Source organism: Musca vetustissima, unplaced genomic scaffold, assembly GCF_032173495.1.
Source record: "Musca vetustissima isolate MV318-11 ecotype Yass unplaced genomic scaffold, APGP_CSIRO_Mvet_v1 utg76065, whole genome shotgun sequence".
In the NCBI taxonomy this organism is placed as follows: Eukaryota; Metazoa; Arthropoda; class Insecta; order Diptera; family Muscidae; genus Musca; species Musca vetustissima.
The window spans coordinates 1-115,706 of record NW_026877529.1 but is presented as its reverse complement, the minus strand read 5'-3'; the positions used below and the strand labels follow the sequence as shown (position 1 = coordinate 115,706).

Here is a 115,706-nt window from a genome sequence, read left to right as displayed (position 1 = left end):
TTTTTAACATTGGAAAAAAATTCTATTTTAAATGTACCGTTCTAGATTATTAATTCGGATTATTTTATACGGACTTAAGTACTCTCAAGACTCTACTTTAAAACTGCATTAATGTTTTAAAGTTTCCTTCAACTTCATTTTTTATTTTCTGCGCGCTAGATAGGTATTTTTCCCACTGTGCGCTGAGTTCTTTTGTTAATCTAAAACTAAATTTTTCAAATTAATTTTTTTATTTTAAGTTGAATTGCAAACATATTTATTGCGCAATTGAAATTTTTTGCTACTAATTACTTTAGATATTTTGCACTTTCACCTTTCATTTTAGAATATTTTATTTTTTTGTTATGCACGTTATGTGTTGAAGCGAAACGTGTAGCGAATTTGTTTCACTATTTGTGTGAATGAAAAACTATAAAAAATATATTTTGCACCTGGGATCTCTAACCACAATGAAGTTAATGTAGTTTCAATTTAAAACAGTTGCTATTATGTGGTTCTTATTTCATAACATCGAATTGCAGAAACGTGAAAAGGTTGGAATGGTTGGAAAAATTGGAAACCATAATATTTGGAAGCAATAGAAGTTAATACGTAATTATAAAATCTATATTAAATTAGTATAGATAACATAAATTTTAGTCGACGAAAGCATTTTTAAAAAGTCTTTGGTGCTAAGAGATGTTCTGGTAACACTTTCTTCAAGGGATATGACTGTCCTTGGTTAATTGGGCGCCATTAATGAGCTATGGTAAGCTTCCCAAATATTATTTTGCATAATTCCTTGTGTTTAAAGGTAAAACAAATTAAACCAGTAAGAAAAGTAGTAAAGTCGGTCGGGGCCGACTATATGATACCCTTCACCACTATGGGTATATTAAACAGATGCATCCTAACAGAACTTAATCTAAATGTGAACCAATTTAGATCAATTCATAAAGATGCCTTCGTTTGTTACAAAGGGACAACATTAAAATTATGAAAATCGATTTAAAGAAAATATCAATCGGGCACCCGTTGAATATTTGTAGCCCAAGTAACACGAACTCGTTCGGAAATATATATGGGCTATGTCTGAACTTCTACAAACGCAATTACGTCATTCTATGATAAATGTTATGCATTGTTCAAAATTTCATGTCAAAAATATATATGGGAGCCATATCTAAATCTGAACCGATTTTCAAGAAATTTTACACATATCATTCTAGACCCAATTTAGTGCACTGTACCAAATTTCATCCAAATCGAAAGATATATAGGGACTTTGGTATACCATTTACATTAAATCGGGCGAACATATATATGGGAGCTATATCTAAATCTGCACCGATTTGCAGGAAACTTAACACACATCGTTCTAGGGTTTATTCAGTACGCTATGCCAAATTTCGTGCAAATCGAAAGATATATAGGGACTTGGGTACACCCTATATCTTAAATCGGTCGAAAATATATATGGGAGCTATATCTAAATCTGAACCGCTTTTCAAGACATTTTACACACATCATTCTAGACTCAATTCAGTGCGCTATGCCAAATTCCGTGCAAATCAAAAAATATATAGGGACTTTGGTGAACCATTTACATTAAATCGGTCGAAAATATATATGCGAGCTATATCTTAATCTGAACCGATTTTCAAGAAATTTTACACTCATCATTTTAGACCCAGTTTAATATGCTGTATCAAATTTCGTACAAATCGAAAGAAGTATAGGGATTTGGTGCACTATCTACATTAAATCGGACGAAACTATATGGGAGCTATATAAATCTGGAACGATTTTCACGAAGACGCCACTCTAGGATCAATTCAGTACGCTATGCCAAGGTTAGGTTAGGGATGTGCGGTTGTTGTAACAACCGTCCACTCGGAAACTGTGTCCTTCGTCATTCTAGGCTCAATTTATTACGCTATGCCAAATTTCATGCAAATCGGAAGATATAAAGGGACTTTGGTACACCATTTACCTAAAATCGGACGAAACTATATATGGGAGCTATATCTAAATCTGAACCGATGTTTCCCAATTTCAATAGGTTTCGTTCTTGGGCCAACCAAGTGACTTGTGCCAAATTTCATCCAAATCGGATCATAAATGCGACCTGTACTTTGTTTACAATTTAACACCAACAGACGGACATGCATAAATCGACTCAGAAAGTGATTCTATGCATATTCTGAAAAGGAACTATGGGTCTATCACGTTTCCTTTTGCCTGTTACAAACATATGCACAAAGACATAATACCCTGTACCACAGTGTGGTAAAGGGTATAAAAATGTTGCTATTTGAAGTGATTGTGTCCATATTGAATTCGGCGATAGGTGAGACGGCTTAGCTGGACAGTTGAAGATAGTTTCTTGATCTAGTGGTTCACGTTTATATCTTTGGACCTCTCTCTCTCTCTAGATCATGAATTTCTCTTCTGACGTGCCTGGATAGGGGGAGTTCTGTTCATAAAAACACCCACGCAAGTACTACATCGACAACATATAATTGTGTCCGGTCAATGGCTTTATAAGAGGTCAACAAGGTTTATTTGTCAGCACCCCAACTGACACGTCCGACCTTGAAAAGGGTTACTTCCAGTATCTTAGGGTAGTTAGTGGTCGGAATCAGTTCTCCATCGACCACTGTTTTCAGTGGGAGCTTCATTTTAGCCTTCCATATGATGAACAATTTGGCCGTTGCTGTTGTGGAGGATATTTTCATATATCTGCAGAATATGAAGTATCCTCCACTAAGCCAGAAGTTTACGAGACTCTCACATATGTCATCAATAATGGGACCCGACGCCATGATAGTACAATCATCAGCAAACATTACGATCTCTATGCCGTCCGTTGGTTGTGGAATACTACAAAGGTAGAAGTCAAACAGTTCCGGAGATGTGACCCCTCCTTAAGGAACTCCCTGCTTCACTCTACGGGGTTTAGACTTTCTGTTTCTGATTTACACATATGACTGGCGCCCACACATGTAGTTGACTATCCAATGTTTCAAAAACGGCCGGAGATATGTCTTGCCAGGCTTCATTAGCGGTACCAACCAGCCCATTTTTCAGGCTTAAGGAACTATGTGGTTTGGTTTTGATTTTGTAAATGTTGTTGTTACCTTCACGACTCGGAGTGCCCTTATACAACGTAGTACACTCCTTTCGGACTTGTCACTCTTGGGCTGCTAAATAATCAGCCGGGTAAAACAGCACGAGCACACGGTTAGACAACCGTCCTAACATCTTTTTTTCTAGGATTCGAGAGTGACTTAACCGTTGCCCAAAATTTACTTGTTCCGATGACAATGTTACATAGTTTTAGGTGGTCTAGCCACTTTTCCCTTTTGTGTTCGTATACTAGCCAGTTGATATCAAGGGTATGTTCCTTGTTCATCGGTCTGAGCTAATCACGCCCATTTGACAATACCGTGGAATTTACTGGGAAAATTGGTCTTACTTCGGTATTAGGCAAGCAGGTATGAAGCGAGTGGCAGCTGTAGGAATGATTATACGGAAATTTCTCTCAGCTACCCGATGATCTACGGTAATTGGCAGCTCTCTGAAGCAGTAATTGGTAAGCTCAGGTCAATCATTTTTCCCATGATTCAGAGAAGTACGGCGTTCAGAGGTAATAAAGCAGGGTGGTCTGTTGTCGGAGACGATGATAGAGAGGTGGTCTAAGCCGAATGGAATGACGAGTTGTCAGGTTTCGTCATTTATCACACCCATAGTGGCACCTATGGTGAAATCTGACGACCTGTGGCAATCCTCCTATCCCCACTGACCATGCAAAATGTTGTGCTATCAATTTGTTCACCCTGCGTTATTACCCTCTTGTCATTACATAGGACACGGAACGTCACGAACCAGTAAGGTTCGGAGCAGGCAGTCCGGGCAATATTACTTTCGCGCTCTCTTTGGACAACTGGCGACATAGAGATCATATAAACAACTGTTCTATTTCATATTTTCAAAATATATTCTAATTTAATTCAGAGATCGAACTGAATCGTTTAACTGTTAACTCGTTATGTTTCTTACGAAACACATTTAAGTGATCTGCATGGAGGCAGTAATGGCTCAAGAATGTTCGCTACTGGCGACAAAAGTAAAAGGAGACTATATGATTAACCTTTGCCCATATTCTAGGCTTTGGAAATGTAGTGTTTAGCAGTTGATAAATTAAAAGGTTCAGTCAGGTACAATAAAGATTCCGTTCGGAACCAACGACACTTCGCTTGACACTTGCAAATTCACCCTTGTATACAGGTGGGAAATAATCCACGCTTCACCCTACCACTTTCGGAATGTTCATCAAACTATCTGCCGGGTCAGTCCGATTCCGGTTGGACCCAACACTTCGGAGGACACTTGCAAATTCACTAATTGTAAGCCTTGTCAAACTATTCCGGATAGGCCCAAACACACTTCGGATGACACTTGCAAATTCACTTATTGTAAGCCGTGATTCACCATCCTCGTTTCACCCTACCAGTTTAGGAATGCTCGTCAAACTATCGGTTAAAATAACTTTCATCCGGATCACTCACTGTTTCGTAGTTAAAAGTGGCTGATTCTTCTTTCGAAGGTTCGAGAGCCCTTAGAAATTACTAATACAGGTTTCAACGTTACATCACATCTGATGCTTTAACCATTTATTAGGCTCCCAGAATAATCTGCTGATGATATCCAGTTTTATTTCCTCTACTCTGATATCCCTGGGGAACTACTCTGAACGACGGAACTCATGAAGAGATTACGCCTCATTTATGGTATTTGATCAGCAGGTGTGGGTATAACGGCGGTAGCTGTAACGATGTCTCAGAATTTATTATCAATCACCTGAACTTTGGACGAGATAGAGGTTCTTTGAAGCAACAGTTGAACCTTCTGTATTCTTGTCACCTGACATTTCTATTCTATAAAAATTCAGAGGTAATAAAATTAGGCGGTTTGTTAATTGAATCGCAGTTTGATCCGGACTGCCAGTAAAGGTCATATACAAAACCTGAAGGCCCGATGGACATATGTGACGATATGGGTTTCTTTACCTTAGTTGTGGTCGACATATCGATCCTCTGTCTGTTAACTAGGTCAGAATACCATAATTCATGCTTGTTTTTTAGTTGTGTATTCATCGCAACATCTTAGGGAATCGGTCATTTGTTGTTGTAGATTTCGTTGAGTGCCTTTCCGACATATACTAAGCCTTGGTGAGTGTATAATATTTACGCTGAATACAATTAGAAACATTTATAAAACTTTTATCGTGGGCATTCCACTCCACCTCTCATAAGCTTTGCAAAAGTTTTTACGGAGTATTTGTGTTCGAAGATTTTTATTGAGTTCAAAAATTGATTTTTTTTAAACCAAAATAGAGTTAACGAAATAAAATTTCTATGAAAAATTATTTTTTTATATTAAGAACAAAAAAATATTATTACAATATTTATATGTATATAAATCAATATATACAATAAATTAAATACAGTCTTTTTTGCGGCAAATCGTTCGACAAAAAACAAAAATACTTGTTACAAAATATGTCTTTTTCATTTATAAGGATTTTTTGCAAAATCTTTTAACAAAAGGGAATTTTTTTATTCACTACATGCTACTCTATGAAGTAAACCACAATAATAATATTTTTGCTTTGTGTGTATGTGTTAATTTAGATATTTGGTATTTAAAATTTTAAAATAACGTAAAATATATTCACCCAAATGTTCGCTTATATAAAATGTCCAATCCAAGGTTTGTGTTCGTTTATAGTTAGATGTACTATTCATGATGATATCGTTCGGTTCATGCGTTGCATTATGTTGTAATAAATCGGAAAATAGAGAATCGGATGTTATCTTTATCGATGAGGTGTGAAGGAAATTCATAATACGTTCATTGGTAAAATCGGCATCCTGGTGAAAAAATAAAAATTTAATGAACGATAAGGAACTAATTTGGTATGTAGGAAAATCTTACCTCTTCAATATCTTCCCTTTCTCGTGTTAGGCGCACATAATATTTGGTTTTATCATTGGCATCTGCAGTAACCTGCACCTTGTCCAAAGGTAAAGCAAATAATAATCTACTTGTCTCCGCCTCAATAATGGCAAAAATCCTTGATGTTAGAAAAACATAACCCCTTTTCATATGCTCCTCCACGGCCAGTGTCACCTCATGATAGAATAAAATCTGATCACAAGACATTTCAATGGGTAGAATTTTCCATGTACGATAACCGGATGGTTCCAATGACAAATTCCGTGAAGTGGAGGGTGATCTCTGCTTGGGCATTGCATTAAAGCCCACAGTTTGCAGCATACCTTGACCAGCCAAGGCAAGAAGTTCTGCAGCACCACTAATGGGTTTTGTAAAAGCACCCACCAAACCTTTACTTAGGCCAGTAAATACTTCCACAGTTGAACGAGCCTCCAAGGTGTGATGTGCCAAACCTCCAACAGCTCCCAGCATGCTTATACCCAATCCGGTCATGCCCTGTGATAGACCTTCAGTAAAACCTTGAGGTCGAGAACGTCGCAAAGCCTCAGTGCGTTCTATGTGCTCCTCATCCAATGTCAAACGATCCAAATTACGTGCCACCGAGGCCGCCAATTTTGTAACAGAGTTAACGGTACCAGCCGTAACATTTCTCAGCAACGATGCCGAGCCCTGGGTTATACCTACAATAAAACCCCAAGGACCACGGAAGAGACCTCTTACCGGTAAGGACACAAAATCTTTTAATCCTGTGGTAACAGATCTTGCCAAGCCACTAGGACTGCCTAGAATTTCCAAAGAACCCACAACCCAGCCAGCACCAAAAATAGCACCCGACAAATAATGCATACCCAGAGATTGTCCAAATTTCATGGGCATTGTCAACAAATGGCTGCGTTCATATAATGAAAATGATAGGGGTGAGTGATCCAGCGCGATATACAAACGTACCGAGGTATGAACGGACAATAAAACACTCATAGGTTCAATACAGAATTGACGCAACTGCAGGGGCTCTGCGGTATATAATGCCGCCGATGCCACATCATTTGGTACACACATTTGATTTCCCACCAATTCAATACGTTCAATTTTCGGCTTGGGACGATAGGCACAATTCGAGGGCTCACATTCCACCAGGGCATCCAAGAAATCTGTAATATATGCATCCTCTATATAGGCTCGTATCGGATTGAAATGACACTTCAGCGAACATATTTTAAATTCATCTTCATAGAGTTTTAATTTCAATTTTATCATTGGAGATTTTTCCAGCAAATATTTATAATAACTTCCAAGATAATAGGGTTCGGGTAACATATCATTACGTTGATACAAATCTTGGGCACATAGAATAACCGGGAAATCATATTTACCCGTTGAAAATAATTGATTATCAATTTGCAGATTTGGTATGGCCATACTCAATAGACGTTCATCTTCGGAATCGTCATAGGCCATAACAAAATCATCTGCATATAGACTAACAACCTCTTGTTTCATATATTGACGTTGTGGACTATCGGTGTGTAGGCTGAGGACGATCTCCTTAATGAATAGTCGAACTTTGGTATTGGGACGTGATTCACATTCGTTGCGGAAATGATGACATACATCGGGTTTGGAAAATTGTGGTGTTTCTGTATAGAGTTTGGTTATCGTTGAGTCGCTTGGAGGTTTGGGGTCTAGATTTCCCTGTTCATCTGTTGTTTTAGGTTCTGTCGTTGAGAGTCTCAACCTTAAATCTTTCACGGAAAATTCCATTTGCTGAAAAAATAAAGGGCGGCTCTCGGAGATGGAGTTTTTTGATGAAGTTTTAACGTCCATTTAACTATCCAAACATATGAGATCCTAGTCTCCTGCCCTAAAGGATGACTACCTAAAGCGGAAGTGTAATTCGAGCTAAGCTTCATCAATACTTGGACGCCACGATAAGTATTTGATTTATTTATCAAGTTCTTGTCGTGGTTAGGAGGCTAGGCTAAGGCCAACCTCAATGCCTGCTTTGGCATCCTCAGTCTCTATTTCAGTGCTAGGTAGAACTCAAAATATGGACTCGGACTCTTCTTTAAAAATCTAAAAGCCTATGTTCAGGCATGTCGCAATGGGCGCCAAGTGCAGATGGGGATGACTTTGCGTCGGTCTTGGACGAAATACATGACAATTTGAACCGACAAAATGAATCCCACCTTTTTGGCTCATCGAGATATACGACAGCTTACGTCTGCGCCAGGAGAGCATACCAGCCTACACATCGGATAACAGCCCAATGACAGACGAAAAGGAGGATGCTGATGTTACCGTCATCCGTACTGTACCTTCTAGTCGGCAAAGGACGTCAAATATGTCCGTTGTTGATGTAGGTTCCTCCAAAACCGAAACTCTTGGAAATTCGTCGGCTTCAGTTGACAAGCCATTATTTTTGAGGTATACGGCCACAGAGGGGAATGAAGTCATAAGTGTGTATTCAAAAGTCATGTTGGAACTCTCGCTGTCGGTTCCAGCACCCAATAGCGTCAAAACCAAGAAACTAATGGATAAGAAGGAGTATCGGAGAGCAATTTACCACTGCCAACGATACGTAGATAAGGGCACCAACATGGTCAGCGAAATAGAATTCACCTGGATCAATAAGCAACTAAAGATCGTTAAGAAGTACGAAAGGGACTATGCCTGCAAGGCCTCTAGAAAATTCCGATCGACTGAATTTATATATCAAATACAGTGGCTACCTCATTTTCTCCAAATCAGCAACAGTCGGAAATACGTCAACAAGCTTAGACTTCTGAGACGGTCGTCAATAAAGACTCCCTTCAGCTCGTCTAGAAAGACTCCCTTCAGCTCGTCTAGAAAGACTCCCTTCAGCTCGTCTAGAAAGACTCCCTTCAGCTCGTATAGAAAGACTCCCTTCAGCTCGTCTTGAAAGACTCCCTTCAGCTCATCTATTGAGATTTCTTCTGCTCTTTTATAGACTTTGTCTTCAGCATTTCTATAGACTTCCTCTTCAGCTCGACTTCAAATGGTCGTCAATAAAGACTCCCTTCAGCTCGTCTATAAAGACCCCATTCAGCTCGTCTATAAAGACTCCATTCAGCTCGTCTATAAAGACTCCATTCAGCTCGTCTATAAAGACACCCTTCAGCTCGTCCATTATAAAAACTCCCTTCAGCTCGTCTATAAAGACTCCCTTCAACTCGTCTATAAAGACTCCCTTCAGCTCGTCTATAAAGACTCCCTTCAGGTCGTCTATTGAGACTGCTTCAGCTCTTTTATAGACTTTGTCTTCAGCATTTCTATAGACTTCCTCTTCAGCTGGACTTTTAATATTCCCTTCAGTTCTTTTATAAAGACCTCTCATCAGCTCGTCTATAAAGAAAATCTTCAGCTCATCCATAAAGACTACCTTCAGTTCGTCTGCCTTTAAATAGTCTATATAGATTCTTTTTAGTTCGCCTATAAAGACCCATATCAACACGTCAATAAAGACCACATTCGACTCTCCTGTAAAGTTTTCCATTATCTCGTCTATAAAGACTGCCTTCATAGCGGAACTCTCTATTTTCCTTTTGGCCATCCAGAAGCAATTTTCCCTAAATTTTATATTCTTTCATGTTGCAGTTTTCCTCACCTGGGATATGTAGTAGATATTTAATCGTATAACACGATGTTTATCACAGATTATAACTTTAACATCACCATGGCCGGGGATGTGTAGGAATTTTTTCCATGTCTTATCCAAACGTATGGGCTTGGACCATTTAATGGTCTTTTTGGTAGAGGTATCTGCAAAGAAAAGAAAATGATTAAAACTCATAATTCACCACACAACAAATGCTTAAAACTCACCATCATACAAAGCCAATGTGATATTGCACAATGTTGAATCGACTTCGGGGAATCGAGTATACCATTCGGGAGGGGTATAATAACATTTACTTTGTTTGGGTATCATATGATACCATTCCAAATGTTTGCCATCATATTCTGGGGTGGTTGAAGAAACTTTACTATTTTCCGAGGCATTAGTTTGGGCCACAATAAATGCACAATCCGTCTGATTGTTAACCAAAACGGCAGGTGAAAGATCTTCGGTGATGCATAAATAATATAGACCATCATGTTCTATTAACGATACCACCAAGGCGTAGGATTCATTTCCACGTTGTACACTAATGCATTTACGATTGAATGGTAAGGCGAGGGGTATTGGTATTGATACCTCCGAATCTTCCAGCATTTTAATTATTACAAAATATACGAAGGCGGTATCCACCGATCGTTGTGCACTCTCATAGTTAATGTCATAAAATGTGGTCAATGATAAGCCAATACTGCTGTTCCATTTCGAAGTGGAATTGATTTCTGTATTTGGTGTCTTTTCATTTAATCTTTGAATGTTGGATCGCGTGACATTTTCCTTATGATCCATGGCAAATGGTAATAGATAAAGTGGTAGTTTGGTATAATTTACAATACCAAATTTCGAAGTTAATTTTAAAATTCTGCAATTTTTTTCAGTGAGTAATTTTACGGCAAATTTAAACACTTCCTTGCCTCGTAGGATAACAATATCGGTAATATCTCCTTCGGTTAGAACATAATATCGTTTACATTGATTCGACAAGGCATTTTCGAAAAATATTGGCAATGAGTAATTCCAATTATCAACACTATTTTGTATGCCAATAACAAAACCTTGTGAAATATTAAATAACATTTCCAAGTTATTGGCGGCAATTGAAATGTGTTTTCCATCCCCATGTTGTTGCAGGTGTTGTTGAGGCGTTGCCGGTGGGGCAAATGCCTTCAGTTGTATATTCACACCCGTACCATTAATAAACATTCCCCATGGTGCAATTTCCAAATTTAAAGTACACGAAAATTCCCGGCTAACTTGAGTATTGTAAATGACATCACTTTCTCCATTGCCTAGGGAGTTACGTTTAACCTTTAACTCTTCTTCATCGGCTGCCAGAGGCCAATTCTTTGTGGCTGGTTTAGCCAAAACATTCAAGGCATTCTCTATGGTCCATTTTTGTTCATCATACCAAAAGAATTTTTGCCAATCTAATGATCTTAAACGCAAAGTGTAATTGTCCTGCGAGGATGTTGCCAATGGAAAATCATATTTGAAATTCAAAGGATGTTCTGTTAGGTGCGTGGCTGATGCATCCAATATATATTGCCCTCCCTGACCCATCACGCTAAATTCTTGTTCAGTATTTTGTTCTTTTGCCTGTATGGCACAATTTAGCCGCGATGTTATTTCAAATATTGGCCATATGGTAATGAGAATTTTTTGTGGTTGCATTGAATCGTTATTTGCTGTGGTTGTAGTTATATCTTCGCGCAGTATCCGAACCCAAAAGCTAATGAATTCATTGTTGTTGACAGGAACTGGAAAGGAAGAAATAGATTAATCAACATGTCGATCATGAAAATAATTCAAATAAAGTTATAATATGTGATATTGAAAAAGATAATATTAAAAATTATGAAATTATTTTCTCTAAGGACTCCATGCAGATCGTCTATAAAGACTCCCTGCAGATCGTCTATAAAGACTCCCTGCAGATCGTCTGTAAATACTCCCTGCAGATCGTCTATAAAGACTCCCTGCAGATCGTCTATAAAGACTCCCTGCAGATCGTCTATAAAGATTCCCTTCAGCTCGTCTATAAAGACTCCCTTCAGCTCGTCTATAAAGACTCCCTTCAACTCTTCTATAAAGACTCCCTTCATCGCGTCTATAAAGACTCCCTTCATCGCGTCTATAAAGACTCCCTTCATCGCGTCTATAAAGACCCCCTTCAGCTCGTCCTCAATTTAAATATGTAAATTGATTCTTGTTGTGTCTATCACGGCAAAAGACCATTGCGGTGAATGTTGGTACCGATTGAAGCAATGGATGATTCATCAGTGAAATGACCCACCAAATGTCTAAATGCCAAAGAATTATCAATCATAATTTTTTCTATATTTAAAAAATAATTCTCTATCTGTACCTCAATTCAACAGTTCTGGGAGAATGTGAAATAATGTTCTCCAAAATTGCCTACAGTTACTCACCTTTAACCAGCCATGGTAGTTTTTTGTTCATTTTCAAGGGTATATCACCCGTGCGAGCTCGTACTTTATTATCTGCCAATCTCAGCCTGTAATTAAAAAAAATATTTGTAAATTAATTTTTAAAATAACAAAAATAAATACAAATGCACACCAACTTACCTCATCGATATATTCGAATTGCGATTGACATTATAATAAAACGAATTACGACCATTTCGTTCAATAAAATATTCCAATGGTTTATTCGCCTCATCATACAATTTTCCCTCTTGGCGAAATTCTAAACGTAAATTATGTTCAACCATTGATATCAGCTCAATTTGCCCTTGTATTAAAACACATATTTGGGAACCAGATAACTTTTTCGATTTCACAATAATACATTTGCTGCCAATGCAAAATGTTTGTGACATTGTTTCGCTCTCAAATTTAAATGGAATATGTATCGATTCGGATGTATCCACTGTGTTCGTTTCTTCATCAGATATATAAAGAGTCAAATCTTGACTATTACAATCACTACGAAATGAATACATGCAGCATTCTTTGGGACTTAGCGGGATGCGTTCATGTGTACCCGATTGGCCAAAAGCCATGGCCGTCATGGTACGGTTTACCACAATACATTTTGGTATCAACACATGACGTATGCGTCTTTCATTCGCATCTAAACACTCTTCCCAATGCAATTTCGATGAGAGTAGGGTGTGCAGTACCGAGGGTCCCAAATTAAAACGCAAACGATCAAACACAAAATTGGCATTCACCACATTTTTCTTTTGATCCATTTCCAAATAGGTTTGCACTGTTGTCTCCTCCAACAGGGGTAACATATTCAGAAATCCATAATCCAAATATTTTATATGGGCTGTCAACATCAAATTGGCATTATATTTCATACGACTATAGACGACACCATGCATTTTAATATTTTGTAAAGTGAATATTAAAAATGCCTGTGGTATTTTGACATTATTCGCCAAATGATAATTCCTTAACATTGGCGGCAGCTCATCGTTATCGTTGGGTTTATTCAACAAATTCACACACACCGTATTGAAACTAAGCAGGGTTTGTATTTTTGGCACCGATTTCGATTGGAATGTTGTATCGACACGCATACAGGCAACTAATACTTTTGGATGTAACATAAAATCGGAATCCTTACGACCTTTACCCAGCACTTCTTCAATATTCATATGTGATATTGATTGTAGTTCTTCATCTTCTTCGCTTGTATCGAAACATTCCCCATCTACAGAGACGAGAGATTGTAAAATAACAACACGCCAAATGGTAGCACAAATTTCACGTTCTGGTAATTTAATATCTTTGGAGTTGGTTTCCGACAGCCAAAAATCACAAAAATGTAAAAATTGTTCATGCACCTCACTGAAGTATTCCATGCGACAGCGTATGTGTATGGGATTGGAAACCTGTAGAAAATAGAAAAGATAAGAAGTACAGTAGAGTGGAGCATATGATTATTTTTAAATGGGAAATATTAATTATACGCTCTCAAGCACTCTTGGTACATTGGGCGAAGTGTGTACTTTTTAAAGAAAGACGTCGTTTATAAACCCCAACTTTAGCTCGTTTATAAAGACTGCCTTTAGCTCTCCTATAAATACCGATTCCATCGTCTTTAAAGTGTGGTTTCAGCTCGTATATAAGGACAGACTTCACCTCGTTTATAAAGAATGGCCTCAGCTCGTTTATAAAGACCGATTTCATCGCCTATAAAGACTGGATTCAGCTCATCGCCTATAATTTTTTTCACAGTAAATTTATGTTTGCAATGGATTTTTTCTGTGTACGTTGCTGTCAGCTTGTGTATAAAGATTGGCTTCAACACGTCTATAAAGCCAAGGTTCATCTCTCTTATAAAGACAGGTTTCAGCTCCCCTATAAAAACTGACTTCAGCTAGTCTATAAAGACCGGCTTCAGCTCGTCTATCAAGACTGACTTCAGCTCCCCTATAAAAACTGACTTCAGCTTGTCTATAAAGACCGGCTTCAGCTGGCCTATAAAGACTGTTACAACTCGTTTATAAAGACAGGTTTCAGCAGGTCTAAAGATGTTCTAAAAAGACTGACTTCAGCTCGTCTGTAAATACTGGCTCCAGCGCGTTATACAGACTGGCTTCAGCAGGCCTATAAAGGCGGGATTCATATCGTCTATAATAACTGTCTTTAGCTCGTCTATAAAGACTGGCTTCAGCTCTCCTATAAAGACTGCCTTCAGCTCGTTTCTAAAGTCTGGTTTCAGCTCGTCTATAAAAACTGACTTCAGCTCTCCTATAAAGACTTCCTCAACAAGTTTTTTCAGATTTTGTTGTCAGGATAAAGTGGCCTATATACTCATTTCTTTGATAATGTTATGATTATCTATAACTTACCGCCATTGGCACCGGATATATGTGTATTTTACACATTTTTCTGGGCTGGGGATAACGCCAACAAATAATACCATAATCCTTTTTGATAATTTGCACCTGATATGGCAATGGCAAAACCGCATCAGACATCAGTTCCACAAATTGAAAAGCTCCAGCTCTGCAACAAAAAAATCCAAAATATTATTTTCAAAAGCAACAAAAATAAATAAAAATGTTTTACAAACCTCAAATCATCTTGATAGAACTCCTCACGTTTCAAACTCTTATTACTCTTCACAAATGAATTTACTTTGGGATATTTCAGTTGACGTAATATTTGACGATTTACATGATAACCAAAATCATCATGTAAATTCAAAGCTTGAAATTGTTGTAATTGTTTTTGAGCATACCCAGCAATAGATGATAAATCATTTAAGGCTTGTTGCATTTGTTGCAATATTGAAACACCCAACTCGATTTGTATAACATTAAATTTACAGATGACATTAACGAGTGGCAAACGATTCCAGGGTTCACTAACAAAATCAATGGAACCCTTTAGCGACATGGGGTGAAGAAATATTTTACGATTTGTGCGTAAATATACAGCGGCCAATGAATATTTTATTGAACACTTTTCGGGACGCGTTAAATATTTTAGATTTATTTTCAGCTCATTGAGATTTAAATTGGTTTCATAGTCAAGGTGATTGGTTAGCTTCAGGGCAATGTTGTTGCATTTTATATTTAAACGATCGGCATTTAAGGTATTGGCTTTCATGAGCATAATTTTCGATAGACGATGTATGGGTTGTTGCTGGCAAGTGGTTGTCTGTGGCGTTTGTTGTGAATGTATGCTGTTATAGATTATCATAAGATTTTTACACATTTCCTCTATATACGATTGGCTTAGGGTGAGAACCAATGGTTTCGATAAATCAATATCGATTTCAAGCATTTTTAATTTTGTCTGACTTGCTTTGTAGGTCAGCAATGCCGGTGGTATACCCGTTGAACTTAATTCTCCTGGTTTGGTGTCAATGATGGCTTCACAAAATTGTTCCACTGGTGATGTGGGACTCGTAAAACTTGTTTGTGGCCGCCAATTGCAATTTTGAATTTGTGGTAAAAATAATTTTACATTGAAAACTGAAAAATTCACCACCGAATCGTAAATATTTTGCGTAATCATAAAACTGGGTTGCGATATAGTCATAGACATAAGGGGTTTGCCTATACCCTCATTATTTTCCACTGCCAAATTATCTTCGTGGGAGGATGTAGTCGAATCATAGATTTTAAATGTAAACACCCCAGCCAATAATGATATCGATTTGGGTAGATTTCTTTTGTTGCTAATTATTGAATGTGATGCTATTATGTTTGGATAGATTTGTGAAAATTTATCCAATGGAATGTTGGTTGCTACTGAAGGTTTGGAAGTAATGGATTGTACACCCGAATCGGTTTTCAGTTGAGGCTCACCATCTTCATCAATCGATTCAAATTGTGATGCCGAACCCAAACGGGTAAAACGACGAATTTCTGCTGTATTGGTTGAATTTTTTTGTTTCTCCGTTTTCATGTGGCGTAGATTTGTTTGGAAAGGTCCAACGTGATCCAGGTTTTGCATTGTTTCCAATTGATATTTACTATACGGTGATAATCGTTTGCTGGTGGAATTCAATTTTCGTTTAGTCATATTGTTTATTGTGCTAGAAAAGAAAAAATATTATTTAATAAATCCACGCCCAAAGCTCTTCAAAGCCATGAGAAAATATTCTTTATAAAATGCAGGCATAAAGCTCTTCAAAGCCCTCAGAAAATATTCTTTATAAAACGCAGGCATAAAGCTCTTCAAAGCCCTCAGAAAATATTCTTTATAAAACGCAGGAAAAATTACAGATTTTTATTTGCATTCTTAGATACGATCAATGATTTTTTTGAATAATGCCTTGTTATTTCGATTTATCCATATGTTTTACTAATTGGGCGGTTGTTTTTTTTTAATTATATATATGGGCAATATTGCCAATTTTTTAACATAGCTGAAGCGGAGGTTCACCCCTTTATAACGTGGGAACTAATTAAGTATATGAAAAAAGTGAACAGTTTTGGGTTAATTGATCTGTCGTTGCAAACTGTTCATGATATTGACCTCCAAACTTTATTTTGGTGGAAGCTGTGTCTACTTTAATGTAAAAAAATGTGTAAAAACAGATTGAGGCGAACCAATTTTTTTATGTTCTCTATCGATTTGTGACTAAGCCACTCATTGCACGGTCTTCGTGTCAAAAGAAAACTAGAAGTCAACAAAATGGGGACTACGCCCCTTATGTATCATTTTTAAAAATGTTAACTGCATCTACCTTTAAATGATGCTGACATTTTGAAGCTCGATTTTGAGTGTTTTTTTAATTTTACTTCTAGCTTTAATACGCAAACAGGAATTTATAAAAATCGATTATAAGATTATTGTAGTCGCGAATCTGCGTAATTTGATATGTATTTTGTGTATGTAGTATGCACAGCTTCAGAGTAATACTCATCCGAAGGTGCGAATTTTGTGCGATCAAATTTCTAAAAAACCTATTTTTCGGGCCAAATTTTTAGATCTGTCAACTGAATGATATGGGTACCCGCGATCAATAAGGTTTTTTACGTTTCGGATGATATAAAATCTTCTTCGTGAAAATCCATCTACTAGAACGGCGGGAATTGGCCTTCCAAAAACACGAAATTTGACAAAAAATGTTTTTGAAAATATCGCGGATTTATTCGCGTTTTCTATGGATCATTTCCGCTTCAATAAATGACATCATACAGATTTTGATCTTGTTCGAAAAGAGAACTTTAAAAACTTCAGCCGAAAGAGCGATGTACCCAATTTATCTCAAAACTAGTGTGAGCCGGCACATCCATAATTCTTAATGGACCAGATTGAAATCGGTATAGATCGATGTATTTTTTTAGGGTGCACACCGAAATCGGATGCGCGTTAATGGCATATGGAGTTTTCGGAAATTATTCGCGTTTTACGATTTTTTGGGTACTTCAATGTAACGTGCGGCACATCTTAGCCGTCAAATGAAATTTCGCAAAATATATATGGATTGGAAGATAAACTTCAGTAATTCCTGGAAACCGCATGCGCATCAAATGATTTTGAGAATTACGCGAATAAAACGCAATTTATCTCAAAAATAGTGTGAGCTGGCACATCCATGGTTCTTAATGGACCACATTGAAATCGGTATAGATGGATGTATTTTTTTAGGGTGCATACCGAAATCGGTTGCGCGTTAATGGCATATGGAGTTTTCGGAAATTATTCGCGTTTTACGATTTTTTGGGTACTTCAATGTAACGTGCGGCACATCTTAGCCGTCAAATGAAACTTCGCAAAATATATATGGATTGGAAGATAAACCTCAGTACTTCCTGGAAACCGCATGCGCATCAAATGATTTTGAGAATTACGCGATTTACACGCAATTTAAAATGTATATTTCATAATATTATTTTATTTTAAGATTTATTCCTATTTATAGAATTCTAAGATTTACCGGAAGGGTCTTGGTATAATCCGCAAGGGGTATATTTATACACAAAGAGTGATTATTATTATATATGTCAATTTTTCGGCGAAATTCGGGTAAAATAGCAGAATAACCCCAACATTTTTTTCTGAAATTTCTTGTATACAATTAAAAAAATTAATATGATGACATTATTTTTTCGAACCAAAAACAAATATTTTTCCTCAATATCTTGTTTTGTTGTCGCTTTGATTTAGAAACCGCTACACGGACTCGTGTGATTTTGATATCATTTGATTCACCATCGTGTTTAGATTATGTAGATATTTTTAAATTAATTTTAGGTGTGTGTATGTCATTAATATAATGAAAATATTGATGTAATCTGCTATATTTTTTTATTTTTCTCATATTTCGCGAATATGTGCAACTTTATCGCGATTATTATAATATATTCATATTCTTATTTTACGGAGGAAGATATATATCAACGTTTTTGGTCAATATAATAAACGGCGTAATTTTAAGATTTTTTTCTTATGCCCAAAATTAAAACCTCGATAACTTTTGCGCGCATCAACCAAAAATTTGATCGCGAACGGTTTCGGAGTCAGAACATTTTTCTCTATATGTGTACCAAAAATCATAGATGTGCCACAAAAACAAAAAAGCTGATTTTGAAAATGGAATATTAAAAAATTGGCAATATTGCCCATATATATATACATATATATATTTCTTAAATTTTTTGTTGGTTGGGGAACCGGTTATAGTTATCTTAGTTTGATAATTATAAATTTTTGATTTTTTTATTATATATGAATTATGTTAAGTTTTAGGCAGTTTATTGTTTATGTAATACATTTGTATGGCCTCATGAGGCTCTGGTGTTACATTATGAATTAAATAAATAAATAAAGCTCTTCAAAGCCCTCAGAAAATATTCTTTATAAAACGCAGGCATAAAGCTCTTCAAAGCCCTCAGAAAATATTTTTTATAAAATCCAAGCCTAAAGCTCTTCAAAGCCCTCAGAAAATATTTTTTTTTTAATCCAAGCCTAAAGCTCTTCAAAGCCCTCAGAAAATGTTCTTTATAAAATTCACGCCTAAAGCTTTTCTGAACTCTGAGAAAATATTCTTTATAAAATCCAGGCCTAAAGCTCTTCAAAGCCCTCAGAAAATATTCTTTATAAAATTCACGCCTAAAGCTTTTCTGAACTCTGAGAAAATATTCTTTATAAAATTCACGCCTAAAGCTTTTCTGAACTCTGAGAAAATATTCTTTATAAAATCCACGTCTAAAGCTCTTCAAAGGCCTCAGAAAATATTCTTTATAAAAATCCACGCCTAAAGCTTTTCTAAGCTCTCAGAAAATATTGTTTATAAAAGCATTTTTTCGTCTTACGAACCCAACTTACTCTGATATTTGTTGCAATTTCCGCCAATGACCCGCGAACATTTTCAATTGATCTGTAGTAATATTCGTCAATAAATCCGATGAGCAATTAAACTCCAAAGCCTCTCCACAAATGAGAATATTATTATACACTATATTCGGAGCGTAGATGACAATCAAAGTGAAATTTTTGAAAATCTCTGCCAAACGTAATGATTGTTTTCGCTCTGGATTATTCCATTCGACAGCTGGATTTGTATGGAAATTATGATCTTTATTACGCATATGTGTTAAAATTTCATGCCAATTGCCGGAGGCGGCCGAAAACTTTCTCAGCGTCAACTCATATTGACGATCCTCCACCATTGAACCGGGTATACTTAAAATACCCATTGTCGCTGCTTTACCATAAACATCGGGACGTTGGGGTTTACGTTGAAGTGGATTTTGTAAGTTCGGTGTTATATTGATGCTATCAATTTTACATATTAACACTGAACATTGTTGTTGTTGTGCTATTCCATTGGCCAAGGGGAAATAACATGTTATGCCTTTACTTTCAAAATGTACCAATGGCAAATCGGCAGCTTTTACAATCGATTCTTCTTTTATCTTTTTAACCTCATGCAGATTTTCTCCTTCTTTGTCAGTGGCACTCTCCTCCTCCCACATTAGAGCACACAATGGCTGCAAAAATTCTAGTATTCCATCAAAATCCATAATAATTTCCATAGCCTGCATTATAACAACAATTTCACTTATAAAACGATCCATTTCACCTTTACGTTTAACACCAATACGCTTGTAAAAATCTCTCAAGCATACTTTTGTAAGGACAATATTTAAAAATGGCAAATCTGTGGTTTCGGCAATCATTCGGATACGTATACGCTCCTGGGCCAACCATTCGTTTGCGGATTTTTGCTGATAATAATTTAAATTGAAATTGCCAATTTTATTTGTATATTTTGTAAAATCCTGCCCCTGATCAAGGGTGCAGAGGAAATCTTCAAGTTCCAATATGATTTTACTTCGCTGTGGCTGTTCGGGTGCATTGACAACTTCTGCTATGACCTTTGTCACAGTCCATTGGCAGAAAAGGGAGAGTTTATTCAGCAGGGATTTATCTGAAATGAGATGAAAAAAAAAATAATATTAATAGATAGAAGGTTCTAAAAATATGTTTAAAATATCCTCGCCTAAGGCACTAAGAGTCCCTTTAAAAATATATTTAAAATATCCTCGCCTAAGGCACTAAGAGTCCCTTTAAAAATATATTTAAAATATCCTCGCCTAAGGCACTAAGAGTCCCTTTAAAAATATATTTAAAAAATCCACGCCTACGGCTCTAAGAGTCCCTTTGAAAATATATTTAAAATATCCTCGCCTAAGGCTCTAAGAGTCCCTTTGAAAATATATTTAAAAAATCCACGCCTAAGGATCGAAGAGTCCCTTTGAAAATATATTTAAAAAATCCACGCCTAAGGCTTTAAGAGTCCCTTTGAAAATATATTTAAAATATCCACGCCTAAGACTCTAAGAGTCCCTTTGAAAATTTATTAAAAAGATCCACGCCAAAGGCTCTAAAAGTCTGTAGGAAAATATATTTAAAAAATCCACGCCTAAGGATCTAAGAGTCCCTTTGAAAATATATTTAACAAATCCACGCCTAAGACTCTAAGAGTCCCTTTGAAACTTTATTTAAAAGATCCACGCCAAAGGCTCAAAAAGTCTCTGAGAAAATATATTTAACAAATCCACGCCTAAGACTCTAAGAGTCCCTTTGAAAATTTATTTAAAAGATCCACGCCAAAGGCTCAAAAAGTCTCTGAGAAAATATATTTAAAAAATCCACGCCTAAGACTCTAAAAGTCTCTGAGGAAATATATTTAAAAAATGCACGCCTAAGACTCTAAAAGTCTCTGAGGAAATATATTTCAAAAATCCACGCCTAAGGCTCTAAAAGTCTCTGAGAAAATATATTTTAAAAATTCACGCCTAAGGCTCTAAAAGTCTCTGAGAAAAAATATATTTAAAAATCCACGGCGAAGGCTCTAAAATTCTCTGAGAAAATATGTTTAAAAGTCCACGACTTCAAATACTCACATTCACTAGTTGGCTTCGCTGATATATCCGAATTCGAATCGAGATCCATGAACTCCTTAATATGATGATGATCTTCGGTAAGGGTTAGAATTTTCACTGGTTGTTTATTGCAGTTGCCAGCTGATATATCCCTCTTGCCAACCACTATCAGCGAGGACATTTCCATAATTTTCATAAAATGTTGAAAATGTCCTTGCAGCGTCTTGATGTTATTTACATACATATACACCGTCGATGAATCCAAATGTAAATTAAGGCATATTAATTCCTGGACCTTATCACCACCACAAACCCCCTCAGCATTCGCTGCGGCCTTTGGACACATTTTTGGCAATGATGGTGTGGCTGATGATGAATCTTTATAATGTTCACTGCCCGAAAAAATTTCCTTCAATGAACCCGAAGATACCGACGAGTTATCCTGTGACTTTGCAGCATGTTCCGATGTTGGATGTTTCGATTTTTGTTTACTACTTCGTGGTGATGTATGCTGTTGTTGGGTTTTAAAGGTCGGTGATGTATATTCGGAAAGATTGGTGGGTATTGGCAAATTTTGTTTACGTTTATTCATGGCCACCGTGACAGTGGTTTGCCAAGGCTGTAGCACAGCATATAGCTGATCATTTATACTGGTTGCAATAGACAAATCCAAAAATTGTATTGTCCAATTAAAGGTGGTCTTGGTATTTAATGGTGGATTAACTTTTAAACGCAAACTTGAACGTGTTATATATTCGGCAAAAGTTGATTTCAAAATGATGTGGGGCAATGTGAATCGTGTAAAATCCTGGGTATCATCTTTCGATAAATATTTGTGATTTGTTGTTATGTCCATTTGACTTTGTGCTATATCCATATAAATAATAATTGTATTGAATTTTTTAAAATAATTTTTAATTTTTTCTTCGTCTGAGGGTTTGGTTTCTGTTGTCGTTGTAGTTGCTTTGATTTCTTCCGTTAGTAGAGGTTCCGTTGTGGTATATTCTATTCGTTCATCTTTCTCGGAACTGTAATGTATTGTCTCCTCGGGATGGGAAATTTTTCGTAGAGAATTTGAATTCCTTGATGATTTTCTACCAAATACTTGTGGCATAGAGGGATTTGTTTGATAGGCCGTTGAGTGGGCTGAACTTGTGTGGTGACTGCTAGGAACTGCTGGATTTTGTACCGTTTGACTTTGAACATCGGACTCAACTGAAAAGTCTAAAGAAAGAAATAAGGGATAAATTAAAAATTAATAGGAAAATTCAGCAAGAAAATACTAAAGTCGAACCTGTAGGCCTATTCTGTAACTTTTAACAACATTCGACATTGTTTATTTTACAACAATTTCATTTGTTTGTTTTGTTGTTTTTACAAAAGCAAAAGAAAATTAAGCAATTTCGAATATTGTTAAAAGTTACAGAATAGGCCTACAGGTCGACTATATGATACTCTACTCCAATTAGGATATATACAAAAGGAGTTTCTAAGATTTTATTATTGTAGCCAGTAAGTAATACCGATTTAAATCAATAAAATGGGTTTAAAAGATGGGTAAAAAAATCTACCCCTAAGGCTCCAAATGTCCCACAGCCTAAGGCTCTAAAAGTACCTGAGAAAATATTTTTTAAAAAATCTACGCCTACGGCTCTAAAAATCCCTTAGAACATGTGTTTAACAAATCCACGTCTACGGCTCTTAAAGTCCCTCAGAAAGTGTGGTTAAAAAGGCTCTAAAAGTCCCTCAGAAAGTGTGGTTAAAAAGGCTCTAAACGTCCCTCAGAAAGGCTCTAAAATCCCTCAGAAAGTGTGGTTAAAAAAGGCTCTAAAAGTCCTTCAGAAATCCACGCCCAAGGCTCTAAAAGTCCCTCAGAAATCCACGCCTAAGGCACTAAAAGTCCCTCAGAAAAAAATGTTTAAAAATCCACACATAAGTATCTAAAAGTTCCTCAGAAAAAATGTTTCAAAAAATCCAGGCCTAAGGCACTAAAAGTCCCTCAGAAAAAAATGTTTCAAAAAATCCACGCCTAAGGCACTAAAAGTCCCTCAGAAAAAATGTTTCAAAAAATCCACGCCTAAGGCACTAAAAGTCCCTCAGAAAAATGTTTAAAAAATCCACGCCTAAGGCTCTAAAAGTCCCTTAGAAAATAGGGTTAAGAAATCCACGCCCAAGGCTCTAAAATTTCCTCAGACAATATGGATAAGAAATACACGCCCAAGGCTCTAAAAGTCCCTCAGACAATATGGTTAAGAAATCCACGCCTAAGGCTCTAAAAGTCCCTCAGACAATATGATTAAGAAATCCACGCCTCAGACAATATGGTTAAGAAATCCACGCCTAAGGCTCTAAAAGTCCCTCAGATAATATGATTAAGAAATCCAGGCTCTAAAAGTCCCTCAGACAATATGGTTAAGAAATCAAAGGCTAAGGCACTAAAAGATCCTCAGACAATCTGGTTAAGAAATCTACGCCTAAGGTACTAAAAGATCCTTAGACAATCTGGTTAAGAAATCTACGCCTAAGGATTTAAAAGAGAATATAATAAGAATTACAAAATTATGGAACTTACCCCTACAATATCGCTCATCCTCCTGACAAACCAACGAAAGAAAATCCAATAGCTGCTTGTTACAATTGAAATAAAACTTTTCCATCCATATACCAATAGCCATATTAATGGATTCTTTGGGTTCCTTCTTTGCCGATTTCTGATGACTTGTAGACACTTCTCCATTGACTCCCGGATATTGTATATGCACTTCCAACCATTTATTTTGATTATTATGCATCTTCGATGTGGTGTTAAATATATTATAACGTTGAACTTGAACCGATTTTCTTTCCATTAGGACATCTGCCGTAACCGCTGACAAATGAGCATTCCAAATATCAAATGTGTGATAGAGTCTCCGCTTCATTTGCAATTTATTAAATCCACAACTTAAGGCTATGGAATCTGCCAACTCATAAGGATGATTTAAAATTGTTGAAACCCTGATCAACAATTGAGGCTGATATGACCACAACGATTCATACAAATAGAGAGCAGCAAATAATTCCCGTTTCGAGAAATCCATACGTATCTGATCACAATGTAAATCGATTTTTTTAATAGAAACTTCATCCGTTTTCCAGTGATAGGGTTGGAGTAAACTACCATAGGACAAACATAATTTTGGTATTGTCACAAGACGTATTGCAGTGTCCTTAGATGGGGACATTAGACTCAATGTAAAATCACCAATATTCAATTCATAATTATCATAACAGGCATTGAGAAGTTCTTGAGGTTTATCCGGTAGTTGACATGTGGTGTGTACTAGTTTATCGGGATTTAAAGGTGTGGTTAAATAAAGTTCAATAAAATCAAAATTTACCAAAAGAAAAGGAAGGGAATTTTTTATTGATGATGGTAAACGACGATATATGGATCGGCTACTCTGTGCTGATGGTTCAGTTTTGGCAAATATTTCCACTTGCATATATTTCAAATCGATTTTATATTTACACAAGGGCACCCCCTGCATAAGGGCATCATAATCTTCTACCAAAGGTGGATGTAATTTGGGTGAACCATCCACAACACTATTTCTTCCACCAGCATAACTTTCCAAAGGTTCATCGTTGCCTCCCACGGCATCTTGGTGATACGTTGCTATTGTTTTTGTTTTACCTACGGCTGTTGTTGCACTTGAATCATGTATTTCGATTTTCTCTGCATTTGATGACGAATAGGCATTAATTGATGAATCGTATAAATCTATGAAATTTTTAATAATATTTTTAACCTGCATAAATGTTTCATTCAAACGAAATGTTATGCCCGACGACAGCAGACGACATTGCTTGTGTATATCATAGATTTTCTTGCCACTTATATTTGTGGTAATATTGCTGGCATCTTTGGATTCACAAGAACCGGACGCAGAACGATATGTTATAATGTCCAATGCAAATACTGGGCTACGAAAAATGAGATAATCATCAGTGATGCGTGTAACATAATCCTCATAGTTGGTAACACCCCAGCCGCGATCGGCAATCATACATTGTTCATCGAAGAGGGATTTGTCGATGAAGGAACGCATATTGGTGTACTGTAAAAGAAGAGAAATGAATTTGCTATTAATTGAATAAATGTTCCGCTGCACCGAATTTGTATACCCTATTAAGAAAGCATACAAAATTCGACTAAGACTCTAAAAGTCCCTCAGAAAAAATGTTTAAAATATCCACGCCTAAGGAATTAAAATTCTCTCAGAAAAGATGTTTTAAAAATCCACGCATAAGGATCTAAAAGTCCCTCAAAAAAATCCACGCCTATGGATCTAAAAGTCCCTCAGAAAAATGTTTAAAAGTCCATCGAAAATATGTTTAAAAATCAACATCATGGCTCTAAAAAATGTTTAAAAAAACCACGCATACGGCTCTAAAAGTTCCTCAGAAAAAATGTTTTAAAAATCTACGCCTAAGGCTCTAATAGTTCCTCAGAAAAAATGTTTAAAAAATCCACGCCTAAAACTCTAAAAGTACATCAGAAAAAATGATCTAAATGTCCCTCAAAAAATCGACGCCTAAGCATCTAAAAATCCCGGAGAAAAAATTATCTAAAAGTCCCTCAAAAAAAAAAAAAAATACACGCCTAAGGATCTAAAAAACCTTCAGAAAAAATGATCTAAAAGTCCCTCAAAAAATCCAAGCCTAAGGATCTAAAAATCCTTCAGAAAAAAATTATCTAAAAGTCCCTGAAAAAAATCTAAGCCTAAGGATCTAAAAGTCCCTCAGAAAAAATGTTTAAAAAATCCATGCCTAAGGCTCTAATATTCCCTCAGAAAATAGTCATTTACTTACCGGTGATGTCTCCAACAATGCCAACGCCTCATGATTATCTTCCGTACGATATTGACCCAACGGTTCAACATATATCGACGAAAGACCAGCCTTAGTGCTAATCCAATCAATTTCCTTTACCGCCACCCGCTCAAAATACAATCCGCCAAATGTAAAACGTACAATTGGTGTATATCGAATACGTTTTATGCCACCCATAATCGCATCATTAATAAATTCAGAATTTTTCAAAGTAAAATTCAACTCCTCTACATATATGCCGACATCTTTTGTATGGCCCGGGGCATCATCACCTCCACTATCCACTTCATCGGATTCTTCAAATGTAAAACTGGGTAATAAATTCCAGGCCCATGATAAATATGAAGAACCTGCCGCATCGGAGGAATTTTCCGCAACACCTCGTTCTTTATTAACCGAACATGGATCATCTTCGGAATCACTATCACCCGATAATGATGTTAAGAATTTAATGAGACGCATTAACATTGGTATTTGCAGAGATGAGAGGTTTAGATCAAGGGCTTGTGTGAATATACCAATGCGTGTTATACTGCTAGTGGCCAAGGTGTTGCTATTGTATTTCCTCAAAAATCGTATCTCCAAGGTACATCTGTATAATAAATTTTATTTACAAATCGATTGTTAATACCGTACTCTTTTCATCTACATACCTATATAATACCGGTTCCTGACACACATCAATTTGACCTGCAGAATTGCGCCTATCCAAACATATCGTTAAATCCGAAATATTAATTAGTTTACGCATCAACACCTTATGTGGATTCACATCAACCATGGCCGGCTGCCACAACTCATTGGCGGGACAATAACTCAAGTACTGAACATTCATCGACACCACGATGTCCTCCTCAACATATTTCAAAATGATATTCTGACACTGGATATTGATGTTATTGACAATTTTCATTGCCAGCCCCGAACTCATACTCGACGAGTCATCATCTTTCCGCTGCGCCTTTGCATTACCCTCCACCATGGCAGCGCTATGTTGTGGAGAATTGCCAGCCGATGACTTCGCACCATGTTCTACAACAGTTTTAGCCTTCAGCACAAATTCAATGGTATTGATCAATACCTTGATGGGTTCAGATGTTATTTTCGTCCATGGCACCTGTATGGCCAGCTCGTGTATATGTCCCGATAGAAATTCAAATGGTAAATTTAACTCTTGCTCCAAAACATCCAGCCGTAAATCGAGATTTTGAAATGTTACTTCGCCCTCCCACAAAGATACCTGAAAATCTTGTGGTCTAATGTTCTTAACATATTTCGCCAAATAATTGAGTATGATGGGTGTTATATAGGACTCGATTTTAAACATTTTGTTGTGAATTTGTTTGTTTTTTTCCAATAATTCGATTTTTACATGATTATTTAAAAAATTTATTTTTTTATTCTTGGCAATTTGTTGTTTTTGTAGACACGTCAAATAAAAACGACACTCAGACACAAACTGACACAAATATGATAAAAATCGGTAGAATGGAAGAATGACAATAAATTATGGGAATCAAAACAAAATAAATAAATGGGAAAAGCAAAACAAAAACGCAAATAAATGAACTGGGAAAGGAAACAGCTGAAAAACAATCTATGCTGCCATATAAAAATGTTGCCACATTTTTAAAAAGATATCCACATTTGTGGGGAAAAGAAACAGCGACTTGTCCTATCTTTATTCAGATTTTGAATTCAAATAAATATATGTATTTTATTTTTCTGCTGTTACGAGCACTTCCTCCATTATGTTAACAATATTGCACGGCTGTTTTGGGGTTATCCAAAAGTTGTACTATCCCAAGTTCAGGGTTTTGGCACAACAGCTAGTGGCTTTAAGAGTGAAATACAATCGATGATTCAGGCAAGGCATGGGAAAATAAGAAAGAACAAGAAAAACGTGAGCGTGAACAAATCGAGATGTGCAGGAGTCAGAATGAAGTCCAGAAATTTTACCAACGAGTACGACATCAAACCGAAGGTTTGGTGTTGTACTGGTCTCTCTTCGATATATGTTGAATCTTCGTACAGAAGCACGAAGCATTGGCATTGTTGGAGACATCACCGGTAAGTAGTTCATCCCTTAAAACGACTATTTTCTGAGGCAAAATTAGAGCCTTAGGCGTGGATTTTTAGAACATTTTTTCTGAGGTACTTTTAGACACTTTGGCGTGGATTTTTTTAAACATTTTTTCTGAGGGACTTTTAGACACTTTGGCGTGGATTTTTTTAAACATTTTTTCTGAGGGACTTTTAGTGCCTTAGACGTGGATTTTTTAAACATATTTTCTGGGGGACTTTTTGATCCTTAGGCGTGGATTTTTTAAACATATTTCTGAGGAACTTTTAGAGCCTTAGACATGGATTTTTTAAAACTTTTTTCTGAGGTACTTTTAGACACTTAGACGTGGATTTTTTAAACATATTTTCTAAGGGACTTTTGAAACCTGAGGGACTTTTTGATCCTTAAGCGTGGATTTTTAAACATTTTTTTTGTCTGAGGGACTTTTAGAGCCTTAGATGTGGATTTTTTATACATTTTTTTCTGAGGAACTTTTAGACCCTTATATGTGGATTTTTTTAACATTTTTTTTCTGAGAGACTATTTAGATCTTTAGCCGTGGATTTTTTAAACATATTTTCTGAGGGACTTTTAGAGCCTTAGATGTGGACTTTTTAAACATATTTCTAAGGGACTTTCAGAGGTACTTTTAGATCCTTAGGTGTGATTTTGCTAAGTGGCAAAAATTGCTAAATAATATATATTTATAAATATTTTGAAGTTCCCTGCCTCTAAAACTTATAAATATAAGCTGTAAAAACCATGGTTAAATCTTGAGAGCAATGTTCAGCTTTAGAAAATTTATTTTGTTTTATTTATTTAAAATATGCCAATCGACATACATAAAATTTTATGGAATTTGTTTTTCATGTTGTTTAAAATTGATAGACGAGTTCCAAATTAAAAAGTGTTGCCATCATCAAATTCTCAAATGAGAATATCTTCTGAACTTAAACTCCTTGTACATTAGAACTTTTTACCGGGTTAACCTACTTTATGAGGATTTATTTGACGTATATGCAAAGGAATTGACAATTGAAACCCACTGGGTTAACGAAATCCGGTTAAATGTAAACGTACTATTATGCCCTGAATTATGTTTAGCAGGGATTTTGAATTTTCAAATTTCAAATAAAACATAAGAGGACTTCAGGCTTGTCATGTTAAATTGGGTTTATATATTGTAAAAGAATAAAGGAGAACGGCGTCCCAAAAATGTTTAACTCTGATATTCCTTTATAAATGGATATTTGATACAAAGCCTGAATCTTCGTATGTGTTTCCTCCTTAACAGTTTTACATATAATCCGACGAACCGAACATAAGCATGCCAATTCCCAACTATTGTAAGTTTTTGACGTTTTAACTTAATACATCGAATCAATATTTTCATTCGAACTTAACAACATCGAAGAAAAGCTGAAATATTAATTAATAAAGTATATCCTCTGGTCGAAAATGTCAATGCTAAAGTGTATACTTCAAATAAACCTGATAGATTGTCACATCAGTTTTACATAAAATCAACTCCTGGAACACATCGGGGTTGAGCAATTAATTGACTTGTATTTTCCTGCAAATAATACATCGACTTTAATTTTAATAAGTGATACATAATTCCAATGAACTTACCTGTGATATTTACTATTAGCTTAATATAAGCATTCGATTAATTTTTGTAATTCTTACTGTGATATTTATATATTTAATTTATTTTTAATAATTCTTTAACTTTATTTTAAAGTATTCTTTTGTTTACATTTGTCATTGCCTAAACAGACATCTATTTTGTTTTTAAGTCTATTTATATTTGGCAGACGTCAATTGCGCTGTCCGCTAATGTATAGGCCGGGAGCAAGCCTTTTCTCTTTCTTACAGCATGTTTTCACATTTATCATACGTAATTATCGTTTGCAATGTTGCATATCTCCTTCAATGTGTTAGAATAAAGGTACATTTACATATACGATTTTAAATCGACTCGATTAACAAAATCCAGAAATACACCCTTAATCATGTTCTAAATGCCGATCAGCTGATGTTTGTTAGTATACATACAAAATTATTAATTTGCGCCAAAAATATTTGTTTGCAATTTGTAAAAGAATAGAAGAATTACCACAATGGAAATGTTTTTGCAATACTGTGATCGTTTGGAAAGTAAAAAAAAAAACACCTAAAAACACAAAAATTCTATAAATAATTTTTATTTTCCTTTGATCTGTCATTTTTGTATTTGTCAGCCGTTAAATTTAAAAACAAACGGCATGTAAAAACAGTTGCAAATTTTGGTACATTGTGAGAGAGTTGTATTTTTTCGTACAAAACCCACGTTGCATCTCAGTAGTATCATGATTTCGATCATGATTTAAAATAAATCCTGCTGCACGATGATTTAAATTTGTGTGGTAAATCATGGTAAATTTAGCCTGATTAAGAAAATAAACCCTGATTCAGCCTTTAATCATGATCAAAAGTTATATGTAAATCCGCTTTAAGACGTCTATAGTTCTAACTAGTCTAATCATTATCTGTACATGAAACTATGTTATCGAAAAGAAGAAGAGTCTCAATAAATTTACTTACTTACTTCAAATAAAGTCCACTAGATTTACTAATAGCATTTACTTGATAGAATTGGCATGTGAAACTATTATGTAAACATTGCATGACATTCACTACAATTATCGGCGGCCATTTTTGTAAAATAAGTGTACCAACGCCGTTAACTCCGGCGCCTCCGTCCTTTAATTATTGAACGGCGTTTGTACACAGCCCTCTCACTCGCACAACAGACTGGCTTCGGTCTGTGGACCTCATCATTTAACAAGTTTTTTCTTTGTATTCTTTGTATAAAATTGACGAATACACCAAATCAATCTTGAATAAAAACCATAAAAAAATGCCTGGTATATGAATTGTGGCCAAGTAGAAACACGAAAATAACTACAATTAAGAACTACAATTGGAACTTCCTGTGCATTGGTGCCGTAAATTGCAAGGAGGAAAAAAATTTGTAAAAAATCGATCAACTTGTCAATTTTTTGTGTGATCTCAGAGGAAAAACCGTCATTCGCCTTGTATTGGGGACACTGGGATAATGGAGTACCAATTTAGCAGCAATATTAGTTGATAATTCATCGTCTTCGTCGTCGTTTCTTACGCAGAATCCCTTCCGTGCATCGGCATCATTAACGAGATTCATAGGGGCGCATCGGCAGCGGAACAGACATCAGCAGCACATACAACACCAACACAATTCACATAACATACAACTCGTAAGACTATTATTGGGAGCGGTAAAGGATCATAATATAAACAGCAGCAGCAACAACAACACCATTAATACCAACACGAAACAGGCTAAGTAGTAGTAGTTAAAAAAAACAACCAAAATATATAGGTCGGATCTCATTACAATAATAATAAATAATAATAATAACAACCACTACAACAACAACAAACAGCTTTAACATATATAGGAAAATATGGTGGGTTCAAAAGCACAACAGCAACAACTACAACAGCCAAGTACTCAGCAATCTAGTAGCAAACACCATCATCTTCATCACACGGCACCGACTGCAATTCAAACAGCAGTTAAGCATACCCATCATCATGCCGCAGCGTCACCCGCAATATCTGTCAATTCACCGTCATCCCTATCCACCACCAGTAGCAACAAAGACACATTAAACGGCAGCACCATTGGTGGTGGCGCTGGCGGCAGCATGGTCGAGAATCCATCTAGCCAAATGTACTCCTCTCCCAGGAGCTTGAACAGCAGCAGCAGCATTAGTAGCTGCTTCCGCAACAATAGCATCAATAAAATTAGTATAAATCCATTTCATTCACTTATTGGATCGCACCCATCTGTCTCATCGTCATCGACATCCATAGCTTTTGATGCGAACATAAACACTGCCTTATTAAGCAAACAAAAATATGCCCAAAATGATTACAGGAACAGCAAACCACAACTGCAACAACAAAAATCCCAGCCACCACCAGCAGCATATGATGGTGATAAATCGGATGGTGCCACCAAGTCCAAGGAAACTTCATCAAGCGCAGCACAGAACACAACATATTCCACTCACTACAACACCATCACCACCACCACACCGGCAACAACAAAAGATTTACTGAAGAATACAAATGCAAAAACAATACCCACAAATACTCCAACAAAGCAACAACAACAAACATCTGCCAATAAACACCTAACAAAGACCACGACCGCTGAACCGGCTAATGCAGAAGGTTCGCCCACACACACAACAAACGGTGACATCCAGGCGAAGTCGGTGAGCAACGCCTTAGTACCCCTGACAGCTACCCAGAACAGTCTGTTCTCATTCCACGAACAAATCCTAATGTCTGGCCAGCAGAAGAGCGCCTTGGCCGAAAAGCCCAAGCCCTTGATAGTGTCACCGCAGCAGGTCATGGTGCTATACATGCACAAATTAACGCCCTACGAACGCACAGAAATATTGGCGTACCCGCAAATTTATTTCATTGGTGCCAATGCCAAGAAACGCCCCGGTATCTTTGGTCCCAATAACTGTGATTATGACAATGAGCAAGGTGCCTACATACATATACCCCATGACCATGTGGCATACCGCTATGAAATGCTCAAGGTTATCGGCAAAGGCAGCTTTGGCCAGGTCATCAAGGCCTTCGATCATAAGACACACGAGCATGTGGCCCTAAAAATGGTGCGTAACGAAAAACGTTTTCATCGCCAGGCCCAGGAAGAGATACGTATACTGCACCATCTGCGTCGCCAAGATAAATACAACACCATGAACATCATTCACATGTATGACTATTTCACCTTCCGAAATCACATGTGCATTACATTTGAGCTGTTGAACATCAATCTCTACGAGCTAATCAAAAAGAATGGCTTCAAGGGATTCTCGCTGCAGTTAATGCGTAAATTTGCCCACTCCCTACTGCAGTGTCTGGATGTCCTATACAAGAATGAGATTATCCATTGTGATATGAAGCCCGAAAATGTATTACTCAAACAACAGGGTCGTTCCGGCATCAAGGTTATTGACTTTGGTTCTTCGTGTTATGAAAGCCAACGTGTATACACGTATATACAGTCGCGTTTTTATCGGGCGCCCGAAGTTATTTTGGGTGCCAAGTATGGTCGACCCATTGATATGTGGTCACTGGGCTGTATATTGGCGGAACTATTATCGGGACGTGCTTTATTCCCCGGGGAAAATGAAGCAGATCAATTGGCCTGCATTTTGGAAGTTTTGGGTATGCCACCCAAACATTTATTGGCCAATTCTAAACGTGCCAAAATGTTCTTTAACTCGGAGGGATATCCTCGTTACTGCACCGTACGCAATATGTCCGATGGAACTGTGGTGCTGGTAGGTGGACAATCTCGCCGAGGAAAGACTCGTGGACCACCCGGCTCTAAGAGTTTGTCAAAGGCTTTGGATGGCTGCAATGATCCTTTGTTTTTGAACTTTATACGTGGATGTTTAGAATGGGATCCGGAGAAGCGACTTACTCCCGCTGAGGCACTGAAACATCCTTGGCTGAGGAGGCGCCTGCCAAAACCACCCAGTAGTCATCCCAATGCCATAAGCGGTAGCAGTGGTGCCGGTAGCACATGTGATGAAAAATCCCCAATCAGTGCAAATCCGAGCAGTGATAGCGGCAGAGCCAGTGGCTCCTCGGCCAATACGGATATTCGTAAAATTGGCCATTCTAAAGACTGCCTAGCAACACTCACCGCCATTGGCACCGTGGGACCCTTGGTGTCCTCATTAATCTCATCGCAACAACAACAATCTACAGATTCTCTGTGGGGCCATCATCAAACATCGAGTACATCTCACCAGAACGATGCAGGAAATAATAGGACATATAGCAAATTATCAACCACCTCCGAATTTCTGGGTGCGTATACTACGGATTCGAACTTGATCCATTTATCATCGGCATCGAATAGCAATACTCAACCGAGGCGTGGCAGTGATAGTCACTCCCTCTCTTCCAAGTTGTCGGCATCAAAGTCAACTGAGGAATAAATCTATCAATCAATAAATTTTGTCGAAAAGATACAAAACAAAAGGAAATAAGAAACGAAAAACAAATTAGAGAACAGAAACAACGATTTTCTGTGTTTGCGTGTGTGTGTTTTTAGCAGCAACTCGTGTGTCGTATTTAGTTTAACTTAACGTCGTATGTACAGTATTTAGTTTGTTATTATTATAAGTCTGAAATTGTTCATTCGAATTAGTGTGTTCATATAGATTAAAAATATTATGAATGTCGTCGTCGTATGATTTATTATATAGTTATTATTACATATATTACTAAAATATTAATATTACAAATAATAATAATAATGATTTTCATTTAATAAAAATATCCACTAATTCTGGAAAGCCTTTCAATTGCAAGACAATTTTGTATGTTTTGTTAGACATAGACATTAAGTTTGCATCGCATAGAACGCGTGAGAGAAACATCAAAATTTTTGTATTCATTAAAAAACACTAAATTAAATTAAATGTCATATATAATAACTAGTAGATTACGAGTTCAACACCGTATTTAATTTGAAAACAAAACAGCAAAAACAAAAAGCTTTTGAATTTAAAACCCCATTTATGATTTACATTAATAAATCGGCTAATTATAATTTTTTTTAAAAAAAATTTGAAATGTGTTTTTATTTTTGGTTGAACTTTTGGAAAAACAAAAGTACATTGGAATGATTTTAGAAACAATGGAATGATAGATAATTAACGACCATGGTATAATAATAGAAGGTAACAGCAAGTGTTGTTGTACAAAAAACGATACAACAACCACATTGAAATTTGTTGTTGTAAGTTCTACTAGTGTCAACTCATTTGACAGAAAAATGTAAACAAACAAATTATTTTTATTTTGAAAATGAAATATTTTCGAATCCTCAAAATAAAAATTGAAAAACATGAATGAAAAGCTATCAAATTTATATTTCTATCGCTTCCACATCTTTCCTATAATTGAGCCATTGCCATATATATGTGTAACACATATGAAAATGCTGGGAATAGCGAGTTATTCCTTGAAGAAAGATTTGCTTCCTCAAACTTTCCCAGCAGGCAGATTGAGTAAATTGAATACGGGAGCACATTTAATAAAGAACAATTTCAAATTGTATCCGTTGCCAATTTTCCTGTTGGGTGATTTTTAAAAACATAACTTGTCAAATTCATATTGACACTAGTATTACGTTGGAATCAAATCAGCTGGGATTTGCTGTTAACTTTTATAATTGTACCATGATGAACGACCAAACAAAAAATGTCTGAAATTAATATATTGAAATTGTTATTTCAATATATTAATTTTTATTATTTGACCCTTTCAGGGGGGAGTATCAGAAGATGTTAACTGGTGTGTTCTATATTCGGGCTTGATCTGGATTTTGTAAAAATATTACTATTGGATCCATTCGGTTCGTAATGGACCAAGAAATTCCACATTATAAAGGCTTGATTAAAATATTAATTTGCGCAAATATATGGTTAGCAAAATTTTGACCATTTGGGACCAAATGGAGTGGACCGTACACACTAGCAAGATCGAAATCTGTTAATCGAATGCAAATTGTTTGAAGCGGATGTAGTCCAAGGGAACTTTGGGTCTAAAACCATGTTAAAAAATAGCCATTAAATAGAACGATTTGCGCAATTTGAAATGAGTGAGATTTTAGAACCTACCCTGATGAGGAATTAGCCAAACAAATAGATATAAACTTAACGGACTTCGTAGCGTTTTAAATAACGAGAGACGGTTGAATATATATGTATGTCTATAGGTCGACTCCAACTTTTTAGAAATTTTACCACAATGTTCAAACTTTATAAACCTATTGCATTCGTAAAGTCTTCAGATGTGGAGAAATCACATAGTTTTTGAATGCATCTTCTTGTATTATTAAATTTACGACATCCAAAGATTATATTTGCAGCCGTTTAGGCTTCTCCGCAGACCTCGCATAAGTTATTTGGTATCACATTCCAAATTCGTATTTTGTATTATGCGTTTCCTTGAAGGTTAAACTTACCGGTCTCTTAATTTGACGCCTAACAACACTACTTTTCATGATATCGATAACTTAGGTAGCTAAAACTATCGATATTTTTGTTGTAAACAAAAAACATATGTTTTTCGTATCCTAACCTAGCGTAGTTTGCGTGTCAAATAAACTGTTTTGTTATTTTCTTTTCTGCAAACGATTTCTTTTGTGCTGGACAACAAATTCAGATAAAATGCCTCAAACATTGGATAAAAAGGATGATTTTGGTAATTGAATTTAATTATTTATATTAATATAAGGATAATTATTATAACTATTCTTTGTTGCAGATGTGGTCAAATATTTTCTTAAACTATTGGATGATGACAAGGATTTGTCGTCGGGCATAGCTGCTATTAAGACATTGCTAATGATATTGGAAAAGAAACAATGTAAGTTGGGAATTATGGAACAATGGAGATTACTTAGGACTCGGTCACGAAAACTTTTTTAAGTGTTGCCCACATTTTAAGCATATATTTTTGTATTACCCATGATATGGCCCGTCAGAATTTCATAAGCCTGCCGGCTTTGGGACTCAAATAGATTGAAGGCTTAAGTATATTTTACACGCCCATCCGGAGATTTTTTTAACAAAAAATAGGTGTCGCAATGTATATTTTTAAAATCGACTGATATAATTTTTTTTCTGATTCCTTCTAGTCGGAACCATTCACATCTTACAAAATACCATGTTGGAGGCTGTGGCCGCTATGCGCAACACCGATTTATCAATTGCTGCTGTTGTATCGGGCGGTGAACTGTTTTGCCGTTTCATCACACTCAGTTTAGATGATCGCGGCATGGAAGAGTGTCGTGAAATTATGTTGCATCGTGGCAAAATATTCTTAACTAAGCTTTTAAATTCACGTAACGTTATTGCTCAACAAGCTCAAAGATTTATAACCGATGGCTGTCGTGTTTTGACTCACTCAAGATCACGTGTTGTCCTAAAGGCTTTGGTGACAGCGGCCAAGGCCAATAAACAATTTCATGTTTTCGTAACACAAGGTGGCCCGGATAATTCGGGGTAGGTGGTTTTGTTATGGCTTAAAAAAGTAATGTTAAATAATTTGTTTATATTTCGTTTTCTTTAGAGAACAAATGATTGCCGATTTGGAGAGGGCCGGCATTGATTGCACATTAATTTTGGATTCGGCTACAGGTTATGTTATGGAATCTGTGGATTTTGTAATGGTGGGTGCGGAAGCTGTTGTGGAATCGGGTGGCATCATTAATCGCATTGGTAGTTTCACTATGGGTCTTTGTGCCCAAGAGATGAAGAAACCATTTTATGTTTTAGCCGAAAGTTTTAAATTCACACGATTGTATCCTCTTAATCAAAGGGATTTACCAGATGAATATAAGGTAATATAACACATTTATTATTTTTATTAAATTCCTATGGAAGGAATGTGAGGGAGATACAATCGATATTGATAGGCGTGGATTTTTAATTATATTTTTTCAATGACTTCAAGAGCAATAGGCGTGGATTTTTAATTAGATTTTTTTCAAGGACTTCAGAGCAATAGCCGTGGGTTTTTAATTATATTTTTGTCAAGGACTTCAAGAGCAATAGGGGTGGATTTTTAATTATATTTTTTTCATTTACTTTAAGAGCAATAGTCCTGAATTTTTAATTAGATTTTTTTCAAGGACTACAAGGGCAATAGGCGTGGATTTTTAATTAATTTTTTTCAATGACAAGCAAGGGCGTGGATTATTAATTAGATTTTTTCAAGGACACCAAGGGCAATAGGCGTGGATTTTTAATTCATTTTTTCAAGGACACCAAGGGCAATTGGCGTGGATTATTAATTAGATTTTTTCAAGGACACCAAGGGCAATAGGCGTGGATTATTAATTAGATTTTTTCAAGGACACCAAGGGCAATAGGCGTGGATTATTAATTAGATTTTTTTCAAGGACTCCAAGGGCAATAGACGTGGATTTGTAATTATATTTTTTTCAAGGACTCCAAGGGCAATAGACGTGGATTTGTAATTATATTTTTTTCAAGGACTCCAAGGGCAATAGACGTGGATTTGTAATTATATTATTTTCAAGGACTTCAGGAGCAATGGGCGTGTGTAACAGACAAAAGGAAACGAGGTAGACCCAGGGTTCCTTTTGAGAATATGCATAGAATCACTTCCTGAGTTGATTTATGCAAGACCGTCCGTCTGTTGATGTTAAATTGTAAACAAAGTACAGGTCGCATTTATCATCCGATTTGGTTGAAATTTGGCACAGCTCATTCATTTATTTTTTTTTTTTTAATTATTTTCCATTGTTTTGTGGTTCACTTGAATTCTTTTTAAACCACTTTTTAAAATGTTGTTTTTTATTTTTCTTCTAGTACTCTCGCAAACATTTGAGTGATGTCTCGAAAGTCCATCCCCTGGTCGACTATACACCACCGGCTTACATCACATTGCTTTTTACCGATTTAGGCATTCTAACTCCCTCAGCTGTAAGTGACGAGTTAATAAAACTTTATATGTAAGCTTATTATTTTCCGCTTTTATTACACATCGTGTCAAAATAAAATTTGTCTGTTTTTTACAAAAATATATTTGTAATGAATCCAAAGTAAAACATAAAAAAATAATGATTTTTTAAGACTACAAGAAAATTAATTTGGGAAGCTATATGTGTGGACGATTTATAACTAATTGTCACTATCATCATCGTCTGGATTCGTATCGGAATCAGTTGTGTACTCTTCATAGGCATCATCGTCGTCATCATCATCATCCAAATAATCATCATCGTCGGCATCAAATTCAGCAGCGGCCTGACATAAAATGAAGAAATATTAATTTCAAAGGAAAATAAATTTTTATTTTGGAAAAAAACATATTTAAATAAAACAAGTATGGAGAGATCCTTGAAAATAATTCTATTGAGGGTGTCTTGACACAGTCAGTATCTCTGCGAGAGAGAAGTGAAATTTCTCCACACTACTTACCACTTGACCCGATTGAAAATTAATTTCAATTTGCAATCGTATGTCCATAATTAAAAAAGCTGTTGTCACCAAAACGGGAATAGTCATGCGACTCTTCCAAGCCAAATTGGTGAGAAACATAAATATTTCACCAAATGCCGAGTTCATTGTGCTTTCGTTTTGTATTCGATTTGGGATAAAAAAATGGAGTATTTATTCTTCTTTATCGGCTTGCTGGTAATTCACCGTCTTCTTCGGCGTCTGCCTCCAAACGCTGTTCTTCCAACTGATCGTATTTAACTATGTGAACAGTTTCACCAACTGTTACAGCCTGAACTGGTTGTATTTGACGATATAGATTATGTACTGCCGAATCGGAATTAATGCTGGCCTCCAATTCTAGCATTAAATCATTATTTGAATTATTCCCAGACAAATCACTTTGTATTAGTGATCGTAGGCAGTCGTCGCGTTTTTCCGATAGAGCTTCAACAAGTTTGGAGTTCTTTTTTAATTTGTCTAATTTGCGTTCTAGAAAAAAGAGGGAAATAAAAGAAGATTATTATTATTAAAATTTTAAACAAAAAGGAAGGATGGGATTTAGAAATTTGTTTTTTTTTAATTTTTGTAGGTTATAGGCCATGGTACAATTATAAAAGGTAACAGCAAATCCCAGCTGATTTGATTCCAACGTAATACTAGTGTCAATATGAATTTGACAAATTATGTTTTTAAAAATCACCCAACAGGAAAATTGGGAATGCATACAATTTGAAATTGTTCTTTATTAATGTGATCCCGTATTCAATTTACTCAATCTGCCTGCTGGGAAAGTTTGAGGAAGCAAATCTTTCTTGAAGGAATTACTCGCTATTCCCAGCATTGTCATATGTGTTACTCATATATATGGCAATGGCTCAATTAAAGGAAAGATGTGGAAGCGATAGAAATATAAATTTGATAGATTTTCATTCATGTTTTTCAATTTTTATTTTGAGGATTCGAAAATATTCCATTTTCAAAATAAAAATAATTTGATGATAATTTGTTTGTTTGTTTACATTTTTCTGTCAAATGAGTTGACACTAGTAGAACTTACAACAAAAAATTTCCATGTGGTTGTTGTATCGTTTTTTGTACAACAACACTTGCTGTTACCTTTTATTATTATACCATGGTTATAGGCATGGATGTTTTTAATTATATTTTTCAATGGCTATCAGAGCTATAAAAAAGATTTTAGGGACCCTCATAGTCATAAGTGTAGATTTTAAACCACAAACTAGGGTTATTAGGTCTAAAGACAATAAAATATATATTTAACCCCTCTTAATCGTATTGTAAACATCTTTCTCTGAAAGTGTATGTCCACTTTTTTCCTTCACTGTATATATACTATATACAACCTAATTACTTTGTTGACAACATTAAATCATGACAACTCTATTGATTTATATCCACAAAATTTAATTCCCCATATAACTTACCTAATCCTTTTAAATATGTTTGCGAATCCGGTAGTGGTTGATGCTCTGGTTTCTGATTATCAGTAGTAGTATTTGATTTTTCTTGTTCGTTTTTGTCGCTATCACAATTATTATTTTCAGCTTCTGCAATAAAACTATCCTCAAACCCCAAAGATGCGTTTTCAGATTCTGTAGTATTATTAGTGCCGTTAGTTACTGTTCCGTTTGTGTTCGAGTTTTCTGGATGTTGGACCTTCCAAGGGTCTAAATCGGTCATTGTTTATGTCAAATAAAAACACAATTGTATTTTTTTTTGTTTTTTCTTTCTTTTATGTCGATTTGTGTCGTTTAACGAAATGTGTTCAGTTAAAGTGTTCACGGAGAGGGATTGTAGGGAAGTAGTTAAATAGGGTTCACGCTATTCACTGTAAAATGACTACTCATCATGGCATGACTCGCTGTAAACGTACACGGATTTTTTAAATAATATTTGTGTGGGACTATTATAAACGTGGATTTTTTAATAATGTTTTTCAATCAAGTATTACAAGCGTAGATTTTTGAAACAACTTTGTGGGGACTACCAGGAGGCGTGGATTTTGCTAAATAATATTTTTCAAGGACTATTATGGCATAGTTGTTTTAAAATAATTTTTATATTTTATTTAATATTTTTCAGGGACTATCGAAAGGCGAGGATTTTTTAAAGAACATTTGTCAGGGACTATCGAAAGGCGTGGATTTTTTAGAGGACATTTGTCAGGAACTATTGAAGGGCGTGGATTTTTAAAGAATATTTTTCTGGGATTATCGGATGGCGTCAATATTTTTTCAAATGTGTATTTTTTAAAGAATATTTTTCAGGGACTATCGGAACGCGTCAATATTTTTTCAAGTGTGTATTTTTTAAAGAATATTTTTCAGGAAGGCGTCAATATTTTTTCTAGTGTGTATTTTTTAATGAATATTTTTGAAGAATGCCGGAAGTCAAGGGTTCTACAAAGCTTTGATTTCCTCAGGGGCCCTACAAAGCTTTGAAGGGATACAAAGCGTGGATTTTGTCAAGGGCTCTAGAAAACGCATAAGTGGTCTACTACGCTTGGATTTTGGAAGGGTCCTACAAGGCGTGTATTTTATAAGATATCTTCTTAAAGAGTGGATCTTTTACAGGATATCTTCTCAAGTGCCCTACAAAGCGTTGATTTTGTCAAGGGTTCTAGAAAAAGAAAATGTTGGCAGGGATTTTGTAAGGGAATTTTTATATTTTCTCGGACTTGATTTTTTAACAAATAAATCTACTTCTTCTTATCTAATTGTTGCTCCTACTCTACAGTCTGATAAGGGAATTTTTATATTTTCTCGGACTTGATTTTTTAACAAATAAACCTACTTCTTCTTATCTAATTGTTGTTCCTACTCTACAGTCTGATAACTCATTTAAGAACCTCTGAAGATGTTGAAATTATCAGAAATCATCTACGATATTACTACCCTCAAAAAATAAATAAAACGGGTTAATAATTAAATAGGAAATTTACAGACTCATTATATACGCAACTACCCTTTATTAATTTTTTTGGTTGTTACTCCCCCATGGATACCATCCTATTCACTACTGTAGGTTACATTAACCTCTGAAAAGGTTATAGGTTATATATAGAATAAAAAAGTTAGCTAGATGCTTCGGAAGCACTTTTGCTCCTCCCTGCTACTGTAGTAACCCTATATTTTCATAAGGATCATTTCCGTGAAAAAAAACTAAAAAATTTTCTATTAAAAATGTACGGGAACACAACATTGTTTATACGTCATCCACTAATTCCCTTTCAAAACATATGTTGCTTTGTGTTATCAATCCATAGTGAACAACATTAACAAACAAGAAGCAGAGCTTATAAGCCACATTTTTGAAAAACGTAAACATTTTATAAACTTTAAAAGAATTCACTAAAAAATCTATCAAAAATGGTTACAAATGATACAAAAATGCAAAGTGACTCTGCCACAAATCGTGATGTTAAAATACGTTCGTTGAATTGTGAATTGAACCCTTTAACACGGACCGATGGCTCGGCACTTTTCGCCCAGGGAGGAACATGTGTAATGGCATCGATATTGGGACCTGTTGAAGTAAAATTACAAAACTTGAATATAGACAAAGCCTATGTGGAGTGTATTTATAGGCCCAAGTCTGGATTACCCACAATAAGGGATAGAATGCGTGAAACGGTAATTAAAGATACATGTGAGGCGGCTTTGTTATCGGCCATGCATCCCAGGACAATGGTATCCGTGCAAGTACAGGAATTGGATGATAGAGGGGGTGTAAGTAGAATCATGTTATTATGTTTAATATTGATATAAAGTATTTTGTTTCTTTTTTATTTTTATAGTTGGATGCCTGTGCCATTAATGCTGCCTGTATGGCTCTCCTAATTGGGGGCATTCCCATGAAATTTACCGTGGCTGCAGTTTGCTGTATTGTCGATAAAAATGGCCAGTTAATATTGGATCCTGATTATGGCCAAACAAATGAGAGTCGTGCAAATTTCACATTTGTTTTTGATTCCTTGGAAAGGGATTTGGTGACTGTGAACAGTACAGGATGTTTTAAAATGGCACAATTCAATGATGCCTACCTGATGTGTCGTGCTGCCAGCGGAGTTATATTTGATTTCTATCGTAAAATAATGACTAAATTCCATACAAAAACAAATCCCACAACAACATCGCTTATGGAGGGAGACGAAGCAATGGAAGATTAGAAATTTAGTTAACAAAAATATATTTCTTATATTAGAAAACTAAAAACAACAATTTGTTCTAATTATTTACACTTTAGAATGATAGTCTAAAATAGAACTTAGATATAAGGGTTCACCTTTCAATACTTGTGAGTTGGATTCCTGTATGTGTGCCACCACATAATCACCCACCGATATTGTTCGTCTGTGTGTACCATCTTTTCCTTCTGGTAATTCCTTAATTGGTACTATGACTTTAATATTTGCATCATTTCTTCCGAAAACATAATCTTCGGATCTCTTACTGGTGCCTTCAATTAAAATTAATTCATTACGTCCCTCATATTCTTTGTGTAATTCTGTGGCGCCTTGACGAAAAGCTTTTACCATTCGTTGTAATCTGATAGTCTTTACATCTGCAGGAACATCATCTTTATATCTACGATGGGCAGTGGTTTTCTCCCGCATGCTATAGGCAAAGAGAAAGGCTACATTATAACGCACCTTTTCTATTAGATCTACAGTGTCTTGGAATTCTTCCTCAGTTTCTCCACAGAAGCCACAAATGAAATCACTCGATAGACCAACTTGTGGAATATATCTACGTATAGTATCGACTAGCTGTAGATATGCTTCCCTGGTATAACCTCTACGCATACGTTCTAAAACACTATTCGACCCCGACTGGGCGGGAAGATGTAGATTTTTACACACATTTGGATAATCGCGTATAATCCTCAATACATCTTCCGAGAAATCTTTGGGATGGGGTGATGTAAAACGTATACGGACATCGGGCACGGCTTCCGCTATTTCCTGAAGTAAAACCGAAAATGGTAAACCTCCCTTCTTCGGTTTGTATACTGTCTTAAATCCGGGGGCAGTTGATATATCCTTGGCGGGTGCCTCTTTTGATGTATCTCTATAGCTGTTTACATTTTGACCCAGCAACGTTACTTCCTTGATGCCATTATCCCTTAAAGTTAACACCTCTTGCTTGATTGATTCCACTGCCCTGGAACGCTCTCTACCACGGGTAAATGGTACAATACAATATGTACACATATTATCACAGCCTCTCATAATCGAAACAAATGCCGTGGGAGAATCTGTATTCAGCCTTACCGGCATAACATCGGCATAGGTTTCATCTAAACTCAGCAGCACATTAATAGCGGATTGTTGATAATGTCTGGATATCGCCAGCAAGCGGGGTAGATCTTTATAACTATCCGGCCCTGCAACAACATCTACACATTTCTCTTTTTCCAATAGCTGCTGTTTCAAACGTTCCGCCATACAACCCAGTACTGTGATTTGTAGGGGACCTTTTTTCACCGATCTCTTTTCTTTCATAGATTTCAGGTGATTTAAACGATTCCAAATTTTAGTTTCAGCACCTTCCCGCACAGCACAGGTGACAATCATTATAACATCAGCATCCTTAATGTCATTGCACTTGGTATAACCATTTGCCTCCAAAATGGCCAATACCACTTCCGTATCATTTGTATTCATTTGACAGCCATATACCTCAAAGAATACCCTACGGCCGTTACCGCTATAACTTTCAATCGGAAGATATGGGATAATATTCTCTTCAGATTCTTCTTGACGTCTCATTCGTGAAACCGCCTTGACATTGAAAAATTCCTGTAATCCCGGTCCGGCCGAAACACGTTCAAGAAACGTTTTTCTTTCTAAAGGTTTTGGAGACTGGGTGTTTGGAGCCGCCGCAGCAGTACTGAAGTTGGCTGGCTGCGAGGAAAACACACGTACATGTTGTCTACTACCGTACCACGTCAAAATCCTTTGTAGTTTCATTTTATTTCGCGATTTGTATTAAATAATTTTATTCCGAACACAGCGAGAGGAGGCGATCTCGAATTATACAATTGTCGTTGTTCTATGGGATGGGAATGCCACCTTTATCAAAATTGTCGGTGTGGTGAAAAGAGATGAAATAGGGTTCAAAACATAACTGATAACACAGAATCAAAACAAAACTGATAAGATGGATGGACCAGGTGTAACAAATTGGAATCATCAAGGCGCACTGAAAATGTTTAGAATGGGACCAAAGCATAATAGAAGAAAACATATGTAAATGAGCTGCCATTTTACAGTGAATAACAACTTATTATACAGGAAATAGGATATTTTTAGACGTTTAGATATAACTTGTTCTTCCGCGCCTTCTGATAACCCTTGAAAAATGAATCTTTAAAAAAACCACGGCTTATGTAGGCCTTGAAAAATGAATCTTTAAAAAATCCACGCCTTATGTAGGCCTTGTAAAATGAATCTTTAAAAAATCCACGCCTTATGTAGGCCTTGTAAAATAAATCTTTAAAAAATTCACGGCTTATGTAGGTCTTGTAAAATGAATCTTTAAAAAATTCACGCCTTATGTAGGCCTTGTAAAATGAATCTTTAAAAAATCCACGCCTTATGTAGGCCTTGCAAAATAAATCTTTAAAAAATCCACGCCTTATGTAGGCCTTGTAAAATGAATCATTAAAAAATTCGCGACTTATGTAGGCCTTGAAAAATGAATTTTTAAAATATCCACGGCTTATGTAGGCCTTGAAAAATAAATCTTTAAAAAATACACGCCTTATGTAGGCCTTGAAAAATGAATTTTTAAAATATCCACGGCTTATGTAGGCCTTGAAAAATAAATCTTTAAAAAATCCACGCCTTATGTAGGCCTTGAAAAATAAATCTTTAAAAAATCCACAGCTAATGTAGGCCTTGAAAAAGTAATCTTTAAAAAATTCACCATTATGTAGGCCTTGTAAAATGAATCTTTAAAAAATCCACGCCTTATGTAGGCCTTGAAAAAGTAATCTTTAAAAAATCCACGCTTGATATAGGCCTTGAAAAAGTAATCTTTAAAAAATCCACGCCTGATATAGGCCTTGAAAAAGTAATCTTTAAAAAATCCACGCCTGATATAGGCTTTGAAAAAGTAATCTTTAAAAAATCCACGCCTGATATAGGCTTTGAAAAAGTAATCTTTAAAAAATCCACGCCTGATATACCCCTTGAAAAAGTAATCTTTAAAAAATCCACGCTTGATATAGGCCTTGAAAAAGTAATCTTTAAAAAATCCACGCTTGATATAGGCCTTGAAAAAGTAATCTTTAAAAAATCCACGCCTTATATCGGCCTTGAAAAAGTAATCTTTAAAAAATCCACGCTTGATATAGGCCTTGAAAAAGTAATCTTTAAAAAATCCACGCCTGATATAGGCCTTGAAACAGTAATCTTTAAAAAATCCACGCCTGATATAGGCCTTGAAAATGAATTTTTTAAAAAATCCACGCCTTATATTAGCCTTGAAAAAGTAATCCTGAAAAATTCACGCCTTATATAGGCCTAGAAAAAGTAATCCTGAAAAATTCACGCCTTATACAGGCCTAGAAAAAGTAATCTTTAAAAAATCCACGCCTTATATAGGCCTAGAAAAAATAATCTATAAAAAATCCACGCCTTATATAGGCCTAGAAACAGTAATCTTTAAAAAATCCACGCCTTATATATCCCTTTTGATGTATCTCTATACTAAAAAAAATCACGACTTGTTTTGGTCCCATAAAAATATTCTTTAAAAAATCCACGCCTTCTGATAGCCATTGACAAAAATATCCTTTAAAAAATCCAAGCCTTCAGATAGTCGTGGAAAAAATCCACGCATTCTCATATTTTTTATAAAAATCTAGTTTCAAAATACCGTTCTGTTTCTGACATTAGAGTGTGTTACATCTATCATAGCCACTGCTTTCACAAACACGACGGCGTTTGAATGTGTTATCATCGCCTTCATACCCAAATTGTTGGGGCATAGACATTATCTTTTGATTTGGGGAGCAGAATTGATTTGTGTTGAAGAAAAATGAAAAGTAAATAGACGGTGATATCGGCATCTTTTAAGTCCATTGGCAATTGAATTTTCGAATAGGTAGTGAGATATGTTTTAATTGTTAACAACATATAAACAAAAACAACAACAAAAAAATGATAAGAGTACGACGTCGTTTTGCCATTATGCTATGTGGCATATCGGTGGCAATTTTTTTGACCGTATACTTTATGATTAATTATGCGGCTCCACAGGAGGACAAAAAGCCTAACTTTATGGCTTTGGAAGCCCAACAACATGAATACAATAAGCAGGTATTGCAAAAACCTGACATGGGCCTTGTATATGGTCCGAAAAATAAAGATGCCGGTCACAGTGATGATGGCAGGCCGAGATATGCAGAAAATACCATAAACAAATTAAATGAAAATGGTGGGGTGAAAAATTCGAAAGCGATGAAAAAGGAATTGGATGATGGCCTCATTCAGGATGGAAAAAATGACGAGGAAAATATGATAGCCAGAGATGAGACATGTGAATTTGATCCCCAGCAAGTTCCACAACCTGATATACAAATGTTGGATATGTATGGTAAAATGTCATTTGAGGACATAGATGGTGGAGTTTGGAAACAGGGATGGAATATTAAATATGATCCCATGCAATATAATGATCATCATAAGTTGAAGGTGTTTGTAGTGCCACATTCACACAATGATCCAGGGTGGATTAAGACATTTGATGATTACTATGATCATGAAACGAAACACATACTCTCGAATGCTCTGCGCCATCTGCGTGAGAATCCCGATATGAAATTTATATGGGCTGAGATATCGTATTTTTCAAAATTCTATGAGGATTTAGGCGAAAAAAATAAATTAGAAGTTAAAAAGTGGGTTTCAATATTTAGATCTTTGAATTTTTTACTAAATCATTAAAATATTCTTTTTTCAGATTGGTCCAAAATGGTCAATTGGAATTTGTTTCCGGTGGCTGGGTTATGCCTGACGAGGCCAATTCTCATTGGCATAATATGTTGTTGCAATTGACAGAGGGCCAACATTGGCTTAAGAAATATCTGAATGTCACGCCCATATCATCATGGGCTATTGACCCGTTTGGCCACAGTCCTTCAATGCCGTATATTTTGAAAAAGTCAGGATTTGAAAATGCTTTGATACAACGCACCCATTATTCGGTTAAAAAGGAGTTGGCTTTGAAACGTAATTTGGAATTCTATTGGCGGCAATTGTGGGGTAAGTAAATGTAAATTTTTTACCCTCTAAAATGAGGAACCCAAAGAAAAAAAATAGAGTTTTTTATTTTCTTCGATATCGAAATCCAATATCAAGTTTTATGGGTTGAAAATGAGGTTAGGATCTTCAAATTACCAAAATTAAGATGGGAATGGGGTCTATTTTTTTTCTTAGAATCCGTAGTGCCAAATTATACTACTTCTTACGTTGAACTTAAAAAAAATAATAATTTAAATCAGTTGTTAACGGATCATTTGATTTTTTTACAACGTATAGTCCTATGGGTCCAGTTTGTCTTGGAAAAATCTATATTTCCTGAGATATGGTTTTTTATTAATAATAAAATTTTTGTTCTTATTTAGATGACTCGGGAGAAACTGAACTTTTCACCCATATGATGCCATTCTATTCATATGACATACCCCACTCATGTGGACCGGATCCCAAGATTTGCTGTCAATTCGATTTTAAGCGAGTGCCCGGTTTTGGCCTAAGCTGTCCATGGCGGGTGCCACCAAAGACTATTGGAGATCATAATGTGGCAGAAAGGTAAATTAATCGTACATTTTAATATTAAATTATTTCCAATAATAAAATCTACTTACAGAGCCGAACTACTTGTGGATCAATGGAAAAAGAAAGCCGAACTATATCGCACCAATGTGTTACTCTTCCCATTGGGTGATGATTTCCGTTATAGTCAAAGTACTGAATGGGAAGTTCAGCGTATGAATTATGAAAATCTCTTTACCCACATTAATTCGGAGCGGAAATATTTCGTTGAGGCTAAATTTGGAACATTGCAAGAATATTTTGATGCGGTGCATGAAGAGCAAAGGCAGAAGCAAAGAAGTTTTCCAACACTTAGTGGTGATTTCTTTACCTATGCTGATCGTTCAGATAATTATTGGAGTGGTTACTTTACTTCACGTCCATATCATAAACGTATGGATAGAGTTTTGACTCATTACATACGAAGTGCAGAAATGCTTAGTTCATGGAATAAATGGGATGATGGTGTAAAATTTGATGAAATGTTACAGGATGCTAGAAGGCAATTATCGCTTTTTCAACATCATGATGGTATTACGGGTACCGCAAAAACGCATGTTGTTGAAGACTATGCCCAGCGTATGTTGAGCGCAGTGAAAAATTGTAAATTTGTAATGCAACAAGCAGTGTATAAACTGCTGACCAAGAAATCGGTAGGAAGATTGAAAGAGTTTTATTTGAAACAAATTATTGTCAAAGTTCCTTTGATTGTTTTAGATTTACAATGCCGATACCAATTTCAATTACTTCCACATGGATGACTCCCGTTGGCCGGGACCCGATGACACCCGTACCACCATAATATTGGGTGAAGAATTGCCACAAAAACATTTAGTATTGCACAATTCATTGCCACAGTGGCGTGAAGAAATTGTTGATTTCCATGTGGCTTCACCATTTGTCAGCGTTGTCGACTCGAATAATAATCCTGTGGAAATACAAATTTCACCAGTTTGGACATGGCATAAAGATACCTTCTCGAACACGATAACACCACAGGCATCTACTACAAAATATCGTTTGATATTTAAGGCTAAAGTTGCGCCACTGGGTCTATCGACATATATTGTAAAGGCTGAAACTCCAGAATCTATAAATAAGAAGTAAGTATAATGAAGAAGGCTTTCAGAATTTTTTTTTTAGGGATGGGTTGGTCATTGAAAAAATCCAAAATCCATGCTTATAACAAAGATGGTCTTTGAAAACATATTCTTTAAAAATCCATAATTGATACTCTGAGGGTCTTTAAAACAATCGATACTTCAAATCCATAGTCCATTTGATAGTCCCTTCAAAATATTCTTTAAACAATCCACCTCCCTTTAAAATATTCTTTAAACAATCCACCTCCCTAAAAAAGATTCTTCAAACAATCCACCTCCCTTCAAAATATTATTTAAACAATCCACCTCCCTGAAAAATATTATTTAAACAATCCACCTCCCTGAAAAATATTCTTTAAACAATCCACCTCCCTGAAAAATATTCTTTAAAAATCCGCGCCTTTTGATAGTCCCTGAAAAATATTTTTTAAAAAATGCACGCCTTTTGATAATCCCTGAAAAATATTCTTTAAAAAATCCACGCCTTTTGATAGTCCCTGAAAAATATTCTTTAAAAAATCCACGCCTTTTGATAGTCCCTGAAAAATATTCTTTAAAAAATACACGCCTTTTGATAATCCCTGAAAAATATTCTTTAAAAAATGCACGCCTTTTGATAATCCCTGAAAAATATTCTTTAAAAAATCCACGCCTTTTGATAGTCCCTGAAAAATATTCTCTTAAAAATCCACGCTTTCAGATAGTCATAGAAAAATGTTCTTTAACAAATCCACGCCTTTTGATAGTCCCTGAAAAATATTCTTTAAAAAATCCACGCCTTTTCATAGTCCCTGAAAAATATTCTCTTAAAAATCCACGCTTTCAGATAGTCATAGAAAAATGTTCTTTAAAAAATCCACGCCTTTTGATAGTCTTTGAAAAATATTGTTTAAAAAGTCCACGTCTTCTGATAGTCCCTGAAAAATCTCCCTTGACAAATCCACGCTTATAAATCTGATTTGTCTTATAAATTATTCTTATAAAACAACCACCTGTAAATAATACTTTTAATTTTTAACTTTTTTTGCAGCTACATAACATTTGCTTCGAATCTCATATTGACGACAAATCCAATTACCACACAATTGGGTGATTATCCAAAAGAAGTGCAGTTTGGTGAACATCGTGAGGTGTCACTGAAAGTGGGCTCCGGCCCCACTGTGGCATTTAGTTCAGACGGAATGATGAAATCAATACAAATAAAAGAATCAGAATCTCATACCCCGGTAAGGGTACAATTCTTTAAATATGGTACAAGAATTAATGGTGATCGTTCGGGTGCATATCTGTTTTTGCCAAATGGTCCAGCTACACCAATTGTCAATAGTCATACCCCAGTAGTTTTAGTGACAAAAGGTCCACTCGAATCAAGTGTTTCAGCGGGCTTGACATTTGGTACCCATCACACAATTCTCCGCGAAGGTGAAGCTCCCGAGATACGTAATAATATTGATATTGTCGGTATGGATGATACAGAAGTGGTAATGCGTTTGCAAACACGTTTACGCAGTGGCGATACCTTCTATACCGATTTAAATGGTTTACAAATAATAAAACGTCAACGATTTACTAAAATCCCCTTGCAAGCTAATTACTATCCCATACCATCGGCTATTTACATAGAAGATGATAGTCTACGTTTGACGGTGGTATCTGCCCAACCTTTGGGTGGTTCATCGCTGGCCCAAGGTGAAGTGGAAATAATGCAAGATCGTCGTTTAACACACGATGATGAACGTGGCGTGGGACAAGGTGTATTGGACAATCGTCCTGTGTTACATATATTCCGTGTTGTTTTGGAACGTATTGAAGGTTGTGAAAAACTTGCCGATAATCATCCTGCTGGTGCATTAACTCTGACCGCCTATCGTAATTCGAAGTCGCTATTAAATCCATTTGATAAATTTATTTTTGCTGAAAATGATTGGCTAGGTGTTTTGCCAGAATTTGGTAGCAGTCATTCGGCTTTGGGTGATGATATGGAAATTGTTGTAATGCGAAATTTAAATCCTACAAATTCGGTACCGGCTGTTGCTCGAGATCGTAAACCGCGTACCACGCTGAATACTGGCATTGTTTTGCATCGTACCAGTTTGATGCAGTGTTCCGGATTGGAAAGCAAAAATGATGGAGAGGTAAGTGGGAAGTTTTTTTATGTTCTGTTTTCGTTTTCTTCAATTGATATTTAAAAAAATCTAAATTCTTCGCGTAGTTTAATACCTATAAATAATAGAGATTCCTTGTTATCTTTTCAATATTCCAGTTAAATTTACATCATGCTCTACAAATGGCCAATGTATCATCGGTGTACAAAACCACATTGACATTCCTTAAACGTTTGTCGTCGCATCAATACGATGAGGAATTATCTTTGTGCCCCATGGACACAATGGCATTTATATTACAAAGACCCAGTTGATTTGACGACCACCATCCACAATAGGCAGTTCGCCTAGGAGAGAAGAGGATATTATAGCACTAACTTTAAATTAATTTATTTCTTTCTTCTCCTTCTTTAGTTCAAAATCCAGACCAAAAGAATATTTACACACTGCTTTTAGAATTTCATGGAAATTTAATTTTTTTCTTTTTTAGTTTTTAATTATTTTTTTATTATTATATCTTGGATATATGGACTGATGACAACACAGGTTAATACCAGTTTTATTTTTATTACTTTTAAATTTGATTATCAAATTTTGAAAGGTTTTGAATAACACATTTTGTTTTATGATATTGAAAAGGTTGTAAAATATTTTTTTAATGCTTTTAAATGAAAAAACGAATTATCTTCCATAGAATCTCAATTTAAACTTTATTTAATATTAAATTTTCAATTTCAATTCAGATATTATTTTACAAATCCAGTTATAAATATATATACAATTAAATGAATCTCAATTTCACCTCTCATAAATTAATAACCTTAATCTCTTCATAATCATTAGTTTTTCTTTTTCAAATTCCACTTCTAGGAATTTTTGGTCAGAACAGGCTATAGTTACTTAGAGTAAAAATCTAAAACAAAAAGTAAAATCTAAACCAATTCCCCCCTCTAACTGTCTTTAGGACTTAGGAATTGTAAATTGCATTAATGACAAAAACTGTCTGTGTATCCAAAATATCTCTGATATAGATGTGTGTCTTAAAAAATCATGTCGTTTTTTTCACGTTTCGTAAAATGTTCTGATATTTTTTTTAAATACACATTTTTTGTAAGATGACAATTATTAAATATAAAACTACTCAAAATAATACTTGAAATTTTCAACAAAGATATATAGAATTTTAAAATGAAAACTGAATGTTTAAAAAGTGGTTACAATAATAATAAACATTTAAAATATAGAGTTCTTAAATAAAATAAAATAGTTATAGTTAATAGTGTGTATTATATATATTTGACAAAGAATATTTATTTAAAAGCAAATAATTTTAATAATTTTTCCTATATTACGTTTTTATTTTTTTAATGTAGAATCTCACAATGACATGATCTAATTTAAGAATCCCAACAATAATATTAATTAAAAATATATAATGTTAGTTTTGTGACTGGATTATGCACCATAACCGACCTGTACGTGAAATAAAAAAAAATTGTACAAAAACTTATTTATTAATAAAAACACATAGTTATATATTAACTATTTGGATCTTATACATTCTACAAGATTTTATAAAGAATAGGACCATCCAACATGGCGTGGATTTTTGAAAGAATATATTTAAAAAGGACCAACACAAGGCGTGAAGTTTTTCAAGGTCTATAGAAGACGAGGATTTTTATACCCTTCACTACACTGTGATACAGGGTATTATGTCTTTGTGCATATGTTTGTAACAGGCAAAAGAAAATGAGATAGACACATGGTTCCTTTTGAGAATATGCATAGAATCACTTTCTAAGTTGATTTATGCATGTCCGTCCGTCCGTCCGTCCGTCTGTCTGTCCATGTTAAATTGTAAACAAAGTATAGGTCGCAATTATGATCCGAATTGGATGAAATTTGGCATATGTGACTTATTTGGCCCAAGGACGAATCCTATTGAAATTGGGAAAAATTTAGATATAGCCCCCGTATATAGTTTTATCCGATTTAAAATAAATGGTGCACCAAATTCCCTATATATATCTTTTGATTTGCTTGAAATTTGACACAGAATTCTGAATTAGGTCTACAATGATGTGTGTTAAGTTTCCTGAAAATCGGTTCAGATTTAGATATAGCTCCCATATATATTTCGTCTGATTTAATGTAAATGGTGCTCCAAAGTCCCTATATATCTTTCGATTCACACGAAAATTGGCACATTGCACTGAATTGAGTCTAGAATGATGTGTACACAGATTTGTGAAAATAGGTTCAGATTTAGATATAGCTTCCATATATATTTTCGTCCGATTTAAAGTAAATGGTGCATCAAAGTACCTATATATCTTTCGATTTGCACGAAATTTAGCATACCGCACTAAATTAAGTATAGAGTGGTGTGTGTTAAGTTTCGTGAAATCGGTTCCGATTTAGATATAGATCCCATACATATTTCCGTTCGATTTTAGTTAAGAAGTGCACCATAGTCCTTATATACCTTTCGATTTGCACGAAATTTGGCACAGCGCAATGAATTAGGTCTAGAGTGATGTGTGTTAAATTTTGTGAAAATCGGTTCAGATTTTGATATAGCTCCCGTATATAGTTTCGTCCGATTTTAGGTAAATGGTGCACCAAAGTCCCTATATATCTTTCGATTTGCACGAAATTTTGCATGGGGTACTGAATTAAGTCTAGAAAGATATATGTTAAATTTTGTGAAAATCGGTTCAGATTTTGATGTAGCTCCTGCATATATTTTCGTCCGATTTTAGGTAAATAGTGCACCAAAGTCCCTATATATCCTTCGATTTACACGAAATTTGGCGCAGCGTAATGAATTGGGTCTAGAATGATGTGTGTTAAGTTTCCCGAAAATCGGTTCAGATTTTGATATAGCTCCCGTATATATTTTCGTCAGATTTTAGGTAAATAGTGCACCAAAGTCCACATATATCTTTCGATTTGCCCGAAATTTGGCATAGCGTACTGAATAAAGTCTAGAATGATGTATGTTAAGTTTTGTGAAAATCGGTTCAGATATAGCTCCCATATATATTTTTGTCTGATTTAATGTAAATGGTGTATCAAAGTCCCTAAAGTTTGGAAAGTTTTGTTGAAATGGGTTCAAATTTGCATAGAGCTACTATATATATTTTCTCCCGATTTTAAGTACAAAATGCACAAAGATCTCAAGATGTGACAGATATGCACAAAACATACTGAAATTAGAATAACTTAACTGTAACAAGTTTCGATGAAATCGGTTTAGATTTCGATATAGCTTTAGTATATATTTTCGTCGGATTTTAAGTAAATGGTGCAGCAAACTCCTCATGTTTTTCAGATATTTATCCAAATAGGGTGTCCGATTGATATTTGCTTAAAATTGATTTACATAATTTTGTCCCATTGTAAGAAGCAACTCTATATCTGACCAAATGAAAAATGTAGTATAGGTTGCAGAATGACATGTTTATGGATCCAATTTCATTTTACTGGTCCTTCAAAAATTCAACGTCTCTTAGGATTCATCTGTTGAATACATCCAAAGTGGTGAAGGGTATCATATAGTCGGTAACCGTCCGACTTTACTACTTTCCTTACTGGTTTAAACATTAATTTTTCAGCTCGCCTAAGGTTGTTCAGTGTACGCATGCGTAATTTTTGAAATTAATATTACTTATACGCATATTAAAAAAGTACCTTCGTTCCTCGCATAAAGCTTCGTCATATTTTCAATATTTACAACAACAAAAAATAAAGCTAAAAAATAAGTTTCTCTTTACCATTCATTTCATTTCTTTCTCTTTCAAAGAGAATTTCAATAAAAGCTTTTATTTGCATATGGAACTCGTTTATTTCCCTGAGATTAACATAGAGAACAATGAAAACAAAAAAAACTTGCAAAAATGAATGAGCGAGCTTCCTTTAGCTTTTTCGCAAAACTAAATCTGTGTTACTGTGACAATTGGATACTTGGATATATTGTTGAGAGTTCCTCTTCATAGTAAGCTCATGGTATTATCCGGAAAAATCATTGTCAAGCCATTACTCGTTGTAATCAAGACATTCAATCGCAATCAAAAAAATAAATCATTTAAATAAAAAAAAAAAATTCTAAAACAACGGAAACATACTCCCATACATACTGTCGTGCATAAATCATTTATTTTCACACAAAAATCATCATCATTTTGTCAATCAATGAATGGTTCGATTGTGTTAGTTCGGTTTTTTAAATCTAACTACAAAATTTAACACATAATAACAATAAAAAAACCATCCCTCAAGTCAAAACAGTGAATCATTTTAACAGAAGCAAAAAAAAAAAAAAAATATTCAAATATTAATAAAGAAAAAATATTGAAACAAAAAAACTCATCTCATCTCTGTGTGTGTTGTTGGCCTGATGTTGCTTGAATGGTATTCTCAACTGCATGAAGTGTTAAAAAATTTATGTGTGTGCCGGTGTGTGTGTGTGAATGAATTTTTGTTTGTCTATTTCATGTCATTGATTGTTTGTTGTTAATTTTTTCTCCTACATTTCATACCATTTGACATGTGAAAAAGAGGAAGAAATTATGCCACCATAAAATGCATTATGTTATAACAATTTTGGTTGTAAATGTTTGAAATATTTATTTGGAACAAAATGTTATAAAAAAGTCATTGAATTTTCTTCCAGATAAAATATGGCAAATAAAAAAACATATTTATTTGTACTTTTCAAGATTATTTAATATTTGAGATTAATATCTTGTGTTTCCCCATACAAATAGTATTGCCTCTTTGCGATTTGTAATATGAAACCCTATTTAGATAAATGTGAAAATTGGTCGGAATGGATATTTTGTCAGGATATTATAGCTTTGTGCAGTCCCAAAAGTTTGTAACGCGGCGAAATATTTAAGTATACCGATCGTCATATCTCGACTAGCTGAGTCGATCTAGACATGTGTGTCCGTCCGTCCATTATAATTTGTAAACACGATACAGGCCACAGTTATGGACCAATCTTCACGAAATTTTGCATGTAGAATGGGTTCTGGCCAATGAACCAATCATCACGAAATTGCATGTAGAATGGGTTCTGGCCAATGAAGACCCCTATTGTTTTTGGAAAAGATCGGTTAATATTTAGGGGATGAAATGGACCAAAAACTTTATTTTTGTCTGATTTCTGGTTGCTCCAGTGGCCGCAAATATGGCCCAAACACCGCGAATTTTTGCATGGAGAAGGGGATCTAGCCAAAGAATAAGCATGCCTGTTTTGATAAAGATCGGTCAATATTTAGCGGGTCAAATGGACCCGGACTTTTGTGTGAAATATGACAAAATTTGTATTCTATGGCGTATATATTTGCCCCTGAAGGACCTACCCCCAAAAAGTTCATAGCATGTTCAAAAGGAGTGGTTGACCTTTAAATTCATACCAATTATATGGTCGTATGTACTCAAATGTGGGAGCTACACTTAAATATTTACAGGTGCATACGTATTCAGACATTATTTAGTAACCCAAAACCACAGTAGAGGGCGGAAATATAGCGCTGATCGCTTTGAAAATTTCCATGAGATTCCAGTAATGGTCAAGGACAACGCCTATAACTTTCGGTGATGATCAGATAATAATTTTGGGATGAAGTGGACCGAAAACTTATTTTTTGTGTTTTTTTTCGATTCGATCTATAGGCTACTATTAAAATTTTGTGTTTTTTTAGTCGATCTGTAGGCCACAATTGAAAGCCCAACATCACAACATAACCCATGGTAAAGAAAATCTGGACAGCCCTCGTCTACTGAATATTAGTAATATTTGTTGACCTTTAGTCAGGTTTCAAGAGGGTGCAAATAGCGCAAAGTTAGATTTACGTAGAAGCTGTGAAGGGTATTATATGGTCGGCCCCGTCCGACTATACTGCTCCGCTCTTTGGTTTATAATGTATGTTATAGGTTTGAAATAGGAGAAGGCTCTACTGATCAACTACTTCTAGTATCTCCCTAAAATTGGTAATTTCATATGAATATATAATATTTTTTCCCAAACCAACATTTTCTATGGACCTTAGGGTCTCAATACAGCCGTAGAAAAATACCTTATAAAAATGTATGCCTTAGCACCGCAGTAAAAAATTCCTTATAAAAGTCTTCGTCCGTAGAAAATCTCATGGCTTTAGTAAAATTCCTTATACAAAATCACGCCTCTGGACTTAAAAATTCACGCCTTAATGTCTCGACTTCCTTAATATTCAGTTCCTGTATATATGATTTGGCTTCTTTAAATTTCTAACCATTGGCGAATTCCTGACCACAGATTTTTGAAAATTTATTTATACAGATTCCTTGTCCCCAGAGACTCCGTGGATATTTTCTCCACCAGTTCGCCTAAAGAATATTTTCTGTGGACAAATAGCTCGATAAGCGTGGATTTTTAAAGAATAATTTTCCATGGATTTGGGGCCAATAAGCGTAGATTTTTAAAAAATATTTTTCCAAGGACTTGGGGACCAATAAGCGTAGATTTTTAAAGAATATTTTTCCAAGAACTTGGGGACCAATAAGCGTAGATTTTTAAAGAATATTTTTCCAAGGACTTGGGCACCAATAAGCGTAGATTTTTAAAGAATATTTTTCCAAGGACTTGGGCACCAATAAGCGTAGATTTTTAAAGAATATTTTTCCAAGGACTTGGGCACCAATAAGCGTAGATTTTTAAAGAATATTTTTCCAAGGACTTGGGCACCAATAAGCGTAGATTTTTAAAGAATATTTTTCCAAGGACTTGGGCACCAATAAGCGTAGATTTTTAAAGAATATTTTTCCAAGGACTTGGGCACCAATAAGCGTAGATTTTTAAAGAATATTTTTCCAAGGACTTGGGCACCAATAAGCGTAGATTTTTAAAGAATATTTTTCCAAGGACTTGGGCACCAATAAGCGTAGATTTTTAAAGAATATTTTTCCAAGGCGTAGATTTTTAAAGAATATTTTTTCAAGGCGTATATTTTTAAAGAATATTTTTTCAAGGCGTATATTTTTAAAGAATATTTTTTCAAGGCGTATATTTTTAAAGAATATTTTTCCATCAGCTATTAGCTCGATAGGCGTAGATTTTTTAAATAAATTCTTTTTAAGGGCCATCCATACGCGTAGAATATGCATAAAACCACTTTCTAAGTCGATTTATGCATGTCCGTCCGTGTGCCTGTCTATCCATATATATTTTCGTTCGATTTTATGTAAATGGTGCACCAACGTCCCTAAATATCTTTTGATTTGCACGAAATTTGGCATAGCGAACTGAATTGAGCCTGGAGTGATGTGTGCCAAGTTTCGTGAAAATCGGTTCAGATTTAAATATAGCTCCTATATATATTTTTGTCCGATTTAAGGTAAATGGCGTACCAAAGCCCCTATATACCTTTAAATTTGCACGAATTTCTGCATAGCGTACTGAATCTAGAATGATGTGTGCTAAGTTTCGTGAAAATCGTGTCAGATTTCGATATAGCTCCCATATATATTTTCGTCCGATTTAATGTTAATGGAGCACCAAAGCCCCTATATATCTTTCGATTTGCACGCATTTTGGTATAGTGCACTGAATTAGGCCTAGAATGACATAAGTGAAGTTTCGTAAAAATCGGTTCAGATATATGTACAGCTCCCATACATATTTTCGTCCGATTTTATGTAAATGGTGTACCAAGGCTCCTATATTTTCTTCAATTTGCACGAATTTCTGTATAGCACACTGAATTTGGTCTAGAATGATGTGTGCTAAGTTTCGTGAAAATCGGGTCAGATTTAGATAAAGCTCTCATATATAGATTCGTCTATTTTATATATGGTGTACCAAAGCCCATCTATATTTTCGATTTGCCCGAAATTGGGCATAGGGTACTAAAATAGGTCTAGAATGATAACATAGAACTCTGATAAGATAGAACACAGACATTGCTGGTACTCCTAGTTTGTTTGGTATTGCAAATGGGATATATCGAACCCCCATATAACACTTTGACCATTGTTTCTGGTACTCCTTATACCCAGTTTGTTTGTTTTTTCACCGAATTGAGTGTAATTTGGTCTTTTGGGTTATCATTATTAATATTGGTCGATATATCGGTTATCAAATCTTTCTATGTTTTATTATAGCCCCAACTTCAATATATCCCGGTATGTTCAAGATCTTATCAAAATTATTTTATATATTTTGTTTGCCATCCTCATGGTTTTTTGGGGGATACGACACCAAAGTCCTGAAAAAATCTGTCCTTTATTTGATATCGTTTGTAATGACATGCCGCCTATAGCGACCAATATCGCCGGTCTCTTGACCCTTGTAGTTATACGCCATTTCGACTGTATGTTGAAACATTTTGGTAAGCAATCGATATTACCTTTTTTTAGTGGCAACACTGTCTACGAAACACATTCCATAATATTTATGTGTCATATTTTATTACTTGGTATGCCCGACGTCGTCGACGTCGTTTCACATTCTATATGATATTGAACGAAGGAATGAATGGGCAAGAAGACAATGCATAAATAAGTAAACACGTTCTTTGTCCGGCACATGCAATCACTTCAAATCCTACACACCAGCGCACTCTCTTCCCCTCTCCCTCTCCCCACTTCATTGAAGTTAAACAAGTCAACAACAATAAACGACTACGTCATACAAAACTGTGTCACAGCAAAAGCATTTTGTTTTGGTATTACAACAATAGCAACAATATCGATAATTTTGCAGGGAAAAGCACTAACTTTTCTAACGAAAACCTTTATTTACCGTTGATTTAATATCTTTCCCTCTCATTTAAAAAGAGAGATATCTCGTAAGGATAACTTCCTTTAGAGTAATTATGTACCGTTATAAAGTTGTTTATTTCCTGCTTCCGCTCTTGTTTTTTGTGATAAGATATGTTAAGAGACACTCACAGAATCTCCCCTTGAGAAAGCTTTTCGTTCTTTGCCCACATGTATTTTGTTGTTTTTTTCGTACGGTAATCATCATCATTGTTGTTGTTGCATTCAAACAGTAATGTGCAGTTGTTGGTTTGTGTTTCATTTAACGGGTCGGGAAAAACCTAGTGCCCTAATAAGCAAAGACAGACAGACAGTTGTTGGACGTGCTTTTTTGGTTTTTTCATTGATTTCCACGAATCGAATGTAAACATTGACAGCAGAGGACTGTGTTATTCTCTTATGTTTGAGTTGCAGTCACATCACATGTCATTGCATCTCCATTGGCCGCTCTTCACATTAAAATGCATGGCATGTTCGTGATAAACATGGGGATTGAGAAAATTAAACTTTCAGGTTGTCACTATGTTGTGGGGGATTGGCTGAAATGCAATAACAAAATATGTGCTGATATGATGATAATGAGACGATTTAAAATGGAGAGAATGGGGTTTTAAGAGAGAAACCCTACTGTTGTTGAGAAATATGTAAAAAAATGAGTTTTTGGCCCATATACAGTGGCTTTCACAACAAATTATGAAGTCTAAAATCCTTGTAATAAATTTGTTAAATACAAATTTTATAAATACAATATCCAGTAGGAAGAATTTATCAAGTAGATTTTACCCACTGCCCACTGTATAAGAGTAGATTTCAAAAGATATATAATTGTAGCTGTATTATAGGGATCTTTATACGGCTACAAACCCCCTCTTATTATTGCAATATTATCGAAGTAATTTCACAAAAATATATTATTAACAAGTTAAAACAATGTTATGTTCGGCCCGGTGGAACTGTTTATACCCTCCACAATGAGTATGAAATTCAATATTTAAAATTAATGAGGGTCCTAGCGGAAATGTCTTGTTCTGATAGGACATCCACTATTCTGAGAGAAGACATGAGAAAACCAGTAAGGAAAGTATTAAAGCTGGACTGGGCCGACTATATGATACCCTTCACCACTTTGGGTATATTCGAAAAGACGTCGCCTTTTTGAATTTCAACATGAAATTGAACGAAATAATATGTGATTTTTATGTCTTTCTGGAACCTATGCTAAATTTCATTTCATTTGGGCAAGTTTAGAGTCGTTTGCGCACAGTGGGATAGATTTGTGTAAATCGATTTAAAGCAAACTTGACACACGCTATTCGGTATGCTGCACTGTTTAAAATGTATTCTCAATCAGACACCTATTGATTATTTGGTGTACAATTAACATAAATAAGTAAAAATTATATATGGAAGCTAACTTGCCAGAGATTAATTTATATTAATTTCAGTACGTTGTGTCAGTCGGCCTAGCTTAATTTACATAAAATCGGACGAGGAGGTGTACACATCATTCTAGACTTAATTCAATACGCTATGCCAAAATTCGTGCAAATCGAATGATTTTCATGGGCTTTGGTGCACCATTTATCTAAAATCGGACAAAACTATATATGGGAGCTATATCTAAATCTGAACCGATTTTCACGAAACGTAGCACACATTATTCTAGAACTCATTTAATAGGCTATACAAAATTTCGTGCAAATCGAAAAATATATAGGGACTTTGGTACACCATTTACATTAAATCGGACGAAGCTATATATGGGAGCTATATCTAAATCTGAACCGATTATCTCCAATTTCAATAGGGTTCGTCCTTGGGCCAAATAAGTGACATATGCCAAATTTCATCCAAATCGGATCATAAATGCGACATGTATTTTGTTCACAAAAATACATGAACGGACAGACGGACGGACATGCATAATAATATTAATAATTCTTAATATGGTGATGTGCTATAGAAGAAGATATGCCCCATACTATGGTGGAATGCGCCTATATGGGGATAAACCCAACAAGCGGAACAAATCAATTAACTATTATAATATAAAGAAGTGTAAAAGGGGTTTAGTTCGGCTGGGCACAACTTTGTACACACAAAATACTAAATTACAGCCAATTCGGAAAACTTATCCCCAAAATGCCAAATATATAACCCATTTGCAATGCCAATCATCCTAGGAGTAATAGCAATGTCTGCGACCAATATTCAATTTGCGATCTCTATCGTGATTTCAACAGATGGACATGCGTAAATCGACATCGATTTTAAATTCATTATTTTTCGGCAAAAGGCGATGTGTCGTGTTCCACCAGGACAACGCTAGGCCACACACATCTATAGTGACTGGCCAGAAACTTCGGGAGCTTGATTGGGAAGTTTTAATGCATCCGCCATACAGTCCAGATTTGGTACCAAGCGATTATTAAATTTTTCTTGCATGGAAAAATTTCTTTAATGATATACAAAATTGGTATCTAGGGTGTAAATCCCACAAACATAAGCCCTTCGGTGCACCATTTACATAAAATTGAACGAAAATATATTAGACCTATATATGAAAAAAAAAATAAAAAAAAATCTGTACCGATTTCAAGAAACCTTATTTTTTCCACAATTGCATTCGCTATACAAACTTTTGCTCAATCGGGCAAATATTGGGAGTCTGGTGCATCCTTCACAAACAATCTGAACCGATTTTAACAAATCTTCGCAGACATCAGTCTGGACCTATTTAATTACTCTGTGCAAAATTTTGTCAAAATCGGACATATATTGGAGGTTTGGGGAATCATTCACAAAAAATCGGACGGGAAATGTGGGAGCTATACCTATATCTGAACCGATTAAAAAAAAAAAAACTTCGCCGACATCAGTTTTGACCTAATTCAGTACTCTGTGCAGAATGTTATCCCAATCAGACAAATATTGGGAGTTTGGTGCATCATTCACATAAAATCGGACGAAATTATATATTGGAGCTATATATAAATCTAAACCGATTTTAAAAACACTTCGCAGACATCAGTCTGGACCTAATTCAGTACTCTGTGCAAAATTTTGTCAAAATCATATATTGAAAGTTTGGTGAATCATTCACAAAAAATCGGACGAAACTATATGAAGGAGCTATACCTAAATCTGAACCGATTTTAACAAAACTTCGCATACATAATTATAGACCTAATTCACTGCTCTGTGCAAAATTTTGTCCCAATCGGACAAATATTGGTATTTTTCAATCGAATATCTCCCATTATAAAAATTATCAATATTGGTCCACTTTTTAGGGTAGGCTCCATATAACGGTACCTCCCAAATTTTAGTATTTTATAGAGTTCAATCAAACAGGCTGCTATATTAAATTTTGATTCCTCATTGGAAAGAAAATCTCCCTTACAAAAAAATATCAATATTGGCCTATCTGATAGAGCTCATATATCGGGGTGTACCGATTTTTCGGTATTTTGAGGGTCACATTTGCATTTAAATTGGTTCTAATATGATATTTAGGTTATCTTATTCTTGACGAAGAAATAGTCCTGGTGATAAATCCAGATAAGGTAAAGGAATTGTGGTACCAACGTATTTGCCAATTCCAATCCTGTGTCGATCCATCTATTGCCATTCTTATTGACGTTTCAGCATAGTTTTTTGGAAAATAATTCTTTTTATTAAGACAGAGAGGTTTGTCTTAATGCAGTTGGGTTTTGGACCCCTATGAACAGATACCTACACCGGCTACGCAATAGAAACTACTTTTAAATAGAATATTTTTTTGTGTAGCCGCCCTTCGGCAAGCATTTGAGATTTTCTTCTATGAACAGACAGCAATACCGGCTACGCGACAGAATCTCCTGTTAAATAATAGTTTTGTGGGCGAACAGCCTTCGGCCGAGAATTTAAGACTTTCTCCTATGGAGATATACCAATACCGGCTACGCGACATAATTTCCTTGTTTTTGTAGGGTCCTAAGACCCATATCTATTGATCCACAACAGATACAGCCACATATTGCATCATTTTATAAAGGGCAAATTGCGGTCTATATTTTGATCATGATAGAACCAAGTTCAACCTTTAGGGAGTTTTTCAAAAAAATTTGGTTCCAAAACATGTTTTTTGACTTATCTCCAAAACGGGCTGAGGTAACCCCACCTATAACCTAGTAACCAAGTACGTCTCCTAAGAAAAAAAGATAATCAGGGTAAAATTCCAACCTCTGGAAAAATTTTCAGAAAAATCTGATTGTTTATACTAAACTAAGGTTAAGTCATATAGATGGACGGAATAACTGACAAACGAAGTTAGCAAAATCTATATAACATTTTATTCTAAATATCTCCGACAAATATTTCTAGGTTTTCCAAAGGTGAAAAAGTGTCTAAAGTTTTTGATCAGCATTGGCGAACTGGTCCGATCGAAATATGCGATTCAATCGTTCTGTCGATTAACAATTCTAATTAAACTACAGTTCAAATCTGTTTGGGCTCATATATTTATTTATTTATTGGTAGACCCCGATTTTTTGGTATTTTTAGGGTTTTGACCAAATAATTGTAAAATAGGTCACTTTTCCGCCGCATTTACGACAGAAGTTAATCTGAAGAAATTCCAGAGCTGTTACTTCATCCAGACCAAACAATAGATCGGCGTCGCTTAATGCTTCGTTAGTATTTCTTTACAAAAATGTGCCAGTGAGGATATTCAAATCGAATTTCAAATCGGATATTCAATCCCCATTCAAATCGAATTTCTGTTCGTTCCTTTTTTAAAGAATAGCATCCTATGTATTACATTGTTTAAGAAAAATAGACTAAAAACAGGTCGATTCCAATGGAAAGTGTATAAACCATTATTTAATATAATGCCCAAGTTTGATTTCGACCGACTTTATACCCTTAGGCTCTGCTAAAAATACAAATAATATTTAAAACCAGTGAGCGGAGCAATATAGTCGGACGGGGCCGACCATACGATACCCTACACAACTACCACGGAACTCTAACTTTCTGCGGATTTGTATTCCAAGCTTGGGCAATATTTCGTAATATTTGCTCCCTCTAGCCCGATTAGAGGTCAACAGCACCTCTTCCTTACACTGACATATTTTCCGAATATCGCTCATATTCAGTACAGCGCTTCTAGTTAATTGTCCAGATTCCCTTCACCGTGGGTTGTGTTGTGATTTTTGACTTATTATTGGTATCGACTCGAAAAAACACAAAAAAAAAAATTAAGTATTCGGTCTACTTCATCCCGTAAGTATAATCTGACCATCACCAAAAGTTATATGCGTTGTCCTTGACCATAACTAGAACCTCATTGAAAATTTCAAAGCGATCAGCGCTATATTTCCGCCCTCTAATGTGGTAATGGGTTACTAAATAATATCTGAATACGTAAGCACCTGTAAATATTTACGTGTAAGTCCCACATCCGAGTACGTACGACAATATAATTGGTATTAATTTAAAGGTCAACTACTCCTCTTGGATATAGTTTCAACTTCTCGGGTCTATGTCCTTCAGGGGTAAATATATACACCATAGAATACAAATTTTGTAATTTTTCACACAAAAGTTAGGGTCCATTTGACCCGCTAAATATTGACCGATATTTATGAAAACAGGCATGCTAATGCTTTGGCCATGTAAAAATTCGCGATGTTCGGGCCATAATTGCGCCCTCTGGAGTGACCAGAAAATCAGACAAAAATAAAGTTTTTGGTGCAAATCATCCCCTAAATATTAACCGACTTTACCAAAAACAATAGGGGACTTTATTGGGCCGAACCCTTCCTACATGCAAAATTTCGTGAAGTTTGGTCCATAACTGTGGCCTGTATCGTGTTTACAAATTATAATGGACAGACGGTCGGACGGACACACATGTCTAGATCGACTCACCTAGTCGAGATATGACGATCTGTATACTTAAAGGTGGGTCTAGGACCAATATTTCGCGGCTTTACAAACTCTTGGGGCTGCACAAAGCTATAATACCCTGACAACATAGTTGTGTAGGGTATAATAATGCCCAAATTTGATTTCGACCTACTTTATACCCTTAGTCTCTGATAAAAATTCAAATAATATTTTGAAATGAACACCTGTTAAATTACATAATTTATAAACTTTTAACATATACAACTCTCAGCATCACTGTTAAATGAGTCCAAAAACATAAAACTCTCCTTTTGATATAACGGTGAAGTAGAGTTAATTTCATTTCTCTCACTATTTCCGAATGCTTTGATTACCCAGAAAAAGTTTTGCAAAAAAAGGTTTAGTTGGTCGGTCGAACATTTTGTGCAACCTTGAATGGAATGTGTGGGGCTTTAGCAGAAACACAAAAACAGACGTGCCAATAGTTCGCAAAAGCTTAAGCTGCTCTCACGAGACATGACACAAAATGAATGTCAAATGGCTGTAATGTAAGATAGACCCCTGGTTAGTTGATATGATTCTGGGTCTGCCACCATAATAGACTTGGATTACAAGTTTGCACAAAACTTTGACACTGAACAGTCGTTGTCAGAAGCCAATCAAGCTACACACACCATTCAACTCATACGTACGTACGAATTTCTAAACGTTTTCAGCTAAAAATAAAAACACAAAAATATAACAGAAAAATCAAAATCGAAATCATTTAGGAAAAAATTCAAATATTTCATGTAGGAAGTGGCAATAAAAGTTTGAAAAGTGTAATTTGAAAAAATCTATATAAATATTTATATATTTATCCGAATTTTGAATGCAGTGTGAAAATTAAATAAATTTTCGTAACCGGAAATAGCTCGAAACGAGATGCAATAACAACATCAAAGAATAGTTCTTCTAATCTATAATCCTGTTTTGCCATTGGACCAACAGTGTTTTTGTGTGTTTATCTTACGGAAATCCAAGAATATAAAACAATAACAACAAATTAAAAATAAATAAACAGACAACAACAACAATAACTGCAATCATAAACAATAACGATAATAACAACAACAACTGCAAATTATTGTTGCAGCACATCCATCGATTCCATTGATTATTTTTCTTTGCAAAACTTTTGCTCTCGTTGCAACACAAATAAAAATAAACAACAGACGACGACTACTGCTGCTGCTGCTCTTCTGTAATCTACAACCACAACAACAACAGTTAGACAAAAGCTCAAAAGGCAATATACAACGTTATCGAGAAATTCTCTTGGATAATTGCAGAGAATTAAACAAGAGAAAAATCCTTATCTGTTTATTGAAAGAAAAAGCTCTAACAATTTATTGCTCTTCGAATTCATATAAAGGTGAATATGTTAATATATTTACAAACATAAGAATAAATATTAAATTATAATTTTTAAATATAACAAATATAGCAATACTTGTGTAAATTATAATTAAATATCTTATGATAATTTGAAGTAAAAATATGAATATTTTAATCGAATAAGGACTTTTTAAATTTTTAATCCTTAAATCACTGTTATATTTCAGTGGATTTTTTTATTATTCCAATAAATGCACTCTATATGATTATAAGTCAGGATTACTCAATAGCTTCTTATAGAATTTGGTATAGTAGAGCTTTAGAATTTGGTTTTGGGTGCTAAAACTGTGGCCTACTCAAACGTGGTCGAATTGATTCATATCTCAGAATATCTCATATCTCGGTCGCTATAATTGATATCAAATGAAAGGCAGAACTATTTTCGAAACCATATTTTGGATACCATCGACGTGTCATTAAAAACGATATCCAATGTAAAAAATCGCATTATTTTCGAGGGAACACTATTTCTTAGATATCTGGTCACCACCACATTGTGGTACAGGGTATTCTGTCTTTGTGCATATGTTTGTAACAGGCAAATGGAATCGAGATAGACACATGTTTCCTTTTGACAATATGCATAGAATCACTTTGAGTTCGATTTATGCATGTCCGTCCGTGCGTCTGTCTGTCCATGTTAAATTGTAAAAAAAGTACAGGTCGCATTTTTGATTCGAATTGGATGACATTTGGCACAGCTCATTTATTTGGCCCAAGGACGAACCCTATTGAAATTGGGAAAAATCGGTTAAGATTTAGATATAGCTCCCATTTAAGACAAATGGTGAACCAAAGTACCTATATATCTTTCGCTTTCCACGAAATTTGGCATAGTTAAAATCGGTTCAGATTTAGATGTGTATATATATTTCTTTTTAGAAAAACATATATTTCATAGATTTGGCACAGACTGAATTGTTTCTAGTGATGTGTGCTAATCGGTTAAGATTTAGATATAGCTCCCATATATATTTTCGTTCGATTTAATGTAAATGGTGTACCAAAGTTCCTATATATATTTGGTTTTGCACGACATTTGGCATAGCGTACTGAACTTTGTATAGAATGATGAGTGGTAAGTTCCGAGAAAATCGGTTTAGATTTCGATATAGCTCCCATATATATTTTTATCCGATTTAAGGTAAATGGTGCACCAAATTACCTATATATCTTTCGATTTGTACGAAATTTAGCATAGCGTACTAAATTAAGCCTTCAGTGATGTGTGTTAAGTTTCATGCAAATCGTTTCAGATTTATATATATGTAGCTCCCATATATAGTTTCGTCCGATTTTATGTAAATGGGGCACCATATTGTCAATATTTGTCCGATTGAGACACAGTTGTGCACAGCGAACTGAATTAGATCCGAATTGATGTTTTGTTGGAATCGGTTCAGATTCAGATATAGCTCCCATATATAGTTTCGTCCGATTTTAGGTAAATGGATCACCAAACTCCCAATATTTGGCCGATTTAGATAAAATTTTGTACAGCATACTGAAGTGAAGTTATGTTGAAATCGGTTCAGATTTACATATAGCTCCCATACATCAGATTGCTGGATTTAATACAAATGTTACATCAATAAAAAAATCCAAAATATTTCCCCATTTGAAACCAGTGAGCGGAGCAGTATAGTCGGAAAGGGTCATTCGTAGGATACCCTAGACAACTACCACTGAGCTACTAGTTTATGCGGATCTATATTCCGAGCCTTGGGCAATATTTCGCGATATTTGTACTCTCTTGGGCGATAAGATGACAGCATCTTTTCCGATTCAAAGATTCAAATGTTGTTATTTTAAAGAACAAGTTTTGGCATATTAGAACCCCTGAATATTGACAGTTCAGTATCATGAATGTCATTCAAATTATAGTGAACACTCAATAATGTGAACACTCAAACTGTCAATAAAGTATCGAAAAAAACAGGAAATTAGCGGTATATAAGCTGGTCGAATCGAAAATGTGAATAAATTCGAAAATATGAACTACCCCGAAATTAATTAGTTCACTATTTTGGATGTTCAATAGTTCACTATTTTGGATGTACACATTATCGAGAGTTCACTGTAGTTGGTCAAATCGCCTTCCCCATGGGAAATTTTTTTGATGGTGTTTTATAGAACGACTAAAAAAATTTGTATAGAGCTACCCTAAATATTAACGGATCACTACCAAAACGGATCACTTTGGCCATAACCCGTTCTACATGGAAAATTTTGTATCGTTTTTACAAATTATAATGTAGTGTAGGGTTTAAAAAATAACTAAACATCGGCTATACATATGTTTATGATATGAGACAATTCAAAAATGTGTCACATACTAGTGGGAAGGTAGTATTTCTCTGGCATTCCCTTTCATTGCATCTTCGATCATGTTGCTAAGCACGATAAAGAAATAAATAAAAACATTTACATGAATGATACTTCGCCCTAAAAAGGCAAGAACTCAAAATCGGGGAACTACCGATTGAATTACATTAAAGCTTCGATGACGTTGGCGGCGTTCTATATAATCAGACCCTTACTTACTATACATTGATGGGGTTCTTTCAATTTATGTTACATACATTTTTTATACACAAAAACCGTTGTGAAATCTTCCTTGGGAAGCGGCGGTGAAGATAAGCCTCTTAAGTTTTCCTGTATAGTTTTGACACCTTTGGGAACACTTCTGAAGAGAGACACACCCATCTTAGATGGTACTCTATTGAATGAAAATTTTTTTGAAGAAATATAGAGCTGTGGAAGGACTTCTGTAGATGGAAGATTCCTTTAAAATCTTCTATATATTCAGATAATTCTTGGGAATTAGAAGATCCCCAATGAGGTCTTCTGCAGAAAGTATACATTTGAAATGGTTTCTTTAAATAGATTAGAATAGACTTTAGAAGAACCTTAGTCACTTCTGTAGGTAAAAGAGTAAATTTGAGAGGATAGTTCATCTAAGTCAAGGGGTTTGAGAATCGTATCTGAAATATTGTGAGCAAAATCCGAAAATGGCACCCAGTGGTCGTCTCTTTCTGGTACCTACCCCAAAATAAGGGTCAATATTTTATAAACTTAAACTTTAAATAAAATTTGAAGCGAATTGAATAATCGGTTTGATAAAGATTAAACTTTTGTGTAATTCCGAAGACATCAAAACCTCAAAACCGCGCTAATAAGTGGTTGTTCTACAGCCACGACGTCATATGAAGGATTATGTTGTTATGTGGTTTTATCTTACCATTTTGGTTATGACATCCTTGGGTTTGGGTACGTTCCCGGAGTTAATTCAAAGGATATACATTTCGAACGCGTGGTTAATTTTAAATATTGACGGATTTATTAGATTTTACCAGAATACCCATATTTTTTGACTTTAGGGTATTTCCCTCATAAATTTCAGTATTTTGAGGAGTTTGGGTACGAATTACATGCGTGCTTTTGTAGACTGACATACATATATGCAGACAATTATCCATATAGGTCCATGTTTTCATATAAGTCCCATATAAAGGTTCCAACCATTTTTGAATGCATTTCCCCTCTAAACTGGCATAATTGTTGTATTCCATGTTCCTGGAGGGAAAAATATAGTTTCCTGTTATGCGTTGATCCACCGTCTTTAGAGATACCACCTATTGTCGGTATTTTGAAGGTTTTAGCTGAAGTTTAACATTAAATTTGGCATTGATGAATTTTAGTGACTACAATAATTCTAGCATCCCATACAATGGTGCAGCTTAATATTCGTTACGATGAATTTCCTACCCCCAAAGTGGCTGTAATTTTGTATTTCATTGTCTCAGTTCCCATAACTATCACACCCTAAAAAAAGTACGGACCGACCGAATTTAAAGATTTTTTTATTTGTTTATACTCAGGGGGCAATGTAATGTGATTTCTTGGAAGGGGGCAAGGAATTAATTGTTATTATATTTGTTTTATTAATCAGTATAGATACATTTCTGAATCTGGTATATCCATATAAGTTTTATATTATTCGGTATACATTTCTATGGCCCAATAAAAAGGTGCCACATATTATTTAATTTCCTTAGGCCTAATTTTCAAAGTCGGAATACCAATTTTATTTTAGAATCTATAATCGACTTTTAACCCCCATTACATATTCATCTTTTTTCTAGGTATATGGTTGTGCTCGGTTGGTAGGGTTGTCTATGGCAATTACCGTTGTCGTAATTTACTATTTTATTGTTGTTATTTTAATATGCAATAAAATAAAACACAAAAACAATGACAATAGCAATGAATGTCTATTGCTGTAAATTAAATTTATGATTTATGTAGAAATTCATTGAAAGTTGTAAATGTGGATACACTGAGAGAAAGGTTGTTATTTTAAAAAAGAAATTCATTTCAAATGGTGGAAAATAATACACTAACAAAAAATAGTTTACTTTGTAATATTTAACTACCCGTGCTGTTATATGGATCTAAAACATGGGTACTTGCGCAAGCAGATGAAGCAGCTCTTGGAGTGTTTGAGAGAAAAATTCTCCGAATGATCCATGGGCCGATCTGCGTTGACGGTGAATATCGCCGTCGAATGAACCATGAGTTGTACCAGCTATTCTCGGACATCGACAATGTTAGACGTATTGAGCTGCATGTTGTGAGAATAAATGAAGATGCCCCAGCCCAGAAGGCTGGGAAGCGAAGCGAACCAGCTGATGGTTCACGCAGAAGGGGAAGGCCAAGAACGAACGATCAAGTCGAAGACAACATCGCCGAAATTGGTCTTTCAAATTGGAAAAACTGTGCAAAAGACCGACGCGCCTGGAAATCTTTTCTAAGCTCGGCTTATGGAACGAAAGTTCTGTCACAAGCCAGCTAAGTAAGTAAGTTGTAATATTTATTATACTCAAAACAAAAAAAATCTCTCTAATAGGTTTCTAAAATGGGAGCGTATAATTGACAATGTAGATAATACGCTAGCATGATCCATTACTTCAATAATACTAGGAACCACTAATATTTTCTTTTGGATTTTTTGTTAAATTTTAATTCTTTCCAATTAAATTTGGGAAGTGGAAAAAATTAAGGTCTATTTCATCCCTAGAAATATCTACATGCACACATACTAATATGATATCTAAACATCATAAAATGTCCTAATATGTACACACGTTCCACACCGATGAGTGCATACACATAAAAGTAAAATACAAAAAAGTACCTAAGCAACAAGATAATAATCCTGCTCTCAATTCACAATTTCCTATGGACGAACTATGTCAAAGTGTGTGTGTGTGTGAGAGTGTGTAATAATGTGCGGTTCTTTTTTATTTCGAAACAATTAGTAACCTAATTTACCGTTGGAAATTTAACACAGTTCTAAAAACAAAGAAGGAGACGAAGAAGCAGCAGAACAAGCAAGCAACAGTACCAACAGCATCGGAACCAGAACAATTAAATAAAAATGAACTGTTATATGGAATTCAAGTTCCTCGTACACATCTATCTATTCCTTGCATTCATTCATCAAACTAAGTGAGCTCTGGTGTATGTGAAAACAGACACAGATACACACATGTACATCAAATAAACCAAACCATGGGGAGAGTGTTGTTATAGAATAGTACATTTACATTTGCAGTAAATAATTCAACTAACATATATACACACACACACACACACATAGAAATTTACAAACGTTTCTATGTATGCATTTTGCAACTAATATCCCACTTATGACCAGTTAAGTCCACAAGTAGTGCAACAAAATTCCCCATCTCTTCCCATCGCTTTGACAAACAGCAGCAGTGTAAATTAAAGCAAGTGAATAATAATGACAGTTGAACCATCTATCAATCTAGTTGCGGAGCAGAGCTAGCAAAGCAATGCAATTTATAACCTCAACCCTCCATTCAATTGGCACTGGCTGGCGTATTTATGTACCCACTATCCTCCAGACAGACTCATCATGGAAATTTATAGACTGTTGGAGACAGTGGTGAACAAGAAAGTTAGGGTTTTTTTTGCCAAACAAAAAAAAAAAAAAAATCTGAGGAAAAATTCGATTTAAAAAACCCACGCCGAGAGCCTGTAGAAGCCTCTGAGGAAAAATTCGATTTAAAAAATCCAAGCATAGAGCCTGTAGAAGCCTCTGAGGAAAAATGCGATTTAAAAAATTCACGCCTAGAGCCTGTAGAAGCCTCTGAGGAAAAAATGCGATTTAAAAAATCCACGCCTAGAGGTAAAAATTCGATTTAAAAAATCCACGCCTAGAGCCTGTAGAAGCCTCTGATGTAAAAATTCGGTTTAAAAATCCACGCCTAGAGCCTGTAGCAGCCTCTGGGGTAAAAATTCGATTTAAAAAATCCACGCCTAGAGCCTGATGAAAAATTCAATTTAAAAAATCCACGCCTAGAGCCTGATGAAAAATTCAATTTAAAAAATCCACGCCTAGAGCCTGTAGAAGCCGCTGAAAATTATTTAAAAAATCCACGCCTAGAGCCTGTAAAAGCCTCTGAGGAAAAATTCGAGTTTAAAAATCCACGCCTAGAGCCTGTAAAAGCCTCTGAGGAAAAATTCGAGTTTAAAAATCCACGCCTAGAGCCTGTAAAAGCCTCTGAGGAAAAATTCGATTTAAAAAATCCACGCCTAGAGCCTGTAGAAGCCTCTGAGGAAAAAATCGATTTAAAAAATCCACGCCTAGAGCCTGTAGAAGCCTCTGAGGAAAAATTCGATTTCAAAAATCCACGCCTAGAGCCTGTAGAAGCCTCTGAGAAAAAAAATCGATTTAAAAAATCCACGCCTAGAGCCTGTAGAGGCCTCTGAGGAAAAATTCGATTTAAAAACTCCACGCCTAGAGCCTGTAGAAGCCTCTGTTGAAAAGTTCGATTTAAAAAATCCACGCCTAGAGCCTGTAGAAGCCTTTGAGGAAAAAATCGATTTAAAAAATCCACGCCTAGAGCCTGTAGAAGCCTCTGAGGAAAAATTCGATATTCGATTTAAAAAATCCACGCCTAGAGCCTGTAAAAGCCTCTGAGGAAAAATTCGATTTAAAAAATCCACGCCTAGAGCCTGTAAAAGCCTCTGAGGAAAAATTCGATTTAAAAAATCCACGCCTAGAGCCTGTAGAAGCCTCTGAGGAAAAATTCGATTTAAAAAATCCACGCCTAGAGCCTGTAGAAGCCTCTGAGGAAAAAATCGATTTCAAAAACCCACGATGTAGAAGCCTCTGAAAAAATTCGATCCACGCCTAGAGGCTGTAGAAGCCTCTCAGAAAAAAAATCGAAAAAAATCCACGCCTAGAGCCTGTAGGAGGAAAAATTCGATTTAAAAAATCCACGCCTAGAGCCTGTAAAAGCCTCTGAGGAAAAATTCGATTTAAAAAATCCACGCCTCTTGAAAAAATATTCTTCTCATCTGCAATTTTATTATTCCGTCCCACTGTTTTAATTACCGAACATCATTGTCAACCATTTGTACTTTTAACACTTGACAGTTGCATTACAGATATCAAGAGTCCAACTCTTAATGCACTCGAGTGATTCTGTATCTCTTTCGTTTGCTCTCCACCTCTCTGTAATTGTTCTCTTTCACTATTATGAAACCCTTTTTTGTTTTTGCTGGTTTTATGCTCATTTCCAATTTTCCAAGCAAACGATGCCAGTCAATATAAAAGTCGGTCAAAATCGTGTGTAATCGACAATTTTTGCTAGGCTGGCAGGCAGTACAAGGAGACTCGTCGGTTGGATGCGGAGGCAACAACTGTAATAACCACATAAAAAAACCAAAAAAGCAAAACAAAAACAAAAAAGAGCTATGGATTTTTGTTTATTAGTTAACATTGATATGTGACAGGGCCGGGAAGTCATGGGTGGCCTATGGGGAAGGGGTAGGGGGGAAGATATATATGAGCAACATAGTGTGACAAAATTTATTTTTTTCTTTGTTGAGCTTTGACTTCCATGATTGGTGATGGTGGATGAGTGGGTGGGTGGTTGTACACTTGAAGTTAGTAGCGGTATTGCAAATGCACACTCACACACCCTTACATACATATGATATGGTGTATGTGCCTATGATGACGAATGCCGAACAGACGTCATTTATATGAGGAAAATAGCAAATAGAGTCAAGTAATGCAATGTTGCAGCGACAGCATAGATTTGGGTTGGGTTGACTTGAAATTGCTGGGTGCGAGAGTGTGTGTGTGTGTGAAGTCATTAAAGCGGCCCAAGCTGGGCCAAGTCAACGTTGATATGTGCCATTGATGGTAATGACGATTACAGCTGCTTTACTGCAAAGTGTATGCGCTTAGCATACATTGATGGAAATTCTGAATGGTTGTCGGTCTTTGCAAACAAAGAGAGCTAACGACAGAATTTTAGTCAATGAGCCAAGCCAAGTGCTGAGCTATGCTGTTATTCTCGCTATTTATTGTTTTCTATTTCAATATTTCCTCTTTATTATGATTTTTCTTGACCAAATATGACCACTAGTTTATATGAATGAAGTTATGGTGCAATTATGAATGGACATATTTGAGAAGACACATTGGGTCTTCTATAGATAGAAGGAATTTTTATAATGAATATTTCATTCAAGGACCTATATAAGGCGTGGATATTTTTTAGATTCAGTTTTCAAGGCCTATAAGATTAATTTCTATGGATCTATATAAGGACCTATAGAGCCCTATAGAGCCTGTAGAAGCCTCTGAAATTCGATTTAAAAAAATCCACGCCTAGAACCTGTAGAAGCCTTTGAGAAAAAAATCGATTTGAAAAATCCACGACTAGAACCTGTAGAAGCCTCTGAGGGAAAATTCGATTTAAACAATACACGACTAGAACCTGTAGAAGCCTCTGAGGAAAAATTCGATTTAAAAAATTCACGCCTAGAGCCTGTAAAAGCCTCGATTTAAAAAAATCCAGGCTTAGAACCTGTAGAAGCCTCGGAGAGAATATTCGATTTAAAAAATCCACGACTATAACCTGAAAAATGAGGAAAAATTCGATTTAAAAAATCCACGAGTAGAACCTTCAGAAACCTCTGAGAGAAAATTCGATTTAAAAAATCTACGACTAGAACCTGCAAAAGCCTCTGAGGGAAAATTCGATTTAAAAAATCCACGCCTAGAACCTGTAGAAGCCTCTGAGAGAAAATTCGATTTAAAAATTCCACGACGAGAACCTGTAGCAGCCTATGAGGGAAAATTCGATTTAAAATTAATTTTTCAGGGACCTATATAACGCGTGGATTTTTTTAAAGATTAATTTTTTCAGGGACCTGAATAAGGCGTGGATTTTATAATGATTCATTTTTCAAGGCCTATACAAGGCGTAGATTTTGTAAAGATTCATTTTTCAAGGACCTATATAAGGCGTGGATTTTTTAAAGATTCATTTTTCAAGGACCTATTTAAGGCGTGGATTTTCTAAAGATTCATTTTTCAAGGACTTATATAAGGCGTGGATTTTTTAAAGATTCATTTTTCAAGGACTTATATAAGGCGTGGATTTTTTAAAGATTCATTTTTCAAGGACCTGTATAAGGCGTGGATTTTTTAAAGATTAATTTTTCAAGGACCTATATAAGGCGTGGATTTTTTAAAGATTCATTTTTCAAGGACCTATATAAGGCGTGGATTTTTTAAAGATTCATTTTTCAAGGACCTATATAAGGCGTGGATTTTTTAAAGATTCATTTTTCAAGGACCTATATAAGGCGTGGATTTTTTAAAGATTCATTTTTCAAGGACCTATATAAGGCGTGGATTTTTTAAAGATTCATTTTTCAAGGACCTATATAAGGCGTGGATTTTTTAAAGATTCATTTTTCAAGGACCTATATAAGGCGTGGATTTTTTAAAGATTCATTTTTCAAGGACCTATATAAGGCGTGGATTTTTTAAAGATTCATTTTTCAAGGACCTATATAAGGCGTGGATTTTTTAAAGATTCATTTTTCAAGGACCTATATAAGGCGTGGATTTTTTAAAGATTCATTTTTCAAGGACCTATATAAGATTTTAATCCTTATTGAAGTCCTTCTGAGATCTCCTATAGGTTATATGAACACTTCTTATTTTTCCAATGACCTTCAGTGGCTTAAAAGTGTTTTGTTGTTGTTCGTGTTGTTTTAATTCCAAAGGCCAAGATTGCATTCGTGGCATTTTTTGCTAATTGAAATTATAAAAAAAAACAGAGTGACGAAAAAAATATTTTTTATTCACTTGGCACTGGTGTTATTTGCGTGATTACATTATGACAATTGAAGAGAAGGGGGGAAACAAGAAGAAGGAGAAAAAACCTCTTGAGAAGAAAAACAACTACGACTGACATCAAACCTAGTAAACATGACTCCCTTTGGCCCACCAAAACGTGATCGTGGTGGCGGCAATGATGGTCCTCTGTTCAATGCCAGCTGTTGGGAAAGAAGCAACCCATCCCTCCGAGAAATAAACACCAATGACAACAATGGATTTTTTGTTTTTCTTTATGGAAGATAAGCTTCATTGCTTTGGCGTTTTTTCACACTTCTCAATGGGTCGTTGGTGTTATTGTTGGGGAAAAATTTATTTCAGTTGCTATTTTTTTGGATGGAAATTTTTTGTTGATTTTTTTTTGTTTTTGCAAAAGTCTGCAGTTTTTTATTAAACACTTGTTTTTGTTGTTGCTGTTGTTGTTGCAACCCTCCCACCATGTTGCATATCTAATAATTGTTGGTGTTGTTGTTGCTGCTGTTCACTTTTTGGACAAAGTGTTATGCAGGTGTTACGCCTGAAGTTGCTTTGCTAACACTTTTCAATTTGTGTCTCTGTGTGTGCGATTGTGTGAGTGTGTGGATGTCATTGCCAAATGAAAATAAACCAGATTCCATTTATTGGCATTTTAATTAGATTTTCATGTTTTTTTGCGATTTTTTTTGGTAACTGTTTTTTTTTGGACAGGAAGATATTGGAATGAATTAAGAAAACAAAAATAAAACAATTGATTAATGTTATAATTTAAATTGGCTTATCAAGAGATTTCGGAAAAAAGTGCATACGATAATTAATTAATTTATTATATAACTTAATTTTAGACTTTGGGAAATTCACGTCTTTAGCCTGTAGAAGCCTCTGAGTGACATTTTGTATTTACAAAATCCACGCCTAGAGCCTGGAGAAACCTCAGAGGGAAAATTCTATGTAAAAGGACCACGCCCAGATCCTGTAGAAGCTTCTGAGGGAAAATTCGATTTAAAAATTCCACGGCTATAACCTGTAGAAGCCTCTGAGGGAAAATTCAGTTTAAAACATCCACGCCTAGAGACTGTAGAAGCCTCTGAGGGAAAATTCGATTTTAAAAATCCACGGCTATAACCTGTATAATCCTCACCTATAACCTGTAGAAGCATCTGAGGGAAAATTCGATTTTAAAAATCCACGCCTATAACCTGTATAATCCTCACCTATGACCTGTAGAAGCCTCTGAGAGAAAAATTCGATTTGAAAAATCCTCACCTATAACATATAGAAGCCTCTGAGGAAAAATTCGATTTAAAAAATCCACGCCTATAACCTGTAGAAGCTTCTAAGGAAAAATTCGATTTATAAAATCCACGCCTAGAACCTGTAGAAGCCTCTGAGGAAAAATTCGATTTAAAAAATCCACGCCTATAACCTGTAGAAGCCTCTGAGGAAAAATTCGATTTAAAAAATCCACGACTATAACCTGTAGAAGCCTCTGAGGGAAAATTCGATGTAAAAAATCCATGACTATAACCTGTAGAAGCCTCTGATGAAAAATTCGATTTAAAAAATCCACGCCTAGAGCCTGTAGAAGCCTCTGAGGGAAATTTTGTATTTAAAAAATCCACGCCTACAACCTGTAGAAGCCTCTGAGGGAAGTTTTGTATTTAAAAAATCCACGCCTAGAGCCTGTAGAAGCCTTTGAGAGAAAAATTCGATTTAAAAAATCCACGCCTATAACCTGTAGAAGCCTCTGAGGGAAAATTCTGTTTAAAAAGTTCACGCCTAGAGCCTGTAGAAACCTCTGAGGAAAAATTCGATTTAAAAAATCCACGACTAGAGCCTGTAGAAGCCTCTGAGGAAAAATTCGATTTTAAAAATCCACGCCTATAACCTGTAGAAGCTCCTGAGAGAAAAATTCGATGTGAAAAATCCTCAACTATAACCTGTAGAAGTCTCTGAAGGAAATTTGTATTTAAAAAATCCACGTCTAGAGCCTGTATAAGCCTCTGAGCACAGCCTTTCAGCAAATACACACGTACATACATATGACGTAGATATTTCGAAGTCATATAGACCGTTTTTTGTAGCTGTTATCAAAACATTACATTGCTGCAATCATTTATGAAAAAGGTAGGTCAACACTAGGTTGCCGATAGCAGTTACACGAAGTCATTGCTTGTAAATATAGTGTCAACATAAAAAAGCCACGTGAAGTGGCCCGTAAGCGTGAACGATAGCTGGCCAGAGGTAGAACACACACAATACGCTTTTATTTACATAATAAAATACCGAAATCGATACTTAGGCTTTATGAAGCCGATCATTAAAAGGGGTCTGGGCAAAAGTGCCGTATAACCCAATAAAACAGAATTCCGGGAAAAACGAAGTTGGAAAATACTCCACACAATTTTTCTATGTAGGGCAGATTTTCCAGCAACATTTTCTCCAGGTTCTTTAAGAACTTTAAGAACGAACCCACAAAATCCAGTTCACATACATATTTACATATGTATGTATGTGACATACGAATAAGCTTGAAAGAAAGACATGCAATGGAAACAGAAGAGACAACCAACGAGTAATAAAAAACGTTACAAAGAATTACAGTAGCACGCTTCATCTGCAAATTCCAACACATACCGAACAAGCGGACAAGAAAGCACCACAACCACTTGACAGCATTCTGCTGCACAAAAAACGGAATCATCGTCATACCACAGCAACAACAACAACAGCTACAATAAAATCAAAACGTTATAATCGACCGACGACTACGACGAGAATTTTTTAAAATGCCAAAAAGTGAGGACAACAACAACAAAATCCCAAACAATCCATAAAAACACAAACGTGACATATGTGACAATACGAGGGGGCTATGATAATTATAAAGGACCTGAACAAAGCTTCTACAGGTTATAGGCGTGAATTTTTTAAATCGGAATTTTCCTCCGAGGCTTCTACAGGCTCTAGGCGTGGATTTTTTAAATCGAATTTTTCCTCAGAGGCTTCTACAGGTTCTAGGCGTGGATTTTTTAAATCGAATTTTTTCTCAGAGGCTCCTACAGGTTCTAGGCGTGGATTTTTTAAATCGATTTTTTCCTCAAGTGCTTCTATAGGTTCTAGGCGTGGATTTTTTAAATACAAAATTTCCCTCTGAGGCTTCTACAGGTTCTATGCGTGGATTTTTTAAATCGAATTTTTCCCCAGAGGCTTCTACAGGTTCTAGGCCTGGATTTTTTAAATCGAATTCTTCCTTAGAGGCTTCTACATGCTCTAGGCGTGGATTTTTTAAATACAAAATTTTCCTCAGAGGCTTCTACAGGTTCTAGGCGTGGATTTTTTAAATCGAATTTTTCCTCAGAGGCTTCTACAGGTTTTAGGCGTGGATTTTTTAAATCGAATTTTTCCTCAGAGGCTTCTACAGGTTTTAGGCGTGGATTTTTTAAATCGAATTTTTCCTCAGAGGCTTCTACAGGTTTTAGGCGTGGATTTTTAAATCGAATTTTTTCTCAGAGGCTTCTACAGGTTTTAGGCGTGGATTTTTTAAATCGAATTTTTCCTCAGAGGCTTCTACAGGTTTTAGGCGTGGACATTTCAAGTCGAATTTTCCCTCAGAGGCTTCTACTGGTTCTATGCGTGGTTTTTTTTTAAATCGAATTTTTCCTCAGAGGCTTCTACATGGTCTAGGCGTGGATTTTTTTAAATCGAATTTTTCCTCAGAGGCTTCTACAGGTTCTAGGCAGGGATTTTTTAAATCAAATTGTTCCTCAGAGGCTTCTACAGGATCTAGGCGTGGATTTTTTAAATCGACTTTTTCCCTCAGAGGCTTCTACATGTTCTAGGCGTGGATTTTTTAAATCGACTTTTTCCCTCAGAGGTTCTTTTCCCTTCAGGTTCTAGGCGTGGATTTTTTAAATTGAATTTTCTCTCAGAGGCTTCTACAGGTTCTAGGTGTGGGTTTTTTAAATCGAATTTTTCCTCAGAGGCTTCTACAAGTTCTAGGCGTGGATTTTTTAAATCGAATTTTTCCTCAGAGGCTTCTACAGGTTCTAGGCGTGGATTTTTTAAATCGAATTTTTCCTCAGAGGCTTCTACAGGTTCTAGGCGTGGATTTTTTAAATCGAATTTTTCCTCAGAGGCTTCTACAGGTTCTAGGCGTGGATTTTTTAAATCGAATTTTTCCTCAGAGGCTTCTACAGGTTCTAGGCGTGGATTTTTTAAATCGAATTTTTCCTCAGAGGCTTCTACAGGTTCTAGGCGTGGATTTTTTAAATCGAATTTTCCCTCAGAGGCTTCTAGAGGTTCTAGGCGTGGATTTTTTAAATCGAATTTTCCCTCAGAGGCTTCTACAGGTTCTAGGCGTGGATTTTTTAAATCGAATTTTCCTTCAGAGGCTTCTAGAGGTTCTAGGCGTGGATTTTTTATATCGAATTTTCCCTCAGAAGCTTCTAGAGGTTCAGGCGTGGATTTTTTAAATCGAATTTTCCTTCAGAGGCTTCTAGAGGTTCTAGGCGTGGATTTTTTATATCGAATTTTCCCTCAGAGGCTTCTAGAGGTTCTAGGCGTGGATTTTTTAAATCGAGGCTTCTACAGGTTCTAGGCGTGGGTTTTTTAAATCGAGGCTTCGAGGCCTTCAGAGGCTTCTACAGGTTCTAGGGGTGTGTTTTTTAAATCGAAGTTTCCTTCAGAGGCCTTCAGAGGCTTCTACAGGTTCTAGGCGTGTGTTTTCTAAATCGAAGTTTCCTTCAGAGGCTTCGAGGCCTTCAGAGGCTTCTACAGGTTCTAGGCGTGTGTTTTTTAAATCGAAGTTTCCTTCAGAGGCTTCTACAGGTTCTAGGCGTGTGTTTTTTAAATCGAAGTTTCCTTCAGAGGCTTCTACAGGTTCTAGGCGTGTGTGTTTTAAATCGAATTTCCTATTTATCCCCCTTAATATATCACCCACAATCCATATCCATCATCCTCTGCATGGCATAAATCCAGTTGGTGGCAACCAGAATTGATTGCAAGGTGGTTTTGTGTTGCAAAATATCCAAATATAGCTACTCACCATGTATTGAGATGCAGGGGGAGCTTTCATTGAATTGATGAATGGATGGATAGATGGTTGAATGGAATATAAAAAAAACCTCCATCGACAGCTGTTGTTGAGGTTTTTGTTGTTGTTGTTACTTGTAATAAAATTTAGCAAAACGTGCTAGATAATGCTGCCCACGATAATGTCTGAAGACATATGTGTGTGTGTGTGTTCGAGTGTTGACAATTGTTTGTGTTGTTATTGTAGCTAATTTGAGGGTGTGCCCGCCGCACAGAAGAACTTGTCGACGAGCCATGCAATTTTTGCTATGCCAAGTAAAATTTTAGTTTTCCTCAAATGAAGAGATATCAGAACACAACAAAACGAACAAGAATCAGTTGTAGAAGTTCTGTCAACTGCATTGAAGACCCCCACAATTTGGCGGAAGGTTGGCCCCAAAAATTCAACAACAATGACGACAACTTAAATCGTTGGCTTATGCAATGCTGCAACAATGTAACAGAAAATCTTTTAATTCATTTGTTGTTATCTCTTCCGACCAGACCCATATCCTTCTTCTTCTCTCACCCTTTACAAGATTCTCTGAGGTACTTCTAAAGAAATTCCCCCAAAATCGTGTTGCCATGTGTCATTTCTATTATTTCATTTGAGCTACATATGCACCATGTTGTTGTTGTTATGATTAGTATCATCAACAATGTTGTTGTTCTTGGTATTGGGGTACACCTGTAAATCTTTCACGTTCTGTCAGCAACCAATTGTTCTTGTCCCATTATTGTTACAACTTGCATTGTCTCTCGTCTTTGGCCGTACATATATGCAGCGATATGTGATAGTGTGTTGGTATGTGTGCTTGTGTGTATGCGTGTCCGTCATTGCGTCGTTTTGTAAAGAATTGCAACAAAAACTTGGTCAAGTGAGGAAAACCTTGTGACATTAATTTCATTCTTGTGTTGTTCTGGTTGCTTTTGTTCCGACGACTTTCTTCGGTGTTATCTTTTGGCCTCTTCTAAGTTTAGATGGTCGGTCGTGGTGATGGTGGTGGTGGAGGTGGTTTGTGGTGTTTTGTTCTTCTTTTTATAGGATAACCAATGGTTGTTCACTTGGTTATTTTTGTTGGCATTTTTTTGTTCTGAACTGCACTTCTTGGATTTCCTTTATTTTAAAGTTATAAGTTATATTTTATTGAGTCTTTTTTTTATCAATAAGATTAGAATTAAAAACAATATAAAGTAATCCTTAAGACTATAATGTATTATCCTAATGTCAAGAAAAGTTATACAGCATCATGCTTCATGTAATAAAAAGACTTCCTTTATTTTAAAAACATATAAATATTTACAGTATGAGGAGAATATATTAAGACACCTTGAAAACAAAGGGTTATATAAAGGTATCGAGCCTGTAGAAATCTCTGAGAGAAAATTCCTGTAGAAGCCTCTGAGGAAAAAATCAATTTTAAAAACCCACCTCTATAGCCTGTGGAAACCTTTGAGGACAATTAGATTTAAAAAATCCACGCCTATAACCTGTAGAAGCCTCTGAGGAAAAAATCGATTTTAAAAACCCACCTCTATAGCCTGTGGAAACCTTTGAGAACAATTAGATTTAAAAAATCCACGCCTATAGCCTGTAAAAGCCTCTGAGGAAAAAATCGATTTAAAAAATCCACGCCTAGAACCTGTAGAAGCCTCTGAGGAAAAATCGATTTAAAAAATCCACCCCTATAGGCTGTAGAAGCCTCTAAGGAAAAATTCAATTTGAAAAACCCACGCCTAGAACCTGTAGGAGCCTATGAGAGGATAATTCGATTTAGAAAACCCACGCCTAGAACCTGTAGGAGCCTATGAGAGGATAATTCGATTTAAAAAATCCACGCCTAGAGCTTGTTGAAGCCTTTGAGGAAAATTTCGATTTAAAAAATCAACGCCTAGAGGCTGTAGAAGCCTCTGAGGAAGAATTCGATTTAAAAACTCCACGCCTATAACCTGTAGAAGCCTCGGAGGACATATTCGACTTAAAAACTCTACGCGTAGAAACTGGAGAAGCCTCTGAGGAAAAAATCGATTTAAAAAAATTCACGCCTATAACCTGTAGAAGCCTCTGAGAGGAAAATTCGATTTAAAAAATCTACGCATAGAACCTGTAGAAGCCTCTGAGGAAAAAATCAATTTAAAAATCCACCCCTGGAGCCTGTAGAAACCTCTATGGAAAAATTCGATTTAAAAAATTCACGCCTCGAACCTGTAGAAGCCTCTGAGAGAAAAATTCGATTTAGAAAATCCACACCTAGAGCCTGTAGAAGCCTCTGAGGAAAAATTTGATTTAAAATTCCACCCCTATAACCTGTAGAAGCCTCTGAGGAAAAAAAATCGATTTAAAAAATCCACGCCTGGAGCCTGTAGAAGCTTCTGAGGAAAAATTCGATTTAAAAAAAATCCACGCCTAGAACCTGTAGAAGCCTCAGAGGAAAAATTCGATTTACAAAATCCACGCCTAGAACCTGTAGAAGCCTCTGAGGAAAAATTCGATTTAAAAAATCCACGCCTAGAAGCTGTAGAAGCCTCTGTGGAAAAAAAATCGTTTTAAAAAAATCCACGCCTAGACCCTGTAGAAGCCTCTGAGGAAGGTAATAAAATCCTCGCCTAGAGTATGTAGAAGACTCTGAGGAAAAATTCGATATAGAAAATCCACGTCTAGAGCCTGTAGAAGCCTCTGAGAAAAAATCGGTTTAAAAACTCCAAGCCTAGAACCTGTAGAAGCCTCTGAGAAAAAAATCGGTTTAAAAACTCCTCGGCTAGAACCTGTAGAAGCCTCTGAGGAAAAATTCGATTTAAAAACCCCACGCCTAGAACCTGTAGAGGCCTCTGAGAGAAAAATTCGATTTAAAAAATCTATGCCTAGATCCTGTAAATGACTCTGAGAGAAAAAAATCGATTTACAAAATCCACGACTAGAGCCTGCAGAAGCCGCTGAGAGAAATTTTGTGTTTAAAAAATCTACGCCTAGAGCCTGTAGAAGCCTCTAAAGAAAAATTCGATTTAAAAACGAAAGCCTGTAGAAGCCTCTGAGGGAAGTTTTGTATTTAAAAAATTCACACCTATAGCCTGTAGAAGCCTTCGTGAAAAATTCTGTTTTTATATTTTGCTTGGATTTGTTTTCTTAGTTTTTTTTTTTTTACAAACACTTAGGAAGTGTAGCATGATGTAGAACATACTTATATACATACATATATAATAAATTTATATATGTGGGTATGTTCACACCTGACGTAGTACTAGTGGCACCATTAGGTGGAAGGTGCCATCACTCAAATTGATGTGATACCTAGACACTTGTGCTATTTTTCTCTCACTGGGTTAAACCTCATGCAATTCTGTTAGATTGTTGTTGTTGTTTGTGGTGGAGGGTACACACCTTCACATTGATATCACGCACATAGTCACTCATCCACACATATCCAAGTGTGGATAGGTTTACGTGTGGCTTTCAAAAGGTGCACATAGAAGAAGAAGATCCAAGAAATGAAAAACCACTAACACCAGCGGCAAGAACAACGTTACCATCACCTCAGCACACCTCAGCACACTTGACATGACTCTCTTTTAAAGAAACACTACTCATCGTCCTTCTTGAAGTGAACTAAGAAAATAAGGCTATGTGAGGAGCTTGCAGGTGGTGAATAAAAATAACTAAAAAAATCAGAACCCTTAAAAAAATAATCTTTAAAAAAATTTACGCCTTACATAGGCCTTGAAAAATTTCTTTAATCTTTTGTATATATTTAAATGCATTTATATGTACCTAGATTTCCTAATCTCTCTTTTTCCCATTTCATTGTTCTGCATCGAAATGCCTTGTCATCGCCTCACAAAGGGTTATAAAGATAAATTCGTCGTATATTTTTGTTTTTGTCAGAGATAAATTAATATGCACACACTGAAATAAAACAGAATAATAATAGAATCATTAAACTAAAAAACAACAACAAGAACAGCAGCAACAACAACAACAAAATAAAGAAACGTAGAAAAAACAAGTCGTCAATATTTATTTATTTTGAAGGTCATCTTCATTTGAATCTCATTAATAACAAGTTTAAAACGTGATGAGCAGCAATCATTACTAACACTTAACAACTACACCAGCAGCAAAAACAACAACAAAAACTAAAAATAATAAAATAAAGACTCGTTGTGACGCCACACAACGACAAGCAATGGCAGGCACTTAACATCAATCCACCTGTCCGCCACCCCTCAGATTTTTTATTATTTTAAACCCTTAGCTAATGAACAACAAAAATAATAGTAAACGACTGGAGTCGAATTTGAATAAAATATTAATGTCGGTTGGTAGGGTGCCACCAAATTTTGAGGCAAATATTTTGAAAATTAAACAAATTTCTATTGGGGAGAATAAAAGTTATTCAAGTGGAAATATTTTTGTGGAACTAACCCATAATACAGGCGAACCTGCAATAATCTTTAACCCCTAGCCTGTGTGGGTCATTGATTGATTTTTGTTGGGAATATAGCAATTGTTGTAGGTCTTATTTCTAAAACAGGAATTAATATAAAGGATATACTGAATTTGGACCTATATTGAACTTTTTCTTACCATACCCATAGATCTTCCGGAGAATTTTTCTTTCAAACACCTCAAGAGCTGCATCATCTGCTTGCTCAAGTGCCCATGCTTCAGATTCATACAACAGCACGGGTAATGTTTAAGTTTGATACGTTGGCCTGCAACTTCGTGAGCTCAGCTGGAATATGTGTATGTAGTTGTAGCGTTACCAATACGAAGATCATTAAGATTCCAACGATCCTCTGCGATCACTAAGATCCTCTGCGATCCACGTGAACCTCTGCGTTCACTTGCTAACTAACTCTTGTCGAGCTAACACCTACGTGTTAGCACTAACAGGCCTCTGACGCCACCACACCAAATTACAAAAGGTAATTTATTTGTTAATCGAAAGGAATATTAACTAATAATCCTTGTGTTTTATTTTTTTGTTATTTCTTCTTTTTCTTTATATTTACACCATCAAGCGCGTATCACCACTTACACCATTAACTGCTTGGGAGCTCTCGTTGTTGTTTCACCCCCCTCCCTCGAGTTAATTCTTTGATCACCCCCCTCCATCACCACGGCGAGGAGTAGAGCAAGTCCCTCGCCTAAACAGGTAATATCAGCGTCTTGTAGAGTGTGAGTTTGGTCTGGCGGGTGGTGGCCTTGCTTTTGAGTTGTTTGCTCAGACCATAGTAGCATCTGTTGGCCAACACTATTCTCCACCGGAGAATAGTGTTGTTTGTGACGGTACCGATGTATATAAAATCGTTCACTACCTCGAAGCTGTAGTTCTCAAGTTCCACAGTTGGTCCTGCGGGAACCATCAGCTGGTTCGCTTTTATATGCCTTCTGGTCTGGGGCATCTTCATCCATTCTCACAACATGACCTAGCCAACGTAGTCGCTGCAGCTCAATACGTCTAACAATGTCGATGTCCGAGAATAGCTGGTACAACTCATTCATTCATTCGACGACGATATTCACCGTCTACGCAGATCGGCCCATAGATCTTTCGACTACCTCGAAGCTGTAGTTCTCAAGTTCCACGGTTGGTCCGAGTCTACTGGACGTCTTGCGCGTTGATAACATCAGCTTGGTCTTCTTGCCGTTTACTGCCAGACCCATTTTGGCTGTTCCGCTCTCAGTGTTCGACCCATTATGTCGATGTCATCGACGTAGGCGTGTAACATATGTTGTTTGGTGTACAGAGGTCATTTCTGTTCACTTTTGCTTTTCGTATGACCTTTTCCAGTAGGATGTTAAAAAGGTCACACGACATTAAAGGGCTCCGAGAGGTCCTTTCTGCTGATCTTGTGTCAGTTAAAGTTATCCTGCACAGCCGAATTAATTTTGCAGGAATACCAAACGCAGACATAGCTTTAAACTCCTCTGAATGAATAGGGCTGTCGAATGCGGCTTTATAGTCGACAAATAGGTGGAATGTGTCGATGTGTTAATATATGGTCCAATTTCATAAATATCCACAAGCGTGGGTTTATGATGTCTCTCGCGCTTTGTGGCATTTTTGTTACAATCCCGTCTGGACCGAGAGATTTGTGGGTTTTGTAGGTGCGAAGCTTTTTGTATGTGCGAAGCTGAATGAGATAGATATTTTTTTAAACGGATGGTGACTGGAGATGAGAAATGGATCACGTACTGTGCACACATGTGCGAAAACAATCGTGATCAAAGAGCGGTGAATCACCTCAAACGGTGGCCAAACCAGGACTTACGACCTGGAAGGTTATGCTATGCATTTGGTGGGACTGGAAGGGGATAATTTATTATGATCTCTACTGTTAAATTTTGATCTCTACTGTCAACAACTGGACCGTTTGGAGTTAGCAATCAACAGGAGAGGTGTCGTGCTCTACCAGGACAACGCCAGAAACTTCGGGAGCTTGGTGGGGAAGTTTTAATGCATCCGCCATACAGTCTGGACTTGGCACCAAGCGATTATCATATTTTTCTGGCATCGCAAAATTTTTGTAATGATCAAAAAATTGGATTGTGAAAATTGACTATTAGAATTTTTTGCATATAGAGAGCAGGACTTCTATGAGAGCGACATTATGTACTTACCTTTAAAATGCCAAAAAATCATGCCCCAAATCTTACATTTCGAAGCATATTAAAGTTCTATAGTTCATATAAAAATGATGGATTTCTTTTTCCCCAACCTTATATAAAGATTGATTTTTAATAGCAATAATAAAATTATTTCAATCTATAGTATGGTCCATATGATTTAATGTTTGATGATTATTTCACACAAATGTTGACCGCTTAGTCCAATTTTTGCAAATTCTTTCCAACATTTCGACCGGTATCACACGAGCAGATGCTTCAATGTTGTTTCCCAATACGTCAATTGAAATTGGGCTTGTCTGTATCGACATGACCCTTAACATAGCCTGACAAAAAATATTGTAAATGGTATATATCGCACAATCTAGGTGGTCAGGGTAACCGGTACCGAAAATCAAATCGAACTCGCTCGGGAACACCATTGTTTTGAGTGCTGTGTGGGCCGTCTTCTTGAACCACATGTCATATTGGACAAACAATTTGGATATCATGTAACGGTACCGCTCACCATTCAGGCTTATGTTACGATTCACAGCATCTTTGAAGAAATGCGGTCCAATGATGCCAATAACTCACAAACTGTATCTTTTTCTGGGTGCATTGGCAGTTTTTTGTAAAAATTCTGCTTATTGGAGCAACCATTAAGCCAAAAATGAGCTTCGTCCCTAAAACACAATTTTTCTATAAAAAGGCGGATCTTCGGACCATTTACCACGAATTCTGCCCTGTAGGTCTTTCGTCTTCAATTCCACCTTATACCACCTTTATTTTAATTCACACCAAAACAGGGGCCCAATTGCTGCGAATGGCGACAATTGACGATTGATGATGATTATCGTTAACATTGGCCTATATTTGATTCAGTTTAACCTTTTTATACCCTCCACCATAGGGTATATTAATTTTGTCATTCCGTTTGTAACTAATCTAAATATTCATTTCCGAACCTATAAAGTATAGTATATATATACTCTTGATCAGGGTAAAATTCTAAGACGAACTAGCCATGTCCGTCCGTCTGTTGTAATCACGCTATCTTTTGAAGGTCTTTTGTCTGCAGGCAGGTCAAGTTCGAAGATGGGATATATCGGTCCACGTTTAGGCATAGCTCCCATATAACAGTACACCCCTATTTTCGGTATTTTGCGGTTCTTGAGCTCGTTTTTCAACCGAATTCGCTGCAATTTGGTATTTTGTAGTCGTATATGGTAAAAAATCTCCTTACCATTTTTTTACATTCGCCCCCTTTTTGGGGTCGTCCCCATATAACCCCCCCTTTTTATATAAAAATAGTTATATGATTTGTTCGGTGTTTGGGTTTGGTTCTAAAAAAACTAGAACATAAGGTTCGATAACTAACCTTTTATATACTCATATATATGAACTGTAACCCGCATTTAGCCCTAGCCTCTGTGTGGGAGGTACCAGAAGGAGTGGACCGATATTCCCCATATTCGAACTTGAAATAATTTTGGAAAAAATAATGTTTGGATGAAAATTTTTGAAACAAATTTGGTCCAAACAAACATGGGGTCTAGGACCAATATTTAGAACCATACTCGGTCGGTATAGGTACACTTTTTGGTATGTTCCCTATATTTTTAATTCAAGTACCTGTCAGCATATCTATGGTGGAGGGTATCCAAAGTTCGGCACGGCGGAATTTAACGCTTTTTCACTTGTTTATTTTCTTCTCGCCCGATGTTGGTCCTTCCCATATAGTTTTTGCCTTGGATACGAAGAAATCTCCGCAATGTATCCAGATAAATGATATGTTTTTTTAAAGTTTTTTTTGTAATATTTTTATATAGGTGGCTTTCGAGTGAAGCTCAAATATAGGAAATTCTTGTTAGGACCTTAATTTTTATACTCGTTGAAACTGACTAAAATCTGTAACTTCATTCTGATGGTAACATCTGCATATTTAAATGTGTCCATTTTATTTTGTCACACCCTTTAGAAAACATGCTACTATTTGGTTGTTCATTAAAAAATTACTAAATATTGTAAACATATTCAAATTGTGCCGGGTATTGGATCACAAAAATATTTTATATATATCACATGTTTGAATAATTAAAAATATTTTTGACAAATCATATATTCCAATTAAATTTTAAATTCTAATCAAAACATGTTATATAACGACAAAACAACCACCAAAAAAGATCACATTTTTTGTTGATGATTTTAATGAACAACCTGTTTCAAATAAAAAAAAACAGCAAAAATATTATTTCGCTGAAGATTATACAAAAGTCAGACTGACTAAATGAATTGCGCCAAGTACATATGCGCATACATATATAACTAATTGCAAATTTTAATTACTCAAAAAAAAACCGAGTGACAAAAAACACAAACATACATGCACAGAAGTGTATGTAAATACAACACAGTTTAATTAAGAGAGGGCACTCAAATGTAAAAAAAGAAAATACAGAAAACGGCAGCGAAATGTAAAGTCACAAAAACCAGTGACACAAAAAAAAGGTATCTGAAATTATATCAGTCAGTCAACAACTTGAAGGATAACGAACGAATGTGAAAACATGGTTCTATGTTCGGCAAGAAGGCATCATGCCGCTTGCCATCATCAGCTGTTGTGAAAGACAAACATGTCGCGCCTCCACATTGATGGGGCGGTTAAATGGCTGGAATACATGTTTCGTGGTCGAGGTAGAAAAAAAAGCTAATATGAGGCATGGATTCAACCAACAAAAAATATACAAAAAGAAAAAAAATCAACACAATCTCATAATTTATTTAAATTAATGTGACCCACAACAAACACGACAACACCGCCACCACCACTCACCATAGTAATTTGTATCGTTTTTATGAAGTATTTTAAGGCATGAAAGGCCGACTGTATGTCTTTAAATGATATGTGTGCTGTAAATCCCCGAGGTGAACCCTTACCCCCTGCCCCAGCTCCCTTGTTAATGCAGAACCCTTGTTTGACATAAAATTTTCATGTTGTTAACTCAGGGTAAATGTTTGCGGATGGGAATTGAAAAAACTAAATTTTTTATAAATAAAAAAGGATTTAAAAAATTATAAAGTGGCCTTTGAAAAAAATTAAACTTTAAAAAATCCACGCCTTATGTAGGCCTTGAAAAATTAAACTTTAAAAAATCCACGCCTTATGTAGGCCTTGAAAAATTAAACTTTAAAAAATCCACGCCTTATGTAGGCCTTGAAAAATTAAACTTTAAAAAATCCACGCCTTATGTAGGCCTTGAAAAATTAAACTTTAAAAAATCCACGCCTTATGTAGGCCTTGAAAAATTAAACTTTAAAAAATCCACGCCTTATGTAGGCCTTGAAAAATTAAACTTTAAAAAATCCACGCCTTATGTAGGCCTTGAAAAATTAAACTTTAAAAAATCCACGCCTTATGTAGGCCTTGAAAAATTAAACTTTAAAAAATCCACGCCTTATATAGGCCTTGAAAAATTAAACTTTAAAAAATCCACGCCTTATATAGGCCTTAAAAAATTAATCTTTAAAAAATCCACGCCTTGGATAGGCCTTGAAAAATTAATCTTTAAAAAATCCACGCCTTATATAGGCCTTAAAAATTAAACTTTAAAAAATCCACGCCTTATATAGGCCTTAAAAATTAATCTTTAAAAAATCCACGCCTTATATAGGCCTTAAAAAATTAATCTTTAAAAAATCCACGCCTTATATAGGCCTTAAAAAATTAATCTTTAAAAAATCCACGCCTTATATAGGCCTTAAAAAATTAATCTTTAAAAAATCCACGCCTCATAAAGGCTTTGAAAAATTAAACTTTAAAAAATCCACGCCTCATAAAGGCCTTGAAAAATTAAACTTTAAAAAATCCACGCCTCATAAAGGCCTTGAAAAATTAAACTTTAAAAAATCCACGCCTCATAAAGGCCTTGACAAATGAATCTTTAAAAAATCCACGCCTTATATTAGATTTGAAAAAATATTCTTTGAAAATCCACGTCTCACGTTGACCTTTTAAAGTCATTGTATTTCCATACATCATTTTTCATTTTATTTTTAACCATTTTTACCACGAACTAATAATTTTTCCCAAATCATTTAAATATTCAGCATTTTTTTAATTATAATTTACAAGCCAGATACTAATCTGGTTCATTAAAAAAAAAACAAAACAAAACCACGTTATACACAATACACCTTTTAAAGCAAGATATATATTAAAACACAATTACAACAACAAAGTTATATTATTGTAATGCTAAGTGAAACAGGAAAACACGCAAACATGCACAATGCCCCGTTGTTGTTTTTCCTCTTGAATGACAAACTTCCTTTGTCCTTCGTCTGTTTGTCAGTGATTCGTTTTATTCCTCCCCAAAGGATTTCCAGGCCGCAGATTTGCACGCATACAAACAAGAAGTTAAATAAACGCTGAACACACACACACCAATACACGTTTATACAAAAAGCACGCACGCATAATGAAAATCTTTCATTTTGCCCAACCAACACACACAGACTTTCATATTTGTACGTAGGAAGAAGAAGAAGAAGGAAAAATAACGAAAATATACGTGTTCCGGTTAAATGCATGCTGAACAAAAAACAAAAGCAGAAAAATGGGAAAAAATTACGGGAAGTAATATTTTTTTGGTATATTTTTTGTATACATATACATACATATATGTATATTTATATATGTGCATATGTAGTTTCCGAACATTTGTTGGCAATTTTCATTTTGTAAAATGCAGGTTATATGTTTGTGTGTGTGACAGGGAAGAGAACAAATTACTTATATTTTCCAAAATTAAGAGGAAGGATATCAAATGGCGGGATTTAAAGAATATTTGATATAGGTCTATATAAGGCGTGGATTTTTTAAAGATTCATTTTCAAGGACCTATATAAGGCGTGGATTTTTTAAAGATTCATTTTCAAGGACCTATATAAGGCGTGGATTTTTTAAAGATTCATTTTCAAGGACCTATATAAGGCGTGGATTTTTTAAAGATTCATTTTCAAGGACCTATATAAGGCGTGGATTTTTTAAAGATTCATTTTCAAGGACCTATATAAGGCGTGGATTTTTTAAAGATTCATTTTCAAGGACCTATATAAGGCGTGGATTTTTTAAAGATTCATTTTCAAGGACCTATATAAGGCGAGGATTTTTTAAAGATTCATTTTCAAGGACCTATATAAGGCGTGGATTTTTTAAAGATTACATTTTCAAGGACCTATATAAGGCGTGGATTTTTTAAAGATTATTTTTTCAAGGACCAATTATTTTTTCAAGGACCTATATAAGGCGTGGATTTTTTAAAGATTATTTTTTAAAGGACCTATATAAGGCGTGGAGTTTTTAAAGATTATTTTTTCAAGGACCTATATAAGGCGTGGATTTTTTAAAGATTATTTTTTCAAGGACCTATATAAGGCGTGGATTTTTTAAAGATTATTTTTTCAAGGACCAATTATTTTTTCAAGGTCCTATATAAGGCGTGGATTTTTTAAATAATTTTTTCAAGGACCTATATAAGGCGTGGATTTTTTAAATAATTTTTCAAGGACCTATATAAGGCGTGGATTTTTTAAATAATTTTTTTCGAGGCCTATATAAGACGTGGATTTTTTAAATAATTTTTTCAAGGTCCTATATAAGGCGTGGATTTTTTAAAGATTATTTTTTCAAGGACCTATAAAAGGCGTGGATTTTTTAAAGAATAGTTTTTCAAGGACCTATACAATGCGTGGATTTCTTAAAGATTATTTTTTCAAGGACCTATACAATGCGTGGATTTTTTAAAGATTATTTTTTCAAGGACCAATTATTTTTTCAAGGACCTATATAAGGCGTGGATTTTTTAAAGATTATTTTTTCAAGGACCAATTATTTTTTCAAGGACCTATATAAGGCGTGGATTTTTTAAAGATTATTTTTTCAAGGACCAATTATTTTTTCAAGGACCTATATAAGGCGTGGATTTTTTAAAGATTATTTTTTCAAGGACCAATTATTTTTTCAAGGACCTATATAAGGCGTGGATTTTTTAAAGATTATTTTTTCAAGGACCTATATAAGGCGTGGATTTTTTAAAGATTATTTTTTCAAGGACCAATTATTTTTTCAAGGACCTATATAAGGCGTGGATTTTTTAAAGATTATTTTTTCAAGGACCAATTATTTTTTCAAGGACCTATATAAGGCGTGGATTTTTTAAAGATTATTTTTTCAAGGACCAATTATTTTTTCAAGGACCTATATAAGGCGTGGATTTTTTAAAGATTATTTTTTCAAGGACCAATTATTTTTTCAAGGACCTATATAAGGCGTGGATTTTTTAAAGATTATTTTTTCAAGGACCAATTATTTTTTCAAGGACCTATATAAGGCGTGGATTTTTTAAAGATTATTTTTTCAAGGACCAATTATTTTTTCAAGGACCTATATAAGGCGTGGATTTTTTAAAGATTATTTTTTCAAGGACCAATTATTTTTTCAAGGACCTATATAAGGCGTGGATTTTTTAAAGATTATTTTTTCAAGGACCAATTATTTTTTCAAGGACCTATATAAGGCGTGGATTTTTTAAAGATTATTTTTTCAAGGACCAATTATTTTTTCAAGGACCTATATAAGGCGTGGATTTTTTAAAGATTATTTTTTCAAGGACCAATTATTTTTTCAAGGACCTATATAAGGCGTGGATTTTTTAAAGATTATTTTTTCAAGGACCATTTATTTTTTCAAGGACCTATATAAGGCGTGGATTTTTTAAAGATTATTTTTTCAAGGACCAATTACTTTTTAAAGGACCAAACAGGTGTGGAATCCCTAACGATTATTTCTTCAAGGACCAACACAGGCGTAGATTCCTTTACGATTATTTTTTTAAGGACCAAAACAGGCGTGGATTCCTTAACGATTATTTTTTTAAGGACCAAAACAGGCGTGGATTCCTTAACGATTATTTTTTCAAAAACTTCCTTAGGCTTACAGTTTTTAATGAATATTTTTTCAAGGACTTTCTTAGGCCTACAGTTTTTAATGGATATTGTTTTAAGGACTTCAATAGACGTAGCGTTTTTAAAGACTATTTTGTAAGGACCTAAGGAAGGCGTGGTTCTTATAAAGAATATTTTTTTAAGGATTCCAAAAGCGTGGTTTTTATAAAGAATATTTTTTTAAGGATTCCAAAGGCGTTGTTTTTATAAAGAATATTTTTTTAAGGATTCCAAAGGCGTGTTTTTTATAAAGAATATTTGTTAAGGATTCCAAAGGCGTGTTTATTTAAAGAATTTTTTTTTAAGGTTTTAAACGACTTTCAAGGACTTCCTTAGTCTTGGATTTTTTCAAATGACTTCCTTAGCCTTGGATTTTTTCAAATGACTTCCTTACTCCTGGAATTTTTCTATGATATCCTTGGTCTTGGACTTGTTGAACGAGGATTAAAAAAAAACAAATATTTTTTCATGGGCCATATAACGCATCGATTTTTTAACGACTTCCTTAGGTGTGAAAATTTTAAGAATATTTTTCAACGACTTTCTTTAGCGTGGATTTTTTAGGAATATTTTAGGAAAATTTATCATAACCGTATTTTTTAACATATTTTTGCAATACGAATATATACGAATTTTCCCCCGAATGCATCTGATTTACCTCGTTATTTTGTTTTCGTGGAAAATATTTTGTTTCGGTATTTTCTTGTTTTATTTTCAAAATAACTTGGTGCATGTTTAATAGCACTTTTAACAAGCTTACTTTAGTTACCATTTTTTTATTGTTAGCTGTTCTAGCTTTCACTTTTTTGTTGTTGCTGCTGCTACTGTTGTTTAGTTTATTTTGTAAAACAACAACAGCAGCAATAACAAAATTTCATACGTTCTCCCGACATGTTTTTCCGCCAATTCCTTTCATTTTCCTGGTGCTCTCTCTCTCGCTCGCATTCGCTCACTTACTGGCTGTCCTTCATGTGGTGTGGGTATTATTTTTGCTGCTGTTTGGTTTGGCAAGACAGTAGAAGGCTTTTGTTTCATTTCAAACTGATTCGCAGGGCAAAAGAAGCACGAAATTGGGTCATCATAATGCAAAATAAAAAAGAGAGGAAAACAAAATGAAAAAGCAACAACAACAACAAACTATGTTAATTGTTAAACTTTTTCATCAAAACATTTGTGCGCTCGTTTTCGTACAACAAAAACAAAAAACTTAGCACAGGCACAAGTACAACAACTTAATGTACACACGATTGCCGTGTAATCGCGTAATACTTCGCACTCATAACTGAAACTAGAAAACTAACTACGGCCACAACGACAACAACAACAACAGCCCGAACGTTAAAACTAAAATCAAATCACTTGATGTAATTGCCAGCCTTTGAGAGTCTGATGACGCCTGTTACGACAACTAAATATATCACAAAGTTCAATCCCCGTTATTAGTGTTGGGTTTTCTTTTTCGTTGCTCGTAGCTTAGATTTTTATCCTTAATTACTGTTCTAATAACGTATGAGAAGCAGTTTAGCTGTAATAATTTGAGACATTAACGTACACAAAGGACTTTTTTAAAGAATATATTTGCAGTGCTTATATAAGGCGTGGCTTTTTTAAAGATTACTTTTTCAAGGTCTATAAAAGGCGTGGATTTTTTAAAGATTACTTTTTCAAGGTCTATAAAAGGCGTGGATTTTTTAAAGATTACTTTTTCAAGGTCTATAAAAGGCGTGGATTTTTTAAAGATTACTTTTTCAAGGTCTATAAAAGGCGTGGATTTTTTAAAGATTACTTTTTCAAGGTCTATAAAAGGCGTGGATTTAGATACCAAGCAACGTGGATGATAGATACCAAGCAACGGCTCTGATTGGCTTTAACATGGCGAAGTCCAGGCTTATCTTGGTCTCTCTTTCATCTCGATTGTGGACAGTGACCTCCCCGCGGTGCCACCTGGGGAGCTATTTTCATCACCTAATGTTGACGACCCCCGCAAACGTATAAAGGACCACGATTTGCGAATCTGCACTTGGAATGTGCGCACGTTGTACAGAACAGGCGCAGTGTTCGCTTTTGGCAGATGTACTTAAGAAGTACAAAGCCGATATTATTGCCTTACAGGAAATGCGATGGAAAGGGACAGGCTTAAGTAAATCAGACGATTACGCCCTGTATTATAGCTGCCATGAAGCGAGACATGAATTTGGCTGCGGATTTATGGTTAACAGGAGAATAAAAGACCTCGTCTCCAGATTCACTCTAGTGGATGAGTCTTATTTGCGCCCATGCTCCGACCGAAGACAAAGATGAACAGACCAAATACATATTTTACGAGCGCCTAGAAGCAGCATATGATCGCTGCCCTGGCCATGACATTAAAATTCTGCTGGGAGATTTTAATGCAAAAATCGGAAGGGAAAATATCTTTGGCCCCACCGTCGGAAAAGTCAACCTCCATGAAGAAACATCCGACAACGGCATAACGTTGATTGACTTCGCGACAGCAAAAACATGGCAGTTAGCAGCACCACATTCAAGCATCTCGATATACACAAGGCCACCTGGATTTATCCTAAACAAGCAACGAAATTGATCATATTGTGATAGTCGGAAGGCATACATCCACTTTATTAGACGTTCGATCGATCCGAGGAGCGAATATCTAGTCGGACCACTATCTTGCAGCAGCCAAGGTTCGCACTAGTCTAAATATAGCAGCAAAGGTGTGTGTTAGATCAACACGGAAACTCGATGTCGAAAAGCAGCAAACACAACATGTAGCAGAGGCCTACTTCGCTCAACTTACCCACCTGCTTAGCGAAATCACTTCTTGTTCCGATAATAGTATAGAAGCACAATGGCAAAGAATTGCCCACTCCCTACAAACTGCAGCAAAAGCAACACATGGGTACCAAAAACCACCATCAAGAAACCCATAGGCTGAAGAACAATAAAGCAGCAGGTGTCGATGGGTTACCAGCCGAACTATTCAAGACTGGTGGTCACATGCTGGTCAGGAGCATGCACCAGCTGATTACTAAAATTTGGCTAGATGATTGGAACCTCAGCATCCTGTGTCCCGTGCACAAAAATTGAGACAAGAGGATGACACTCTGTACACCAAGCAACACATGTTACTCATCTACGCCGATGATTTCGATATAATGGGGCGAACATTGCGAGCGGTAACATCCACCTTTGAACAAATCGAGAAGAAGTCTGCCGAAATGTGTCTGGCAGTAAATGACGAGAAAATAGTATCAACGCGCAAGACTCGGACCAACTGTGAAACTTGAGAACCACAGCTTCGAGGTAGTTGAAGATTTTATATACCTTGGTAACGCCACAAATAAAACTAATGACATCACTTTCGAAATTCGGAGTAGAATAGTGTTGTCTAACAGATGCTACTATGGTCTGAATAAGCAACTCAAAAGCAAGGCTACCTCCCGCCAGGCCAAACTCATACCCTACAAGACGCGGATACTACCCATGTTGTTATATGGATCTGAAGCTTGGGTCGAGCATGTTTGAGAGAAAAATTATCCGAAAGATCTAATGGCCGATCTGCGTCGAGAGTGAATATCGGCGTCTAATGAACCAGCTATACATCGGCATTGTTAGACGAGCTGCAGCGACTACGTTGGCTTGGTCATGTTGTGAAAATGGATGAAGATGCCCCAGCCCAACAGGCATATAAAAGTGAACCAGTTGATGGCTCACGCTGAAGGAGAAGTTCACGAATTAGATGGGAAGATCAAGTAGAAGACAGCATTGCCGAAATTGGTCTCCAAATTGGAGAAATGAAAGTTCTGACTATTAGAGGCGTGGATATTTTAAAGAATATTTTTCAGAGGACTATTAGAGGCATGGATTTTTTAAAGATTATTTTTCAAGGCCTATATAAGGCATGTATTTTTTAAGGATTACTTTTTCAAGGCCCATATACGGTGTGGATTTTAGGCTTGCTCCTTTGAATGCCTCTTAAATTTCTAGTTTACACCACTGTATGCTCAGTAACATTTTTTTCCAAATCATCATAATCTATTTTCCTCAATTTCTCAAGTAATTCTTAGTTAACCAATCTCATTTCTTCGAATGATTGACACATTGACCCTTATAAAACCAGGCCTACTCATGTTGACTTCTTCTTTTTTCCCATTCATGACAACCAAATGTAATTTTCTTACTTTCCACTACATTTGTTGTTGTTGGTTTTATTGGTTCCATCTTGCTTTGTCATCTAAAGTAATCGTGTTAAGGATATTGCAAAAAGCATGAACTTCTTAGTTGTTTTTTTCTTTGCATTGAATAACAAATTAGGACAAAACAGTCATCATCACCCGCTACGGAACTTAAGCCTCTAGATACGTACAAATATTTTGTGTGACAATAATAAGTCACAAAAGAAAAAAAAAAGTTCATAGGCATTGTGGAGGAGACATATGTTCGGGAGAAGATGTGAAATGAAGAATCCTATTGGAATGTATTACAACTCAATTTGATGTTATTACAAAGTGCTTATCCTTAGAGAGAGAAAAAAAAACCAAAAAGCACACACACAAACACAAAATACTAATAAAAGTCCCAAAGTGATGGTGAGGCGGACCAATTTTTTGACATGTCATTTGTTTGTTTTTGTCGAAAAGGACACATAAAGTGAGCAATAACAAATCACTAAAAATTTTGAGTGATGACTCGATTTGTTTCTGTGGCAGCATGGGCGTAGGATTTTCAGGGGACCTCGAAATTATTTATCAAGGCCTATATAAGACGTGGATTTTTTTAAGAATGCATTTTCAAGGTCTATATAAGGCGTGGATTTTTTAAAGATTAATTTTTCAAAAACTTCCTTAGGCGTGGATTTTTTAAAGATTAATTTTTCAAGGACTTCCTTAGGCGTGGATTATTTAAAGATTCATTTTTCAAGGACTTCCTTAGGCGTGGATTTTTTAAAGATTCATTTTTCAAGGACTTCTTTAGGCGTGAATTTTTTAAAGATTCATTTTTTAAGGACTTCCTTAGGCGTGGATTTTTCAAAGATTCATTTTTCAAACACTTCCTTAGGCGTGGATTTTTTAAAGATTCATTTTTCAAGGACTTCCTTAGGCGTGGATTTTTTAAAGATTAATTTTTCAAGGACTTCCTTAGGCGTGGATTTTTTAGAGATTTATTTTTCAAGGACTTCCTTAGACGTAGATTTTTTTAAAGATTCATTTTTCAAGGACTTCCTTAGACGTAGATTTTTTAAAGATTCATTTTTCAAGGGCCTATATAAGGCGTGAATTTTTTAAAGATTCATTTTACAAGGACTTCCTTAGGCGTGGATTTTTTAAAGATTCATTTTTCAAGGACTTCCTTAGGCGTGGATTTTTTAAAGATTCATTTTTCAAGGACTTCCTTAGGCGTGGATTTTTTAAAGATTCATTTTTCAAGGACTTCCTTAGGCGTGGATTTTTTAAAGATTCATTTTTCAAGGACTTCCTTAGGCGTGGATTTTTTAAAGATTCATTTTTCAAGGACTTCCTTAGGCGTGGATTTTTTAAAGATTCATTTTTCAAGGACTTCCTTAGGCGTGGATTTTTTAAAGATTCATTTTTCAAGGACTTACCTTAGGCGAGGATTTTTTAAAGATTCATTTTTCAAGGACTTCCTTAGGCGTGGATTTTTTAAAGATTTATTTTTCAAGGACTTCCTTAGGCGTGGATTTTTTAAAGATTTATTTTTCAAGGACTTCCTTAGGCGTGGATTTTTTAAAGATTCATTTTTCAAGGACTTCCTTAGGCGTGGATTTTTTAAAGATTCATTTTTCAAGGACTTCCTTAGGCGTGGATTTTTTAAAGATTCATTTTTCAAGGACTTCCTTAGGCGTGGATTTTTTAAAGATTCATTTTTCAAGGACTTCCTTAGGCGTGGATTTTTTAAAGATTCATTTTTCAAGGACTTCCTTAGGCGTGGATTTTTTAAAGATTCATTTTTCAAGGACTTCCTTAGGCGTGGATTTTTTAAAGATTCATTTTTCAAGGACTTCCTTAGGCGTGGATTTTTTAAAGATTCATTTTTCAAGGACTTCCTTAGGCGTGGATTTTTTAAAGATTCATTTTTCAAGGACTTCCTTAGGCGTGGATTTTTTAAAGATTCATTTTTCAAGGACTTCCTTAGGCGTGGATTTTTTAAAGATTCATTTTTCAAGGACTTCCTTAGGCGTGGATTTTTTAAAGATTCATTTTTCAAGGACTTCCTTAGGCGTGGATTTTTTAAAGATTCATTTTTCAAGGACTTCCTTAGGCGTGGATTTTTTAAAGATTCATTTTTCAAGGACTTCCTTAGGCGTGGATTTTTTAAAGATTCATTTTTCAAGGACTTCCTTAGGCGTGGATTTTTTAAAGATTCATTTTTCAAGGACTTCCTTAGGCGTGGATTTTTTAAAGATTCATTTTTCAAGGACTTCCTTAGGCGTGGATTTTTTAAAGATTCATTTTTCAAGGACTTCCTTAGGCGTGGATTTTTTAAAGATTCATTTTTCAAGGACTTCCTTAGGCGTGGATTTTTTAAAGATTCATTTTTCAAGGACTTCCTTAGGCGTGGATTTTTTAAAGATTCATTTTTCAAGGACTTCCTTAGGCGTGGATTTTTTAAAGATTCATTTTTCAAGGACTTCCTTAGGCGTGGATTTTTTAAAGATTCATTTTTCAAGGACTTCCTTAGGCGTGGATTTTTTAAAGATTCATTTTTCAAGGACTTCCTTAGGCGTGGATTTTTTAAAGATTCATTTTTCAAGGACTTCCTTAGGCGTGGATTTTTTAAAGATTCATTTTTCAAGGACTTCCTTAGGCGTGGATTTTTTAAAGATTCATTTTTCAAGGACTTCCTTAGGCGTGGATTTTTTAAAGATTCATTTTTCAAGGACTTCCTTAGGCGTGGATTTTTTAAAGATTCATTTTTCAAGGACTTCCTTAGGCGTGGATTTTTTAAAGATTCATTTTTCAAGGACTTCCTTAGGCGTGGATTTTTTAAAGATTCATTTTTCAAGGACTTCCTTAGGCGTGGATTTTTTAAAGATTCATTTTTCAAGGACTTCCTTAGGCGTGGATTTTTTAAAGATTCATTTTTCAAGGACTTCCTTAGGCGTGGATTTTTTAAAGATTCATTTTTCAAGGACTTCCTTAGGCGTGGATTTTTTAAAGATTCATTTTTCAAGGACTTCCTTAGGCGTGGATTTTTTAAAGATTCATTTTTCAAGGACTTCCTTAGGCGTGGATTTTTTAAAGATTCATTTTTCAAGGACTTCCTTAGGCGTGGATTTTTTAAAGATTCATTTTTCAAGGACTTCCTTAGGCGTGGATTTTTTAAAGATTCATTTTTCAAGGACTTCCTTAGGCGTGGATTTTTTAAAGATTCATTTTTCAAGGACTTCCTTAGGCGTGGATTTTTTAAAGATTCATTTTTCAAGGACTTCCTTAGGCGTGGATTTTTTAAAGATTCATTTTTCAAGGACTTCCTTAGGCGTGGATTTTTTAAAGATTCATTTTTCAAGGACTTCCTTAGGCGTGGATTTTTTAAAGATTCATTTTTCAAGGACTTCCTTAGGCGTGGATTTTTTAAAGATTCATTTTTCAAGGACTTCCTTAGGCGTGGATTTTTTAAAGATTCATTTTTCAAGGACTTCCTTAGGCGTGGATTTTTTAAAGATTCATTTTTCAAGGACTTCCTTAGGCGTGGATTTTTTAAAGATTCATTTTTCAAGGACTTCCTTAGGCGTGGATTTTTTAAAGATTCATTTTTCAAGGACTTCCTTAGGCGTGGATTTTTTAAAGATTCATTTTTCAAGGACTTCCTTAGGCGTGGATTTTTTAAAGATTCATTTTTCAAGGACTTCCTTAGGCGTGGATTTTTTAAAGATTCATTTTTCAAGGACTTCCTTAGGCGTGGATTTTTTAAAGATTCATTTTTCAAGGACTTCCTTAGGCGTGGATTTTTTAAAGATTCATTTTTCAAGGACTTCCTTAGGCGTGGATTTTTTAAAGATTCATTTTTCAAGGACTTCCTTAGGCGTGGATTTTTTAAAGATTCATTTTTCAAGGACTTCCTTAGGCGTGGATTTTTTAAAGATTCATTTTTCAAGGACTTCCTTAGGCGTGGATTTTTTAAAGAATAAATTTTCATGTGTTTTCGACGCCCCTTTCATTTGCACAACTACGCCCATGTGTGTGAGTTTTTGTCACTCCGAACAAATAGCAGCAATCTCTCCAGCCTGTCATTCCGATGATATTTGTCATTAGGCTTTTGCCTGGATTTGCTCTTTTGTAATCGTGATGTAGGTCAATTTGGTATTTACTTTGGTCTTCTTTTTCACCTCGAAATTCCGCCAAAAATGCGAGTGGAAGGAATTGGAATTAAGGTCAAATTGGACAGTGCTGTGACCCAGAATTGTAGCAGAGTAGAAATAATCAAAAATAGTTTTTCTTAAATCTGAGAAGGAAAATTTTGTAAATTGTGAAAAAAGTGTCCGCCGATATCCTTGACAAATAAATTTATTCCTTTCTGGGTGTTTATTTAAAATCTGCATAATCTCAATATCACAGCTCGCCCACGCATTTAAATGCTCAGCAAGATAACAGATAAAATGAAAATGAAATAGAATTAAGCTTTAAAGCTTTCTGGCCGTACCCGTGTGTCCCATAAACGTATCGTTAAATCAAATGAGAGAAAGTATTCTCCACACAACACAATTAAGAGCAAACAAATTTCACCAGGGATGTCCTTAGCAACATAATCTGCAACAAAACGGCAGGCCTCCAACATTAAATGAGAACCCAAGAGAAATTTCCAAGCATTGAAACATTCTGAGTATCATTAAATGTTCACAATAATGCATTTTCTTGGTCCTCCTATCATATCATTTACCACCCACGCACTTCGTTGTGGAGGAAGCGTATACTCTTTGTCTCTGTATGTGTGTGAGCGCCTTTGCTTTAGGAAATAATCAACCGAAGATGTAGACGGAAACAATCCCTTGTTATTGCTTAGCTTCCGATACAGCATGAGGACAAGTGAAATTGTAGGAATTGCCGGTATATATTTTCACTTTCTCCACCCACCAAGAATGAAAATGTAAATGTGTATGTGTGTGTGCTCTGGTGTTAGTGTGACAAATGTCATTACACGCAATACTGTAAAACAGTAGGTCAATACTGGCAATAGAAGAGCGATTAATTAAAATGTGTTTGGATTGATTCCAATAGCCATTTCAACTGTACGTTCAGACTTCCATTGAAAACATTCCATAAAAATAAATTAGCTTCTAAACGAAACTAGAGGCCAATAATAAGGACGGAATTTGGAGATTTCTGTCCTTCCTAAAATAGAGTTTTAATAGGCCTTGAAAGGTAATCTTTTAAAAATCCACGTCTTGGATAGGCCTTGAAAGGTAATCTTTTAAAAATCCACGTCTTGGATAGGCCTTGAAAGGTAATCTTTTAAAAATCCACGTCTTGGATAGGCCTTGAAAGGTAATCTTTTAAAAATCCACGTCTTGGATAGGCCTTGAAAGGTAATCTTTTAAAAATCCACGTCTTGGATAGGCCTTGAAAATAATCTTTTAAAAATCCACGTCTTGGATAGGCCTTGAAAATAATCTTTTAAAAATCCACGTCTTGGATATGCCTTGAAAATAATCTTTTAAAAATCCACGCCTTGGATATGCCTTGAAAAATGAATCTTTAAAAAATCCACGCCTTGGATAGGCCTTGAAAAATGAATCTTTAAAAAATCCACGCCTTGGATAGGCCTTGAAAAATGAATCTTTAAAAAATCCACGCCTTGGATAGGCCTTGAAAAATGAATCTTTAAAAAATCCACGCCTTATATAAGTCCTTGAAAAATGAATCTTTAAAAAATCCACGCCTTGGATTGGCCTTGAAAAATGAATCTTTAAAAAATCCACGCCTTGGATTGGCCTTGAAAAATGAATCTTTAAAAAATCCACGCCTTGGATAGGCCTTGAAAAATGAATCTTTAAAAAATCCACGCCTTGGATAGGCCTTGAAAAATGAATCTTTAAAAAATCCACGCCTTGGATAGGCCTTGAAAAATGAATCTTTAAAAAATCCACGCCTTGGATAGGCCTTGAAAAATGAATCTTTAAAAATCCACGCCTTGGATAGGCCTTGAAAAATGAATCTTTAAAAAATCCACGCCTTGGATAGGCCTTGAAAAATGAATCTTTAAAAAATCCACGCCTTGGATAGGCCTTGAAAAATGAATCTTTAAAAAATCCACGCCTTGGATAGGCCTTGAAAAATGAATCTTTAAAAAATCCACGCCTTGGATAGGCCTTGAAAAATGAATCTTTAAAAAATCCACGCCTTGGATAGGCCTTGAAAAATGAATCTTTAAAAAATCCACGCCTTGGATAGGCCTTGAAAAATGAATCTTTAAAAAATCCACGCCTTGGATAGGCCTTGAAAAATGAATCTTTAAAAAATCCACGCCTTGGATAGGCCTTGAAAAATGAATCTTTAAAAAATCCACGCCTTGGATAGGCCTTGAAAAATGAATCTTTAAAAAATCCACGCCTTGGATAGGCCTTGAAAAATGAATCTTTAAAAAATCCACGCCTTGGATAGGCCTTGAAAAATGAATCTTTAAAAAATCCACGCCTTGGATAGGCCTTGAAAAATGAATCTTTAAAAAATCCACGCCTTGGATAGGCCTTGAAAAATGAATCTTTAAAAAATCCACGCCTTGGATAGGCCTTGAAAAATGAATCTTTAAAAAATCCACGCCTTGGATAGGCCTTGAAAAATGAACCTTTAAAAAATCCACGCCTTGTATGGATGGCCCTTGAAAATAATATTCTTTAAAAAATCCACGCCTTGTATGGATGACCCTTGAAAAAATATTCTTTAAAAAACCCCTGCCTTAGATAGTCCTCTCTAAAAAAAAAAATTCTTTAAAAAATTCACGTCTTGTATGGATGGCCCTTGAAAAAAATATTCTTTAAAAAATTCACGCCTTGTATGGATGGCCCTTGAAAAAAATATTCTTTAAAAAAAACCCACGCCTTGGATAGTTCTTTCTCAAAAAAAAAAATCTTTAAAAAATCCACGCATTGGATAGTCGTTTCTCAAAAAAAAAATCTTTAAAAAATCCACGCCTTGGATAGTCGCTTCTCAAAAATATTCTTTAAAAAATCCACGCCCTTGATAGGCCTTGAAAAAATAATTTTTAAAAATCCACGCATTGGATAGTCGTTTCTCAAAAAAAAATCTTTAAAAAATCCACGCCTTGGATAGTCGCTTCTCAAAAATATTCTTTAAAAAATCCACGCCCTTGATAGGCCTTGAAAAAATAATTTTTAAAAATCCACGCATACAAGAAAAATATCCTTGACCCCCTAGTATATATTTTACCTAAGGTTAATTTAATTTTCACAACAACACAAACACAACTCTGTCACAATATTATATTTACTTAGGGCAATGAGATGCCAGAAAAGAAAAAAAACTGTCACTTCTTCAAAGATTTATATGTTACTCATTTGCTTCGATGTTTTAGGAAAAAAATTAAAGACATTTTCTTTACTTTCCAGCAATGAGAAAAAAATCTAACATTTGTAAAAACACTTTTTCCACCTACTAAACAAATAGATGGATATTTTTCTAAGTTCCTTTGAGAGCATTGGGCAAAAAAAGAGGTTCGCTTGAAGTTTCAAATCTACACACCAGGAGCAGTAGCATCAGCAGCACAACACCAACAACATCTTTAAGAAGTGTTACAAGACGTTTATAACCATTACATACATATGAACATACACACACACATGTACATATGTATAAATGTATGTACATAAGTAAATTTGTACTTCAACAAAGTTGATGCTGTTGTTGTTGTTTGTTATGGTTTCAGGCGAATTTCACTTTTTTCCACATTTTTTTTCAAGAGTCCTCTTTTGCTCACTCTGTATGTGTTCGTTTTAAGTGTGTGTTTGTGAGTGTGTGCATATGACATTGAAGGATATTTTTATTGTTGATGTGTTTGCTGTTGTATATTTCAGTATGTGAGTGAGTGAGTGTGTGTGTTTTTGTGCGAATATGTGCCAGAAATGGGTTTTATAAATATTTGCACTGCCATTAACATTATAACATTTAAATAAACTAAATGTGAAAGTTTTATAAAAAAACACACACACATTTATAAAAGTTTTTCCTTAAAGTTGTGATGCAGTTCGGTGGGTTTATTTTTATGAAGTGTGGGTGGTGATGTTGTTTTCAAAATAATATATCAGTTAAATACTTTGTTAAAAATTTATAGATTTAACTCAATATATTAGGTTGAGGATATAGAAATCCTTTATTTTTATATAAAGTATAGGACTTGATTTAACATGATTCGGAATTTCCGATTTTGGTCAAATATTCACCGTTTGTTGATGTTGTAGCAGTTTATATAAATACATTTTTTCCTGTTTAAGTTCCATCTGGTTCTGTCTCCAAATTAAAAAATGCAGCTACTTCCACTGGCTGCAACCATAGAACTTCTGGAGTAAGATGAGTAGATTTGGCTGGACAATTGAAAAAGTGCGGTGTGGTATGAGGGCCCGTACCACATTCTGGGCAGACATCCTGTACCTGGTCATCAATCAGTGCCCAATGCGAATTGAGACGACTGCACCATCCTGAACGTAATTGGGTCAAAACTACTCTGGTTTGTCGGGGCATCTGACGTTCTTCAGCTGCTATGGGTGGGGGGTGAGCTCTGTATCCGTTCAGCGCTGCGGCTACTGCATCAGTATGAATGCTATTCAGACCTGCTCGATAGGCAACATGATCTAGAGGCTCCCTTTTGTAACGTTGAACCTCTCTCAGATCCTTCTTGACACGCCTGGGTTGGGGAGTCCTATCCACCATATGATGGTTGGGATGATTGTCCCTGAAGCACTAGAGCAGGTACTGCAACGAAAGCATATTTCTATGCTGACGTAAGGGAAGGATATTCGTCTCCTCATGAAGATGGTCCACAGGTCTCATGAGGAGATACCCTGTCGCAGTCCTCATGGCGGCGTTCTGACAAGTCTGAATACTTCTCCATTGGGTATCACTAGAGTTCGCAGACCACACTGGAACCGCATAGCTTGCCACCGACCGACCTATCGCTTTGTAAGAGGTCTACAAGGATTCCTTATCTGCGCCCCAAGCGCCGTCGGCAAGCGACTTGAGGACATTGTTCCTACTTTTCAACTTATCGCAAATAGCTGTGATTTGCGCAGACGATTTAAACATACTGTCGGATGTGACCCCGAGTATTTCGGGGTAGTTGGTTGTCGGAATTGAGGAGCATACAATTCCGACAACCAACTACCCCTGCACATTAAACGGCATTCTCATCTCCGCAGTCCATGTGGTGAATAATATGGCTGACGACTTCGTGGCGGATATTTTCATATTCCTCGCTCTAAAGAAGGCTGCTAATTCGACGAGATAGGCGTTCAACCTCACACATATGTCCTCAACATGATCGTACACCATATCGTACGTATACCATAACCCGTCCTACGGAATTTGGATTTCTTGTTCCGGAACTCCATGTACGACTGGCGTCCACATATGTAGTTGATTAACCAACGTTGAAACTCGGCCGGAGGGAAGTGCTCTTAATGTTCTTCAATAGCGTGGCATGGTTGACAGTATCAAAGGCTTTTGATAGGTCAATCGCTACCAACACTGTTCTATCACACGGCCGATTCTGGTTAAGTCCTCGACTTATATGTGTGGAGATGGCGTGCAGCGCTGTTGTTGTACTGTGTTGCTTACGGAATCGATGTTGATGATCCGTAACTGGATAGCTTTCTCTAATGCTGGCGAGGAGTAATGTCTCCAGGGTCATCGGTACTGGCGTAAGATGCACCTTTGCTGGCATCCGTGCCCGGCTTCAGTAGCGGAACCACCCTGCCCATTGTCCAGGCTTCGGGGACGACGTGGGTAGCTAACGACAAGTTGAGGACTTTGGCCAAGTACTCGACTCCTGGCTCGTCCAGCTGCTTCAGCATACACATTGATATTCCGTCAGGACCCAACGCTTTTGATGACTTCGCGTTACGGATATACGACGAAGTACTGTTCTCTTTGCCCTTTGTTGCCATTTTCAAGGTAACTTAATAATGCCTCTCTCATAGAAGTCCTGCTCTATATTTGCAAAAAACTTTAGTAGTCGATTTTCACAATTCTCCTTAGATACCAAGTTTTTATCATTAAAATGAAATTTTGCAATGCAAGAAAAATATGATAATCGCTTGGTACTAAGTCCAGACTGTATGGCGGATGCATTAAAACATCCCAACCAAGCTCCCGAATTTTCTAGCAAGTCACTGTAGATGTGTGTGGCCTAGCGTTGTCTTGGTGGAACAGAACTCCTCTCCTGTTGGCCAATTTTTTGTCGTTGACAGTAGAGATCAGAATTTAGCGTTTGGCCATATGAAAGCAACTCATTATAAATAATCCCCTTCCAGTTCCACCAAATACATAACAGAACAGACGTGGCCGTTAGTCCTGGTTTGGCCACCGTTTGAGGTGCTTCACCGCTCTTTGACTACGATCGTTTTCGCACAGGGTTATCGTATGTGAACCATTTCTCATCTCCAGTCACCATCCGCTTAAGAAATGGGTATATTTCCGTTTAGCCAAGGCTTGGAAATTCGATCCATACTATTTTTTGTCTGTTAATTGGTGTGGCACCCAAAAATCGAACGTCGTTTTGAATCCAGCTTTGTGTAAATGGTTTAAAACAGTTTTATGGTCAATTTTTAGCTCCTACGACTGCTAACATGCCGGTCAACTTCGATCATTTCTCCGATTTTATCGACAGTTTCATAATGGATTTCTTTTTCACCAACCTAATTATAAATTTCAGTAGTGTTGGAGGGTTATTTGGGATACCATTTGTATTTTGTTTTTGCAAAATAGTCAGGCTGAATCCCAGTTTGTTGTTTTTATAAAAAACAACTATTTATTAGTGGGGAATGTATAGCATTGTCAGCCGAGGGGTAAGGCCGGGAAGACTATAGTTTCGGATCTTGCCACTGATCCTCATCAGTTCCCTTAGTTTTTTGTTGGGATATTTTCCCCAGAAGCTATTTATAGCTTCTTTACAAAAAAAAAACCTTTCAAACCAAAATGTCTGTTGTGACAATTCGAAGTTCTTGCGTTACCAGCGATACGACCCCAATGAGAAGTTCGTTTCGTTGGCGCCTGACTTAGTGGTCAACAAGGCATTTGCAGACAACTACAATACATTTCCCACCAACGTTGTTGTTGGTATTGCTAGTTAATGCAATAAACCAAACTGTATGACCGTGCCTGTGCCTGAAATTTGCAACTGAAACTGGGAAAAAATCGGTTCAGATTTAGATATAGCTACCTTATATAGATTCGTCCGATTTAAGGTATACGGGGCACCAAAGTCCCTATACATCTTTCGATTTGCATGAAATTTGTCATAGAGTTCTGAATTAGTATGGTGTGTGCTAAGTTTCGTGAAAATCGGTTCAGATTTAGATATAGCTCCCATATATAATTTTGTCCGATTTTATGTAAATGGTACACCAAAGCCCCTAAATATCGTTGGATTTGCACGAAATTTGGCACGATGTACTCAATTGAGCCTAGAATGAAGTGTGAAAATTTTCGAGAAAATCGTTTGAGATTTCGATATAGCTCCCATATATACTTTCGTCCGATTTTAGTTAAATGTCCAAAGTCCCAATATATCTTTCGATTGTGTGCTAAGTTTTGTGAAAATCGGTTCAGATTTAGATATAGCTCCCATATATATAGTTTTGTCCGATTTAAGGTAAATAGTTCACCAAAGTCCCTATATATTATTCGATTTGCACGAAATTTGGCATATCCGGATATATCCTTCGATTTGCACGAAATTTGGCATAGTGAATTGAGTATGAATGATGAGTGGTGAGTTTCGGGAAAATCGGTTAAGATTTAGATATAGCTCCCATATTTATGTTCGTCTGATTTTAAGTAAATGGTGCACCAAACTCCTAATGTTTGCCCGATTAACACGAAATTTTGCACATCGTATTTATTTGAGACTTGAGTGGCGTTATTGCGTTTTGTTGAAATTGGTACAGATGCATCTATAGCTTCCATATGTACTTCGAACGGGTGTCTGATTGAAATTCAATTTTTATACCGTACACAAATATGTTGTCAGGGTATTATAGCTTTGTGCAGCCACAAAAGTTTGTAAAGCCGCGAAATATTGGTCCTAGACCTATATTTAAGTACTGATCGTATCCTACATGCAAAATATCGTGAAGATTGGTCCATATCTGTGGCCTGTATCGTGATATCGATCGTAATATCTCGACTAGCTGAGTCGATGTAGACATGTGTGTGCGTCCGTCCGTCTGTCCATTATAATTTGTTAACACGATGCAGGCCACAGTTATGAACCAATCTTTACGAATATTTTGCATGTAGGATTGGTTCTGGCCAGTGAAGACCCCTATTGTTTTTGCTAAAGATCAGACCCTGACTTTTGTGTGAAAAATGACAAATAGCGTATTTTTTCTTGAAATATATAGAGCCGAGAAGTTGATAAAATATCCAAGAGGAGTGGTTGGCCACCAATTATGTATATTGTCGTATGTACTCGGCTGTGGGAGTTACACTTAAATATGTACAGATGCCTACGTAATCATATATCATTTAGTAACCCATTACCACACTAGAGGGCGGAAATATAGCGCTGAGGGTTTTGACATTTTCTATCAGGATACAGGTATGGTCAAGGACAACGCCTATAATTTTCGGTGATGATCAAATAATAATATTGGGATGAAGTGGTCCGAAAACTTAATTTTATGTGTTTTTTTTTCGAATCGGTCCATAGGCCACAGGCAGTGTTGCCAAAACTTGATTGGGAAAAAGTGCTAGATTTTGTTGAAAAATATGCTAAAAATTTTAGAAAAGTGCCAGAAAAAAGTGCTAAAAATGAATATAAAGAAATTTGATTTTTTTATATTTTGTGGGGATGTTATAAGTGTTTGTGTTACAACAGCTTGTAACGTCACGAAATATTAGTCCTGGACTCACATTTTAGTATACGGATCGTCATGTTTTTTTTTCTCGATGCCACCTTTGTAACCCGAACACCAATAACCCGATAAATACGGGAAATCTACTCAACAAAAAAGCATGGCTGCTGTGATAACATTGTGCTACAAAACAACAAAAAAATATTCAGGGGTGTTGTTGTTGTTATTGTTGACCTGTGATATGTTAATTCTTGTGGATTTTTGTTTTGGCTCTAGGTCAATTGAAAAACTCGTTGTTTATGTTTTTCTTTTTTGTTTATTTTTATTTTCCTATTTTATTGAGCTAGAGCCAAAACAAAAATCCACAAGAATATTCAGGGGTTCTAATGTACCAATTCTGTTTATACCATGTACAGACGAACGTTGTTCGCTCTCTCATTCGTTGTTCGACCCTAAATTATAAAGTAATTACTTAGTTCCCCATACAAAATTGTCTGAGCGAACACCGACTTTTGTACGTTGTTCAATTCGAATCACTCTCTGAATCACCAAAAATGTTGTCCCATCTCTAACAATTGAGAGAATTTATCGAAAATAAATTAATTTTGACAGCATGAAAAAATTTTTAAAATTTTCAAACTTTTTCAGTAAAATTGAAAATGATGAATGAAAAGTAACCACAATTCTATTTTTTATATATGCAGAAGGATGTAAATTTTGTTGTCTGCATAATGCAATGTGCATTTCTTTCCCCTTGGTTCTAATTAGCGTACAAAACGAGAAACAAAAGTGGGGAAACCCAAACAAAAATTCTCCCATTTTTTAAATGTGACATTTGAGTTGAGAAAATATAAAAATGTATTGAAGACAACAATATTTTCAGAAAAAATGGAAAACATGAATTAAAAGTAAAGTGATAGGGGTTGATATTATAGTCAGGAGAAAGAGAATTATTTTTTCTATTTAAATCCATAAGTTATTTACGCAAACATGTTACAATTTTGGTGTGAAACAAGAAACAAAAATTTTGAAATAAAAAAACTCTGATGACATGAAT

The 115,706-nt window shown here is 35.6% G+C and overlaps 8 protein-coding genes across 8 annotated transcripts; 4 read left to right on the top strand and 4 right to left on the bottom strand.

Moving 5' to 3' along the window:
• Nucleotides 1–5,666: 5,666 nt before the first annotated feature.
• On the bottom strand, nt 5,667–27,669 carry LOC133322129 (intermembrane lipid transfer protein VPS13B). Its single transcript, XM_061531178.1, has 16 exons — nt 26,996–27,669; nt 26,322–26,934; nt 25,153–25,567; nt 24,040–25,038; nt 22,472–22,691; nt 21,489–22,426; nt 19,405–20,509; nt 14,690–16,162; nt 14,466–14,622; nt 12,226–13,502; nt 12,067–12,152; nt 10,529–11,394; nt 9,844–10,414; nt 9,626–9,780; nt 5,980–7,764; nt 5,667–5,915 (listed from the first exon to the last, which is right to left on the bottom strand). The coding sequence occupies exons 1-16, from the start codon at nt 27,667–27,669 to the stop codon at nt 5,667–5,669; spliced, it is 11,583 nt and encodes a 3,860-aa protein (XP_061387162.1).
• A 4,079-nt stretch (nt 27,670–31,748) lies between these two features.
• Nucleotides 31,749–34,469, top strand: LOC133322128 (putative dual specificity tyrosine-phosphorylation-regulated kinase 3 homolog). The gene has a single exon (XM_061531177.1). It carries the CDS (start codon nt 31,896–31,898, stop codon nt 34,467–34,469), a length of 2,574 nt encoding a protein of 857 aa, XP_061387161.1. The 5' UTR covers nt 31,749–31,895.
• A 2,240-nt stretch (nt 34,470–36,709) lies between these two features.
• On the top strand, nt 36,710–39,028 carry LOC133322131 (translation initiation factor eIF-2B subunit alpha). The gene is made up of 5 exons (XM_061531180.1): nt 36,710–36,744; nt 36,808–36,909; nt 37,181–37,547; nt 37,615–37,885; nt 38,880–39,028. Exons 1-5 carry the CDS (start codon nt 36,711–36,713, stop codon nt 39,024–39,026), a joined length of 921 nt encoding a protein of 306 aa, XP_061387164.1. The 5' UTR covers nt 36,710; the 3' UTR covers nt 39,027–39,028.
• A 161-nt stretch (nt 39,029–39,189) lies between these two features.
• Nucleotides 39,190–39,639, bottom strand: LOC133322133 (calsequestrin-1). The gene is made up of 2 exons (XM_061531182.1): nt 39,492–39,639; nt 39,190–39,317 (listed from the first exon to the last, which is right to left on the bottom strand). The coding sequence occupies exons 1-2, from the start codon at nt 39,636–39,638 to the stop codon at nt 39,192–39,194; spliced, it is 273 nt and encodes a 90-aa protein (XP_061387166.1). The 5' UTR covers nt 39,639; the 3' UTR covers nt 39,190–39,191.
• Nucleotides 39,640–39,689: 50 nt separating this feature from the next.
• LOC133322127 (uncharacterized) lies at nt 39,690–41,213 on the bottom strand. The gene is made up of 2 exons (XM_061531175.1): nt 40,958–41,213; nt 39,690–40,001 (listed from the first exon to the last, which is right to left on the bottom strand). Exons 1-2 carry the CDS (start codon nt 41,211–41,213, stop codon nt 39,694–39,696), a joined length of 564 nt encoding a protein of 187 aa, XP_061387159.1. The 3' UTR covers nt 39,690–39,693.
• Nucleotides 41,214–41,292: 79 nt separating this feature from the next.
• On the top strand, nt 41,293–43,701 carry LOC133322126 (exosome complex component RRP46). Its single transcript, XM_061531174.1, has 3 exons — nt 41,293–41,334; nt 42,878–43,261; nt 43,330–43,701. Exons 1-3 carry the CDS (start codon nt 41,293–41,295, stop codon nt 43,699–43,701), a joined length of 798 nt encoding a protein of 265 aa, XP_061387158.1.
• A 66-nt stretch (nt 43,702–43,767) lies between these two features.
• Nucleotides 43,768–45,504, bottom strand: LOC133322125 (CDK5RAP1-like protein). The gene has a single exon (XM_061531173.1). It carries the CDS (start codon nt 45,502–45,504, stop codon nt 43,768–43,770), a length of 1,737 nt encoding a protein of 578 aa, XP_061387157.1.
• Nucleotides 45,505–47,692: 2,188 nt separating this feature from the next.
• Nucleotides 47,693–52,883, top strand: LOC133322132 (alpha-mannosidase 2). Its single transcript, XM_061531181.1, has 7 exons — nt 47,693–48,440; nt 48,503–48,804; nt 49,167–49,353; nt 49,412–50,009; nt 50,074–50,459; nt 51,490–52,594; nt 52,723–52,883. Exons 1-7 carry the CDS (start codon nt 47,701–47,703, stop codon nt 52,876–52,878), a joined length of 3,474 nt encoding a protein of 1,157 aa, XP_061387165.1. The 5' UTR covers nt 47,693–47,700; the 3' UTR covers nt 52,879–52,883.
• Nucleotides 52,884–115,706: the final 62,823 nt, after the last annotated feature.

Excerpts from the sequence above, each read along its gene's own strand:
- LOC133322133 (XM_061531182.1), bottom strand. The coding sequence starts at position 39,638 with ATGAACTCGGCATTTGGTGAAATATTTATGTTTCTCACCAATTTGGCT. Across the intron at positions 39,318-39,491 it reads ATTTTCAATCGGGTCAAGTG|GCCGCTGCTGAATTTGATGC; the intron begins GTAAGTAGTGTG and ends ATTTTATGTCAG.
- LOC133322127 (XM_061531175.1), bottom strand. The coding sequence starts at position 41,213 with ATGACCGATTTAGACCCTTGGAAGGTCCAACATCCAGAAAACTCGAAC. Across the intron at positions 40,002-40,957 it reads AACATATTTAAAAGGATTAG|AACGCAAATTAGACAAATTA; the intron begins GTAAGTTATATG and ends TCTTTTTTCTAG.
- LOC133322132 (XM_061531181.1), top strand. The coding sequence starts at position 47,701 with ATGATAAGAGTACGACGTCGTTTTGCCATTATGCTATGTGGCATATCG. Across the intron at positions 50,010-50,073 it reads AACTGCTGACCAAGAAATCG|ATTTACAATGCCGATACCAA; the intron begins GTAGGAAGATTG and ends TGATTGTTTTAG. Across the intron at positions 52,595-52,722 it reads AAAGCAAAAATGATGGAGAG|TTAAATTTACATCATGCTCT; the intron begins GTAAGTGGGAAG and ends TCAATATTCCAG.
- LOC133322125 (XM_061531173.1), bottom strand. The coding sequence starts at position 45,504 with ATGAAACTACAAAGGATTTTGACGTGGTACGGTAGTAGACAACATGTA.
- LOC133322126 (XM_061531174.1), top strand. The coding sequence starts at position 41,293 with ATGTGTTCAGTTAAAGTGTTCACGGAGAGGGATTGTAGGGAA. Across the intron at positions 41,335-42,877 it reads CGGAGAGGGATTGTAGGGAA|AATTCACTAAAAAATCTATC; the intron begins GTAGTTAAATAG and ends AAACTTTAAAAG. Across the intron at positions 43,262-43,329 it reads AATTGGATGATAGAGGGGGT|TTGGATGCCTGTGCCATTAA; the intron begins GTAAGTAGAATC and ends TTATTTTTATAG.
- LOC133322129 (XM_061531178.1), bottom strand. The coding sequence starts at position 27,669 with ATGTTTAAAATCGAGTCCTATATAACACCCATCATACTCAATTATTTG. Across the intron at positions 22,692-24,039 it reads GGATGAGCGATATTGTAGGG|ACTTTTCAGTTGAGTCCGAT; the intron begins GTAAGTTCCATA and ends TTCTTTCTTTAG. Across the intron at positions 22,427-22,471 it reads GAGAAAGATGAACGAATAGA|TACAACGACAACAGAAACCA; the intron begins ATATACCACAAC and ends AATCAAAGCAAC.
- LOC133322128 (XM_061531177.1), top strand. The coding sequence starts at position 31,896 with ATGGTGGGTTCAAAAGCACAACAGCAACAACTACAACAGCCAAGTACT.
- LOC133322131 (XM_061531180.1), top strand. The coding sequence starts at position 36,711 with ATGCCTCAAACATTGGATAAAAAGGATGATTTTG. Across the intron at positions 36,910-37,180 it reads GATATTGGAAAAGAAACAAT|TCGGAACCATTCACATCTTA; the intron begins GTAAGTTGGGAA and ends GATTCCTTCTAG. Across the intron at positions 37,548-37,614 it reads GGTGGCCCGGATAATTCGGG|AGAACAAATGATTGCCGATT; the intron begins GTAGGTGGTTTT and ends CGTTTTCTTTAG.